Source organism: Alosa alosa, chromosome 13 (genome assembly GCF_017589495.1).
Source record: "Alosa alosa isolate M-15738 ecotype Scorff River chromosome 13, AALO_Geno_1.1, whole genome shotgun sequence".
In the NCBI taxonomy this organism is placed as follows: domain Eukaryota; kingdom Metazoa; phylum Chordata; class Actinopteri; order Clupeiformes; family Clupeidae; genus Alosa; species Alosa alosa.
This window is the reverse complement of record NC_063201.1, coordinates 31884511-31995205: the sequence shown is the minus strand read 5'-3', so window position 1 is coordinate 31995205 and position 110695 is coordinate 31884511. Positions and strand designations below refer to the sequence as shown.

Sequence of the window (110695 nt, the reverse complement as noted above, 5' to 3'; positions counted from 1 at the left end):
CCACGACACCAAGCAGCGGCAGCCATAGGCCTATTCAAACAGACGTCTTCTCGTTGCAGTAACCAATTCAAAGTAGGCTAAACTGCGTTCCAAACCGTAAGCAGTAGCCTAGTATAAAACACAGATTACATACCACCGCCTTCCGTAGGCCTGCCGCGATTTGTCAGACTGCCGCTTTCGTAGATGAAAGGTAGTAGCCTAATCGTGAGTGGCCTCGTGGTTTCTCAGCGTTTGTAGAAGGCTCAGTTGCCGAGTTTTTTGCTGACAAATGTGGGCGACTCAAAACTTTGGTCGCCGAGAGGCTGAGTAGGGGAGACTAACTTGCCCGACGCGCTGTTCAATAACTTCCAGTAGCGATAAAGTTAAGTTCCTTTATTATAGAAAACAGTCATCTCCAGAATATCCAACACAGCTCAGTATCAGTTCATGAACGCAATCCAGTTCTTAAAATCCACAAGTGTCATGTATTCCACAACATCTTATTCCATTCAACAGTCATTAAAATGCGGTCAGCAAAAAGTAAGGCTTCCCCCATCACCCCATCTCTGTTCATTCACAAAAACACCTAGCAGGTAATATTATGAACCTTGCCGCCACCAACACCACGTGACCCAATTATCGTGAGCAACCACAGGTGCATAACACAGACGTCATCTGACCCCAACAATTATTATCATTATCTAAATCTGAAATATACAGCCTTTTTAACGGTTCGCCTACAACAAAACTGCATTTAGGCTTAACCAAAATATCAAAAACCTACTCGTCAAAATAGACGAATAGACAATAGACAAAATAAAATAAATCTAATTAGTGATAACCTATTAAATGTGTTAATATCGTCCTGTTACGATCAATTCCTTAGTTCTCAGTCTGGAGTTGGAGGTCTATTTTGCTTCAGCTATTTTCTGCATACTGGTGGAGAGCGTCCCAGCGGTATGAGGTCTGTAAACGTTCGGGAAACGGCGAAGAGCCCTGGAATAGCACGAATTTATTCAACGTCTTGTGATTGTCAAAGACATGGACAGATAATTAGCTAAATTAATCATTGTTCACGACACGTGTTAAATGATCAAAATGAGTGCGATGGTGCAATCCTGCCAAACTTTCCAATTAAGTGGCATGGTGTTTGTCTAGTTTTAAGCAAATCAGTTTCACATATTAGCCTATTTGTGTCTTTGGGTCTGGGTAACTCTTGTGACAAAAAAATGCTGTTATAGGCTACCGTTTTTCTGAAATTACAAAGCAGAACAACATATATATGTCCATAATATAGTGCATTTGTACAGTGTACAATATAGTCTAGTGCAATGCAGCTTTTAATGTCCAAAGTAGCCTAGGCCTACTGTATTTTCCTGCATAAGAAATACACATATTCACCCTAAACTACAGTGTTGACACTTGAAGTTGTGGAGTTATATTTTAGTGGCCTAATGTAGTATTTGAATATTAACCCACAACATTTTTACCTTGTCTCACCAATATATAAGATATGTCTGTGAATTGCAATAGTGATCAAATGAAAAAGGAACGAAAGGTGTTCTGATATTTTATTTAATGGTCCTGCAATGTTTTCTAGACATATCTTAAATTTAGATAGATAGATAGATAGATAGATGATAGATAGATAGATAGATAGATAGATAGATACTTTATTGATCCCCAAGGGGAAATTCAAGAAATGTCTCCCCTCTACTTATAGATCCTTGCTCCTGATATCCCAATGTATGGGTGTATTTCATTATATGACTCCAACAGAACACCTACAGAAAGGAGAGTGGTGTCCTGCTACAAACAACAAGACAGACAGCCAGCATTTAAACAAGGCCTTGTTTGTCCTTGATTTGCTACTTGTTTGTCTATTTCCTGAAGAGGTTAAACCATACTGGCCTTGACACATCAGTCCTTGCTTCCATTTACAGCTGTGTTGTGGAGCACATCCTATGGTCTACTGCAGCGGGTGGGTACAGAGGACAATTGGCAGGTAGATATGGTTGTTGCTATGCTTAATAAAGTGGTTGCTATGTTGGTTGCTATGGTGGTTGCTAGGTTGGCATTATGGTAGTGGTTGCTAGGTTATTGCTAGGGTAACTGACAAGGTCTCTATGGTGTTGCTAGGGTAGATATGGTGGCGGTTATGTTAAATAAAGCAGTTGCTATGCTGGTTGCTAGGGTAATCATGTTGGTTGCTATAGTGGTTGCTAGGCTGTTGCTATGGTAGATATGTTGATTGCTATTTTAAACATAGCGGTTGCTAGGTTATTGCTGAGGTAACTGAGAAGGTTGTTATGGTGTTGCTAAGGTAACGTATGGTGGTTGCTATCCTAAATAAAGTGGTTGCTATGCCCGTTGCTAGGGTAGTCACATTGGTTGACAATACCAAAAAGTGGTTGCTAGGTTGTTGCTAGGGTTATTGAGATGGTTGCTAGGGTCGATATGGTGGTTGCTATGTTAAATATAGCAGTTGCTATAGTAGTGGTTGCTAGGTTGTTGCTAGGGTAACAGAGAAGGTTGCTATGGTGTTGCTAGGGAAGATATTGTGGTTGTTATGGTGAATGAAGTGGTTGCTATGTGGGTTTCTAGGGTAGTTACAGTGGTTGACAATATCAAAGTGGTTGCTAGGTTAATTAAGATGGTTGCTATGGTGGTTGCTAGTTTGATGTTATGGTAGTGGTTGCTCGGTTATTGCTAGGGTAACTGACAAGGTCTCTTTGGTGTTGCTAGGGGTTGATATGGTATGTAATGCTAAATAAAGCAGTTACTATGCTGGTTGCTAGGGTAATCATGTTGGTTGCTATAGTGGTTGCTAGGCTGTTGCTATGCTAGATATGTTGATTACTATTTTAAACATAACGGTTGCTAGGTCATTGCTAGATTAACTGAGAAGGTTGCTATGGTGTTGCTAAGGTACGTATGGTGTTTGCTATTCTAAATAAAGTGGTTGCTAGGTTGTTGCTAGGGTAATTGAGATGGTTGCTAGGGTCGATATGGTGGTTGCTATGTTAAACATAGCAGTTGCTATAGTAGTGGTTGCTATGTTGTTGCTAGGGTTACTGAGAAGATTGCTATGGTGTTGCTATGTTGGCATTGTAGTGACGGTTGCTGGGTTGTTGCTAGGGTAACTGAGAAGGTTGCTATGGTGTTGCTAGGGTACGTATGGTGGTTGCTATGCTAAATAAAGTGGTTGCTATACCGGTTGCTAGGGTATTCACATTGGTTGACAATATCAAAGTGGTTGCTAGGTTGTTGCTAGGGTAATTGAGATGGTTGCTAGGGATCGATATGGTGGTTGCTATGCTATGGTAGTGGTTGTTAGGTTGTTGCTAGGGCAACTGAGAAGGTTGCCAATAGTGTAGGCCAAAATGTATCAGCTGAACAATTTGTTTCTCGCTCTACAATATGGGCCTATGTATGCCTTATGATATGCCAGAGTAAGTAGGAAAGTGGGACATATCTTAATTGATATTAATTGACATCTAGAGGCTATAGGCTTTCAGAAAATATATGGTGTAGGTGGTCAGTTCAGCTGTCCCTTAATAGTATAGGCCCAAATGTATCAGCTGAACAATTTGTTTCTCGATCTACAATATAGGCCTATGTACGCATTATGATATGTCAAAGTCAGTAGGAAGGTGGGACATGTCTTAATTGATATTAACTGATATCTAGAGGCTATAGGCTTTCAGAAAATATATGGTTTAGGTGGTCAAACAATATGGGCCTATATTTAGCACAGCAACAACCATATCTACCATAGCAGTAAAAGTAATGTAAAAATGACATAAAATACCTGCCAATTGTCCTCTGTTTCCACCACTGCAGTAGATCATGATGTGAGGATGCGCTCCGTAACACACCTGTTAATGGAGGCAAGGACTGAGGTGTCAAGGCCAGCATGCTTCAGCCTCTTCAGGAAGTAAACAAATGAGTAGCCAAACAAGGCCTTGTTTACATCCTGGCTGATATCAGGAGCAAGGATCTGTGAAAACATAGTAGAGGGGAGAAAAAAAGACAAAGATACGTTACATGACCATCCCTAAACAACAGCATTGGGCAAGTTACTTTAAAAGCGTAATGCATTATTTATTACTTGTTACTGTCAGTAATTTGTTACATTACAATATTACTGTATTTTAATTGTAAGGCATTACACTACGTTTACATTACTTTCACCAAAATAACAGAAAATATGGATTTGGTGTTCTCAATAGATCTTCATGTGTTCAATGCAGCTCATTACACGGCAGGAGGTGATGTGGTATGGCATAATGACTGAGCTAGGCTTAAGGCTAACAAAAGAACAATATAATGGTTTCAGTTATGGCTCATGGGACAATGTCGGTCCCAAAGGCCAAAGGTCACTCACAACTTAATATAGTAAAATATAGCCAAATTGTATGTTGATTTTAAATGGTTCTCATCATTGCTGGTTGCCTTTCCTTCCACTTACAGTGGTGTAGACTTGATGCAAATAATTTGAGAATAATGGCTACGATCTTTGTCTGTAAAAGCAACATTTTAGTTATTCTCACTGCTTGAAATGAGAAGTAAAGCCTAACCATGTTAGATCTGTTGCATGAATGGCAAAGATAACTCAAATTCCCTTTCTACAGTCATCTAAACAAGGCAATTCCAGAACCAACATAGATTACTTTTTCTTGGATAATCTTCTCTGGTGTCAATTGAGCATTTCTCAACTTTGGATTAAAAAGCAAAGTAACTTCAGTTACTGAGAATTGTACCGAGTAAAATATTACTGAAATTGTATTGGTAAAAAAGAAGAAGCTCTGGTCGCCCTGTCATGGACGCTTGTCAAAAAAGTACAGGGAAGCTTTGGCCGCTCTGACGTGACAGCATTTTACGTTCGATCATGTTCTATCTTAATACTTTATTCTATTCGATTGGTTGCTGGTCGTTGGTCGCTGAACCGCGTCATAGCTCATTATTAACAGCTCATTCTGTTTGACGCTCAAGTCGCTCAAGACGCCCAAAATGCGACGCCGACAGATTTGCCGCTTCTGGCAGCTAAGAGAAGCCAGCTTCCATTGAAAATGAATGACTTCCTGAATCTTTGGAAGCTCAAGTCGGCAGCGGTGTGTTATATACACAAATATATTTGAAGTATATGTAAATATTCGAAATTGAAAAAAAAAAATATTTTTGATACTTAAAATATATATATATATATATATATATATATATATATATTAGATAATATATAGAGACGATCATAATGCATCATAACAAAGGGACGCCAGACCCTCTTGTAACAGCTGTAGGCCTACTCGGTGATTAGTACTACTCGTAAAATTAGTTAGAACATAAAACGACAAGTTTCCTAATGCTGCTTCCTTATGTTGAAATGTGCAAAAATGCCTTCTTGGATGTGATTTCTGCAACTGATACATGGATTTATATGCAACGTCACGAAAACATGCGTGCGCAACTAAGAGGCAGAAAGCACCAGAACAGCATAGAGCAGTGCTCTCCATGAAAAGAATAAAATGAGTTTCTGTGCTGAAAACTGCAGCAATTCGAAATCACGATGGTTAGAGAATGTTCAATATCCCTAACGGAATGCATGTCTTCGCCAAAAATGACAAAATACAATGTTATATTAATAATGCAAATGAACGCCCTAGCTGTGGCGCAACTGGCTGGGGCACCTGCACCGCACGCCGGCTACCCGGGTTTGATTCCCGCCCCATGGTCCTTTCCGGATCGCTCGCTTCCTGTCAGTCTCCACTGTCCTATCATTAAAGGCATAAAGCCCAAAAAAATATAAAAAAAAATGCAAATGAACAGCAAACTCTGAAATATAGTCTGAAATGTGATTTTATTATCATTGAGACAACAGGGGTACTAAAAATCCAATTGTAGCTTACAGCAGCTTATTTAGGTTAAATAGGCCACCAAACGTCTTCGTCTTCTGCCCCACGGCTGCACGCGCATCTAGTTTTGTTGGAAAACGGGAAACCCGTGTATAGTTTCTCTTTAACATGAGTCATTTGATTATATAATCATAACAAATGCTAAGAAATTGAAAGAAAGGAGAATGGCAATAATAAACAACAATGCCAATTCAATCAATAGCCTAATGAAATAAACAATGAAAATGAGGGAAAAAAGCAATAATAAACAATAATGTCCATTCAATCAATAATATAAAAACAATAACATGGCAAGACTACATTAAGGAGAATATCAGTAATAAACAACAATGTCAAATTAATCAACAGCCTAATGGAAATAAAACAATATTATACAAACCATAATGCATAGGAAGCGCTTAATGAACTAAGTTGCAGATCTGCCTTTAGACCCCTCTTAAAAGACCCAAAACTATCACAGGCACGGAGAGCATTGGGCAACTCATTCCACCAACATGGAACCAGGAAAAGAGTCTTGAATTTGACCCAACTGGTTGAAACAACAGACCGCAGTGGGCGGTTGGAGATGTACATCTTGATCATTGAATTAAAATAACAAGGAGCAGATCCAATCACTACTTTGTCCTATAGGCCAAAGTGAGAGATTTAAAATTCTGGCTATAGGGAGCCAATGGAGAGTAACTAGGAGAGGAGTTACATGTGTCCTCTTTGGCTGATTGAAGACCAGGCGTGCTGCAGCATTCTGAATCAGGTCTAAAGATCTTACTTGAAAAATAATAACAACGAAACAAACCATGCTGCCAAAGACCTGGGAGAAACTGAAATGTGAGATGTAACACCTGAACTTTGTGTTAATAAAGAAGAGACTAATAAGACACAAGGGAATGGTGAGGGAAATCATTGAGAGATTGTGAGTTTTGAATGAAAGTGCCTTGCTAAACATATACTGTACTGTACTGCTGATGCTATGCTTTGCTGCACTTCGCAATTGCTTTGCTTTACAACACACCTCAGGCATTAGGCAAAATGGGGAACTGCATTTGTTTGACATATAACTTGTCATATATACGGGGCAGCCGTGGCCTACTGGTTAGCGCTTCGGACTTGTAACCGAAGGGTTGCCGGTTCAAACCCTGACCAGTAGGCACGGCTGAAGTGCCCTTGAGAGCAAGGCACCTAACCCCTCACTGCCAACACTCCCGTTTTTCGCGGGGTTTTCCTGTATTTCAAAGTCATCTCCCGTCGCCCTCCCGTTTTGTTATTTCTCCTGGAAAACTCTCAGAATTTGCATAACCATCAAACTTCATTTTAAAATTACGGATACATTCATTTTTTCTGTTAGTCTGACATTTCCCAGGTTGCCAAATTGTGTATGAAATACACCCTACACATAACCTACACAATGACTTACTTTGAATAACAATCCTTCTGTAATAAAACCTGCTAAGCCAAAACTCAAATAAGGAAGCGGGTGCACACTGTGAATAGCCTAATTTGTGAAATTGTTAGAGAAGAAATGTTATTATTCACATTATAAATGTTATTGAGTGTTGTTGATACACAGTAGGCAAATTGTGTCCTCGGAACATAATCTGACAGCAGATTTGGAGTTTTGGAGCAATCAGCAGGTGGATACATAACTGACATGCGTATCTCTTTCATTAAGGTAAAAGCAACGACCAAAATGCAGTGTTGCAAGGAGTGTATAAAACATGTCAAATGTTAGAAAAACACCTATAAAAGGTGCATAAAAGAATGTGTGGCCCTAATTTAGTGGAAGAACTTGACACGACCCCATTAAACACTACAGCCTCTCTTCCTAGTAACACAAATGGACCTCACTAATGTTGTTATGGCTGAATGGAAACAGTCAGGTTTTGGGGCTTGAGGCTGTGAAGGTTTATAAAGTATCAAAGGGAAGGAGCAGACATACACTACTATGTTGGAGCCCATGGATTTGGAGTTGAATGGTTCATATGGGTGTAATATTTTGTCTATGTACCACTGAAAATGATGAAACGTGAAATAGACTATACAGTAAAATATTAACTTAGGAGAAAAATACAAAGTATCATGGCATCACACACCCTTACTTTCCTCTGGGGACTGTGAAAGCCCAGAAGATAGTCCAGATCACAAGATACCGTATCACCTGATAGTCCTCTCAGCCTCCTCACGTATTCTATTAACAAATTCAATCAGGCCTCTTCACTGTGCTGCTTTTGGAGAAGAGTCAAAAGTCAGTCCTCTGTTCTTTTTTAGTGTGTATAAACATGTATGGACAGTTCAGCTCTATGTGCAACTGTTTTAATAAATTGCATCAAATAACAAAAAAGGCTCTAGCTTCAGAAGACCAGTAATGGGTGAAGGGCTCTGTAAATTCCTCATACAGTATACCCATTGAAATTCATCTTCCTATTGCTGGAATGAAAATTAAGTTACACATCTTAGGGTGGGGACATTTGAGGATCATCACCGATTGGACTAAGAAAGCACACATCAGGACATTTGATGCAAGAAGAGCAAACAGACTAAGGACAGCACAGCTGAAAAGCTAAACACCACTGGTTTTTGGTTCAAACCAAGCTTTGGGATTTCAGATAACTGGAACTGGAAAACATCTACCTAACAAGGATCTGCGTTCAACTTTTCTACTCTACATTCTACGCCAAAGTAGTCACAGAGAGACCAGAGAACGAAAAGATTATGTCTCGCCTTCTGTGCCTCCTCATTCTTCTTTCTCTGTTTCCAGTTGTGGGTAAGTGATGTCAGACAGATAGAAAGTTCAACAGAAACATGAGTCAGTGTGTGTACTTTTGTTGTGTAACTACATCTTTTAATACCTGAAGTGTTGTATCATGATGAAAAGCACTAAATTTTGTAGTATTGCCTATCATTTTTGCAGTACCTCTGTTTTGCTACACATGTGTGTTTCCTGCTATTTCCCCGCTCAACTGCATCCGGTACCCTCAGAAGTGTCCTCCAGGCCACCAGTGTCTCTCAAGCAGAGCAGTAGGACAACGAGGTAAACGCAGGTTGCCCACATGTATGCATCCTCCACCATACATTATGTCCTTGTTTTTAGAACACAAGACCACTTAAACTGACAACTGGAGAAAAAAAAGCTGTCCAATTAATGCATTGAAAATTCACTCGGAACAATCACATTCATATATTGACATCATGACAATGGCAGATTTTTGTAATGTCAGTTATAGTGGGAAAAAATATGTTTCATTATTGAGGAGGACTTAGGTTTAGATTCTCTGAATTTGTCATTGCTGTGGACATACTGTAATATTATTGTCCTCACAGTTAGGGCTGCACAATTATCACAATATGAACCAACACGATTATCTAATTACAAAAGCTACAAATAATCGTGCAGTTAATCTTGTCACATTTATGACTTTTATATTCATGTCATCCTCCTTGACTGTGCCACTTGCCATTGGTGAGCGTGCATAGTGCGTAAGAAGCACAGAACTTCTGATTGTTGAGCTTCACAGATAATCAGGAGTGCTGTGCTTCTCATGCACTAGGCGTGCTCACCAATGAGAAGTGGCACAACTTAGAAACATTTGGAATATTGAACTGAATCAATTCATTGACATTCAAAAATCATATCGCAAATTGCAATATCTCTTTAAAAAAAAAATCACAAATAGATATTTTCCCCAATTTGTGCAGCCCTCACAGTGCATAGCATCAACAGACTAAAATTTGACAAATACATTGTTGGCAGTGACTGTATTCTATGATAAATCCCATAGAGAATAGACTGAATATTACAGGTTTTACAGATTATATAGTGTTACAATGAAATAAAGTAGGTCACTGGAGAATCAGTACATTTTATGAAGAGTTCAGAATGAAAACCCTCCATCCACCTCCATCGAAAATGCGACAATGATGGTGAGTGAATGCTCTCCACACATAGTATACGTTATTCAAAAATTTAGCTTCAAAACCCGCTAAATACCACTCTTTTTTTCCTGGTCTGAAATATCAATTTGTAAGCAAAAACCTATAGGAGCCTGATAAAATGCTCATTTAAAAGAAAAGTAGTCAGACGGATTTAGAGGATTTTGCATCTGAACTCTTCAAATGATCCTCAGAAGAATCAGTCCTAGATATGGTTTGAGAGATTTACTGGGCCTCATAACATTAGGCAATATATTTATTGTGAAATATGCTGTGCGTATTGATGATCAACAAGAAACACGTTTGTTTGTGTTGCACTTTGTCTTCTTCATTGCAAAACAGGAGACATCAAGGTTGTACTGTATGAGAAGAGCTGCATCCTCTCATCCTTATGTGGTCTTACGGGAGAGAAATATGCTATGGGTCTGAACTTCACCTTCACAAATGAATGCTGTGATACTCACCTGTGCAATGCAGCCCCACCCACCAGCAGAGGGCCCCTCTGGGCAGGCACAGGGCTTTCTCTTCTCATCTTCTTACTTCAGTGATCTCTGTTAACCTCAAGGTTAAGTCACTATTACAAATATGATGATGCTAAAGCTATATGGTCTACTTGTATTTCTTCAGCTTCAATGAAATTCAGTGTTGATTTGTAGGGGTGTTCAGGCAAAAAATAAATGTAATTCAGTACTTCATTTGTACAGTTATTCAGTTGTTTGAGATAACGTAAAAGAATCATGTAACAAAGGGCAGTTTTTACATCTATGTTTCAGAACCTGATCCAGTCCAACGGGTCTTGCATGATGCACCTCCTGCTGGAGGATGGAGAGGGGGTCGTGGCGAGGGGTGGGGGACTTTTTCAATATAGTAATGCCATCTATCAGTCCAAAGTTTGGAATGTCCTAATTCAATTGAGATTTATTGTGAAGATCATGATTATTCACATTAGTGATTCTGGTTTTCTACTGGCCATATTCTCTAATGTGTTTCTCAAATCTGCGCAGTTACACACTTTTCAACCTATGCACATTCTGCCCTTGACTTAAGTCTGTCATTTCAAGGTCAGTTAGGCACTTAAGGGCGCAGCAACCCTAAAATCTAGGCATTTCATATGTACACTTCCCTTAAATTCTCCTGCTGACTTCTGCACTTCTGAGGGCTGTTTGAAGTCAAGTGGCACTACAAGGTGAATCGTATTGCGCTTGAAGTTGGGAGTAGGCCTAGTTCTAACTACATGTAGGCTAAATGTACGAACAACGTTACAAAATAACATTCCAGTATCAAATGTGGCACTTGTTTGGATACTGGAGCTTACTGACAGAGCAGTTTCAGTTTCAACTTGACGTGAAGTCAATGATCCATACTTGCGGATGCCAAACTCCCCCCAAAAAGGGGTAAACAGCTTCAGAACTATCTTTGCAAACTTCAGAACTATCTTTAGCCTTTTCTTGTTGCTAGTGCTGAACAAATGTGCAAGCACATAAAACACCAGCATAAAAGAAGATATGTTTCCCCTTATCATTATTTTATAAACATTTTCAACCACACACCCACAAAGGAGAAGCTGATAGATGTTGAAAGGGTACCAAAAAAAGAGACCCCATGAGGCCGACTGGACTGGGATCGTTCATGTTGTGCACTGCACTGTTCTTTATATAGATCTTTCTAAAGAATGAATAGGGCATTTGACCTCTGTATTATTTTTAAACCTCAGTGAAATGGATTACTGAAAGTTCATAGACACTATTAACTTAAAACAATCAAAAATAAAATAAAAAAATACACTGCCCCCAACCTGCTGGTCCTAAAAAAACATTTAAAACACAGCAGCTTTATATACAATTGTGTATAAATAAAGATGTTGAGGGAAGAGGATTTGAGGTTATTTGAGGGAAGAGGATTTGAGGTTATTTGGGATTGTAACTGAGCTTGGAACCAGACAAATCTCAGAGTGCATTTGAATTTGCCTGGGCACATCTATCTGATCTCTCCATTCAATCTGCCAGCCAGCAGAGAAGCAGCCAGGCAGCTACAGTGCTACTGACAGTACTTGGTGACCTCAACACGGAGATCTATGTACAATGAGGCCCATAAGTATTTGAACCCATGCTAAAGTTGACTAAAAAGAGGAATATAAAATTATCTTTTGGAAATTGATCTTAATGCCTTAAGTAAAAAAATGAGGAAATATCCAACCTTTAAGGACACCAATTGTGAATTAATAATGCATCATAAATAAATAAATGTTCTTCCTTAAAATACAGGGGGCGGCCACAGCCATGGTGAGACTGGCTGAGGCACCTGCACCGTACGCCGGCGACCCGGGTTCGATTCCCGCCCCGTGGTCCTTTCCAGATCCCATCCCGACTCTCTCTCCCAATTGCTTCCTGTCATTCTCCATTATCCTGTCAATTAAAGGCATAAAAAGCCCCAAAAATATACTTAAAAAAAAAAAAAAAAAACTACAGGGGGCATATGTATTTGCACCCCTACGTTAAATTCCCATAGAGGAAGGCAGATCTTTATTTTTAAAGGCCAGTTATTTCATGGATCCAGGATACTATGAATCCTGATAAAGTTCCCTTGGCCTTTGGAATTAAAATAGCTCCACATCATCACATACCCTTCACCATACCTAGAGATTAGCATGGTGTGTATTTCAGTTAGCCTATTGGCTGGTTTGATTTGCATTGAGCTCAATGAGCATCAAACCAGCTAATAGGCTAACTGAAACCACACACTGCTAGAGCATTTGTTAATGGCTGGTATTTTAGCATTTTCCCAGAAAAACACAGGTCCATGTAAGCATCAAAGCAACAAGCTACTTCCACAACTACAATGTCTGGGGTGTTTGGGGAATCTCTAAGGACAATTCTTAAGAGCACTTGCGTTGCGCAGATCTCTCTCTCTCTCTCAACACGCACGCACGCACACACACAAAAAAGTGTGGAGGAACGTTGAGAACCAGAGTATCGTTTTATTAAAACACCAAATACAACAAAGGCCTTCAGAAAAGTAGACCAAATATAATATAATATAGATTTGGTATTTGAAGACAATCAAAGAATATTCCTCAAATAAAAAAGATTTAGGTGTTGAACTTAGTATAAGAATACTGATTACTGGACCAATTTTAAGATCTTAAGATTTTTTAAGCCATTTTAATACTTTTGAGATTATTTCAATCTTAAGATATCACTAGTTGGCCATAAAAGCGCTGTGCCTTAAAAAGTTGGTGAAAACATTTTTGTATAAGTGTTATCACTATTCATATCACTATGTTCCCTTCTTTCCCTCACTACAGTACATTCTTACAGTTAAAGCAAATGCAATAGCAAATAATCTAATGGCCTGCTTCTGAAATAAATGAGTTACTATGATGCACCACTACCATCAAAATAATTAGAGAATTCTTTCCAGATACCAAACAAAATTAATGAAATAAAACCCATGAAATAGACCAGTCCGCCTCATGCACATTACACATCTTTGGTACATGGTACTTACTGGTCTATAACCTGCCTCATATACTGTACACAGAGTAGACAAGCAGCTTTTAAGGCCATGATTTGGCAAATTCAAAACATGACATCTTTCTCCAAATGACATGCCGTCACAAATCTGTATTAATGTAGTTTGTAGTTTTGATGGGTTGTTAAATCTAATAAACTCATATAATAAGCTCATCAACACCAATATACAGTGCAACACTGGGCTTTCAACAAATTCAGAGACAAATTCAAAAGAATGTGAAAAACTAAGCACTTAGTCTCCTCTGAAAGATGAAGTGTATGAGAAGTGAGCTGCAATGCAACACACACACCTTTGTAGGTTTAGCTCTTCTTCAGACCTCTCAGAGCTTGCATACTTCCATTTCACTTGTAACGTCTGGTCACATTTCATATCCTGTCTTCTCAACCCCCTTTTCACCTTCATTTGTGCGTTTTGCCTGTGCACTCTGATCCTTTAGGGGAGAAATAATAACTTTACAGTATATAGACACTTATGTTATATCCCAATATATATATCCCAATAACAATAAATATCACAACATAGCTGTACATGCAATGAAAAAACAGTTAATACACAAAAGTTTGGGGTCACTTAGAAATTTTCATTCCACTCCATTATAGACAAAATACCAGCTGAGATCAGTTGCATTGTTTTTATGATAAAGTTCCCTTGGCCTTTGGAATTAAAATAGCCCCACCGTTCACCATACCAAGAGATGGCATGGTTTTATTTTAGTTAGCCTAATAGATGGTTTGATTTGCATTGAGAGATGATCTTATGGAAAGTACCCCATGCCAATCTCTAGATATGGTGATACTAATCATACATACTAAACAATGACTGTCATGCCAGATTGGCATTACCGGCTCATTTCCAAAGTTATTTAAATTGGTTCTGGTATAAATCCATTGGCTAGCTGGATGAAATTATTAATAATTAACTTGGAAATGGAGTCCCCTAGAATTTTTGTGGGCTGTTTATGGTTCTCTTTAGTTTTGTATGGTCTTGTTTGGTACTGCACATTGTCTGGTTATGTTGCTGATCGGATCATGAATTGCCATAGCAAAGAAGAGGATTAACTGAAGAATTTGTTGGTGTCTGCATCAAGGGCTTGCATTTTGTTTGGTTATATTGCTGATCGCATCATAATGTCCACAGCAACAAAGATGATTGATTGAAGAATTTTTGGGTATTTGTGGGTGCCCGGATCAAGAGTTTCTGGTTATGTTGCTGATCGGATCATAAACGGCCACAGCAACAAAGAGGATTGACTGAAGAATTTGTTGGAATTTGTTTTGGTAGGCTTTGATGCCAGCAATCAAGGGCTTGCAGATCAAAAACTGTGACATGTTGCATAATGTTAAATAGACTGGTTTATTGATTGGCCATTGTGGGAAATCTCCTACCTACAGCACAAGGAATTCTCCTGTGTTTATCTGAAATGAGGTCTGTTTGTGGTTTAACATAAAATTATCAGTTGTTAGATGGACGAGATAGAGATAGAGAATTTGACTTTTAAAAACCGTTTTCAATGTATGCTGGGGATGAATAGCCTAGAAATCTAGACGCACCCTAGCGGCGGCAAATTAATTTGCTCAGCCTGTACGTCTAGTATCAAACCATAGTGATTTCTATTGGCTGACGCCGTGGACGTCATCCAATCACAGCGCTTTATTTTGTTAGAGAGTCTTAAGGCGGGCTTGACAGGATGACGACAGTCCTGTGACGATGAACAACAAGGAAGGTGGCTATGGCGAACGAAGAGCGGTTGTTTGAATCGGCGTTGGCGTCAACTTTGGAGGAGTTGGACTTGTGCTTTTCTTTGAAAGTTGAGCAACACAATGCACTTAAGTCATTCCTTTCAAAGAAGGATGTATTTGCCGTTTTGCCGACCGGATACGGATATGGTTGTAGCGCTGGCCTAATGCATGCCTAGGCAGTTTGAAAGACAATTCTCTGCCCGCCCCTTGGATTAAGCAAGGTGAATGGCTCGATTCCAGACTATACATTTCAATGATATAGGATGGCCCGCCAGGCTAGGGGATGAAAAGATATACTGTAGGAAGTAAGGAACCCATATCTCTCACCTGTACATCCTTCTGGGAGCTTCTGAATGTCTCCCTTTGGCACAGTGTCAGTGCCTCCTTCTGCTGGAGGGCAGCCCAAAGAATCTGGTCCCGCAGTCTCCTCATGGCCTGCTCCATGTGGAGCTCCTGCTGCACATCCCTCTCATATCCCAGGTCCACATGCATATCCTAGGAGGGAATTGAAGGGAGAAAGCGATGACAATTGAGCTTGTTATAAATAATCATGCACTGAATGAAAATGCATCTCAAAGAAACATTCCTGTCCACTCAGACTGTTTGATTTCTGTCTTCCAGATATTGGAATGGCTAGGGAGTGACCTGCATTTAACATGAAGTCCTTAAGTATTACAATCTCACATTCATGATGTCCTGGTTGCTCTGCAGTATAACAGATAGTGTGGCAAGGTCTGCTTCCCTCTCTCGCTCTGCCTGCCTAAGAATGGCAAGTTCTTTCTCCATATCCTGTTCCTTCTCTCTGAGTTTAGAGAGACAAGCAATCATGTTCTGAAAGAAGGATCATTTCAGTTAGATTACAAAAACAATGCCCTCCAGAATTATCACCCTGAGAGATCTTAATTAAGGAAATGTAAATAATTAATGATCTCATACATATTGAACTTAAAGTTGGTCTAAGTGTATGAATTCAAGAGATATTGAAGTGTGTTGGCTCACACAAATTAAAGGCGCTCTAAGCGATACTGGTTAACGTCACTTCTGTTGACGTTCAAACAAATCAGAGAGCTAGCTCGCTACTTCCTCCCCCTCCCTCCCGTGCAACTGAATCTCCTTAAAATTACTGCAATAAAATGCTTTCCCCAAATCACTTTTCACATTTTTTTCAAGAGTAATATTATCGGTTATCGTATCGGTCACAACAAACCAATAAATATCAGTTATCGTTATCGGCCCTAAAATTCCATACAGGTGGATCTCTAGTAAATAGTGACCCTGAAGGATCCCTAGTCGTTGCAAACTCATAGTCTGTGACTAGTCAGTGATAGGGCTGCACGATTTGGGGAAAATATCTAATTGCGATTTTTCTGACAGATTTTGCGTTTGCGCTTTGCAATACAATGTTTGCAAAACTGATTCAGTTTCCAAATGTCTCTTTAATTTGTACCACCCCTGATTGGTGAGCACGACTGGTGCATAAGAAGCACAGCACCCCCAACTGACTATGAAGCCAATCAGAATTTCTGTAATTGCGTTGGTTCATACTGAAATTATGATTGTGCGATAATTGTGCAGCCCTAGTCTGTGACTTAAAAACTGTATGACTTGTCTTTAGATGTGCAAGTGTCTGAGACTGTAGTCTTTCAAAAATGTTTAACAAAAGATTTCAAAGTTTTTTTTCAAAGTCTTCTGGTGTAAGGATTCCATAAGACGTATTCCAAAAAGTTATAGCTCACCATCTCGTGAACAAACTATGCTATGACAGAAACAGAAATACTGGTAGTTTAAGAATCAGTCCATTTTTTAAAAATGTGATTAAAAATTGACTGCCATTACACAACACACCCACCTGCACAACTATTGCTGCCCAAATCATTGGTATCGCTGCCACTGAATATAGCTACACCTTAATTAGTGTAGGTGTGTTTGTTTATCTTTTCTGCAAATGGTGCAAATTGTCCAAATGAAGTCTGCTTCAACCACTTTTATGTTTTTGTTTTATGATTCATTTATTGGTCAGACTCAGACTAAAACTGAAAGATTCTCTGAAGTTGGATGATTCACATAATACCATATCAGTTGATGTATGACTAATCTGATGAGAAATAACAAGGTTTAAGAAGATTTTTAAAGGATTTCATACAATATGAGAGCTCAGTCCACTTACCTCAATGTTCTTCATTGCTGTATTCATCTTGATATACAGTAAATCTGCATTTTCAAATTTATTTCCCATCTCCACACGTAATTTTCTCATCCAAGCGATGCATTCCTGAAGAACAAGGAACGGTCATCAGTAGGGCCGCAGCAATTAATTGAATAATTGAATAGTTGTCAGCTAGTTAAATGGCTCAAGTCATTGGGAACAAATACAAACAAATATCTAATTCCTTCTTAAACTTAAATATTTTCTGATTTACTTACTGCTCTATGACAGTGAACTGAATATCCTTGGAATGTGGACAAAGCAAGGCATTTGAGAACGAATCAGCATTATTTCTGACTTTTTATTGACAACAAATCAACTAATTGAGAAAATCGTTTATGAAAATAACTGAAGCTAATAGTCATTAGGCTAACCTGCAAAGCACTGAGTTCATTCACCTGAGGCAGAGAATCACTCACCTGAATTAGTTTCACACTGTCATGCAATGAATGGCTCAATTTCTGCACAGGGGCATTCTCAACTGTGGAGTCAACGCAAGTCTGTGGACCAAGCCAAGGAAATTATTTAACAATCTAAACCCTCAGACAGCCCGGAAAAGTTTAAAGCATCAAAAAGCAAACATTAAACTACATGCCAAATAAATACAGTACCCTCCAGAATTATTGGCACCTCTGCTAAAGTTGACTAAAAAGAGGAATATAAAATCATCTTTGGGAAATTGATCTTAATGCCTTAAGTAAAAAAATTAGGAAATATCCAATCTTTAAAGGAACACGCCATCCAATGTCAGTAGTAATATCTTACCTTAACTTTCACGAGTTGAGTCATACCATTCCCGTGTCGGTACGTGCACTCAAACGCTCTTGTGCGCGGCGCAAATGTGTTAGCATGTTGCTATGCTAGCGGGCTCAGCCATAGAGGGAGGAAGATAGCAGTAATCAAAAACATCCACGTTTTCCCTACTTAAATACAGTTCAACAAGTAGTTGATAAAAATGTGTAAGGTCACACAACATGAAACGTGGCGATTTTCCAAGCGAATAAACAGGAGAACTACAATGTGTGGCGCAATAGCACTTAGGGAGTACTTCGACCTAGCATAGTAATATTAATTAACACCTAATTCTAGATCCTATCCACCGTTTGCAGCGAAGCGGAATTCTATGAAACATGAAATCACTATAATACTTCTGCTTGTTATCACAACCCTTCACAATGCATGTTATAACCATGATTGTTCACAATCTACTTTACCACTACCTGCTACTTTGCTAAGTCAGCTCAAACTAACGCCAGCAGGGCAGGTTGTCTCTATTTACGGAAATTACTGTGTGTGTGCCTCGGAGGAGGAGGGGTCGGCTGAGGGGTCGATCCAGCTCTGTGGTGGATAGGATCTACAATTAGGTGTTAACTAATATTACTACGCTAGGTGGAAGTACTCCCAAGTGCTATTGCCCCACACATTGTAGTTCTCCTGTTTATTCGCTTGGAAAATCGCCATGTTTCATGTTGTGTGACCTTACACATTTTTATCAACTACTCATGCAACTGTATTTAAGTAGGGAAAACGTGGATGTTTTTGATTACTGCTATCTTCCTCCCTCTATGGCTACGTCTGAGCCCGCTTAGCATAGCAACATGCTAACACATTTGCCCAGCCCACACCAGAGCGTTTGAGTGCACGCATTCCACACGGAGAGGTATGACTCAACTCGTGAAAGTAAAGGTAAGAACATATATTACTACTGACATTGGGTGGCGTGTTCTTTTAAGGAAACCAATTTTCTTTGTGAATGAATAATGTATAATAAATAAATGAATAATAAATATAAAAATGTTAAATAAATAAATAAATAAATAAATAAATAAATGTTCTTCCTTAAAATACAGGGGTCATAAGTGTTGGCACCCCTATGTTAAAATTCCCATAGAGGCAGGCAGATTTTTATTTTTAAAGGCCAGTTATTTCATGGATCCAGGATACTATGCATCCTGATAAAATTCCCTTGGCCTTTGGAATTAAAATAGCCCCACATCATCACATACCCTTCACCATACCTAGAGATTGGCATGGTTTTATTTCAGTTAGCCTATTAGCTGGTTTGATTTGCATTGAGCTCAATGAGCATAAAAATAAAAATGACTATCATCAGTATTTTCATAACTTACCACTGTAGGAAAATTTGACACAGCTCTGCTTTTCTTTGATTCTTTTGTCTTATTCTGGAGCTGTCCATCTAGAGTCTTGATGTGGGTCTGAGCCTGATCCAGCTGTTCTTGCAACTGCTTGACAACAGTATGCATTTGGCCTGTTCTGATCTAAAACAAAATGGATAACAACCATGCATTTGAAAAAGTGTAAAAGTAAAGGAATTTAACTTTTCAAACTTAAACAGTTCCCTTCAAAATAGCAATAACATTTGAGTAAGAATAAGAGACAAGAGATGAAATGTTCAACATAAGTAGGTGAGAAGTATGGGAATAGATTCATTGAAGTTTACCACATATCTACAGACTCTTAGGCGCGTGGGTGCGCTCAGGGGTGTGGCAATTAACGACCTAAGGTGTGGTCTAGCGCATTATCTAAAAGTTGCTATCTTACACTATCTAAAAAGCTTTACGCCACTGTCCAACAAAAAACTGGTCTATAGCGAAAGGCGCATATGAAGCACAGCTGAAGACGCACTCACACAATGTAAGCAGCAACTCCTCTGCAGGATAAATGTCCTTAGGTTTTTTATTCAGTCATTTGAATATTATTGGGGTAAGAGTTGCTTTTTTCAGGCTATGTTTTCGATGGTAACCCATTGTCAGTCAATAGTGAAAGTAATTAACTGTGTATAACTGTTTTGCTGTTGACTAATGTTGTTTATTACAGTGCATGAAAATGCACTGTTCTGTTATCCGAAGCCTTCTTCTTCTTATTATTATTATTATTATTATTATTACAGTGCATGAAAATGCACTGTTCTGTTATCCAAAGTCTTCATAGGTTTTGAAAAGGACACTTGAGCAATGTATTTTTCGTTTTTGTAAACTTTATACTTTTTGAGATATTAACAAAAAACAAGCTTATTTTCCCCCATTGACTTTGCATTAGCATTAGGACATCATAAAGGGCTATTAACAACTTAGAATGCAATCAACTGTCTCTGTGCTCTCTCACTAACTGCAGCAACTTCAATGGAACCTCTTCTCTGTGTCTCTCTCCATTGAACTGGATGGCTCACTTTTCTCTTCCCCACTTTCTTTCACTTCATCCATTAAACTATCTGTCTATTAACATCTACCTATGCACATCCATTAATTCACCATTAAATAATTTAACTATTTAAACTACCGTAAAACTACCGTTCAGGTCGGAAAATCTGGAATCTTGGAATCTGGAAAGAATCACATCCCTGCAAAATACCGATGCACTGTTCAAAGTTGCGCTGCTTGCTGTTAAAGGGAATGACTGATGTCATTTTCATTGGTTTAAAGGATGTTACGCCCAAAACACACCCAGGAGTGATTAAGAAACATAAACCCAACCTTTTTGCGTCAGGCGCCGACGTTTGATAACAAAACCACCCCCAATGTTGAATGGACAAACCCCGAAATTTGTTTAAGCTATTCGTCAGTGGCCATGCATTTTAGATCGCCAAGATATAGCTCGAAGTCTATGGGGGGTTTTTCCTGCCATTAATAAAATTAAAATGAAAACAGTGAAATTAAAATGAAAAACTCGTTTGGCCATTTAATTTTCAAAGTGTCCAAAAATTTAAAAATAAAACGAAATCTATACATTTGGCTTTTAATTTTCCTGATAAACACGATACATTTGTGACAAAAATAAAAATAAATTGAAAACGTCTTTGTCATTTCATTTTCATTACCATCCTGGTATATTACTGCCAACAATGAAAATGAAAATGTTAGTTGGAAAATGAAAATGCAAACTTCACTTTGACTTTGCCTTTTCCTGACAATGCGCACAATGTATGCCAAAATGATAAATAAAATGAAAACTGACACCTGCTTGCCATTTATTTTCCATTTCTCTTTTTTCATTTTCATTTTCAAGTTCACAACATGCAAATGAGCTGCATTGTTAATGAGATGTATGTGGGTGGTGCTCTGATGACGACAAATTAAATGCGCCTACCATGATCATGATTTAGCTAGGGATGGGCAAAGCGAGGCTTTATGATTCTAAGCAATTGTGCCGAATTGTTCCGAAGCTTTGAAACAATTCCGACACCTCAGAGCTGTTTAGGGTGAAACAAATCTGTCAAATGCTTCGTATTAGAGATGCAGTCTTTAAAGTTTGTGGCTCGCTGTGTTACCTGTGTTCAGTCTTTGTCAAAAGCTAAGCAGCATGCCCTTGGTCAATTACTGGATGGGAGACCACATGAAGTCACAATAAAGGGAGTCTTATTGCTGCCACTATGTGTTCTCTAAATCACTTTCTTCTTATAAAAACTCTCGATTTTTGACCATTCTGAGAGTTTAGTTGAAACGGTGTGGTTAATGGTGAAGTAAGAAAACAAACAGATACGATCTGAAACAATACCTTACAAATAAAACGGGGATCGAACCACATTTGAGCAGCCTGGGCTACCGTGCAAAAAACACCCTCACTAACCACTACACCATCATGGTTATTGCATAAGAGAAAGCTACACTGTTAATTGAACGCGCGGGCACGCCTGCCGACACCGGTGAAATGCACCGAAGGTTCACTTAACTTTGGTCACATGACATGGGGATTTTGAACGATGTTTCGAAGCAGTGATCACATGACATGGCTGTTCTGAACCACGTTTCGAAGCAGTGTTTCGAAACACTTGTGCTTCGAAGCCTCGACACTGATTCGAGACGTCGGTTTCGAAAGTCACACCCCTAGATTTAGCTTTAGATCAATAAACGCGGTTGGTTGACGGCAAGATGGCAGCCAGATCGGTCCAAGACGAGGCCGTAGCGGCCCTAGAGTCTGCTCAATTCGTCGGAGAGGACAGTACCTAAATCCAAGCTCCTGCATTCTACGCCGCACTGTCCTCTCCGACGAATTGAGCAGGCTCGCGATTTTTGTTGCTGTCATTCCTAACTGCACATAGGCTGTAATCGTCTCGGCAGGGATATCCTGCCTGGGCCAGCCTCGTGTGATACAAGGGGACTCTAGGGCCGCTACGGCCTCGTCTTGGACTGATCTGGCTGCCATCTTGCCGTCAACCAACCGCGTTTATTGATCTAAAGCTAAATCAAAGATAATGAATGCGTAGTAATGAATCATTTTGGCATACATTGTGCGCATTGTCAGGAAAAGGCAAAGTCAAAGTGAAGTTTGCATTTTTATTTTCCAACTAACATTTTCATTTTCATTTTTGGCAGTAATATACCAGGATGGTAATGAAAATGAAATGACAAAGACGTTTTCAATTTATTTTTATTTTTGTCACAAATGTATCGTGTTTATCAGGAAAATTAAAAGCCAAATGTATAGATTTCATTTTATTTTTAAATTTGGCAGGATAATTGCACTGACACTTTGAAAATTAAATGGCAAAACGAGTTTTTCATTTTAATTTCACTGTTTTCATTTTAATTTTATTAATGGCAGGAAAAACCCCCCATAGAAGTCTTGCTGTAAGGTGAATTCCAATTCCAACTTACAGTAAGTGCATTCCAATTGGTTTGGATGCGTTCTTTAATTATACAGACAAAATATTTCTGTAGGAGTCTGAATGTCCTTTACATCCTTTCTTTCAGAACACTGAACATAGTTCATAAATATAGTTCCTTGCAAACTTGCTCGTAGCTGTCGGTCTTCTGTATAACCTTGATCAGACAGCAACTCACATCGACTGAAAGAACCAGTTCTCACCAAAGGCTCCATCCTCCCATATCCATAGTTATGAATTCAGTCTGGGACTGTACTTTTCACACACAAGTTATGGTTTACATGAACAATAGAAACAATACAATATCACAAAGTACAAACTTAATATTGTTACCAAATACAACTTCAATTAAAGACGTGCTTATTATGCATTTCATGAACACACGTGTGTGATTGATCTTACCTTCTTGTGTAGAGGTAGAAACTCATCCTGAATTTCAAGCAGTACATCCCTGTTTCCGCTGTCCACTTCCATTTCCTCCTCATTCTGCTCTCCAAAATCCAGCTGTCTTGCCAGCGCCATGCCATGTCCCAACTCTCTTTTTTTACACCCACTCGCTCTTTCTAATACAGGAATGCGACTCCCTACTGGAGAAATCAGTGGTTTCCAAGGTATACATTTTACCTCTTTAAGAATGCCCTCCAAGTTGGATGGAGTTTCTGGCTGATAAAACGGATCACATGCATCAATAGAGTCCAGTGACTGTAAGGAGTTAGCTTGAGATTGATACCGCAAGGATTGGCATGAACCTCCTAAGGATGTGGGACTACAACTGACAGATGGCACTCTAGACCAATTGAGAGGCATGCTTTGAGACTTATCACGAGAGAGGGCCAGTGGGGAAAAGGGCTGAAAGGGGAGATTGCGGGGAATCCCACAGACAGACTCATAATCAGAATCAGATACTCTCAGAGAGTTACAGCCTTGACAGTTTTTCCCCTTTTGGCACCATTTCCCTGTTCTCTGGAAATAGGGACAACAGTTTGACTTCTCTGACCAGCACTCGTACTCTGACAAGGCCAGATTATCTCTCATCATTGACCTGTATCCCTCCTTTTCATCTTCTACTTCACTTAAGTTTTCCTTCGATTGAAATTCAGAGGGCTGATCCTGCAAGTAAGTGTTACGTACCCACTGCCTGATCTTATCCCTCTCCAGTTTAAGCTTCTGCAACCTTTCAGAGGACAGTAGTTTGACTCTGCTGATTACTGTGTCAAACTTAAAGACTCGTTCAAGAAGGGACGCACACTTGCCACATAGAAACTCCCTCTGCCCACCGCCCCTTGGTACAGGCTGTCCTAGTATATGAGTTAGGATGCTGAGAAGATCCGCTCCCTTTGAGGGGGATGGTAATGTCTGAGGAGAAGGATAGAAGCCCAGAGACAAAGTACTGCCTGTATAAGGGAGATCAGAGAAGAATATAAATGAAATGGCATAAAACAAATACTGAAAACTGTATGATCGCTACTCAGGTGGCACAAATACATCAAAAACTATTTTGTTACTACAAATACTGACAAAATAAATTACAAAATACTGATGAAAAATGTATTTCATTAAAATACAAGTAATTTGGAAATACAAAAACACTGACACAATAATCATGGCATACCAACTTTTAAAAGAAACTACAAGGCATATTATTGAAAATGTATCCCCAAGAGACAAGAAATACTATTTTCTGATTGGCTGGCAGAGGGCTATTAATTCTGTACAATGGGGCTTGGGACATTGAAGTATATCTAATCTGGTAAAAAAAATGTAATCAGCGTCCCATATCAATGTAAACGATGATTGAACTAACACCAAGCAGGCTTCGTAACAGTGGAATCAACTGTAACAAAGCAGACTACCCACCATCATTTCCATAACCAATGGAAGTAGTATGACAAATTGAACAGGTCGGCCTCTTTTTAAACTGAACTGCATTTCCCTTTTTGTGCTATAAATGCATGCCTATTGCCTACATACATGACTGGCAACATGGGGGACAAACAGAATAACATCCTGTAAGGTGTCCCGATATACAGAATGAATTAACTTGGAGGAGAAAACTCCAATCTGTTTCACATCGGGGAAGTCTTTGCGTCTGTCTTCTCCATTTTTTCTGCATATCAGGACACCTCGGCGGATGTTATCCCTTACATAAATGTGGTTTTAAGGTTGTGTAGCGAGAATGAACATTAGCTATTACTGTAGGTACTCAAGGTCATGGTCATCTGGGGTCCATGTCCAATGTTATCCCTCAGTATTTTATCTGCATCGTTATCAAATTTTAGTCTTGTAGCACTTGACACACCTGACAATTCAAGCTTCTGAAGTTAGTTACTTTTAAAAATGTGTGAACTCTGAGTCTTTGCATACACAGCTCAAGTTGTGAACAAGCAATATCCTACAAATAATTTAATAACCAAGTTTTATGAAGTGCTGGCAAAAACATCTGAAATGACCACCATTCTAACTTTCACTCACCTGATGAGAACTTTGTGAAGTGTGAATTTGGATGAACATTTGAACGAGTGAATAAAAAATAGAAATAATTATCCCAGGAAGTCCCAGAAATATGACTTGAATAGAAGTTAGTTAGTTATTAACAATTAATTGATAAACGTTTAGAATACTTTGAGCACTGATGCAGTCAGCATAGGCCTCTTTACATTGTTTTGTAAGCCTACATTTCATTCCGTTTTCAATGGTAAACGCGAAACAGCGCCAAAACAACCACCAGTGGACAAAATCTATTTGGGAATCGGCTTTTATTTGAAGTTTTATGGTAACTCCAATATAATATAGACGGAATGCACCGACAGCAGTCTATAGAATATATATCTGAGAATTCCTATAGCATAGCAGCTCTTTTGGAATCTATTTCGGGGGTGGGTAGCAAACTAGAAAGTTACTAGGTCGGTAATCGCCTACAGAGGGCCGCTCAGACAATGGCAGCAGTGCCATTCGTCATGTTGTGAGGTTATGTGCCATCAAAATGATTTTGGAAACGTTATGTTAAGGTCAAAAAGCTGTTAAGGGTGCCTTTAACTGATACTATCTCTGGGAAGCTTCTGAAGGCAGTTTCACAACTGGAGCTGGTGTAATTCCACTGTAAGATATTTTGTACCAATGTATAGGGTAGATATGACAGTGAAACTGTGACGCTGTGGTAATATTGAATGGATTTTGACCTTCAGAAAACGATGGTCAGTCTATGTTGCAGTAATGGTTCTTATTTTTCCCACTTATTTTTCCCACTTTTTCCGTGGCCTACTGGTTAGGGCTTCGGACTTGAAACCGAAGGGTTGCCAGTTCAATCCCCCGACCAGTAGGAAAAATGTGGGCGGGGGAAGTGGTTGAGCACTGCTCTCCCATGCCCAAATCCAAGACTGAAGTGCCCTTGATCAAGGCATCTAACCCCTCACTGTTCCCTGAGCACAACTCACTGTAGCAAGGCAGCTCACTGCTCTGGGTTAGTGTGTGTTTCACCTCACTGTGTGCTCATAAGTATAAGTATATATACATCTATATACAGTATATACATGCATAAGTATCTTGAATTTCCCCTTGGGGATCAATAAAGTATCTATCTATCTATCTATCTATCTATCTATCTATCTACTCTTTTAATCCCGTGAGGGAAATTTGGTCTCTGCATTTATCCCAATCTGTGAATTAGTGAAACACATTCAGCAAACAGTGAGCCCACAGTGAGGTGAAGCACACACTAGTCTTGGCGCAGTGAGCTGCCTGCATCAACAGCGGCGCTCGGGGAGCAGTGAGGGGTTAGGTGCTTTCCTCAAGGGCACTTCAGCCGTTCCTACTGGTCGGGGTTCGAACCGGCAACCCTCCGGTTACAAGTCCGAAGCGCTAACCAGTAGGCCACGGCTGTGCTTCACCTCACTGTGTGTTCACTAATTCACGGTTGGGATAAATGCAGAGACCAAATTCCTTGTATACGCAAGTATACTTGGCCTATAAACCTGATTTACAAATATAGCTGCCAAGCAGCAATGAGGCGGCCAAGCTCTTTGCAGATACTTGAGCTGTCGAGATGGCAGGACGCATCCTGATGCGTCCTCAGGATGTGGTCCCGAGTCTACGTACCAAGTTTGGTGTCGATACGACAAAGTGTGGCTACTTATAGCGCCCCTTGTGGTCAACGGCGACTAAAGTTTTTGTGCGTCCTCAGGATGTGGTCCCGAGTCTACGTACAAAATTTGGTGTCGATACGAGAAAGTGTTGTTAATTATAGCACCCCTTGTGGTCAACGGTGACTACATTTATTGTGCATCCTCTGGATTTGGTCCCGAGTCTAAGTACCAAGTTTGGCGTCGATACGATAAAGTGTGGCTAATTATAGTGCACCTTGTGGTCAACGGTGACTAAATTTATTGTGCAATGAGGGGGCCAAGGTTGTTGCAGATACTTGAGCCGCCGAGATGGGAGATAAATTTGACATTGCCGAGGTCTCAACTGCTTCGCCTGCAAATTGCCTAAAGGTCTCTACCGCACCACTTGCCCATTGCCAAGTTTGGTGTTGATATGAGAAAGTGTTGTTAATTATAGCGCCCCTTGTGGTCAACGGTGACTAAATTTATTGTTTGTCCTCAGGATGTGGTCCCGAGTCTACGTACCAAGTTTGGTGTCGATACGAGAAAGTGTTGTTAATTATAGCACCCCTTGTGGTTAACAGTGACTAAATTTATTGTGCATCCTCAGGATGTGGTCCCGAGTCTACGTACCAAGTTTGGTGTCGCTACGAGAAAGTGTGGTTACTTTTAGCGCCCCTTGTGGTCAACGGTGACTACATTTATTGTGCGTCCTCAGGATGTGGTCCCGAGTCTACGTACCAAGTTTGGTGTCGATACGAGAAAGTGTGGCTACTTATAGCACCCCTTGTGGTCAACGGTGACTAAATTTATTGTGCGTCCTTAGGATGTGGTCCCGAGTCCATGAACCAAGTTTGCCTCCGATATCTGAAAGCCTTGCCACGATATTAGCTCATTTCCTGTAACTTTATTGCCCCCCTAGTGGTCGAAAGTCGAAAGGTTTTTCGGTGTCCTCAGGATGGTGTCCCAAGTCCATGTACAAAATTTGGTGTCGATACGAGAAAGTGTTGTTAATTATAGCACCCCTTGTGGTCAACGGTGACTACATTTATTGTGCATCCTCTGGATTTGGTCCCGAGTCTAAGTACCAAGTTTGGCGTCGATACGATAAAGTGTGGCTAATTATAGTGCACCTTGTGGTCAACGGTGACTAAATTTATTGTGCAATGAGGGGGCCAAGGTCGTTGCATATGCTTGAGCCGCCGAGATGGGAGATAAATTTGACATTGCCGAGGTCTCAACTGCTTCGCCTGCAAATTGCCTAAAGGTCTCTCCTGCACCACTTGCCCATTGCCAAGTTTGGTGTTGATATGAGAAAGTGTTGTTAATTATAAGGTAGAAAGTGTGGCCCAAGACTACATTTGTGGTCAACGGTGACTAAATTTATTTTCCCTTGTCCTCAGGATGTGGTCCCGAAGCCCACTGGTGGATGTGGTCCGATGCCGCAAAGTACCAAGTTTGGTGTCGATGTGGTGCCGAAGCCCACGAGAAAGTGTGGCTACTTATAGCACCCCCCTAAATTTATTGTTTGTCCTTGTGGTCAACGGTGACTAAATTTTTTGTCAGTGCCCTCAGGATGTGGTCCCGAAGCCCACGTACAAAATTTGGTGTCGATACGAGAAAGTGTTGTTAATTATAGCGCCCCTTGTGGTCAACGGTGACTAAATTTATTGTGCGTCCTTAGGATGTGGTCCCGAGTCCATGAACCATGTTTGCCTCCGATATATGAAAGCCTTGCCAAGATATTAGCTCATTTCCTGTAACTTTAGTGCCCCCCCTAGTGGTCGAAAGTCGAAAGGTTTTTCGGTGTTCTCAGAATGGTCTCCCAAGTCCATGTACCAAATTTGGTGTCGATACAAGAAAGTGTTGTGAATTATAGCGCCCCTTGTGGTCAACAGTGACTAAATTTATTGTGCGTCCTCAGGATGTGGTCTCAAGTCCATGTACTAAGACTGGTTTCGCTACATGAAAGGGTTGCTGAGATATGAGCTCATTTCCTGTTACTCTGATGAAAATGATGACTTTTGACCTGTTGGTGGCGCTAGAGGCTTAGACCCAAAGGTGTGGAAATTGGTGTGCGTGATCATCGCCATGCCCTGATGCCTCCTACCAAATTGGTTTGGATTTGTGAAAGGGTTGCTGACATGCGAGTTCACTTCCTGTTTCTCTAGCGCCGCCTTAGTGGTCAAAAACCTGACCAGTAACTTTTGTTGGGCTTTGTCTAAAGATCATATGTGCCAATTCTTGACAAGATCGGTTAAAGTGTCTGGTCTCTGAAGGTTTTCTTGCTTTCAAAAATTTGAACTGTTGGTGGCGCTAGAGGGTAAGACTTAGTGGCATGTACGTTGGTGGGCGTGGTCAGGGCCATGCCCTGATGGCATGTGCCAAGTTTGGAATTTATAAGTCAAGGCACTGAAGAGATATGAGCTGACTTCCTGTGTGGCGGCTTCGCTGCCATATTTGATTGGCTCTCACCTGCCGACACTTTTGAAATTGAAAACTCTGACTCCTAACTTTTGTGAGGCTTGGTCTGAAGATCATGTGTGTCAAGTTTCGTGAGAAACGGACAAAATTTGAGACCCGTGAAACTTTTGGAAAGTTTGCACCTTGGCCTGTTGGTGGCGCTACAGCAAGCATGGTAATGTCTTGGAAATTGGTGGGTGGGGCCATACCTTTTGCCTTAATCAACTCTGCAAGTTTCAGCTTCATAGGTCCAAGTATTGCGGAGCTACTTGCATTAATGTTGTTAAAAAATTGATGATGTTGGTGGCGCTAGAGTTTTGGGGTCTGGGGTATGTACATTGGTGAAAGTGATCAGTGCTATGAGTAGAATAAGTGTGCCAAATTTCACAACTTTTCACCAGACGGTTCTATGGGCTGCCATAGACTTCAATGGCAGAGGAAAGATGTTAAATAATAACTAGAAAATGTAATTTCGAGGAAATTACCAGTGCATGAAAATATAAATATACTGTATATTAACATAAAATGCAAAACAAACTTTTATTTGGAAACAGTTGGCAGGAGTCATAGTTGATAACAACTGACAGTTGAAATCTCTAAACAGTTAAATAGTTGAGTAGTTTAAATAGTTAAATTATTTAATAGTGAATTATTGTAGTGAGGACATTTATTTTGAAACAGTTGTGGGCAGAGGAAATAGGAACAGAATCTGTAGTCTTAATAGAGCCAGATTGTATGCTTAAAGCCTGAGACAGAGTATATAGTTTAAAAGTTGAAATTAGTGTAATGGATGTTGATAGACAGAAAGTTGAATGGATGTTGATAGGCAGATTGTTTAATGGATGTTGGTGGATAGTTTAATGGGTGGATGAGTGAATGGTTTGAAGAGGATGAATGGATAGAAAGTTGGATGGAATGTGCCTTATATCCTTGTAGAATGGAGAGACACAGAGAGTTGGCCTAGTTAACCAGAAAGCAGTTGATATAGGTGCAATCAGTTTAACTGGCCCTTTGATGGGTCCTAGTAGTGAGCAGCTGGAAGTTGATACAGGTGCAAATCAAGTTAATTAGCCCATTGTGATGTCATCAGCCCATGTTAAGTCTATGGGGAAAAATAAGCTTGTTTTTTATTAATATCTCAAAAAGTATAAAGTTTACAAAAGTGAAAAATACATTCCCCACGTGTCCTTTTCAAGACCTACGTTACAAAGTTTGAACGAAGTTTCTACGTTAAACGGTTAAAGCTGAATTAGATGCAGAAATTTGGTGGGAAGAAGAAGAAGAAGAAGAAGAAGAAGAAGAAGAAGAAGAAGAAGAAGAAGAAGAAGAAGAAGAAGAAGAGGACTTCGGATAACAGAACAGTGCATTTTCATGCACTGTAATAATAAATATAGCTGCAAGCAGCAATGTGGGGGCCAAGCAGTTGAGCAGGAGTCGTCATGGCAACCCAATGTTGCTACATTATACACACACCCAATTAACCCCCCCCAGTCCCACACACACACATATACACAGATAAACTTCCTCCCCCACACACCCCAATAGCTCCCCACACATACACACACCTCAAACATCACCAAATGTATTGTGCGTCCTCAGGTTGTAGTCACGAGTCCACATACCAAGTTTGGTGTCGATACGAGAAAGTGTTGCATATTATAGTACCCCTAGTGGTTGAAGGTCACCAAATTTATTTTGTGTCCTCAGGATAAGGTCCCAAGTCCATATACTAAGTTTGGTTTCAATACGTGAAAGCATTGCTGAAATATGAGCCCCCTTTCTGTGATAATAGCGCCACATAGTGGTCAGAGGTCATCAAATTTATTGAGCTTCTTCCTAATTGGGTCCTGAGACCATGTACTGAGTTTGGTGTTGATAGGCGAAAGCCTTGCTGAGATATCACTTCACTTCCTGTTTGGCGGCTTTGCCGCCAAACTTGATTGGTCGTCACGGGCAACGGGTTTTGAACATGGTTCCAAAAAGCAATGCATTTGTGAGTCATGGTCTGAAGATCATCTGTGTCAAGTTTTGTGAAAATCGGACAAACTTTGTGAACTTTGATGCCTTTTAAGTGTTTTTGATGACATCCAATATGGCGGTTGGATCATTTATGTTGACGTCACATGTTCACATATGGCGGCCTAGGGACCTCTCATGGTATTAACAGATATCACTAATATGCTTTAATTCCAAACACATGACCCGTTACAGTCTAAAACGTCATTTTGCTAATTATAGCGCCACCTATAGGTCAAAAGTCATAACATTTATTGAGCCTCTTCCTAATTGGGTCCTGAGACCCTGTACTGAGTTTGGTGTTGATAGGCGAAAGCCTTACTGAGATATCATTTCACTTCCTGTTTGGCGGCTTCGCCTTCGCCGCCAAACTTGATTGGTCATCACGGGCAACGGGTTTTGAACATGGTTCCAAAAAGCAATGCATTTGTGAGTCATGGTCTGAAGATCATCTGCGTCAAGTTTCGTGAAAATCGGACAAACTTTGTGAACTTTGATGCCTTTTAAGTGTTTTTGATGACATCCAATATGGCAGTTGGATCATTTATGTTGACGTCACATGTTCGCATGTGGTGGCCTAGGGACCTCTCATGGTATTAACAGATATCACTAATATGCTTTAATTCCAAGAACATGACACGTTACAGTCTAAAACGTCATTTTGCTAATTATAGCGCCACCTATAGGTCAAAAGTCATAACATTTATTGAGCCTCCTCCTAATTGGGTCCTGAGACCCTGTACTGAGTTTGGTGTTGATACGCGAAGGCCTTGCTGAGATCACTTCACTTCCTGTTTGGCGGCTTCGCCAATGGTCACGACGGGCGATGGGTTTTGAATATGGCTCCAAAAAGCAATGCATTTGTGAGTCATGGTCTGAAGATCATCTGCGTCAAGTTTCGTGAAAACCGGACAAACTTTGTGAACTTTGATGCCTTTTAAGTGTTTTTGATGACATCCAATATGGCGGAAGATCCAACATGGCGGAAATTGATGTCATGGGATGCGTCGAGTTCGGTCTCATCCAAGGATTCCAAATATACCTTAATGTTCAAAATGTGGTGTAACGGTTCAAACGTTTAGTGCATAGATGCAATAAAAAAATTGAAATGTTGGTGGCGCTAGAGCACTCCAAGTGCAGACTTGAAATTTTGATAAATTAAAGATATGACTGTACCGAATCATTGTGCCGAATATCCCAACTTTTTACTGTATGGTTCAATGGCAAATTAGCGTTTCGTTTTAATAATAATAAGAATACGTAGAATCACTATGGGTTGCCTCGCAGCTTCGCTGCTTGGCCCCCAATAATAGGAAAAGCTAGAATCACTATGGGTTGCCACGCAGCTTTGCTGCTTGGCCCCCAATTTACAACACACCTGGCTCCACTGGAAATAAATGAGCTGGCTTAAAAGCCTTCCATGCATATGGTCCATTACAGCAGGTCTAATTGAGGCACCCTCTCAAAAATCCACTTATATCTTGCATCATGTTGACTGTTTAGTATATATTATCTGTGATCAGATTTAACATATCACTAGCTATATTAGAGCTGTATTAAAATATAAAACTGTGACTGTAATACCCAAACAGAGGTAACAATTGGTACAATCATGTAATCTGGAATTATGTTGTAGGTTATCTTAATTGTATTGTGCCTTAATTTATACAAATGTATTACATTAATTTATTGTTGTGAAAATCAATCTCTTACCCCATGGACTGCTAAGGGCAGAACCTGACAGACTTCCCTTGGTAGACCAGTCGGTTGGTGTGTGAGGAGGACCTCCTCTCTGCTTCTGACTGGCATAGAGCCATCGCCTCTGGTTGCCCTGCAGATCTCCTCTGCATATGCGACAGCCGTGTTGTTTGGATTTGCTGCTCATCACAATTCAGTCACACTAGAATAAACATTTGACAAAATATCCGGTCACGGTGACGTTGGTTGGAGTAACTGGGGTCTATGGACTGAACCTAATAACATTTACTAGAACCTAATAACATTTTTTTCCAATGGACTGAACCTAATAACATTTACTAGGGCATCACGGACTACATCATGATGATAATCATTGCTTTTTTTCAATATTGTAATAACAACCTTTTTTCTAGACTGGGCCTTTGATTGAGAATTTGCACAAGTCAAAAACACAAAACCCCAAAAACGAATGCAACAGCAAAACCTATAAGGCGTAACAGAAATAACTGAAGCCCTATTGGCCACCACAGCTAGTGCACTTTATACCCGAGAATATAACCAACAAGGTGATAAACTCGCTTCTTTTGCTGAAAAAACGGCTTATGTTCCTGTAGGCCTACTGCGTTGTGACCATAGACTGTAAAAAAACATGATGTATAAATAGATGTGACATGCACTACTTTGACTTCAGCTCTAGCCAGGCAGCCCAGCAATATTATCGGGGCCCCAGAATTATTGTCCGTCATAGGGCCCAAATTATCTAGCAGCGCCCCTGGCTCTAGCCCAAGGTGACTGGAGCAGTGATTTACAGTTAGGTCAGTATTTGGACGATGACCATTTTTGTAATTTGCTTCTGTAGCCTACACCATCTGATCTGAAACGAAGCAATTGAGATGTGCTAGGAGTGCAGACTTCAATTCAAGGTCTTGAACAAACTCAGGCGCGCCTGCAGGTGTACGTCCGTACGCACTGTGCGTACCATCAGGCTACTCAACAAGATAAAATTTCCTGTGTGTGTGTTTTGGCCCACCATACCTTCCCAACTATGGACAGTATCCCATTAGCTGCATGCCATCAGGCTACAATTTACAATTTTCTATTGAAGTTAGTGAACACGTTATCAAAACACGCGCACACATTTTGTTTAAGCAGGAGAGAGAATACGCACGCAGGCACGCAACTAGGCTACTTGTTTTCTTTTACTCTGCTATCTATATTATCAGCACACAATGTTGAGATAATTCACTAACTCAATACTCATCAAGGATATCACAAGTTTAAACAACGAAAACAGAAAGAATGGATGCAGCAAAGCTAGGAGTTTTTCAGATGGGCAAGAACAAGGTAACATTTTTCATGTAACATATTGTGTATTAGTGTAGGCTACATATCTTAAACTGTGTAGGCTACGTTTAAACAGTAGGGCCTATTGCGAGTTTAATGTCAGCATGTCGACTTTAAAGTCAACATGTCGAGTTTAATCTCGCCATGGCAAAAAATATTTTTCTTCATGTGTGGCCCTAATACTCCGTCGTAGGAAACGGACAAATATTGTCCATGTGTGAATTTGTTTTTTGCCCGGGGGTGCGTACCATAGCATTAATTCCTGCAGGCGTCCCTGAGCAAACTTAGTATTGCACTAACCTTTAGGGATTACAGACATGTTTTAAGCATTTTAGGCTCAAAAGTAATTGGACATATTTCATACAGTTGCTGTGTATGCGACAAGACACAAGTCCAAAAGTCTCTAAAGTTGCCGAAATCAGAGAGCAGGAGAAACTTTTGCAACAGATTATTCCCTACCCTAGTGCATATCCACTGAACTCGTTTTGATGTGTTGAAGCGCGAGCGTGACACACCTAGGCTACGTCTGTTTAGTGTAACCTTCATTTGTATCGGCGAAGTTTAGGCAACTTTTGTACACGAAACAGGGCAAAAACGTGTTGTAAAATATCACATAGCTGGCTATTTGTGGAGGCAACGACGCTAGACTATAATGAACCAATCTCAGTGAGGCATTTGGGCTGTCAAGAAATAGCCTAGGAAATCAATAGAATATTTGAGTCGGCTAAGCCACGTGAAAATGAATGTCTATCATGAAGAAGAAGAGCATTTTCAACTTAGCTTACCTGCACCCTATTTATTTCGAAATCTTGCATTGATAGCCTACTGTGAGACACCTTCAAATCGGTAAAGTATGAGGTAGGCTATCCTTCGAACAAGGAAATCACACTAGCCTACGTGGTGGTGTAGCTTACCACAATGTAGACCCGTAATACTGGTAGCCTTGGATAGTCTAGCAGTCTATAGTTATAGGCTAATAAGTATAGCTATATTAATCATATGTGGGTTCATAAAACAGCTTCAACAAAATGTAGGCTACACATTTATACAATGACTACCGTCAACAACATTTTGAGATTGAAGGACACCTTACACTGTCGAGCAGGAACTGAATTCCGTCGTTGAAACCTGGAGAGAGAACCTTGCACCCTACCTTGTTTACGTCATTAGTAATACCTGTTTGAGTTGTTGATACCCACCAGCTGATCTGGAGGGCGTGTGTTGACTAGCCTAAACATTCAAAAACATTATTTCAAAAGTGGCAATGTTATTTGCGTGACTGCAGGCCAAATATTTATAAATTAATATAGCAACTAATCATAAGGTTCAAGCGGATTTACAAATATAGGCAACATTTGTAACATACTGTATCATTCTCTAGGCTAGGCCTACATAGGTAGGCCTACATTTGTCTTTTCTGGCTATTACATTAAAAGATTTCATATAGTGCCTTGGCATTCTTAAGGGACTGCTTGACTAAAGATATGATTCATTTTTTCCATTTTATTTTTCTATTGTGTATAATAATCTCAGAACATGCGGTCTGCCCCGTCTAATTGTAACCTATGTGCAGACAACATCTTGTGACTGAGCATGGGAGACCTATGGCCCTAAAATGACTGGACTTCTGAAATTTTCTAGGCAACTGGAGGGGCTGTTGCTTATGCGAGAGCACAAATGTCAGAATGATTTGGTTCAGACTTTACCCTGTCAGTTTACTAGTATCAAGTCTGGAAAATGCAAACTGACACACATCCCATTCCCATTGACCATCATGTTAAAATGTTCAACTTTACAGCAGAAATAAAACATCTTCACAGCCTGGTACAGGTTGGACTCTAGGCCTACAGCTAATTTTCTTGCTCATGACAAATGTTCATGATGCAGCCACGAGTCTCATTCAATTGGATGTTTTAGTGCTGCACTGGGCCAAGAAGATCTATAGCCTACTACATGGATGTGTAGCATAAAAGAGTGCTTGCAACCGTTTCAGCAATTTCTGCACAGAGGTGGAGACCTTATTTCACGTAGGCTATCGGCTATTTAAGTACTTGACCAAAAAGGATACTATAAAGAGCACAACAAATGTATGTAATGTATATTTAATCTGGATAGCCTAGTTTGACAGCACAGCAGCAATAGAGATAGACAGGAAGCAAGTTGTTGACTTATCAACATGGAACACTTAAGTATTTGGTGGCATAAAGTGCATGCAGAATTAAGACATAACAGTAGTCATAAAAAGTTGAGAAAATCATTTAATCAGTGTGCATAATATGCTGATGGGAATAAACAGTGGATAAAACATAGACTGTGTTGGAAGTAACAAAGAGAGAGAGCTAGGCACACATCTCTCAAGCGAAATGCAAAACAAAAGGTGTACATGGCAAAGTAAATTATAGGTACAGTGAATTCTGCGTCTCCTCAACCTCCACCCTAATTCCTCTTTGAGATCATCAAAGAAGCCATGTAAGTAAGGGATAATGGATGACAATGCGTTCGTTATCAGGAAAATAATGCATGTTTGAGGTGGTAATGCTGCCCCGACGCGCAGCAGAGTCTATACTTTAAGCCCGTAGCTATTCCTCAATGCAACTAGTGTACACTTCTTCAACATGAGGCCATTTTATATGTTCAATACCATCAAGTTCACATTGCACCAGATCTTTCCGCAGGTCAAGGGTTCTCAAGCCAAACACATCTTTCAGATACCACTGGAAAAAAAACATGAACAATAATTTCAATTATGGTAGCTATTGAGCAACTACAGCAATAACTAGCAAAATAATATTTCCCATAGGTGGAAAAATAAAGTTTGTTGCTTGGCTTTCACAGCAAAAAAGGCTTTGTAAAAATTCCAATTTAAATGTCAAGTCACTGAGAAAACAAAAATGAACAACAACGGACAACATCTTTTCTAAGATGTTTTGTTCCTTAAAATCTATCTTAAACAACAACACATAGCTGATGTTTTTTTTTTTTTTTTGCCTCTGTTAATTCTCTGGTACCTCAGTTACCACTGAAGTTTACTCAATTTGGATATGTTTTCTGTTACCTGCTGTAAATTTGTATGTGGTTTCATAAAAATTCCAAGGCACCAATCACAATTGCTTATCCGGCATGGGGTGATGCTTTTATGATGACAGAGCAGTGCATTCAATGCAATTAATAGCTGCGCTGATGGCAACAAGGTTAAACAGATATGGATATGTATTTTCTTTTGAATTGAGTAAGCAACTGCATTTAAAACCTTTCACTAATTGTTAGGTGCCTGGAAGTCGTAATTCAATGAAAACTTCCCAGACCAATCTCAACTGAGACTTGAGAAGTGGTCTGGTGTCAACAAACCCATAGTTAGTGTCTGGTTCAATATCTTTGATGACTGTAATTTACATAAAAACCCAGTGATTCATTTATAGTGTGATAGAACTCACATTTGTATTCCTCATGTCGACAACATTTCCCTTATCATCATAAAAACTGAAAAGACTGGAATATAAAAAGAGAGCATAGACCTCACGTAAATGTATACATTCTCAGAATATCAATTTTCAGAAAAAAATATTTTGTAATTTTTACCATTCACTGTAGTAATATGTAATGTGTAATATGTAAAACAACTTTTAAAATCTGCATTATAACAAAGACAGAAATTCTTGAGACCTGGATTGCCAAGGAGAGATTAGTCCGTCATCACGACCACCAATCAGAACAAACTTTTTTATTCTTAGGAAGTTGTTCTTCCAAGCTATTAGAAAACAGAGACAAACAAAGACACAAAACAAGGGTTAAGGTGAAGGGATTTTTTTGTATGTTTATGTCTTCTATGTGTTTATGTGTTTTTCTGTTCTCTGGTTGTGGTGTGTGGTGTATGGACAATTAGTGTTGTTTGTGTGTCTCACACAAACATACAATGTCGCAATGGAGCAACTAAATGAACGCAAAACAAATTTCAGACCTGTCTGACAAATAAAGTATTATCTCTTTCTTATCTTACAACACTGTGACATATCAGCAACCCAAATAGAGTTAATCAATCAACATTCAAGGAACATTTTGAAATGTAAATCTGGAAATATTTTTAATGTGTCAGTTGTAGTATCAGTATGAAGCCTCCATGAGGCCATGAAGCCTCTATATACAATAAAGATTCTAATCTACTAATAATCCCATCCATAATTGTATTACATTTCACACCAGTAAGTAAGATACTCATTGCTGTGAATATTATTCACAATTCGCCTTATTCACCCAAAAAAAAGCTCACCGAAAAAGAAGGGTTCACTGGCCTGTTCTTTTTCAATGAGTTTTTTTTTTTTTTGGCAGTTTGCAAACGGAGTGCATTACCACCACCATCTGCTGGACTGAGGTGTAATGGCAAGTGTACCCTTTAGCCTCATTCTGGCCGCCGGGTGAATAAGGCAAATGTGGCACTACTCCATAAATGAATTATAATGAGCTCGAGTAATGACCTCGTAGAGGTCAAGTTTCCTGAAATATCCTAATTTTGGAAAAGTGCTTTTGAGCTATTGCCAAATAAGTGCTTTGAACCAACCCCACTTCAGGGGCCGCTAGCACATCCGGACACAGGGCAGAAACAGACAAACACTATATGACCACTAGCACTATTTATTTTTAGCTACCGTATATTTGTATTCTGTCCAGCAATTATTTGTGCAATGTAAGACAGTTTGTCAGTCTCTAGTGACTCAATTGATAAAGGGTGAAGTCAGTGACTTATTGATAAGTAGCTGATATGATGAAAGATTCATTCTGTCATAGAACAGTTATCATCATTGATAACCCTGACATCTAAAACCATGAAATTTAAACTGATAAACAGTTAGCCTTTACTCTTTGTTACCTTATCCTGTGTTCTCGCTGTTGTGTCCTGTTTTAGCCATCATCGTTTTTTCATGTGTCAAACGCTACTGGATGCATAAATTTCAACCTGAATCAAAAAAGTATCTCTCTATTTAGAGCAATTCAGGGGCCAATGCTTCGAAGAATGCATTTTACCTAACATGGGCCTTCTGTGACTGCGAAGACCATCAGAAAGTAGGCTACTGTCTATCTGATAACTAACTATGCAGCTAGCTGATCTGATCTAAGCAGATATTGACAACAACTTAAATTGAACATACATAAGTTATGTGATTGACAGAATGAAAAAACAGAACTAAGTCTAAGAACTGAAGAAAATTGGTACTTGTGATATTTGCATGTGTTCTGTCTCCATTTAGTAAGGCCAAATATGTATTGCCACTCAGGAACATCCTCTGGTGGTATGGGTCTGGAAAAAAAAAAGAAATTCAAAAACAATTACAGTGCCATCCACAATTATTTACAATCCTGGTTAAGTTAAATAAAAAAGGTTTATAAGAGATTCATCTTGTGGTGTATTATTAGCTTATAGCTTAATCCTAGCCTGGAAGCCAGCCATGACTATAACCTACCCACAAAATTTCAGGAATTGAGTTTAGCTATGTCAGGCTATCTTAATCCTGCACTGAAATTAAAAAATGACATGACACAATGACACAATCACATTTTTAAAAAGTCTTTAGGAACTTTCAAAAAAGTCTGAAGCCGTTATTTTAAGGTAAAATAACTACTTTGTGCTGCTTTAAGGCAATTTAAGGCAAAATGTTTCAATTAACTACAATTGTGACAAACCAAACCACTTATGCTGTAAGCAAGCAGGGCTATTTGTTTGTCCAAATATTTACAAATTACTACGTAACATTCAGATAATTCATTTGAATGATTGTTGAAATATTTGTTTGAATGTTCTTCATTCTCATTTCATCTGTGTTATGACCCCCTGTACCCCCATAGTGGAGACCAGGTGTTATTTCACATATAAAATTAATGTTTACATAAATGTGAATTATGTGAATGGTGCATAGATGTATATTCGACAACATTTTGTAGTTATTTTGGCAAAAAATTGAATTACCCGCAGTAATACAGTAAGTATGGTGACTGCATCTGAGGACTCAATCTGAGGTCTTAATCGAATACTGTTTGAATGAGAAGCTCTCAAAACTGTTCGAGTCAACTATATTTGAGATATCTAATATTTGGGATTTCTCTCTAAGTTTGGTATAGGAACTCCTGTACAACAAAATTCCCCAGAATTTTCTCTGGATGATTTGACATGGATTGACCTGACAAATACTTAAGGTGGGATTGGCATAAAAATGATGGATGACAATAGTGAAAAGATGGCCACTGTCATTTAAGGTGGTGCGGGTCATTGATATTGTGTGGCTGTTTTTCCTCCAAAGGGCCTTGAAACCTCATTCTGGTACATTGCATCATGGAATCCATGAAATACCAGGAAGTTGTACAAAGATGACGACTTTTTCATAGATTTCATCAAATGTTCCTGATTACATTACATAAAATTATTAAAAATATGCAGTCTTAATTTGCTTAATTGATTAGTAATCACACTTACCATTCCAGTAATTACATACAGATACCATCTGTCCTATCGCAGTGTAGCAGAATAGATAAAGCATTTTCTTTGACATGCTGGACCACCAAAATCTGGAATCAATACCTAGACAGGACAGAGGTAAAATACTGTAGGTGATAATGTACATCTGATTAATGTTCAATATACAAATATTTCAGGTACATTTCGAGGCCATACTGACCTCCATACTGCCCTGCCAAAGGAGCAGACAGAAATATTGCTGAGTGTATGTTGTGGTCATCGAGTGTAGCAAGTAGCCCTCTACAAATCATACCACCTATGGTGAGAGAAAAGAAAAATCTCAGATTATCTGATCAGATCACTAAAACAATATGATTGACTAGAGAGAAGAGATAACCTTGAGAGTAACAGATGAGATGGACTCCATCTGAAGAATTTTGCATGATGGGATAAATTGCTTTCTTGAAGCCCTCCACCTGTTTCCACAGAGGCTGAATGCTGTCGTCATCATTGTATAGGTCAATGGCTATGACTGTTGTACTTGGGTGGGACTGAAACAAATAAGCGATGTGTGTAGTCAGAATAAATGGTCTGAATGAATTTGAGTTTGTAGTGATATCTTTAGGAGCTTGTTATGACCAGTGCTGCAGTGTATTTTTTTTTTATTTCAGAGATTTTCTGTCCGTGATTCTTGATCACCAACGCAAATTAAACTTGTCTGGCTTGTAGTCCCACTGGTCTGATAAGGAATAGAATGGGGTCATTAATATACAGTAATAGTAGATCCTAGAGTTGTGTCCATTCATGCTTTAAATGAACTTAAAGAGTTACAAATTAGTGATCTGATTGGATCACACTACACTGTAAAACCCTAAAAGTTAATTGAACTCAAAAAATTGGTGAAACCGATTACACAAAAAAAATTAAGTAATAGTAACTCGGTTTTGCTAAGTCAAAGAAACTTAACTTTTTTAATTAGTGTTCACTAGCAAATTTTGAGTGTGTTCAACAAGTTTTTTTTTAAGTTAAAGAAACATCAACTAGATGAGTTCACAGTAATTAATAAAATTAAGCTTAGATAGCTTAATTGGATTTATTAATGTCAGCATGAAATATTTAATTTTGCTTCAACCAATTCTTTAAATTAAATGTAAAACTTAAAAGTTTTAATAATTTCCAGGAAGTTGAACAAACTTGTCCATTTTGTTTAGTTTCAACTTAGGACTTGAAAGAACATTATTAAAAAGGTTGACGAAGGCCAGTGAAATTCTTCTTAATCTTTTATTTTCATGTAAACCATGGAAACAAATACAGGTTGGAGTTCAGGGCTGTAGTGGAGGCTAAATAAAAAAAACACAGTTTAGATCAAGGGCGCAAGACTAGATAGATAGATAGATAGATACTTTATGACAAATGCCTGACCAATGCTAAGAAATTCAACAATCATTTCAATCCAAAACAACAGGAGTCTTCTTTGGGCAGATGGATGCATTTTCACTGTTCGTGCTGATCAGAATGAGTTCAACAGTAAGGTCCTCAATATCTGAGAACTCCGTTTGAGAGACCTGAAGAAATGAACAAATTCCTACAGCTTGAATGAATCGCCTCTGGTTGCTGTAGAAAAGGAGGGACTGATTTGATTTGGCCACTGCACCTGTATGGCCGGGTTAGGTGAAGTGTGCTCACATGTAGTGTACATCAGGAATCTGTAAGAGACTGTACATGCACAGAAGTTGTTTGCGGTGCAGTGTCTGCAAACAGGAATTGGCAAAACGCAAGCGTGCACAAAGAAAACAAATGAAAAGTGCTAAATTTTTAATTGCACTGTTAGACAGACAATTACAGATTTATTCAATAAATAAATAAAATGCATACATAGATAAATAAAACAGATGAATACAAATAAATACAATGCACAAAGGTATTTAAAGTAAAAATGTAATACAAGTATTATTGTAATATATAAAATGTCATATATTCATTATTATTATTATTTACAGTGTATGTTTGTATAAATAAATCATTGCATATTGTGTAATTTGTAAGGGCACAACACACATGGACTACTTTGTCTAAAACTGTTGTTCGGCCTCCCCATCCCTTAGATATGAATATGACTGTTCCTTGTGGGGATATGCCTATTAGGTATTTCATGGTGTGATGATGTTTATAGGTCGAATATGTGTGTGCTCTTGCTTCTAAGTCTTTGGGGTTTTCTATAAAAATTTCGAAACAATCAATTATGCAGGCACATCTAGGGTAAGTTTGTCTAAATATCATGGGCATTGACAGCCGAAGCTCTTCTCTCTGTGGCCAAAATAAAAATGATGGGACAAGATTTCCATGTCTTTCTCCCTTCCTCCTTTTGGTGGCAGGGGTGTGAGAGAAGACAGACGGAACCCAGAAGACAGCGGGTCATCAGATTTGGCACCTGAAATAATAAAATAAGATAATATAATAGATAAAACACGTTATTGCCACACAAGGTTTTGGGTATTTTCAACATTGAGTCCTTTCTAGTAACTATCAAGTCTGTTAGCAAGCTACTTGCATAAGGGACTAGGATTAACTAGCTAAATTGTGTGAAGCAGTAATAATTCCTCCGTAAATAATCTAGCTCTACTGTTGGGTCATTTCGTTGTCATTGAAAACCATAGATATCACAAACCTCAAAACAACCTACTGTATCACACAACTTTTGTTGTTGTTAGCAAAAGACGACAGCTGTTAGCCTAGCTTAGACTCATAACACAAACAGCTGACTCGCGGAACCAGCTGGTGGTGTTGATTGACTAAACTACAGGGTAACTTAAGACACGATTAATTACATGATCATACACCCATTGTATTCAAACAAATGTTGAAATTACCTTTGATGAAATGATCACTGCACAGACGTGTAGGCCCTATACTGTGAAGGTTGCCAGGTCCTATTTCCTGAAACGATTTCACGTAGCCTATATCCATCGTTGTCTTCTCTCTAAATTCTCCTTATATCAGATCCGGTAAAAACATAACCCCGGCTTATCTCCTCGGCGGTTAGTGCATCCAATCGCACAACAACTATCTGGCATGTTATTTACACCTCAAAACACCAACTTTTGTATAGTAAAACTGGCGACGTCCTGGCCAGATCCTAGACTAATTTACTGGATTTCGTTGCTGGAGAACGCAAGGAGAACGACGTTCTTGCCCGCCAGCCAGTGGTTGTGACGTCACGTGCAAAGTATGAATAGGCTAGCTCGTTGGTGCTGTACACAATGTAAGCTTTATTTGTATAGCACATTTCATACACAGAATGCAGCTCAAAGTGCTTTACATTTGAAGCATGTAACACAATAATAGTCAGTCAGTCATTATCAATCACTTTTCTTCATTGCTAGGGGCCGTTTATGATCCACTCGGCAACATATCAAAAATATAGAAAATGACGTGTCATAAGACTGGCAGCCTTAACCCTCTTACCCCCCACAAGCACGCCATATGGCAACTGTGGCAAGGAAAAACTCCCATATTCCAGGAAGAAACCTTGAGCAGAACCTGACTTAATAGGGGGAGCCCATCTGCTTCTGGCTGGCTAAGCCCAATAGCAGCAGATGTAGAATAATCTGAAAAAGTAGTCTACAGGATAAGATGAGTTAACTAAAAGCTTTCCTGTACAGGTATGTTTTCAGATCTTTTTTTAAAAAAATATTTACTGAACTCGCCTGCTTGATGTACAGAGGCAGGGTGTTCCATAGTTTGGGGCCATAATGGATAAAAGCAGCTTCTCCACTTTGTTTGTAGAGCACTTTGGGTACGATTAAAAGATTAGAATTGGATGATCTAAGTTTCCTTTGTGGTTGATAAGATATTAAAAGCTCAGAGATATATGAAGGTGCTATGCCATTCAGAGCTTTGTAAGTAATTAACATAACCTTAAAATCAATTCTATAGGAAATAGGGAGCCAGTGCAGTTCAGCCAACACAGGGGTGATGTGTTCTCTCTTCTTAGTCTTAGTTAAAGGAACCATATGTAAGATTGTGGCCAAAACTGGTACTGCAATCACTTTCAAATGACTGTAGAGAGGTGTATCCCCTCCCCGTCCCCCCTGACTCGAGGTTGCCAACCCGTATGCCGAAACACTACTGACTTTGTGATTAGTAGATAGGTGGAGGGTGGTGCAACAGGCCAAAACACAGAATGACATGACAAAACACAACATCAACATCAGTTGAGGGCTGCAACTTCACTTTTTAAATGACAATATCCTGGCCGGACTACTGTTGTCAGTGATATAAGTATTTGAAATGAACATGATTTCTTAATGTCTAGTGACATATTAGGGCCATTTTATGATTAATTGGAATACATTTCTTACATACGGTTCCTTTAAAAGTCTAGCCGCAGAGTTCTGTATGAGTGCCAATTTCTTTAGATGTTTTTTGGGAAGACCAGTGAAAAGTGCATTGCAGTAGTCTAACCTGCTAGTGATAAAGGCGTGAATTCGTTTTCTGCATCTTGTTGAGTTAAAAGGGCCGCGACTTTGGCAATGTTTCTCAAGTGGAAATAGGCTGTCTGAGTAACTTTACTGATATGGGGCTTAAAACTTAACTCTGCATCTAAGATGACACCGAGGCTTGTTACTTTTGGTTTGACCTGGTGCGCCAAGTTCCCCAGATTACTAAGAACAATATCTCGCTTTAGTTTTGGTCTAACCAAAAGTACCTCTGTTTTGTCATCATTTAGTTTCAAAAAATGTTTGCTCATCCACTGATTAATGGAGGTTAGGCATGCAGTGAGGGAGCAAAGGCCATCTGGGTTAGTTGGCTCCAAAGAAAATACAATTGGGTATCATCTGCGTAGCTGTGGAAGTTTACATTATGCTGACTTATGACGTTTCCCAATGGAAGCATATATAGGGAAAATAGCAGGGGACCAAGGCAGCTCCCCTGGGCCACACCAAAAGGCAAGTCATGTTTTTCAGATACATGATCTCCTAGACTGATATAAAAATCTCTGCCAGTAATGTAGGTTTGAAACCAGTTTAGAGCATTATCAGAGAGACCCACCCACTTCGCAAGGCAGTGAATTAGGATGCTATGATCAATGGTGTCAAATGCCGCACTCAAATCCAGAAGAATAAGGATTGAGACTTCACTGTAAAAAGTTTAACGTAAAATTTATGTATATTGAATTGTCTACCGTATTTTTAATCACAGTACTTATGGATCATACTGTAACTTAGTACAGTAGTAATACCAGTGCTGTAATATTATATACAGTAATTTTGGGAAATTCATATCCTGCTTTATCTACAGCCAGGATAAATTTGACTAGGCCTAGGTATGGTTTAGGCTACACAAACTTGCATAAATAACCATTGACAACTTGTTATCAGTTTGAAAAGCAAGTAGATTTATTCACTTTTTCCGTTTAGAAATTCTCGTGTGCTGCATCCTAACGTTAGACCAACAGTTGCAGTCAGCCTGATCCACCACCAGTAGCAGAGTGAAGCAGCAACTAGCAGAAATAGAAGAAAAAAAGATAAACAGTGTTAGATAACAATTTTCAACTGAAACTGAAGGCTACTTACAAGTGAAACTTTAGAATAATCATGTATATATATATATACTGTATGTTTTTTGAATAGGTATAGGTTTTCGCAAGGTATATTTAGCTGCTAGCGTTAGCCAGCTGGGTGAGCTCATTGATGGTGTTTGCTTGCAGCAACACATAGCCTAGATATATGTACTGATTACGATGAGTTAACGTTAGAGGTTAGAGGTTAGAGTTAGAGTTAGCTGGTAGCAGCTAAACCTCCACGTTAACGTTAACCAGCAGCACATCATCTTCAGCCTAACATTGTGACAGTAACATACTAGGCCTAGTACTACTAGCGAATGTTTTATATAAATTATATGAATATAATAAACTATAACTTACTGAGAACTAAGGTAGGCCTAATATAAATGAGACTGCCAAAACGTTAACGTAACATAAAACATTAACGTTAATGCCACCTTCACAGCAACAGCAACTATGATAGCTAGCCTAACGTTACTTACTTAGCAAAGAGTTGATCCAACAAGCATGGATGAGTTTGTAAGTTAGACAGTACAACGTACATAGACTGTACACATGCCCGAATTTAATGTAGTACAATTTCACAATGAAACATTAACGTTACATAAATAAATGCTTGCTTACCATTAAGGTGGAGCTGCGAACGTGACAGAGTGCTGAACACCGTTGGTCTGACTGACTGAACTGTTGCTCAAAAAATGATCTCCCAGCGCGGACAGTTCAAACGCCGTCGCTGCGGTGCACGTTCAATCACCACGTCAAAATTTCCCAGTAAACCATAAATCCATGACTTTTCAATATCTTTTCAAAATGATGATTTGGATGGGAAATCAACATAATATCAATGTCACCTTGCTATCCTGGAGCTTAACTTTGTATTTATGTGCAAAAGAAAACAGAAAACTCCAACTGATTTTTCCGCCATGTTTTTTCAAAATTTTCAAAAAGCTGACAAGTGAGGGAGGAGTCAGATTTATTACTGTGTTATGATTAAGCAGCAAATTTTTATTACTGTAGTTTGACCATTTTTGACCATAATTCATAGCGAAACTACAGCAACATACTGTATTCACAAATACAGTACACATTTTTCTCAAAAACAGCAGTGATGCTGTGAAAAATCACAGAATCTTGTTACAGTGTTTGTTTGAGTCAGTAGCCAGTCTGAGATCATTGACTATTTTTACTAGAGCCGTTTCTGTGCTGTGATTTGATCTAAAACCTGATTGGAATTGTTCAAGGATACTGTTTTCGTTGAGGAAGGTATTTAACTGATTACAAACAACTTTTCAAGTACTTTGCTCAGGACGGTAGATTTGATATAGGCCTGTAGTTGCTCAGATTGGTATGGTCAAGATTTTACTTTTTAAGTAAAGGTTTCACAACAGCGGTTTTAAAAGCAGTTGGAAATATACCTGTTTCTAATGAGGTATTTATTACCTTGAGAATAAAGGGAGCTAAGCTATCATATACTTTTTTGAGGAATCTAGTAGGGATTGGATCTAAAACACATGTTGAGGAGCCGGTTTGAGTTATAATTTTACCAAGCTCAGATTGATAGTGCTAAAGGACCTTAATTTTGGGGAGCTGTTTTTGGGTGTACTATCAAACATATTACTTGTGTTACCAATAAGCCTCCCTTATAGAAATGACTTTGTTTTTGAAGAAGTCTGCAAATTCTTTGCATCTTAGAGAGGATGCCTGACTGAGTGTATCAAAAGGTGTTTGATGCAATAGCCTATCAATGGTAGAGAACAACACCCTAGAGTTTCCACTGTTTTCAGCAATTACCTTAGAGAAGTGGTTCCTTCTCTCATTCCGAATAGCTCTATTATAATTTGCTATTTTTTCTTTTAGAATGGCACGGTGAACCTGTATCTTAGTTTTTCTCCATGTTCTCTCAGCTTTTCTACATGATCTTTTTAGATCATGGATATTTTCGTTCATCCAAGGTGTCAGTTTGCTACAGGGCCTTTTTTTTTAGTCTTTAAGGGTGCCACTCTGTCAAGCAGAGCGCCTAATTCACGATTGAGAGCCTCTACCATTTGATCAATGGGATGATGTAAAATATCTACATTTATGGAGTCTATAAGAGCTATGAACTGCTGTTCTGCTCTAATGTCCAAGAGTCGTGATTTGATTGCAATTTCGGGATGAATTTTTGGAGTATGTAGTACTACATTAAAAGATACACAATAATGATCAGACATATTTATATCATTTACTGATAAGTCTGTGACTTCTATCCCTCTAGAAATGAGTAGATCGAGGGTGTTGCCAAGGTTGTGGGTGGGTCCTGTAACATGCTGCTTTAGCTCTAAACTGTCCAACACATTAAGGAACTTACTGGCTTTAGCATCAGTTGTCTTATTGACATGAATATTAAAGTCGCCATTTACAATTATCCGATCATAGCTAGTGATGATGAGCGACATAAGTTCAGAAAACTGGTCGAGAAAGCCAGTCCATAGTTTAGGAAGGTTAATAGAAGTACAGCTGGGTCAGCCTTCAGAGTGAGGGCAATATACTCAAAGGAAGCGAATTCGCCAAAGTTGACTCTAGTGCAACTATATTTGTTTGAGAGAATGGAGGCCTTTGCCTTGTCTAATTGAGTGGAAGAAATTATAATTTGGGGGACAACTTTCAACAAGAACAGCTTCGCTGTCTGAAGTCAGCCAGGTTTCAACAAGAAACAGAAAATCCATTTTTTTTCACTAATAAAATCATTGATTGCAAAGGTTTTGGTAAGTGCACCTATATTTAGTAAACCCATGTTAGCTGAAAATGCCATGGTTTTTGAGGAATATGCTGAGGTATGGAAAGAATATTTGTTAGGTTTCTAGTTTTAAATTTGTCTTTTCTTTTTATAAGTTGGGTAGAAATCAACGTTGGAATAGAACTATAAGCATAAGTCATGCTATTGCATGAAGCAGCTTGATCTATGGTAGTAGTATTGTATGTTACCCTGCAGAAAACATTCTCAGACCCATCCACATGTATAATGCCATTCGAATCAATACCTGGGGGGCGTGAATCTGTAATATTTTCAGTGGCATTGACATTCTGTAGAATGACAAGGTCCAGGTATGGCAGAAGATCCGCCTACAAATTTGCAACAATTTGCGTGGGGAAGTTGCTTGCTTCAAGAAAGCAAGTTTGGCTTAACTGCATATAACTCGTGTGCAGTCAACGTTACGATCTACTTGGTGCAAAATGTGGAGAAATAGGCTACTTGTGTGATCACAATGTTCTTCTGTAACCTAACTACATTTATGTTGCAAATGTAAAACAGTGCACCTTGCCCTGCACCTCTGACCGACCATATCCTAGCCCCAGTTTTTTTCCCACGCTTTCAATTTTTTCAAATGACTTAAAGCGGATGAGTGCTGTCAACTTAAAAGTTCAAATTTGTTCAAGTAGCCTAACACATACGATTAGAGTACTATGAACTGTTTTTCATTTTTGAGTGTTTACAAATCAAAAACATTGTTTTACTTGTACTGTTCGGTTTTACAGTGTAGTAAACTATTTCAAATAGTTTTTCAACTATTTTCAAATCTAGGTGTTGACGATACTGTGATTGCATTGATTTGCCTACTTTACAAAACATTCAATCTATTTTAGATGACGCCCTCTGGGAAGAGGTACAGAAGCCTGCGCTCCCGCACTACCAGACTCACCAACAGCTTCATACACCAAGCTGTAAGGATGCTGAACTCTCTCCCTCCTCTCCCCCCTCCACCCTCAGCTACATAACATCCTGGACATTGGACCCACAATGGCCGCCTGCACTACTCCACTTGCACACTTGAACACTTGACAACTTGGTGTTGTTGTCCTGAAAACACAACACTTCTGCTGCTCTTACATAACTTGCACCACTATGCCACTTTCTTTATTACTCAGGTCAAACAGAACTACCCAAGCCTCTTATTGGCCTGACTTTGCACTAGTTTTTTTATTGACTGTCTATGCACAATTTCAACAAAATTTTGCTGCTCTTATTTTTTCATTATTATATGTGCCCTCTTATTTACTTATTTACTTACTTTTTTGTTTACTTGAATGTTATGTTTGTCTGTGGACTTAAAATTGGTAAAATATGTCTTGTCTTCACCGTGGGATAGTGAGAAACGTAATTTCGATCTCTTTGTATGTCTGGAACATGTGAAGAAATTGACAATAAAGCTGACTTTGACTTTGACTTTGACTTTGATCTCTGTATCATTTAAGTCAGTTGAGGGTACGTTCAGACTAAGCGTCTTTTTTCTCAGCTGCCGGCGTCCGTTTTACATTATAACCTTATGGAGTAGACCGTGTTTTCAAAAAAGTCGTCGGCTTCTTTTAAAACGCGACGGCAACCGTCTTTTTCTGCAGCTCAAAAGTTGAGAAATGTTCAACTTCTAGCGGAAAAAACGCCATACGTCATGCTGTCTTTTTTAACTGACAAAAGCAGAGAAACCCACCATTTTCCCCTACAAAAAGATACCATGGAAGCTGTTATTGATGCCAACTGGGCTGTTATTGGACTAAAATGTCACTATAACACATGATTTCAGGCACTAAAGGCTTGAAATGGCCAGCAACTGTATGTGATTTTTTAGGGTACAGTAACAGCCATTCAACATTTTCATTTACATTTTCATATGTCATGTAAAAGCCAAACATTATTAGATAGCCTACTTACCTCTGAGATGAACTTAATCAAACTGCTGAACTGCCCAGGCCCATCAAAAAGTCCATGAACAAGTATGACTGGCTTATATCCATCTGTCACTGCCACATATGCACAGAACAAAAATGAATACATAAATGGACAATTAACAAACGTACGCAATAGGTTCGTCATATTTGCTTGTCATGCAAACAATGTGCTATGAATTATATAGCTTATCTTCAGTGTATGTTTAATCTATAACTTGAGAGTGTCAGGGTCTAACTGAAACTGTGTTGAAATAGTTTTGTTGACACTGCTTCCCATTTCTGAAGAGACAACTTTCATTGGAGGATAGGCTATTTCCCATTTATGAGGTAAAAGTCCAACAGCACATTAAAGTGCATTGTAGTGGCTATCTTAACATTTGTGTTTTCTGCTGAATGCTGTTAGGCCTATGTGTGTTAACCTGTAGGCTAATTCTAAATTCTGCTAATGCTGAATTCTACTTACATAGGATGATGGAGAGCTCTCACAATCCAAGCTTTAGGGACCTTTAAATTGACCTTGCCTTTCCCGCCACTTCCTCATTTCTATTTGTATCGAAAGCTTGCAATCTTTAAATAGATTAATCTCTCACATCCCATGTTTTTTTGTCTAACTCTGATGATCTCTTCAAGGCTATTCTGTCACCTTACCATGCTCTGATCACAGTGTAAGTTCTTGTTCTGTTTGTCAGTGATGTAGTACTCGAGTCCGGTCTCGGACTCGAGACCGATTTCTGCTTTCTCGGACTCGACTCGGACTTGTTCCTTCAAAGACTCGGTCTTGACTCGGTCTCGGACCACAATGGGAGGAGAAGGACTCGTAATTTCAGACCGAGTCCTCGAGACCAGTGCATTTTTTTACGTCCATATTAAAAAAAAAATGAAAATGAAATTTCACGGCGGCCACATCTTTGCCCCTTGCGTTGGCCTTGGTGCCCCCTTCTTTCAATATTCTGCTTTGCGTCCGTTTAATAGTGATTTTTACGCTATTTAGCCTATAGCCTGTCAAAATAATCTTAGCATCACAGCGCAAACTACTGTAAGTCAGTCTTACACAGTGGAGAAAATGACAGCGCATGGCAAGACAGAAAGTGCGTCCAAACTCACCCATTCTTCTCAGTTGAAATACTCGCAATCATTAAGCCTACTCATCACACAGACACATGTATCACATCACATGAAAGAGCTTTTTCTCAGCTTTTAAATGATGTTAGCTGCTAATTGCTGTGGTGAACGGTTCGCGAGAAAAGTAAATAATATAATTAAATTTAATCATAACGTCTACATAAGGTGCTATACCCATCTCCTCTACCCATTCATCTCGGTGGAATACTTCACAAACCCTTAGTTCCACACATGACAAACCATATATCAGAATGAACAGCAGACCTTACCAGAAATAAAGCAGTCCCCTGTACAGTAAGCCATAAGGTCTACATTCATGTCTCCAACTTTGGTCTTTAGGTTTCAAAATGTGTTTAAATTGTTCTTCATGATTTTATAACAGGCCAAATACAAAATAAATGTTACAAATATTGCCTAGATATAGGTACATATTAAAATCAGAGGATATACAGCTGAGTAAGAGTTTGTGAAATGAGTCTTAATGATCAAAAAATGCTAAGCATGCATCTAGGCTATTTGAGTTTCTTAAAGCTGAGCTGTGCTTAAATTGTTCAATACATGCTTCCATAACAGGCCAAATATAAAATAAATATAAATATTAAATATAGCCTAGACATCTAAATATTAGATGATCAGATGATTTACAGTTCTATGTAATATGTCATGTTTCATGTTTTTGTAATGTTCCATACAGTGATGCAGGTCTACTGCTGTGAATAGGCTAAATACAACTTTGATTATTTTTATAGCCCACTACTGTATAGTTAACTTTGGCCTTGGTGCCCTGACATGTGGCCTTTGTGCCCCCCACCAAATATGCCCAACTGAAGGCCAAGTGGCCTTAGCCCCTAAAATGGTGAAATTCCAAGCCTGGGCCTACCTTAATTGGGGTGATATTAAATCATGAATATGAAAACTGACATGTTTTTATGGTCTTGGTCTCGACTCGGTCTCGACTCCTAAAGGACTCTGTCTCGACTCGGACTTGCTTCCTCAAAGACTCGGTCTTGACTCGGACTCGACTGTATTTGAAAACCAACGGACTCGGTCTCGACCCTTCAAAGACTCGGTCTTGTCTCGGACTCGGCATAGGCGGTCTCGTCCCCATCACTACTGTTTGTTTGTTTGTTTATGTATTCATTCATTACTTTTATTAGATTATATGTTCATATGTTGATTTAATTACTTAAAATAGATGGAAACATGGCTATAGTAGGCCTACTATTTTAGTACACTATATTCAATTCAATTCCATTTTCAATTGTATTTCTTCATATAGCAACAATAGAGTCAACCTTAGAACAACCTTAGAGTCCTCAGAGCCTGAGACTCCTGAAAGCAAGCACTAAGGTGAAAGTGCTAATTTCATAATGACTCTAGGGCTGTCTCAGTGTTGTGGTGGTGTAATGATTGCCATGTTGTCACTTGATGACCTAACATGTCCAGAAACACCTTGTTAAAACCAATGATTGTAAGACTGAAGGGGCATTGGTCAACCCATCGTGGCCAGATGTGATATGCGTAGAACAGACAAGCAGACATACAGACCTGTGTTCTTTGCTTTATAAATAGATGATGGCAAAGATGTCCGTGAAACATACGTTAGAAAGTAAATACCAGTAAATAAAAGCAGATCAGAAGCAGATGAGGCAGACATTTCTGTTGAAATGTTATATCTTTATTGTATACTCGTAGCATTACATGCATAATGAAATCAAGTCCACTCCACACCAGCCTGAGCTTTGGAATAGAATCAAGCATCACGGCAGGCGGTCAGGACTACACTCATGCCCAGCCCAATCGCTACGACTAGAAAACTGCTACACTGTTCTGATGGATGATGAGGAGTTCCCTCTGCCTTGTGACAACCCTCCTCTGCCCTCGCTGAAACCCCCCTGCAGGCCTGCCCCGACACAACACAGGGTCCAATCTCTACCATGTCCCTCATCCTGGTCCCTCCACACATTCGGCACCCCCTCGACCGTCTTCTGGCAAACTCAACAACCTCCACCCTGGTCATCGGCAGTTCCATCAGAGACCTACATTCCCCCAAGGTCTGTGACATCCGTCACAAACTCCCAAGCATACTCGCCTGCTACACCAAGGTTAACAACATCATTGTGCATGTGGGTACCAACAACATCAGAGTGAGGCAGTCAGAAGTCTTGAAGGCAGACTAAGCTAATATACCTCAGCATATTGTTCTAAAGCCAGATGCATTGTCAGCTAACATGGGTCTGCTAAATGTAGGCACTCTCACTACTAAAACATGTACAATCAATGATTTTATCTGTGGAAAAAATTTTGAATTTCTTGTTGAAACTTCAGACAGTGCAGAAATTACAATTTCTTCCACTCAATTATGCAGTGTAAACGAGGGTGTGGAGTTTCCACCATTTCTCAAATAAATATAGTTGCACTGGAGTCTCTTCTCTTCCTTTGATTATATCGCCCTCACTCTGAAGGCTGACCTATACTTCTATTGACCTTATACCGCCCTCCTAAACTATGGACTGGCTTCCTTGACCAGTTTTCTGAACTTATTTCCATGTCAATAAGATAAGTCCATGTCAATAAAACTGATGCTAAAGCCAGTAAGTTCCTTAATACTTCGGACAGTTTAGAGCTAAAGCAGCATGCGGTGTCCACCCACAACCTTGGCAACACCATTGATCTAGTCATCTCTAGAGTCTATAGAATCAATCATTCTATAGACCAAATGGTAGAGGCCTTCAATATTGAACTAAGTGCTCTGCTTGACAGAGTGGCTCCTTTAAAGACTAAAAAAGGCCCTGTAAACTGAAGCCTTGGATGAACGAAAGATGCAAAGATCTTCTCTAAGATGCAAAGAATATGCAGGCTTCTTCAAAAACAAAGTCTCTATAAGGGTGGCCATTGGTAACACAGGTAATTAGTTCTGTTCCAGGTAATATTAAAATTTTTGAACACTATTACACAATCTGAGCTCAGCAAAATTGTAGGCTAACTCAGTTAATTCAAGGCAGTCATCAGTCTGTAAACGCTATTAGAGCTGGCGTCTCCCTATGTCTGTGTAGAAATGATAGGACAGTGTCAGAGAAGCACCTACACTTTATCTGTCAGGGACCTGAAATGTGCATGTGCGTTCATGCACACACACACATAAACATTTTTACCCAGTTGAAGATGATGGGAGATCACTCTCTGCATCTTCTTTCTGTAGCCTGTAACTGCCTATCCAGGTATTTCTCTTCGATGTCCATCCCTTCATGTTGTAATAATCAAGGAATGTTGCGAACGTGCCATGGGCACAGCAGTACAAAGATATCACGCAGCACCTGAAAATAGTCCCCGTAGGTTATAAAACTTGCAATGTTCCTTGATTATAACGACAGAATGAGAATATAGTTCCATGTCAAATCAACTTATAAATCGCCACGTTTCCTTTTCTGTTAGTTATTACACTTGAGAAGAGACAAGTTTTAAATAGGAAAATTACCAGAAATCTTAGTCACTTTTAAGCGTGATGCTAGTGGGCGAGATGCTAATGGTCTAATCTGATTCAATGATCTATACTAGGCTGGAGCTAAAAGTGGTATCGCCAGACTCAGAGAACGGCTGGATGAACTGGAAAAAGGTAAAACTCAATAGTTTAACTCAAGGGGAGGTGGAAAATGAGCGTATTTCCCCAAATGGTGGCGTATCGCTAGGGTCCATCAGTCTCAGAATCACAGATGTCATGTCATGAGAAGCAGCACCATCGCTAAAAAATAGCCTACTTTATTCCATATGCACTATTGGACCATTAGAATATTAGTATTTGTACAGTTGGTTAATCTAACAGACATAATAGATTAGATAATAGATAGATTATTGTGATATTTGAAGAAATGTATTAAATTTGCAGGGGACATTTTGATAAAGCAGAAACCTACTTAATTGATAAACTACAAAGTTGCATGTCTGTCACTAGTGAAACAGAAAGAAAAAGGTTTTAAGTCAGCCACTCATCTATGCTTTCATTATACACAGTATAGTTTGCATGCCATTTTGTATGCAAGACACCAGAATAAATGTATTCCTTTAAATCTCCCCTTGAATGCAGTGTCTTCAGCCCAAACACATCTTTGATATACCACTGAAAACACATTGGAAAGATCATGAGAATCAGTGACAAACAAATTCTTAGTTTGGCTTGGTTGAGTGTTAGATTAATTCATGCATAAACAATTATTAAAAATCGAATTATTTTCCAAGTTTAATGAATCCATCTGTGTTAAAAACACTGACTTTTTTGTGAACTCTATTATGTGTTCTAAAATGCTAGTACTTACATCCATGTCTTTCATTCCAACAATGTTTTCATTCTTGTCATAAAAACCAAACAGACTAGAGAAGAAGGAAAGGGTTTTATGAGAGACAGTTATGCAGTTAAACACTGAATATACCAAATGCAGTCGGCTGTATTGCATGTGGGCCATGTTTCATACTTGAGTGAGTTCCCACAAAAACATATTAAAAGCCCCCTAAAGAGTTTTTTTTTACCTTAAAATAAGATTTCCAAAATCATTTGATGGCACATAAACTCTCAATAGGGCGAACGACACTTCTGCCACACTCAAACTCAAACAAATCGAAATGGAAAAAAGCTGTTATGCTACAGGAATTCAGCGCTCTCTTTCTACAGACTGCTGTCGGTGCATTTCCTCTATATTGTATCGAAGTTATGTTTACACTTTGTTGCAATAGATGCATATTTAGTTCATTTGTTATGCGCTTCTCAGCTGTAGGGGGACCCTGAGAGAACATCTTCTTTAGTGCTGCTTTAAGTGAAGAACCATATGTCAGTTTAGTACATTAACATCAACATTTGACATCTTTCCATAACTATTCCTGCTTAAAGCCTATATGTTGAGCATCAGCAATATTGTCAGTGAATGTTAAGATAGCAGTACTTCTAGGCTTACTATAACGAAAATTTACAGAACCGTGACTTCCACACCAAGGTACCTACCGAACTGTCATTTTTGTGTACCGTTACACCCCTAGCACAAACCGTTTTGGCTGTTGAATTTTGATTGACTGTTGGCAGCCTTTTTATTGGGTGAGCCAAATTAAACTTGGAGATGTGAGCAAATTAATCCAAGTGTAATCATGCCAGATTCAAAACTGAAATTGAAAATGGATGATTGAAGTGTCAGATTTTGTACTGCTGCCACTAGGTGGTGCTACACCACAATTGAGTGGTCATGGCCTGGGTTGATGGGCATCCTAGAGACCATACTACAAAAACATTGTAATCTTGGGTGCAATGGTGAATAAGCAGTCAGAATAATATCAGCACAAAGCAGTCATGTAGGTGCATCATCTCTAGCATTCTGCTGCTCAGAAATAGACAGCAGACAAACAGGTAAAATAATTTCACTGTAAGCAGACCTTGACTGCCATGGCGTAATTACTCCATCATCAGGACCTCCAATCAGTATCAGTGTTTTGATTCGTAACACATTTTCACGCCACCCTGAAAAAGGTAAAGATAAGAGTTAAAATACATAAATACACTTCAGTCAACCCTTTGGAGTGGGGGACCAGATCCACATGATTATTATGATGTTTACGTGTTCAAAACAAACTTCTAAAGTTATTTGTACAACAACAAGTTTAAATCAACGTATAGTATATGTGTGGAAGCTTAAATGTAAGTAAACTGTTTATGAGTTTAGATTATGCAGAATAATAATGTATATGGAAGCTTCAGTTTAGTGCTTATATGAGTATAGATCATTGTTTCTTGTTTTGCAGACCACTGGTGATCCGAAAGCTATCCTTAGTGGTCCACAAGTAGATGTGGGCAAATATTTTATTTTATATCAGTATTTCTACCGGTACCTATACGCGATTCCAAAGTTGTGAGTTTGTACAGTATGTGAATTTGTATGTAAACCCAAACAGTATTATTTGAATTGTCTGTTTAGTGGTCCTGACAGACTTCAACAAGCTGACAATTTTGTGATACTGCATATGTAGCAATGCCAGTTTACAATTTTAGTTAATGTTAAAAATGTGATAGAAAATGTGGAATACAATTAGCATACTAGAAACATAAATATAATCAAACTGTGAAGAAGGGGTTAGTTAAAAAAAAATCAAATGAAACCTTTAACACAAGCAAAATGCAAAGCTTACGTAATATACTGTTGAAGTAGGCCTATTTTTTTCAGGATAATTATAGCCTGACGTCGTCATACTCAATTCTAGTCAGAATTTGAGTCTGATACTGCTCCATTGGGATGTTATTATGGGGCGTGTTTCAACCGATACAGGGGGGGAAATGCCTTTGCACTCAATTGGATAGACCTAACCAATCAGAGCAACGAAATAGTGTGAGCTGTAAGAAGAACACCCGAATCATCCTTCTTCTCCACAAATGCCTTAACATTGTTGTCTGGTCAATATCTTGTACAACAGACGTAATAGCAAAATGTCTAGCTTCTAGCGACAGTGTTTTTGTTGCAAACAAAATCAGCCATAGTTGCTAGTCCAGACCGAACTTTCCGACCTCAAATTATGTGGGTGGGGCTAAGTTCGGGCTGGCTTTCCAGGCTAGGATAATTAGGGAATAAGGTGGTCCATGACTTTTTTTTGTTGGTTAAAAGGTCCTTGGCCTGAAAAAGCTTGGGAAAGTGTGACAGAGTACCGTCACTGCAGTTGAGGATGCACTCTGACTGCGATACCAACTGGCCTGGCTCTTTGGCGTTGCGGTCAAGCTGCAGGTTTAGTGCCCCGAAGACCTGGGTTCAAGCTCTCTCCCTTTGCTACAGAAACACTGGTTTAGATGATGCAGAAGTAAAATTATTGATTTTGAATTTATAATTTGAAACGTAATATAAAATTAAACTTATGGACTTCAACTTTTGTTGCCTTGTGTTGTGGGTCTTATTCAACGAAACACTGAGGAAGGAAGTTGCCTTCTTAATTGAAAACCACACTGAAAACATCAGCTCTGCTGTTGATGTTGTTTCCCGATGCTCATGTTGTTGTGTTTACCAATTGAACTACTTGAAGAAGAATGTTGTACTGTGGAGTGTCTTTACGGATGCCGAGTACAACATGTGGTGTATGTAGCGGCGGTCACCAGCCAGTTATGCGTTCTTCCTGCAACCTCTTATGATGTATTGATTAACCCAGGCAATTGATAGGCTGCAGACACCAAATGTGAGGGTGTGCCTCCTGGTACAGCATGCAATGCATATTGCGGCTGTTATCAGCCAACTGTGCATTGCTATCATATCATGCACCATGTTTTATTATTATTGACTAGGTTGTCAATTGGTTAGTATTGGAGGTCCCCAACTAATAGCACAAGAAATTCAATCTTTACATCTGTATGCCTGAAATTATTAGCAAACCATCTAGTAAGAAAATTACCAATGCATTACTCCACACATCAAAGTGTAAAATGAACAGTCTATCTGCACAAGAATCCTAAATGGAAATTTACTCAATATATTTTACTTGTACTGTTCTGGTGTGCCGTCTCTCCATTCAGCTGAGCCAGGAAACTACCCGTTTTCAAATATCTCTCTCTCTGATGTGGGTCTGTGGAAAACATGGAAGCAAGTGTGTGAATATTAGAATGACTGCTGAATACACTGCAAAGCTCTATTTTCCTGTGAAGAGAGTAAACACCCTATTTCCTGACACTAACTGGTAAATAAGCAGCAGGTCTTTAGTCTCCAGGAGTAGCTGGCTATGGGAGGTAAATCGGGACAAAAATTAAATGATAAGTAAACAAAATGTTAGGTAGCCCACCGGTTAAACTAGTAGTTGTGAAAGAACATCTGTATCTCAGATAATAAGATGTATGATCTTGGGCAAATAATTTGGCTAGCGTGCATTCCAACCTCACCAGCCTCATAATCTCACATTGCCATTACCGGTACTTTCTATCTTAAGTTTGCCATGCTGCTTTCAGCTACCTTCCACTGGCTTTTCCATAGTTCTAGCGCACCTACTAGTAATTCACATACAGTCTATTTGCATCTTGGTGAATTTGAAAATGAAAATGCAAAGTGGAAAATGAAAAGTTAATTGCCAGTAGATGTTTGTTTGCTTTTTTATGCATGTGAATTTCAGGTTTTCTTTTCTCAATGAGGTTTTCCATTTTAAATATGGTAATTAAATACCAGGATGGCAATGAATATGCAATGATAAATGGCTGTTTAAAAATGCACACCATGAGGAAAATGAAATGCAAAATGTCGGCATTTAATGTCACATCTACATGTTTGGCAGGGTATTTGTGCATACAGTATATGGTGAAAAAGAAATGGCAAAAAGAGGTTTGCATATTCATTTTATTGGTTTACTTTATTTTTTCAATTTCATTTTTGTCCAGTTTTACCTCCCATATAGCTAGCAAGACAACAGTAAGAAAAATGTGATACATTTGGGTTAGACCATAGAGCTCATGGGCGAATTTGAATGATGGGCAAAGTGCAAAGTCTAAAGTCTAACTGAGGCTAATTTAATAATTTAAACTAGGCAAAATCATTTTGCTTATTTAACAACAAAGGGATGAGTCAGCTCAATGTTTCAACACACCACAAAATAACTTTCATGCAAATTTTGCAGAACTTTGCTTGTTGATAGTTTGCACTTGGCTCGCCATTCAGTTTTGATAGGAAATGATACGACTCATTATTATCACAAGAGCTAACAGCAAAGTGCAATCATTTATAAAAAACCTTGCATTCCACTCATGTTGTTTTAGATTTAGTAGCCTGAAAGTTGTTGGTTCAATTCCCGGCTTCCACCGTTGTGCCCTTGAGCAAGGCACTTAACCCCAAGTTGCTCCGGGGACAATGTGATCCCTTGTAATATAGCTGACATATGTAAGTCACTTTGGCCAAGACGTGTCTGCTAAATGTAATGTAATGTAGATTTATGGACAAGCATCAGTGTCAATAACCACAGCATAGTGTTATAGTGTTCAAACTAGTGTACTCTACAGTGTTAAACATGTACTCTAATCAACCCTAGATACTATTACACCACTTAAAAAGAAGACAGGAAAACAGAAAATACAATGGCCAGACTTCAACACTCAACCAAACCATACAAAGATTGTATGCCTCTGTGCACTAGTTCAGTTTCAGTTATTCAAATAATGCATTAGATATTGTGTTCACAAGAATGGGACATACATGAAGTCACTGCAAGCTTGACCAGAGCCGTTTCAAGGCACTTTTGGGGACCCCAGGGAAAAGAAACCCAGTGGGCCCTTCATCACCCTTAAACTTATGATCTTTACTCCTCTACATCTGAAAGACAAACGGTATTTGTCCCCACTACAATTTAAAAAATTTAATGAAGTACTGGCTACTTTAAAGCATAGCGTTATGATAGGCCATACTCTAGACTCATTCCAGAGAACACCAATCACTTCTACGCTGTCAGTCAAGTGCTTGCTTTATTTGCGGCTACAGACCAGGAAGCAGTTGAACAGGATGTGTAGTCTTAATAGGGCCAGTTTGTATGCTTAAAGCCTGAGACTGGCAGTTGATCCAGGTGGCCTAAACACCTGCCATAGGATTCTAATTGCTTAACGGCCGTATTATGATATCACAATCGGCAATGTTAAGTCTATGGGGATTTTTCTTAAATAGTTTAAAAAATATAAAAGTTTCAAAGTTGAAAAGACATAGCAGCTTGGTCCGTTTGAAGACCTACGTTACAAAGAACGAAGTTTCTAAGTTAACCCTTAGAACCCTAAGCTGTTTTTAGGGCATTTTCACTACCTTTATTCATAAGGATTTAGTCTGGTCATTGTAAGTGCCACACACACATATTATAGTTTTTTTCAGCAGAGTCTAATACATTTCATGTATTAGTACTAGCATTGATTTTATTTAGATTTTTAAAGAATTAAAATATAAAAATCATATTATAAAAATTCTTATATTTTGACCTGTATCTCACCACAGCAAGCTCATAGCTCTACATGCATTTCATGTGTGTGTAGGGCTGACTGTCCTGAAACGGACAATATAATTGCCATGTTGGAGGGATACTCTGGGGCTGAGCAATTTACAGAAATATGTGGTGTGTGATTTACGGAAATAAATGCCATTTTTTATTTAGCGATGAAAAATGACCATTCTGCGCTCCATATATTGTGACACGAACTGATCTGACCTGACTTGACCCAAGTTTGCCTGTTAGCATGTGTGACTATGGTGTATGCACTCATGATGATTCTCAACTTTTACTGCATTGCCATGAACAAAGTAAAGGCAAAAAAAAGGTGTTTCTTTGTTGAACAAATTGGGATGCAATGTGAGCCTTGAATTGGATGCCATGCAGGAATTTGCTAGGATCTCAAAACCGGATTATGAACATGTTTTTGCCATAGAGAAACACCGCGATAGTGTTGGATTATAAACATGCTTTGCCACAAAAACAGACAAAAATGTGGGGTAAGTCCAGCTATATGAAGTTATTATTTTGCTGTCACTTCGTCTGTTTTATAACCCAGAAGGTTGTATTTGGTATCAAATGATAGCTCTGTGTCTCCTCTTTCATCTAACATGCGTGGCATATATATCCGATCACGGGTCGCGAGTAATTACTCCGAGTAATGGGTGTGCAGCGTTGGTTTGTGTACATGACGTTAATATTTTGCAGTCACTTCGTCTGTTTTATAAGCCAGAAAAGATCGATATCCATGGTGCCAATGGATAGCCCTGTTTCTCCTCTTTCATCTGATATGCTTGCCATATCTATGCGATCACGGGTTCGCGAGTAATTCAAAGCGAGAGTAATGGGTGCGCAGGTGAAGCATGAGAGAAGTATAGACTGTAAATATGATGCAATTTGATTTAATTTCATGATTTTTTTTTTTTTCATACTTGATCGTACAGACAAGTGCGTAGTCTCTTTGGAAAGCCCCACTTCTTCTCTGTCATGCAATAAAGGTTTTATCTCGTTGCGATGAACAGTCGCGGAGCAATGTAACAGAGAAGAAAGGGTGTGTTTTTTGACGCACTTTGCGTCAATCGGGTTCTAAGGGTTAAACTGTTCAAGAGAAATTGCGTACGGAAAAAGTGGTAAGCGGAATAATAATAAGAAGTTGTTGTTGTTGCCTTGGAAGAACAGTACAGTGCATTTTAATGCACTGTAAAAAAAGCCTGATGGAGTATATAGAGGGCCGCATGATCATCCACACCAATGTTTTGTCGAACTGCAGGGAGTCTAATACATGCTTGACCCTGCATCTCAGTTGGTGGGGAAACAGCTGATCCAGGGTACGATGTGTCATGTGAGAGTGACTGACAAAAACTGTTTCAAAATAAAAGTCCTCACTACAATATTTCACTATTAAACAATTTTACCCTTTAAACTACTGAACTTTTTAACTGTTCAGCCATTGTAACATTTAGCAAAACTGCTAAAAATGATTAGCTAAGTTAGCTAAGTAACATGGTTAGCATAGTTAGCATGTTAGCATTGTTAGCATGTTAGTTAGCGTAGTTAGCATAACTGCTAAAAATGATTAGCTAGGTTAGCTAAGTCACATGGTTAACATAATTAGCATGTTAGCATTGCTAGCATAGTTAGCATGTTTAGCAAAACTGTTAAAACGTTAGTTAAGAAAAAAAGCATGGTTAACATAGTTAGCATTGCTACATAGTTAGCGATGGTTAACATGTTTAACAAAACTGCTAACCGCCAGAAAAACATTAGCTAACAAAACTCTTAAAGAAATGGTTAGATGTTAGCATTGCTAGCACTGCTATAAAACATTAGCTAAGTAGTATGGTTAGCATAGTTAAAAATCTTAGCATAACTGCTAGCAAACATCAGAGCCATTCCAACTTTCAGTTATCGTCAAATATCTACCTATACACAGCCATTAAACTATTTGAATATCAACATTCATTAAACTGCTAGAAAAAGTTAGCTAAGTTAACTAAGTAGCATGGTTAGCATTGCTAACACTGCTATAAAACATTAGCTAAGTAGCATGGTTAGCATAGTTAAAAATCTTAGCATAACTGCTAGCAAACATTAGAGCCATTCCAACTTTTTAGTTATCGTCAAATATCTACCTATACACAGCCATTAAACTATTTGAATATCAACATTCATTAAACTTCCAGTCTGTCAACAACTTTTAAACTTTACCTTCAACTTTTAAACGGTCTACTTTTAAACTATTATTAAACTATCTATTAAACTAGCTGTCTATCAACAACTTTTAAACTATCTACTGTCTATCAACAACTTTTAAACTATCTACATTCAGCTTTTAAACAGTCTACTTTTAAACTATCAACTTTTATTAAGCTATGCAACCATCATGTCTATCCTAGCATCACCGTAGTAACCATCTCTGTATTATCTGTTTTAACTATACATGATATTTTACATCACAACTTTAGCATTTTCATGCACTGGTAATTCCTTGGAATTGCATTTCTAGTTTATTTTTAATACCATTCAGCCCCCTTTCTAGTTGACGTTCCCGGCCTTGCACGCGCGGGTGTCAAGTCAAAATGAAAATTTTCCAGCCTTGCACATGCTGCTGATATTTTCTGACTGGTGCAGGATGGACAAGCTAGAAGCCAGGACCAGGGAGCAGGTGTGCCTCTACAGGCACCTGGCACCACATGTCTGCTAAGTTCACTCATGAATTAACAGAGGACAACATCAGACAATAGTTCAGTAGTGCACCAGTGCTGAGTGTTAGAGTGGAGGAGATGATGTTACCCAGCTGTACTGCCTGTGTCCTGTCAGTCAGGAAGTCAAGGATACAACTGCACAGAGAGGAACTGATGTTCAGGTCTCTCAATTTCATGATCAGCCTGGATGGAATATGGTGTTAAAAGTGGAGCTGTAGTCGATGAAGAGCATCCGTACATAGGTGTTTTACTTATCCAGGTGAGAAAGAGCAGTGTTCAAAGCAAATGCTATCACATCGTCTGTGGACCTGTTTGGCTGTTCAAGAGAAATTGCGTACGGAAAAAGTGGTAAGCGGAATAATAATAAGAAGTTGTTGTTGTTGCCTTGGAAGAACAGTACAGTGCATTTTAATGCACTGTAAAAAAAGCCTGATGGAGTATATAGAGGGCCGCATGATCATCCACACCAATGTTTTGTCGAACTGCAGGGAGTCTAATACATGCTTGACCCTGCATCTCAGTTGGTGGGGAAACAGCTGATCCAGGGTACGATGTGTCATGTGAGAGTGACTGACAAAAACTGTTTCAAAATAAAAGTCCTCACTACAATATTTCACTATTAAACAATTTTACCCTTTAAACTACTGAACTTTTTAACTGTTCAGCCATTGAATATTTTTTAGCAAAACTGCTAAAAATGATTAGCTAAGTTAGCTAAGTAACATGGTTAGCATAGTTAGCATTGTTAGCATGCTAGTTAGCGTAGTTAGCATAACTGCTAAAAATGATTAGCTAGGTTAGCTAAGTCACATGGTTAACATAATTAGCATGTTAGCATTGCTAGCATAGTTAGCATGTTTAGCAAAACTGTTAGAAAACGTTAGTTAAGTTAGCTAAGTAGCATGGTTAACATAGTTAGCATTGCTAACATAGTTAGCATGTTTAACAAAACTGCTAGAAAACATTAGCTAAGTAGCATGGTTAGCATGTTAGCATTGCTAGCACTGCTATAAAACATTAGCTAAGTAGTATGGTTAGCATAGTTAAAAATCTTAGCATAACTGCTAGCAAACATCAGAGCCATTCCAACTTTCAGTTATCGTCAAATATCTACCTATACACAGCCATTAAACTATTTGAATATCAACATTCATTAAACTGCTAGAAAAAGTTAGCTAAGTTAACTAAGTAGCATGGTTAGCATTGCTAACACTGCTATAAAACATTAGCTAAGTAGCATGGTTAGCATAGTTAAAAATCTTAGCATAACTGCTAGCAAACATTAGAGCCATTCCAACTTTTTAGTTATCGTCAAATATCTACCTATACACAGCCATTAAACTATTTGAATATCAACATTCATTAAACTTCCAGTCTGTCAACAACTTTTAAACTTTACCTTCAACTTTTAAACGGTCTACTTTTAAGCTATTATTAAACTATCTATTAAACTAGCTGTCTATCAACAACTTTTAAACTATCTACTGTCTATCAACAACTTTTAAACTATCTACATTCAGCTTTTAAACAGTCTACTTTTAAACTATCAACTTTTATTAAGCTATGCAACCATCATGTCTATCCTAGCATCACCGTAGTAACCATCTCTGTATTATCTGTTTTAACTATACATGATATTTTACATCACAACTTTAGCATTTTCATGCACTGGTAATTCCTTGGAATTGCATTTCTAGTTTATTTTTAATACCATTCAGCCCCCTTTCTAGTTGACGTTCCCGGCCTTGCACGCGCGGGGTGTCAAGTCAAAATGAAAATTTTCCAGCCTTGCACATGCTGCTGATATTTTCTGACTGGTGCAGGATGGACAAGCTAGAAGCCAGGACCAGGGAGCAGGTGTGCCTCTACAGGCACCTGGCACCACATGTCTGCTAAGTTCACTCATGAATTAACAGAGGACAACATCAGACAATAGTTCAGTAGTGCACCAGTGCTGAGTGTTAGAGTGGAGGAGATGATGTTACCCAGCTGTACTGCCTGTGTCCTGTCAGTCAGGAAGTCAAGGATACAACTGCACAGAGAGGAACTGATGTTCAGGTCTCTCAATTTCATGATCAGCCTGGATGGAATATGGTGTTAAAAGTGGAGCTGTAGTCGATGAAGAGCATCCGTACATAGGTGTTTTACTTATCCAGGTGAGAAAGAGCAGTGTTCAAAGCAAATGCTATCACATCGTCTGTGGACCTGTTTGGCCTATAGAAAATAAGCCTGAGAACACTTCAACGAACATTAAAACAACTGGGATAGCCACTCAAGAGAGAAGACGTTGTGGTAAAAATAAAGTATTAATCCACAAAGAGGCAAAAAGTATCCCACAGGCAAGCCGACCGTACGGCACAGTACAAAGCTTTATTCACGACGCCGGAGACAGGTTACACATCACGCAAGCATCCTAGGCAAGCATGAGAGCAGAGTCTTACCATTATTTAAAGGACTAAGCAGTCACAGTCATAAACGTTAGGTCTAATTCAAGACTCTTTTCCTCAGTGGTTCCATGTTGGTGGAATGAGTTGCCCAGTGCTCTCCGATCCTGTGATAGTTTTGGTTCGTTTAAGAGGGGTCTAAAGGCATATCTGTTCAACATGCACTTTTCTTTAAGCGCTTTTTATGCGTTATGGTATTGTTTTATTTATATTAGGCTATTGATTAATTTGACATTATTGTTTTATTATTGATATTCTCCTTAATGTAGTTTTACCATGCTTGTTTTTATATTATTGATTGAATGGACATTATTGTTTATTATTGCTTTTTCCCTCATTTTCATTGTTTATTTCATTAGGATATTGATTGAATTGACATTGCTTATTATTGCTATTCACCTTATTATAGTCTGACCAACATCTCATTCTGTTCCCTGTTTAATTTAAGTATTTTATTGTTTTGTATTTGCATGTCGCTTTGGACAAAAGTGTATCCATAACCATAACCATAAGCAGGGTATTCTTGATAAATTACGTAGAATAAAGAAAAAAGCTGTAATCATAAAGAAAGTTAATTAAAAGAAACGCTGGTACTACTCCAGACTCTCTAAGGCAGTTGACCTCAGAGGTCATGGACAGTCATCTCCAGACTCCCAAGGGAGGTTGACCTTGGAGGGCACAGCTAAGAGAAAACCAAAATAACTGAGATTATCCTTTTATTTAAAGTGTAGCCAATTGGACAACAACCACCCCGGTAGACATTTAACAGCTAAAGTGTTGTCTAATTACTGGACATTTCCCCACAATGTGTACTTAACTCACACACAGCCTGCTGTCTTACCATTCCAGTAGTTACATATGGACACTCTCTGCCCCCAACGAGTGTAGCAAAAGCGGTAGATCTCTGACTTCAGCAATTTGGGGAAAAGCTTCAAATAGGCGGTGTCTGAAAACGTTGAGTGTTTTAGTAAATAGTAAATTTACCAAACCGATATGTTTGGTTTTATGTTATAAGGCCTATAGCTAAATATACAAATGCTGCCCACCTCCATATTGCCCAGCCAAAGGAGAGGAGAGAAGGATGAGAGAGTGAACATTATGATTATCCAGTGTTGCAATAAGACCTCTGCATACAAGACCACCTAAACAAATCAACAAATCAGCCAGTCAGTAACTATGCTAATTAATCTAAAGAACAGGACACTGTACAGGACATAACATTGTATAACAAAGTGTTAAGACTCATTTTGTTTAAATGCAGATAAGAAAAAGGAAGTTATAAGATGTAACATGAGATAGGCCTACCTTGAGAGAAGCAGATGAGATGTATTCCATCTGTAGCACTTTGCATGATAGGATAGACTGCATTCTTGAAGCCCTCAACTTGTTTCCATAGAGGTTCCAGGCTGAAGAGGTGGTTGTACAGGTCAATCACAGACACAATAGTACCTGGATGCGACTGTGGCAAAAAAATGGGAGAGAGAGAGATTGTCTGAGGTAGTGTAATCAAAAAGCAGCCTAGCATCCACCTGGAAATCATTTTCAATTTCCTCTTTCCTAAAAAAGAGGAAGTAAGCCTAAGCAGTTTTTGGTTCCCTTCTTGTAAGATCATTGTTAGGCCTACATCTGAAACAAGCAAAACAGAAAGGCCTAAGGATTGCTTCAGAGATCAGCATCTAGCCTAGTAAAGATATATCGATGTTCAACTCACTTCACTGGAAAGAGGAAGTTGCCTATAGACCTAAGAAATCATGCTATTCAAAAATATAGCTGCAAGCAGCAATGAGGGGGCCAAGCAGTCAGTTCAGCAGTCCAAATTTGCCATGTAACTCAATGCGGTTGCATCAGGTATATACAGAGGTGGGCAGTAACGAAGTACATTTACTTAAGTACTGTACTTAAGCACAGATTTTGAGTATTTGTACTTCACTTGAGTTAATTTTAAAAAAAATACTTTCACTTCACTACATCTGAATGAAAAAAATCGTACTTTTAACTTCACTACATTTCTGTTAAGGCTCTCGTTACTTTTAACTTTCAATAAACTAGGTCTAGCCTATATCGAAACTCTGTCCCCCCCTCCCCTCTCTTCTAAAATGTGATGGTTTGTTCGCAGGTGACAGCCTATCACTAATCACGGTTGCGTCACATCTGTGCGCTAGGCTATAAAACCAAGTTCAACGTCTAACCGTTCTCTATTCCTAAATCGACAGCAAGATGGAGGTAGACGGAGACGGAGATGAAGGCGGATGCCCTGTCAGTACTACTCGCACCCATGACCCGTATCTCGACAAAATGTTTAAGTTTACTGAATGGATGAACGATTCCTATCGTTTTTAAATCGTGCTTTGTTTGCCGAAAGTAAACCACATCACTGCATACAAAAATTAAGCCATCCAACCTCTTGGGAAGCATATTCTGGTGTCTATACACAGTGATGGGGAGTGAATTTGTGGACCCATGTAGTCTTGTTTTGTTTACAGTATAGACAGGCAACCATTTTAAGTGATGGAAGTAAATTTGTGCACCATGTAGACTTGTTTAGTTTACTTAAAATGGTTGGCTGTCTATACTGTAAACACAAAGTGGAAAGGGAATTTGTGCACCCATGTAGTCTCTTTTGTTTCCTTGAAATGGTTGGTTAGATTTAAGCATGAAGTAGGCTGTGCTACACACACACCTACCTTACTTGCCCTCAGAAACCATGAGCCACTGTTGGACCTGTGATGTAAAGTTGCTTGAATGTTGCTTTCATGTCAAGCCAGTTTGATAGAAAATAAACATTTTTTTTCTGTCAGTTGGGTTTCTTCATTCTGTAACATTCTATAATCCCTTATTCTGCAGCTTATACAAGCTAGTCAGGGGCATGCATTTAAGTGTTAAACCTTACAATTGTAATTTCAAATTGTACTTTAATACCTAAGTATTTTTAAAATCAAGTACTTCAGTACTTTCACTTAAGTACAATTTTGAATATGCATTTGACCAGTAGTATCTGTACTTTGACTTAAGTACTGAAATTGAGTACTTCGCCCACCTCTGGGTATATAGCATTAAGCAGTCACAGCAAGTTCCATGCCAAACAACCCAAGATTGGCTTAGTTACAAGGTAATTTCCTGTTTGGCGGCTTCGCCACCAATTTTGATTGGCTGTTACGGCGAATGCTTTTGTCGTGGGTTAATTTTAGTTCCAGAAAATTAAACACTGATAAGGCCTGGTCTGAAGATGGTCTGTGCCAATTTTGGTGAAAATCAGATGAAATTTGTGACCTGTGAAAACTTTTTAGTGTTTTTGATTAAATCCAATATGGCGGCCGAATCAATTATGTTGACATCACAAGTTGGCCTGGGTCAGCCTGAGGACATCCAAAAGTACTACCAGACACCACTAGTATGTTTTAATTCCACACACATTAACAGCTACAGGCCAAAATGCATTTTCGCTAATTACAGCCCCCTAGAGGTCAAAGGTCACCAGATTTTTTGAGTGCCCTACTGATGGGGTTATAAGTCCATGTACTAAGTTTGGTTATGACAGATGAAAGGGTTGCTGAGATATGAGCTCACTTCCTGTTTGGCGGCTTCGCCGCATATTTCGTTTGGCTGTTACGGGCAAACGGTTTTAGTTCCGAAGATGAAAATCTATAACTTTTGTGCGGCTTGGTCTGAAGATGTTATGTGCTAAGTTTTGTGAAAATCGGACAAACTATGTGAGGCGTGAAACTTTTTAAAGGTTTTTGACAAAATCCAAAATGGCGGAAAATCCATCATGGCGGAAATTGACGTCATAGGGTGCGTTGAACTCGGCTTGGTCCAAGGATTCCAACGATACCTCATTTTTGGCAATTGGGCATACGAGTAAAAAATTTCACAACTTTTGACCAGTCGGTTCTATAGGCTGCCATAGACTTCAATGGCGGAAGCGTAATAATAATAGGGAAGAAAACATAGAATCACTATGGGTTGCCTCGCAGCTTCGCTGCTTGGCCCCCAACAATGATAATAGAAATTGCATCAGCAACAGCTTCGGAGACTGAGGTATGCTGCTCCACTTAGCCGACCTGTACAAAAATAACTGCAGTTATTGTAATTTATTTATTTGAACAGGGACAGTGCACAACGAACATAATAGATGTCTTGTGCCAGGTTGTAGGAAATTGGTAGTTTCCGCCCGTAGTCCACGTTGTTGGGCAGGTAGATGGCGCAATAAAGAACAAATAATGTCCAAAAAACAGCAGGAAAGTCCCGTTGCATTGCAACACTGTATATACATTAGAACGGCAAAGAATTCCTCAAGAATGCATTTTTGTCCAACAGGTAGGCCTAATGCTACTCTACTCTCAAACGCTGCTGCTTGACTCTTTAGGCCTATTATATAGGCTATTTGCTCTCAATCTGATAGTGGAGGAGCTGCGCTGCGCCGATGTGTGTCCAAGAATGACAACAGCCCAACAACAGTCCTTCTCAGTAGCCTAGTCATTGTTAAAACTTGAAATACTGTAGTTTCACCATGAGTTTCACTTACCTTCGTAATGAAACGTTTCAGAATTTCGAATTGCTTTGGTCCATCGAACAGTCCGTGGACAATTATTACTGGTTTGTATCCTTCTGTGCTACATGCAGTAAACAGGGTTAGTGTAAGTCTCACAAAAAGGATGACAACAAGTGATTTCATCTCAGCTCGTGTCATAGTGCTACAGGTGCGAGTGAGGTGAAACAAGTGAAAGTAGTGCAACGTGTTGGCTGGTTATGTTTGGCTATAGCTTCTTCCTTATTCCGTTTAAAGTAGCCTACTAAATCGTACGCCTTGGCTTAATTTCCTAAACAACTAGCCATAAGCTGGGTTTCCATTCAACTCTTTAAGCACGAATAACTTCATCGTTCGCCTAGTCTATTTCTTAGTCTTCAGCTGGGTTTCCTTATTTTGACAATTCGAAGTAGAAATCCGGACGGTGGAAGCACTTGACATTTGCAAACTATCTGTTAATGTGCATAATGATTTGATTGATTTGATTTGATTTGATTGATTTGAATTGATTTCGTAGAGGTGTGGATTACTCTCGATTCGGGTACAATTGATGAAAATAGCTTCAAACAAATAGTTGTTTTTGTAGGCCTAGTCTGTTGTTCTGACAAAGTGGACAAATTTTTCATGAATGAACCCCCCTTTTTTTTTTTTTACAAAAATACAAAAGGTAGACTGAGTACAGTTGACACACTTTTTGCCCACAAAAAATAGATACTGAAAATAAGTGATTTCCCCCATGACATTCTACATGCCATTTCCTTAGCTTGTAGACTAAAATATTATCAATCAATAAGTAGGCTAGTTTATATTTTTCACAATTAGCTCATGAACATAAGGTGCATTTTTGTCTCGACTGTGTCTCAACTGTACCCATATTGAGTACAGTTGAGACAGTACCTGGTTACTGGTACAGTTGAGACACCCATTTTTAATGATGTAGGCTATAGTTAACTAACCGGTCGTTGCAAAATTGAATAAACAAAAACATAGCAATTGCAAAGTGTTTGTAGTGCAAATTTGTTCATTTCATTTACATTAGCGTTGGTTAAAAGGAATACATCATGAACAAAATATGTGACACAGGAACAGATATGGCGAACAGTAGGCCTACAACTGGAATTTAACAGTTTAACAGTCACAAAAGGGTAATGAGTTATTCATTGTGGAAGGTACATGGTAAAGTGAAAATTTTACTTTGAAAAAAGAAACTTTTGCGATATCTTTGGATCAGAGACCTGTTTCTTTCAAATTTTCCATGATGAAAGAGAGCACTAATATGCATGTGCATAGCAAAAATCACAACTTGGGCTTGCTGTGCACGCAATATATTTATCTTCTCAACTGTACACATGTCTCAACTGTACTCAGTCTCTGTTATGCGGTAGGCCTACACACACAGGTTACTTAGGCCATGCAACACAATCTCTTTTAGAACAGATCTTCAATGTTTTTAAGCCAATGAAGGACGACACATATTGTATAAAATTTGTGAAAATAGGCTAATAGGGCCCACACAGGGCCCAGCCCACCCATGCACACACACATTGAATGCTCATATCACTACCACCTAATTTTATGCCTGTTTGATGACAGCAAATTAGCAGGTATTTCATGATTGTGATGATTGTGTCCATGATTAATGGGATGTGTGTGTGTGCGTGTGTCTTTATGTGTGCATGTGGGTGTGTTTATGTGTGTGTGTATGTGTGTGTGTGTGCCTGTGCCTGTTTGTGTGTGCCTGTGTGTGTTTATGTGTCTGTGTGTGTGTATGTGTGCGTGTTGTGTGTCTATATGTTTATGTGGGTGTTTATATGTGAGTGTGTGCATGCATGTGTATTTATGTGGTTGTGTGTGCGTACACGTATTTATGTATGTGTGTGTGTGTGTATGTGAGTGAGTGTGTGACAGTCATGCCTTTTATCTCAGTAGAAAGTAGGCTACATTTCAACATCATCATCATCCTCTTCCGGACAACCCACCATCTACAGGCCGATGTGTGTACAGCCATTAAATACACATAAATGAATTGTACAAGTTAGATCGGTTGCATGAAGGAGAGTGAAAGGACTTGTACTTGCATGTTTGTTCAATATCTCATTTTGATCTCATCAAGGGTTTTAAAGCACAATTGGAATAAAACATGAATAGATCTGTTATTTTCTTCTTTTTTGTGTTTTGTGTATTTTTTCTTTAAATAAACTTATGTATTATTTTTATAAATAAACATACAATTATTACACATTTTCAAAATTCAATGGGTTTTCATTAGCCTTTGCTACACCTTTCCACCAAGTTTTGCGAAACTGTACCCGTAGTTTTTGCGATATTGTTGACATACACTGCGGTAGCCTATGGTGCAGTAAATGGAAGCTCTTTGATAGCACATATGCCACTAACGCATGGCCGCTGTCACTAGTATTGCCAGCGCAATACTACATTTCATTGTAGTGTTGCCTAGCAATACTGGTTTTCATACATGACATTACCAGAGAATGTCTAATAACGGCTCCCACACACAGTTGCGTTCCGTCAAAGCATGCCAGTGGGTGTTCCCGACGGTAGCTATGCAAATGACTTAAGGTATAACCGTAATTTGATTGGCTGGTGCCGTCCATCGATTGGCTTGATTGGCCGGTGCCATCCGTCAGTGCAGCAAAAGTTGAACTCCTCAACTCGTGCGACGGGAGCGACGCAACGGCCCCACAATTCAGTTGGGCAACGGATGACGTAAGCCCATGTAAAGTGAACGGGATGCGTCTCCAGCACTGCAACGCACACAACTGTGTGTTGGAGCCGTAAGGGAAGAACTTTCACTCTTGGGAAACTTCTGGTTTCTGAACTGGTTGCAGTTCCTTCTCTGGATCCATGTGAGGGTGCTCGCGGGCGAGTGCAGAATGAATGGACGTCTATGGACCTGTACCTCTCAAAATCACATTTTCTCAGGATATCATTTTTCATCTAGTAATTTCAATGTTGCATTCGAAAGGCAAATATAATACACACTGCTGAGTATTATATAGTCGCTTATTTGTTATAAAAAGCCTTTCAAAAGTGTCAATGACATCATTCATTAACAGAATGCTAGCGTGTTATGGGTAACAATGACCCAACCTGTAAGAAATCGAAAGGACATAACTTATGGTTATGGTTATAGGATTTGGCAGACGCCTTTGTCCAAAGCGACACACAAATACAAAAACAACATAATATTTAAAAATTTAACAGGGAACAGATTAGAATGTTGGTCAAACTATAATAAAAAGAATAGCAATAATAAACAACAATGTCAATTCAATCAATAGCCTAATAAAATAAGCAATGAAAATGAGGGAAAAAAGCAATAATAAACAATAATGTCCATTTAATCAATAATATAAAAACAATGAGCACAAACTCGATGAGAGGGTGCTCGGTGGTAGTGGGGGAGGGACATGAGAGTTGTAAACATTGAAGTCCCCTCAATCTGTCAGACTTGCCAACTGCAGCTTTAAGGAGAATATCAATAATAAACAATAATGTCAAATTAATCAACAGCCTAATGGAAATAAAACAATATTATACAAACCATAACACATAAGAAGCGCTTAAAGAACTAAGTGCATGTTGAACAGGAATGTCTTTAGACCCCTCTTAAACGACCCAAAATTATCACAGGAACGGAGAGCACTGGGCAACTCATTCCACCAACATGGAACCACTGAGGAAAAGAGTCTTGAATTAGACCTAGTGTTTATGACTGGTCAACACAACAGACGCTCATCAGAAGACCGCAGTGGGCAGTTGGGGATGTATATCTTGATTATTGAATTAAATAACTAGGAGCAGATCCAGTCAGTGTCCTATAGGCCAAAGTGAGAGATTTAAATGTAAAAAATCTGGCTACTATAGGGAGCCAATGGAGAGTAACTAGGACAGGAGTTACATGTGTCCTCTTTGGCTGATTGAAGACCAGGCGTGCTCCAGCATTCTGAATCAACTGTAATGATCTTATTACACAAGCGGGTAATAGTCCAGCTTGGAGATAACCATGGTCTGAACAAGAAGTTGTGTGGAATCTTGTGTCAGATAAGGTCTGATCTTCCTAATGTTGTAAAGCATAAACCGACATGATTTTGCAATAGAAGCTACATCATGGGTGCCCAACCAGTCGATCGCGGTCGACCAGTCGATGACACTGAGTTCGAAGTCCATCGCGAGAATATTGTGTATTGTGTATTGAATATCGTAGACTTGTAAAAATAAAAAAAACTCCCTAAATAAAATATAATACAATGTTCATCACAGGAACTGCCATAGACTAGTAGAATTGTATCAATTCCTAAGTAAAATAGAATAAAATCCCTGTCATGCTCTCATTTTAATTTAATCGCGCACTTACTGTTTCTAAGGACTCTTTGTTACTAAGTAATGCCTTGCGTTACTAGGTATCAAAGATTCTATCACAGTGGACAAGTTAACGTTAAATGGTGAAATACAGCAATGGCAGATTTTCACCAGGCCCAACACTAAGGGTAAGGCTGCAACTGTAGCATCTTTATCGCGATCAGTCATGTTCTTGCTAAACACAAGAAATCTTTCAAGGGGCTTAGATTGTGAAAGAGTATGCTCATCGAGGCAGCAGATGCTCTCTTTGTGACTTCAAGAACAAAAGTGATATTGTGGCTTCAATTAAGGACATACAATTATCCCGAAACACTGTTACACGACGATGTGAAGGAATGACAGGATGTTGAAGAGCAGTTGATAAAGGACATTGACGAATGTGAGTGTTTTTCACTCCAATTTGACGAGTCGACTGACATTATGGATGTGGCTCAGCTATGTCTTCATCAGAATGGTTTTGGAGACATGGGAGCAAAGGAAGAGCTACTAGCCATTTTGCCATTAAAAGGACACACTAGAGGCGAAGATATTTTCCAAGCTTTCATGGAATTCGCCAACAAGAGCAAACTGCCTCTCTTCAAACTCGTCTCTATCACAACTGACGGATGGTAGGTCGCGACTAGCTGGTTTATCGCGTTGTGCAAGCAAAAGTGAATCTTTCCCGACTTCCTTAATTACCACTGTATTATTCACCAGCAAGCATTGTGTGCGAAGATTTTAAACATGAAAGAAGTGATGGATGTTGCCATGAAGATTGTGTGTCTGCTTCGGGCCAGGAGCCTGCAGAGAAGGTTATTCCGTGCACATTTGGAGGAGACCGACTGCAGAACATACAGACCTATTGCTGCACACAGATGTTAGGTGGCTAAGCAGAGGTAAATTTCTTGCGAGGTTCTCTGAATTGCTGCCTGAAATCAAAGACTTTTGAAGCTGTCAAAACATGCAGAATATGCGCAACTAGAAGATCGACCAGTGGCTTTTGGATTTAGCGTGCCCTGACAGATCTCAATGACCTGCTCAATGATCTTAATTTAGAGCTGCAGGGTAAGGACAAACTTATAATCAATATGATCAGTTCAGTGAACACATTTAAAAGCAAGCTACAACTGATGTCAAGTAGGCTGCAACACTGTGACCTGCGGAACTTTCCTCACATGCAGGCAGAACTTCAGCGTCAGGGCAAAGATTTTGTGCAGAGCGACAGTGCACGTTATGAGGAGCAAGTCCAGACGATCTTGTCAGAATTTGAGAGGCGCTTTAATGACTTTGCATCCATCGAGCCTGTTGCCAGCTATATGTCTTATCCTTTCAGTTCAGATATCAATGTGGATGGTATTGCCTCCCAATTAGTATCACTGTTTCACCTGGAGAGCTCTGCTGTTGAGAATGAGATTCTCACTTTGCAAAATGACATTGAAATCAAATCCAGGGCAACTCATGGCAAGAATGGAGAGTTCTGGAATCTACTGCTGGAAGGGAAGTATCACAACCTAAAAAGATGTGCACTGAGTTTGACAGCACTTTTCGGATCAACCTATATGTGTGAGTCTGCTTTCTCTCACATGAAAATCATCAAGACAAAGTACAGATGCACAATGACAGATGACCACCTGTTGGCCTGCTTGAGGATTGCAACCAGCTCCTACTGCCCGGACTTCGAGAAACTAGCTTCCTCCTACCAGTGCCAGAAGTCCCACTAAGGTCGTAAATACCTTTATTGTCACTAGACACAGAGAGTCTGATACAGGACTCTGATTTAAAAAAAAAACATTCTCCTGTTTTACAATGTTATTTTACTATTGTTACTGTAAGCTTAAGCATTTGCTATAGCCACCCTACTTGTTGGACTACTGAAGTATCACACCTGACTGATTAAAAAAAAATCTTCTGTTTTACAATGTTATTTTACTATTCTTACTGTAAGCTTAATCATTTACTATAGCCACCCAGCTACTTTTTGGACTACTTAAGTATCACAGCTACACACTGAGCTACATGCTCAGATAAGTTAAGTCGGTCATCAATTACAACGCCCAAGTTACGTGCCGATCTAGCTGGGGTCAGTGAGTCAAGCTGGATGTTAATCTGTTGGGGAATAGCTGTTTTAGCTGGAAACACCAAAAACTCAGTTTTTGAGAGATTAAGCTGAAGGTGCGATAGGTCTTCTACTGAGATAGACAGTAGAAGAGTGGACAGGACAGGATCCAATGGGCATGTTGTTGGACGACTTCGCTGATGCAATTGAGAGACATTCATTTTGTACTCGCCTGCAATCACCCCCAGTGGAACTCTGGTGGAACTGCAACCAAATTCGGTACAATGCGGCTTAATTAATGGGGCGCCTTATTCACCCAGCGGCCAGAACGAGGCTAAAGGGTACTGTAGTGACTTCTTGTAAGCACTACATTGTGACGCCAAGAAGGTGTTTCAATTGTTTAAGAGACGGTTTATTCCAATGTTCCATTAAACTTAAAGTTTCTTCCAGTTTCCAAAGTTCATCATCATATCATAAAATGTCCATTTCCAAGTTTCCAAAAATAAAATACCGTTCAGAAAACAATATAAATAAATATGCTACATTGAAAAACGGTTTCCTGCTGGCGTCTCTCTGTCCCTTTCCAAAAGCCCACAAGCCTCATGCTCCATGTGAGCTCTTTGTTAAAAAAAAACGAAAACGCTGGCTGATCATTCACCTGGGCCAATTAAGCCAGGTGCCCAGGTGAATCACCAGCCAGGCTACCAAATCCAATGTGCAGGGACAAATTATGCCAGCAGGTGTCACACTTCCAAAAACATACATCAACAAACCCAACTGTCAGGCCAAAAAGAAAATACCAAAACAAAACCCAAGAATGGCTCCTACACATCACCCCCCTTATTGCTACTGGCTAAGAACAGGTGCAATAACAAACCAAATAAAATCTGGAGCCATGTATACACAAGTCAATTCAATCATTCACATCAGTCATAATTCACATCATCATTCACAAAGACATTTTTTTTTGTGATCATTTCAATGTTCAGTCCATAGAGTCCATTTGCCATTGAAGGCATTGCTCATTCAAGAGTCCATAAGTGGTGTATGTTGTGCATAGTGTCTGTGTATGGATACGACGCTCGTGTGTGCACGAATGGATCTTCGGAGGTCCATGGTCCATGTGCGCATGTGAAGTCTGGAACCATCAGTGTAAGTGAAATTTCACACAAAGCATTATCCTCATCATCATCATCATCATCATCAAAGCAATCATCGTTTCACTCAAAGCATTAATTCAACACAGTCATACCACAGTCATATTTATATGTCATTCTCCAACAACAAACAGACCTTTGTAATTGGTCTCTCTAAGACTTGTTTGAGTTTTCAGTGTTACGCTACGTACCAACCCCTTTGAATCTTTTTTTTGTGTGTCGATAACCCTCCCCAACATCCAAGATGCCCTAGTTGTTCATGTATGTGTCTTAGAACAAGTTTGGAAATGTGGTGGTGTTTGGGAAGAATCACAGGGTGTTTTCGAGTTTCTGGGATAGCCATTCTGCTCAGTCTCCCTCCAGTATGGAGAAGTCCATCCTGCATGAAAGGGTCCAGCTTGCAAATTGTGCTATGCTGACTAACATGTGTGTTGCCTTTCTGCAATGTTTCCATTTCCGTTGGGTAACTTTCTCTCTGAGCAGATTGAATGAGAGCATGTTCTGCAGCCTTTAGCTCATCCAAGGTAAGTTGTGCGTTCATACATTTTGTTCCAATTGTCATTTTTTCCTTCCTTTTCCATGGTTTCTTGTCATCAGAATCAACATTCAGCATCTCCTTTCTTTTTTGACTTAGGTTCAAGAGCACCGTTTTCAGTCTCAGCATCCATGCCACTGTTCTTATTAGCTTACTCCAATTTGAATGGTACTGTATGAAGTTGTGGGTTGGGTTCTGGTTGGTTGTGGTTGCCATGACAACAACATCCCTCTTCACTTCAACATCACCATCAAATGTCTGTGTGTCAATGTCAGATGTTGGCCATTCAGAATTTTGCTTCTTAAGAAATGGTGGGCCACTAAGCCATGTGGTGGACTGAGTGAGTGCATTGGCTTTACACCCACGAGATGCACAGTCTGCTGGGTTAAGTTTTGTCTCAATGTGTCTCCACTGTTTGACTTCAGTTATTTCTCTTATTGTGTGCACCCTATTGGCCACAAATGTTTTGTACCTTTTACTTTCATTTCTTATATATTTTAGCACTGCCGTGCTATCGGTCCAGAAGACTGAACTTTCCAGAGTCAGCTGCAACTCTGTTCTGAGAAGCTTATCTACTCTAACTGCGAGCATTGCTGCAGTAAGTTCCAGTCTCGGCATCGTCATTTGCTTCAGGGGTGTTACACGTGACTTCCCCATTACAAAGGAGATGTGTACCTCCTGTTCTGCATTCTCAAGACGGAGGTAGGAGACACAACCATATCCGCTTTCTGATGCATCACTGAAGTGGTGTAATTGTGCAGATGTTACCTGACCGAAGTGCGCAGGCTTCAAGCACCTGGTGACTGCAAGCTCTCCAATGTGTCTCAATCCAGTCAGCCACTCCTGCCACATCTGCATATGGTGCTCTGGTAGGTCTTTATCTCAGGCATGTTTGCACAGGTCCTGCAGGATGTTTTTAGCTGTAAGGACAAATGGACAGATGAGGCCAAGAGGATCATACACAGATGCGATTACAGACAATATACCTCTTCTTGTGCATGGCTGATTCTTTAGGCTCACTGCAAAGGTAAGTTCATCCTTTTCCACACACCACTGAATCCCAAGACTTCTCTCCACAGGCAATTCACTTTTTTCCAGGTCAAGATCTTTCACTTGTTGTGCTCTGTCTGCCTGTGGGATGGACATATGAACATTTCGGTTATTGCATATCCATTTGTGCAAGCGGAAGCCTCCCATTGCACATGCAGTTTCTAGCTCCTTGTACAAGGACATTGCATCGTTCTCGGTTGCCACTGATTTTAAGCAGTCATCGACATAAAAATTGGACTTAATTGTCTCCATTGCTTTCACAGAGAAGAGATCTTTGAAGTCCTCTGCTGTCTGTCTGAGTGCGAAGCTGGCACCGCTTGGTGAAGATGTTGCACCAAATATGTGCACGGTCATTCTGTACTGTCTGAGTGGTTGACTTGTGCCACCAGGAAGGCTGTGTATTCTGCATGATATTCTGCATCTCTTTCTAATTTTCTTTTCAGGGAAAGAACGGGTTGCTGTGCCTGCTGGTAATTGTTTGGCATGTTTACATTCTCCTCCTTCAAGGGTAAAGGTAAGTAATAATTACCATTTTTCCATGGTTTTGATTTTTCCATAATCGACATGAATTGTTTGTCTGCTATTGACATTTCTGTTTTCTCCTCAGATTCTTTTTCTGGAAAATCATGATGGTATTGTTTTACCAACAACTCATTCAAGTTGGCCACTGAAATGCAATTTACTACCGCTGCACATGCATGGCTGCCTTTGAGGTCACATGTGCTTTCTTGCATGAGTCCATTGAGGACCCAGCCTAGGGGGGTCTTAACAGCATACGGCCCACTACCTCTGCTGTTGATTACTTTCCAGGGTTCCATGAGTTTGGCAGCATTTGTTCCAATTAACAATTCTATACCAGCATCCAGTTGTGGCAGTTTGACTTCTTGTAAGTATGTCCATTTCTGTACTGACTCCTGCTTGGGTATGTGGTGTTTTGACACTGGCAATTTTGGTTGTGTGTAAACGTCTGGGAGCTTGTGAAACATGTGATCCTCCATACTGCTGACCTCCAGGCCATTGACTACACTGCTGCTGACTGCCTTCTCCTGTCCCATTGTTCGCAGTAGAATTGTGCAGTTTTTTCCACAGGTGTTTAACTTTCTTTTCAGGGAATCAGTGCAGAACGTGGAGGAGCTACTGGGATCTAAAAAGGCGTAGGTATGTACAAATTGTTCTGAATTGACAACTTTAACCTTTACAGGGACTATGGCTAGAGTGCATTGTGACTCACTGTCCTGCAGGTGGTCTTTTTCCACAGACACCAGAGCACTTGTTGCAGATAAGGCATGATCAGCTTGTCCATCATCCTTTGGCTTTCCTGTGTGGATATGCAGAACAGTTGGGTGAGATAGTGAACATTTGTCACAGGTCATTCTATTGGAGCAGGTCTTACTCATGTGTCCCTTCTCCAAGCATCCAAAGCACATTCCATTTGTTTTTAAGAATTGAATTCTTTCATTGTTTTGTTTTCTTGCAAACAGCTGACAGGTTTCAAATGAATGATTCTTTCCACAGAATAAACATGGTTTGTCAAATGCACTCTAGTTTGTTTTTTGTTTATGTCCAGGTGTGTCATTGCTGTTGGCAGGTACATGATCGACAGTGGTTGCAAAGCTGTATCTGGCATTGGATTTGCTGGTCACAGTTTGTTTTGTTTTAGGGGCCCTTTGGGTATCCACTGTGCTACTTATGTCTCCAAAGACCGGGTCTAGCATTGCCCTGCACTGCTTGTCAACAAAGTCCACTAGGTCTTTGTAGGTCACTTGTTCATCCTTGTCATGTAAGGCACACACATGTCCACGCCACTTGTCTCTCAGTCTGTAGGGTTGCTAGGTTACGGGGACGCTGGCGAGACACGCCGCTCCGTCTGGCATCATGTTTTTGTTTGTTTTTATGTAATGTTCGTAATTTTATGTAATGTCATGTTTATTTTTTGTATTGGTTTGTCTAGTAAAATGTTTTCCCTATTTATTTACGCTATTTTTGATAGTTATTCTTAGTCCTTTTTACTTCTTCTAAGTCAGCTGATGTCGTTGACATTTGTCCATTGGGAGCTTGCTATGGCTAGCTTTTGCCCTAGCTTGGCATCGGACATCCTTCCATCTATCCGTGAGCGGTGCAGCACTTCACTGTCTGGTCGAGGGGATCTCTCGGGACAGCTGGACTGTCTTAGGCTACTCTGCGAAAGATCTGCCGTGGCCGCCGAGCTGTTGCTGACCTGCGAGCTGCCATGCCAACTGACTCTGACATCCTTCCATCCATCCGTGAACAGTGCACTTCACTGTCTGGTCGAGGGGATCTCTTGGGACAGCTGGACCTAGGCTAGCTACTCTCGAAAGCTGCTGCCAACTGCAGACTCGCGTTAACGGTGAAGAGCTGCAATCTCACGGAGCAACAAACGGTCGCTGTTAAGTCCACCGAATTGCGGATCTACACGATCGCCCAGTACTTTGGACTGTGCTCCAGTCATCTCCAGACTGCGGTCTACAAGGCCTAGAAGCTAGCTTCTAACGTTAACGTTATCTCTAGACTGCCAGTGACCGGGTTGGTCAGTTGCTAAAGAACTTTGTTGGCATTGCATCGGTTGTGAAGACACAGCTCTGTGCGCAGTTTTCACGGATCATCATTGCCCTTGGACATTTTCAGCTGGTTTGGAAATTGGACTAATTTTAAATTCACTTTTCCCCCTTTTTAAATATATGTTCTTTTTTTATTTGTTTTGTTGTCTGTCTTGTATGTGTTGGTGTCAAGGGTACGCTGGCGACTACGCCGCTCCATCCGGCATCGTTTGTCTTGTTGTTATGTGTCTTGTTTGTGGAGCGCTTTGGGTTGCACTATGTGCATGTTAAATGCGCTTTAAAAATAAATCTGACTTGACTTGACTTGACTAGGGGAGTTTAGACACTAATTGTCTGAGGTTGGTGGAATTCTCTAATTCCTTTAGGCCATCTACATCCTGCATGGTATGATAGCAGCTGTTTAAAAACAGAGCGTTAGACCTCAGCCCATTGCCATCTTCAGGTTTTATGACTGGCCAATTTAATGCCTTGGTCATGAAAGCAAACCCAAGAATGGCTCCTACAGGTACACTTGCCATTACACCTCAGTCCAACAGATGGTGGTGGTAATGCATTCCGTTTGCAAACTGCCAAAAAAAAACCTCACTGAAGAAGAAGAACAGGTCAGTGAACCCATCTGCTGGACTGAGGTGTAATAGCAGGTGTACCCTTTAGCTTCGTTCTGGCCGCCGGGTGAATAAGGCGAATAGGAAGTGAAATCTCTGTAGACGAGCTCTGACATTAGCCTACTTAAAGGTGCTCTAAGCGGTAAATGGTTAAAGCTAAAACATTTTTTGACACATATACAGCAAACATCACCTCACCATCCACTAGCTGCCTGTGCCCTGAACACTGTCAAAAAACGCAGTCTCTGTGGACAGCCCAGGCTGCAAAAACAGCAATAAAAACAACTTGGTCCAGCCTGGACCATAAAAACATAAAAAAAAACTGTTTTCAACTGTTTTCTAGCAAATCACCGAGATATGTGCATTTAGGAGAGTTTCAATTGCACGGGAGGGAGGGGGAGGGAAAAGTGAGCTAGCTCTCTGTTTTTCTTGTTTGTCACCAACAAGTACGTTAGGGTGGTCCTTATTTGAAAAGGTTGTACTTTCTGACGTCTGACCCCCTAAGTTTATTTATTTTTCATAGAAAAGTAACCAGAAAAAAGTTTAATGCAAATCAATTAAAATTTAGATAAATCATTCACTATGGGGCTGTTAACAGTTTTTTTGAGTTGTGGAATCCATTTATCAGTCATGTTACAGATACATTTCAGCTACCTGCAATGTAAATTATCTCACCTCATTGCTTAACTCTGAACTTCATCTCTATAGGAACACACTTGTGTTGTGTTTGTTTTTTGCTGTCTAAACTATGTTGTCTATGTTATGTTGATTCTCTGAAAATCCCAATAAAAAAAGGTTGAAATTTGTTATAAACGGCCAAATCATCACATTTTTACCATTAAATTATGGCTAGCTGTTGATTCTTCTATCAAGTCTCAATGACTAGTTTTGTCCCATTCTTGATAAAATCTATCAATAAAAACTAAAAATAAAACCAGGTAATTTCTAAATGTTGCCTGGTAGTACTTATGTTTAAACTTTCACTGAACATTTCTTGTTTGTCTCATATCATACAGCCAAACTGTTAAGCTTTCTCAAGAAAGAAGAAGCATACTGCTGAAGTTGAGCACATTGAACAGTAGGCTATCGCACACTGACTCAGACTGTTCACCGAGTGTTCAGTGGTCATTCCTGGCATCCTTGTGAGATGGCATCAAATAGTTGTATTTGATAACCACTCAGGATAATATTACAGGAAAAGCCTACTAAACAGCAGGTCTTAGCTACTTCCTCTATTGTCATTTGCAGCAGAAGGAGACAATTGGATTAGCTGCTCCTAGAACAGTGGAGAAAGTGGAGGAATTCAAGGAGGGCTAGAATTCCTCTGCACCACAACCAAGATATAATAAAGCAGGTTGAAAAACTGTTTTGAATGGTCGGCTTTGAAAAAGAAGGCCAGAAACACAGCAGAAGAAATTAATTAACTTTCAGTCAATTGAGCTACCTCTAAATATTCTCCAAAACTCATAAAACTTTGCAAATATTTTTTTTTTAACAAATATAAGATATTCAGGGGGTCAGAACATAAACCAATCTGGTTCTTTTTTCTGTCAAAATAAGGACCACCCTGAACTATTTCTCTAAAGTCTAAATAATACCAGACGCTCGCAGGCGAGTGCAGAATGCATGGAGGTCTATGGAGCTTTACCCCTCAATATCCACTTTTCTCTGGATATAATTTTTTGAGTAGTAATTTGAATGTTGCATTCGCTAGGAGAGGCAAAGAAAATACACACTGTTGATTGTTATATTTTTTGAAGTCACGTAAGTCTTCTAAAAAGCCTTTCAAATATGTCAATGACGTCATTCATTAGCACAATGCTAGCTTGATATGGGCAACAACGACCCAACCTGTAAGAAATGAAAAGGACATAAGTACTCGTTCATTCAACTTTAGATCTAAAATCTATATTGAACCTGCATAAACTACAATAAAATCTACGATTCTTCTACGACAAGCAGGTGAAAGAGATACATTTAGCCGTCTAGCTCCATAGACCCCCATTCAACCTGCACTCGCCCGCGATCACCCCCAGTGGAATTCTAATGGAACTGCAACCAATGTCGATACAATGAGGCTTAATAGTAAGTGCCAAGGCTCTCCGTAGACGGGCTCTGATAATACCTGACCCTTCGCGAGCTCCGTATTGTTATGTGGCTTTTACTTTGACATTCCGTAAACCGGAAGTACTTTATGTAGGCTATCGAACGTGAGAACGATGTTTTAAGTCCAGTTAGCAGCAGTTGGATTGGTCCTTGGGCAAACCCCCCCCCGTATTCCTTGTGTTTATGTGTAGATCGAGAAGGAATAAGGATTGAGTAGTCTATTATCATGTAACGTTATGTCTTCGCCAGACATTTAAAAATGTTGATCAACTAACGTAAGCCTATAAGTTAACTTACCAGTGGCTAGCTAATACCAGTCAACGTCCTAACGTTACAGGTAACGTTCACGACACTTGCTTGCTAAGATTTCCCTGTAGAACTATGTGCTGTAAAGTATTTTGCAAATGCTTGGTTTTGTTTTTGACGTAGGCATATGCCCTCTCTTCACAACATGCTCCCAAGTTTAAGTTTAAGTTAGACACGCGTGATTTTGAATAGCTGGTTGTCGGTTGTCAACAGTTCACGTTAGCATGGGAATGCTTCAGACACAGAAAGCTTTTTAACTGTTCTTTACGTGTAATGCAGCCTTTATCAGTTGTTTGTAGCTAACGTTATGTGACATACATCATACCAATTTCAGCCTACATGTTTTTGCTCATCTTAGATTAAAAGTACTTAGTGCTCACAAAAAGTGCTCTGGTGACATACTGAATGTGACAAAAACTAGCAGACCATGTGACATTGTGCACTGAACATGACAAAGTAAACCAGCAGACCATGCATTTATTTACACTTTAATCACCTGGTTGAAAATATTTGCAATGTGCAAAAGCGCAGAACAACAATCAATCAGATTGAAACAGATAACGGAACTGAAGAGAAAGAGACCAGTTGATGCAGATGCTGTACCTTCACCTGCTGGGAAGGGTTGACCTAAAATGAAAAAGAATAATAATAGAATCTGGCCATATTTAAAAGACAAGACATGGTTTATGGATCCATATTGATCAAGGGGAATTACCGTTAATTGAAAACTCAACTTCTGTGTTATCAGCTGAGGATGCGCTGACACTTGTATCAGGGACTGGTTGCTTGTACTCAACAGTAATTAATTTTCACATCTAACGCCGCAACTCTATAATTTAGTTGTTGTTATACTGTTATCAGTAGGCTACCAAGATTATGAACTCGAACACCCTATATTGAAATCTGCCGGAGTACTCATTTAACATTTAATGCAAGGACAACTTCAGTCTAAGAACAACTTAGGGTCTAATAGGTAAACAATAGAGTTTACGTTAAGGTTTGTTAAATGTTTTGGCTGCTGTTCTTTATCCTAATACTCAGCATGAGAGCCATCACAGACTGAAATTGCCCAGATGTATATTATGTGGTTTTTGTATAGCCCATGTTATGTACTGATGAAGAGGCAAATCATTAGACCTTGTTTTAAATCAATACAACCTGGATATGCCTTATTCTTTCACATGGAAGGTGACAATGTTATGTGTATACCACTCCACACAGTGGCAATGGCCAACCTGGAGCAGTGGGTGAGCGACCGCCTTCATGACATCCTGGGGCTGAGTGACCGATATGTGGCTCAGTTCATGGTAGGTCTGGTGCGAAAGTCTGCTAATTTGCCAGACTTCATTGTTCGCCTCAAGCAGACCGGCACCATTGCTGTCGACCAGAAAGTTGAGAGGTTTGCACAGGAATTATTCGAGAAGGTAAGATAAGATATTTCTGTTTACCATGTTTCATTCAGATATAAATGCCCAAACAAGGCTGTAAAACATAAATAGTAACAAGGGCTGAAAAAATATGAAGGCATATGATTTGAACACAAATGTTTTACAGGTTTTGGTTTTGGGACCCTTTCATGATATAGACTAGGTTTGAACAGAATCTGCTGCTGCAGCAACCTTATCTCATTTGACAGTGCAGCAACAACCTTGTCTAATTTGACATGGAATGGTCCATGGTTATTTTAACATTGTATAATGGAATGTGAATGGTTCTATATTATAATGATGTGTAAAAGAATAAGTGACATGCTGTGTCTCCCAGATAGAAATGAAACATTTTAAAATCACTAATAAAATGACTTGCAACCCCTTAGTCACTAAGTTAAGAAAACATGCCCCAAGTTATGTCCAGTATGACCTTTTAAGACAAAAGTAGTCCCACACATTTGTTTCTGAGATCATCTGTATTGTATTTTTAGGTGCCACGAAAACAGATAGTGGAGAAACCATCTCGAGCTCTGGAGCGGCAAGTGCAAGCCATGGAGCAGAAAAATCGTACCTACACTCTGCTAGAGGAGAGCGACAGCGATGGAGAAGTAACACAGGAGAGAGGAAAGGAGAAGAAAGGGAGGGAGAAAGTAAAGGGAAAGAAGAGAAAGCACTTGAGACAGAAACAGGAAGAGAGTGCCTCATCCAGTGAAGAGGAAAAGGAAAGGTTAGTGTGCTTAAATCAATTATTCCTTAACAATTTCTCTTATCGTAAAGAAGCAGAATTATGCAGTGATGTGTACTTGTGTCAGGCTGGGTGGGCAGTTGCTATACAGAAACAACAGGCCATAGGGGGATCATCCCGGCCATTTAATGTCATTTCTCCCAATGTTACAAAAAAAGGTCTATCATGTCTCACCCAACATCCCGGGGGGATGAAAATGATTGGTATAACAACTTGTACGGCTTAAATCCTAATCATCTGGGTACTGCTCCTCAGTGGCCAGATGACTACCAAAGCACAGAAGAAAGAGGATGAGGAGGACCAAGAGGAGGACTGGGAAAAAGAAGAGCGCGAGCGACAGCAGGACCTGGAGGAAAGAGATGCTTTTGCAGAGCGCATGAAGTTGAAGGACAAGCAGAAGACCCGAAGTATCATGGAGAGGACTGATAAAAAGGTACCATTATATGGAGGTTCACCGGTGGTTATTCTGTAGTTTTATAAGTATGGTTCACAATTGGGCAAACCTATGCGCATAAATTAAAATAGACTTGAACATATTATAGTATTTATAGTAGTCATTATTGGATATGTTTCCTCAATTGTAATAGTCTGTTGTATTAACTCACAATTATAGTCATATTTTAAATGATACCCATGTCATATCATTGTCTGACAAATAATTAAATGTGAAAGAAAACTATACATTTTCAAGTGAATGGCCCATCATTTAGACTTTCTTTCAACCTAGGCTTACGAGGAAGCTCAAAAAAGACTTAAGATGGCAGAGGAAGACCAAAGGAAAATGGTAAGATAATGAATCCTAGCAAATACAAATGTAGTCATTAACAGTGTATGTGCCATCCCATTGCAATATCATGATGCCTTTCTCTTGCTCTCTTTGTTCCAAAGCTTCCTGAGTTGAGAAAGCAGTCACGCTTTGAGTACCTGAAGAAACGTGAAGCTGAGAAATTAGAAGACCTGGAGGCTGAGATAGCCGATGAAGAGTACCTGTTTTCCTCTGACAACCTCTCTGAGCGAGAGAGAAAAGAACTGGATTACAAGCGTACAGTCAGAGATTTGGCCAGGGACTACAAGAAAGCAGGAGCCAAGGAAAAGGATGAAAGGAAGAATCGCTACTACATGCCAGAGGAGAATAGGAGAAAGGTACAGTAGGCCTAGGAAGAGCAAACAGGAGGAACACACTATATCCATGTATGCTTTATTATAACAGATTCATTTTTTAAATGTTTGCTTTCTTCATGCATCTTTATCTTTCATCTGTCCATAATTAGAACCCTCCTGAACGGGATCTCCAGCTGGATGTTGAAGAAGGGGGGCATGAGGGCGGGGGGGAGCAGAGCCGCTGGGAAGAGGCACGGGTCGCTACAGCAACTCTGCACTTTGGCGCCAAGGAGGAGAGGGAGCGTCGACTGAAGGAGGAGCAAGACAAGTACCAGTTAGTACTGGAGGAGGAGGAGATGATCAACTTTGTCAGCAGTGCCATCACCATGAAAGGAACACGGTCAGAAAAGGTCAGTGTAAAAATCCTTTAAGACCAAAGATGGCAAAACTGCAGAAATCAAGCTTATATAAAGAGAGAATATAAAGTATTTCCCAATGGATGAATAAACTGTCTATCTCCCTCTTTGTCTATCTGTTTATCTAAACAACTCTCTCTCTGTAAACGCATTTGGGTCATACAGTATTCTCCCCATAGCCTGCAATCCTTTTGGGAACTGTAGGCTAGTGGGTTCCAATCATTACAAGGAATCATGCTAAGCTTAGCTGACTATTGCATAAGTATAAGTATATATACTCTTTTGATCCCGTGAGGGAAATTTGGTCTCTGCATTTATCCCAATCCGTGAATTAGTGAAACACACACAGCACACAGTGTACACACAGTGAGGTGATGCCCACACTAATCCCGGCGCAGTGATCTGCCTGCATCAACAGCGGTGCTCGGGGAGCAGTGAGGGGTTAGGTGCCTTGCTCAAGGGCACTTCAGCCGTGCCTACTGGTCGGGGTTCGAACCGGCAACCCTCCGGTTACAGGTCCGAAGTGCTAATCAGTAGGCCACGGCTGCCCCCAATGTTGCAATAATGTTGCTTAACTTGTGTAAAAGGAGAATGTATTGGCATATTTAATCTTTAATTGTAATATGCAAAACATTGTAATTTCTAATATTGTATGTACTTGCTGTGTGTCCTTGTCTTTGTCTCCAAAGGAGGAGGCTGAGCCACAGCTCTCTCAGGCAGATAAACAGATGCAGTCGATTCAGGAGGTTAGGCGGAGTCTGCCTGTCTTTCCCTATCGACAAGACCTACTATCAGCTATTGAGCAGCACCAGGTGCTCATTATTGAGGGGGAGACTGGGTCTGGCAAAACTACACAGATCCCACAGTATCTCATGGAAGAGGTGAGGCTCCACATACCCAGGTAACTATACCACAAAACTTGACTGGTTGTGCTAACTCATGAAGTATTTTGTTTACAGGGATATAATGCTGGAGGTTTGAAGATTGGTTGCACTCAGCCTCGTCGAGTAGCAGCAATGTCTGTGGCAGCTCGAGTGGCACAAGAAGTTGGAGTAAAGCTTGGAAACGAGGTGATTTTTGTTCCACAATTTTCAGGTTTTAGTAAATTACTACATTTCTGGGGAGGTCACAAAAAATACAGAAATAACGTTTTCATTTTGTAGGTGGGCTACAGTATTCGATTTGAGGACTGCACATCAGAACGGACAGTACTAAAGTACATGACTGATGGAATGCTTTTGAGAGAGTTTCTCACAGAGCCAGATCTTGCCAGCTATAGGTATGTACATATGTGGACATGCATATATATTAATCCATTAAATTAAATATTAATTTATTTAGCAGACGCTTCTATTCAAAGCAACTTACATAATGTAAATTATAGTACAAGGAGCATTGACCTCGGAGCAACTTGAAGTGCCTTGCTCAAGGGTGCAACGGTGGAAGCCAGGAATTGAACCCACAGCTTTTTCAGGCTACTGCATGCTAGGCCAGCTCCTTAACCAATACACCACCACTGCCATATCTCTCTCCTTTTCAGAGAAGCTTGGATGTACAGCACAGAGGATTTGTCTTTCATTTCAATCATTTTCCACTTGTACCTTTCTTTTTCTCTCTAGTGTGGTCATAATTGATGAAGCCCATGAGCGCACCCTCCACACAGACATCCTTTTTGGCCTGATAAAAGACATTTCTCGTTTCCGTGCTGACCTGAAGGTGCTAGTGGCCAGTGCTACACTGGATACAGAACGTTTCTCTTGCTTCTTCGATGATGCTCCTGTCTTCAGGATACCTGGACGTCGTTTCCCTGTAGACATTTTCTACACAAAGGTAATATTGCTGGGGGGTTTTTTTTCACATAGATGTGACATCACTAGTTATTAAGTTGGTAATTTTGCTTCAAACAGGGCAAAAAGAAGTCTAACAGCAAGGGGTGGGAAAGAATCAATACAAATATGAACCTGTCTTTGTTGGCATCAAGGAATCGACTTGGGGATGGGTGACCTAGAACATGTCCACACTAGCTCGGATTGGTTTGTATCCGACACATTGGAGACCCCGAACTCATTTTGCGCGGAAGCCGGACCAGTGTGGATGGTGTGTTGCGGTAGTGTATATGATCATACTGTAATTGAGCTGGATGCTCTGTAAGGCTGTTTTGTTCGTTTGTACACTTAGCGATTTAGCCATAGACTGTATAAAATAGGTTTTAGCAAACAAGGCTACCTGGCATTATCATGGGAATTCTTATAAATAAGTAGCATGCAAGCTGTCTATTGCACCCAAGTAGTAAACGTTTCCCCCGTTTGCAGATTTTATCTGATGGTTATAACTTCCCTTGTACCCATACTTGTTGACTATATGTTTGTCATGCATGTTATTTTTTTATTTTTTTTTAAAGTATCTTTTTTGGGGCTTTTTATGCCTTTAATGAGAGGACAGTGGAGAATGACAGGAAGCGAATGGGAGAGAGAGCAGGGGTGGGATCTGGAAAGGACCATGGGGGGGGAATCGAACCCGGTTCGCCGGCGTACGGTGCAGGTGCCCCAGCCAGTTGCGCCACAGCTGGGGCCATGTTAATGCAGGTTTGTTTATCTGACCTAGCAAATAGGGGTGTGAATCTCTCATGTAAAAGACGATCCGATTCGCATCTAGATACATGAGCACGATTCGATACAAGACAAGATACATGTTCATGAAAAAACGATTCAGTACGATTCAATGCAATTCAATGCAGTTCAAAAACCGAAAGCATTCTGAAAGAATTTTTATCATTTGCTCAAGGTGCTCATTAATTTTACATTATCAATTACAGTCATGGTTGTCAATTAGGCAAACAAATATGTGTGAATACGATGATCTTAACTGAGGTTTGTATCATATATTGAAATGGGGGAAAAATACACTGCAGCCAAATACAACATAAAAGTACATTTTTATAGACTTATGTGTACTGTATTTGATTCTTTTCAAGGAGCTGTAGCCTATTGTTGAGGTAAGACAATACAGAAATAAGGTAAAACAGTGCTTAAGACACTCTTGGCCTCTTCTCTCTCTTCTGCAATCAGGCTCCAGAAGCTGACTATCTGGAGGCATGTGTTGTGTCCGTGCTGCAGATCCATGTCACACAGCCCCATGGAGATGTACTGGTGTTTCTCACAGGGCAGGTGAGAGGGTTTCATCTCACTGAAAGTTTGTCTTTTTTCATTAGTTTTACATTTATGAATATGACTGGTCATTTATTGGTATTATATTATGTTTAATTTAATGTTGATTTATGAGCATTTGGTCTACCCTCTAGCGGCGTAATATGCAGTGCCTGTGTAGAACATAGAAAAAGATTTAGTTTGCAATGCAGCCAGTTCTGTAAGCAAACTTATGTGAACACTTGGTCAAAAAGCAAGACTTACGACGTGAATGGAAGACAATAACAGGCATTGGTTGGCCAACATTTATTTTGAAACAACTATTGTAAGGTTTATGCAAGAATGTGTAATAAACAGTATATTGCCTTACTGCTAACAGTGTTTGAAAAAAGACTAATATTATCAGTTTGCCCCTTTTCGGCGAAGGAGGGATAGTGATCCATGCCTATTGGTTAAAGGCTGGTCCAACGGTTTCGAAAATGAACCCTTGATTGTGTTGTGTGTATTCAGGAGGAGATTGAGGCATGCTGTGAGCTTCTACAGGATCGTTGTCGGCGACTGGGGTCCAAGATATCTGAGCTCATTGTCCTGCCCATCTATGCCAACCTGCCCTCAGACATGCAGGCCAAGATCTTCAACCCAACTCCACCTGGTGCTCGCAAGGTAAGGTGTTGCAAGTTGTTTACTTCTTGTGGCACATTGGTGTGCACCATGGGACACCAGCACTTTGAAATAATGTGAAATAAGCACAAAGAGCTCACTTCACTACAAGTACAGCACATGTATACTGTACAAAGTGAAACCACTCCACACTAGTAATTGTTGTTACATGAATAGATTCCCTACCAATACTCAATATTGGTTTTTGGTTGAGTACTTTTGCAAAGCACTGTTAATATACTATACTGATACGGAGACTGTCTGTAATGTTATGTATATATTTTATTGTCTTTTTAACTCCTGCCCAGGGACCACAGGTGCAAATTAGCTAACTAGCTAACTCTGGTATAGAACTAGTTCTGTGCATGGTCCCTGTCAACTAAACTAATAAACTAAACTAAACTAATATGTCTGTGATTGTGTTATCTTGTAGGTTGTGGTAGCCACCAACATTGCAGAGACCTCCCTCACTATTGATGGCATCATCTATGTCATTGACCCAGGCTTTTGTAAGCAGAAAAGCTATAATGCTCGCACGGGCATGGAGTCCCTCATCGTCACACCATGTTCACGGGTAAGCTGAGCCTTTTATTTCACTTCATTTCAGAGAAGTACACCAACTAAAAGACTTAAAGCTTAACAATGACATCAAATTGTGTAAAATATTGCAGGAGGCAAATCTTAAAGATAACATAAAATTAATGAAACATGGAATCAGATTTCCCCTAGTTTCCAGTAATGTGTGTGTGCGTGTTTGTGTGCGTGCGCGCACAGTTAAATATCCTGATTTAATTGTCAGTTGTGATCTGCCACTGTAGGCGTCAGCCAATCAGCGGGCTGGAAGAGCAGGCAGAGTAGCTGCTGGGAAGTGCTTCCGTCTCTACACTGCTTGGGCTTTCAAGCATGAGATGGAGGAAACAACAGTACCAGAGATTCAGAGGACCAATCTGGGCAACGTGGTGTTGCTGCTGAAGAGTCTGGGTGAGAATCATCACAACAGCTTTGAATTTTGTGTTAAACAAGGTTTCAGGCAGAAAAAATGACAATATTGTATGCGGTAGTTATAGTAATTTACTATAACTTTGCTAGTCTAGTATCTGAACAGTCCTCTTTTTTTCATCAGGAATTAATGACCTCATTCACTTTGACTTTATGGACCCACCTCCTCATGAGACACTTGTTCTAGCTTTGGAGCAGCTCTATGCTCTGGGTGCCCTCAACCACCTTGGAGAGCTCACCAAGGTACCATTAACACTGCAAGATTCTTTTTTTTCTTTTTTTTTTAAGAGAGAGAATCAAAAAGACAAAGATGATGTCCCATGTAATTGCCTAATGAAACAATGTACTTTGTGAAATGTCTCTTGACATCATAGTAATATGATGATGATGATGATGATGATGATGATGATGATAATAACAATAATAATAATAATCCATTGCAATTGAGAGGTGAACTAATGCCTTGTATCCTATTAGCTTGGCAGGAGGATGGCTGAGTTGCCAGTGGACCCCATGCTGAGCAAAATGATCCTGGCCTCAGAACAGTGAGTACAACTGGCGCTGTTGTGAATCAAGCTGGTTTCTATTGTGTAACTTTCGATTCATAAAGTCTGATGTTTCTCCAGGTACAAGTGTTCAGAAGAGGTACTGAGCATTGCTGCTATGCTCTCCGTCAATAACTCGATCTTCTACCGACCGAAAGACAAAGTAGTTCATGCTGATAATGCACGCATGAACTTTGTAGTGCCTGGTGGAGACCATATGGTGCTGCTCAACGTCTACAGTCAGGTGAGATTGTATGATTTTTGGACAGGCATTATAAGGCTAGGCAAAGTCTCTTTGCAAGAGAATGGCTCTTGCAAATGGTATCATTATTAATTTGTGTTATTATTAATGGTGATGCTTATTATTAATGGTGCTGCTGATGTCTTCAGATCTGTAACAGATTTTCTGCCGGTGTTTCCTTGTCCATTTGTTTATTGGTCAGCAGAACACAGGAACTGATAGAAAAATGTTGCAAAGTGCACTTGACTGAAAGTCAAGAAGACTACATTGAAGTTTGAAAACTGTGCCCAAAGAGAACAGTTTGAAAACAGGCCTCAAAAAGTTGCTTTGTACCATAATCGTAATAATCCACAAACATAATTGTCTGTGTTCCCCTGCAGTGGGTGGAGAGTGGTTATTCCACACAGTGGTGTTATGAGAACTTTATCCAGTTCCGCTCCATGAAGCATGCAAGGGACGTGCGTGAACAGCTGGAAGGTCTGATGGATAGAATAGAAGTGGAGGTGTGCAGCTCCCAGGGAGACAATGTGCCAATCCGCAAGGTACGTATTTCATTTCATTCCTGCACTTATATACTCCTATGCAATATAGGTTCACAGCAGTGTTTGTTATGCGGAAGTTTGAGCTCTTTGTCCTCTCCCTGTGGTAGGCAGTGACAGCGGGCTACTTCTACCACACAGCACGGCTTAGCAAGGGTGGCTACAAGACAGTTAAGCATCAGCAGACCGTCTATGTCCATCCCAATAGCTCCCTTTTTGAGGAACAGCCACGCTGGCTTATCTACCATGAACTTGTCTTCACCACAAAAGAGTTCATGAGACAGGTGTGTGTTCAACTGTATTTCTCCTTCTGTATGTCACTATGTCACTTTATTGTGACTGTGTTTTTTTTTTTTTTTGGTACGGTATGTATATATTCATGTAAAATACTAGGACTGCAATGATTAATAGATTAGTTGTTGACTATTAAATTAATCGGCAACTATTTTGATAAACGATTAACTCTTTTCCGACAGGGCCAAAATAGGCCAAAAATGACTCCTTTGATATTTCATTCTGCTGTGGGTGACCTAAGCATATCTCAAAGCATAAAATTAGCATAAAATATGCATATTCCGGGCACATTTTTTGAGTTTGTGAAGCTCTACAGCTTCAACACAGCATGTTATAAAAAACGTGAAATAGCAGAAAGTTGCATTTACCTGTTGGCTAAATAAATACCAAGTTTGGTAGCAATTGGGTGAAAGGAACTCTAAATAACTAATTTTGAAATTATGTATACAGACGAGCCTAAATAACCATTATATAGTTTTATTATCAAAATTAGTTGCAATATCACATTTGTATCAAAAAAATAACTTACAATTTCATCTCATACATATTATTTTGGTTAGTAATCATGTTTTTTTTTGGTCAATGTGTAATAATCATGTTAACACAGTTTAGACTGTTAAAACAGATGAACAGTTAAAATGACCCAACAGAGTCAGTGTTGCTGAAAATGACCCAACAGATTCAGATACCTCCCACACAGAGTTACACTACAGATTTGGCCCCTACCCTCTCACACCACACAGTTTCATATCACTAGACAACATGGGCATATGTACAGATTAACAGATTACAGATTAACGATATGTCATTACTACCACTGAACCTCGGTCGATTGTCATTACTCGCCATGTTGAAATATCGCGATCGGGGCTTGACAACCAATCACAAAATATAAAATCTAACCAATAGCAAAAATTCAACACATATCCAAGGAAAACCCATTTATTTGATTGGCTTAGACACTCATTGACATACAAAGACGTTTTTGCGGGGTTTCAGTGAAGAAAAATTATACCTTTATTAATTTCCGTCATCAGTACGTACGTACTGATTTCTCTATGGGCTGTCGGGAAAGAGTTAATCGGTTTGTGTAATTTTTTAAGGGAAATAGATAAAAATTCTCTGATTGTAGCTTATTAAACTTCAATCTTTTCAGCTTTACTTACTCGGTAGCTCAAATGTTACAGATATCAAATTCATAGCATGTGAGATGAAACCAAAAGGTAAGGTAAGTACAATTGTAACCAGTTGATGAATAAACTGATTAGATGCTATAAAACGGTGACACATATTTCAAATGGTAATGACACCAAATACCCAGTATAATTGCACAATCTTGAAATGACACCTATCTTGAGGCTCTCTGTGGCACTGGACAAAGCCAGATGTTCAAAGGATGCAGCGGTTGATAATGTGGTTGTGGTGTGACTTGCCTTTTGGCCACCTGGCCAAATAATGTTGTCCATTTATCTGGATGTAATCATTTTCAGAGTGGGTTTCACCTTTCAAATGCAACCACAAAATGGCAGTACAGACTACAATGTAATCAGACAGGTCAGAAACTGCTTTTGCAAGACTCAGAATGTTATCAGATGTGTCTGACAACATGGAAAGGATCCCTCTTGATCTAATGCCAAATCAGTTTCCTCATCACCTTGACTTGAAAACTGAGTTGACTGTGGCTGTCAGCATTAACTATTTTAACCAACTAGTGTAGCCAGCTGATGCTTAGCTGTGCAGTATGCACGTTGTGTAACCCTAGTGCTCAGCTTGAGCTTTTAGCTCACTTAGAGCGCTTACTTGTTTAACAAACCTATTCATTAAAAAAAAGCCAATATCAGGTTTGGGAGATGATTGTTGCACCTCTAATTGTTAAGTAGGGTGGTTCTACAGTTACTATTCCCATACACACTTAAACAATAGCATGTAGCACTATTGTGATTATTAACTGGATGCAACAGCATTCAAATCTCTCTACTAAACTGTATGTCTGCATTCTTACCTGTCACAGGTTATTGAGATAGATAGTGGCTGGCTGCTGGAGGTGGCCCCTCACTACTACAAGAACAAGGAGCTGGAGGACAGCAGCAGTAAGAAGATGCCACGGAAGCAGGGAAAGGCACGTGAGGAACTGGGCTGAACAACCGGGCACAAGAATTTAGAAGAAGAAAAGGATGTCTCACAGAGTGGACCCATGCTCCACCACAGACACATCACTCAGAAGCATTTTTTAAGAGCTATTGTGTGCGGACTGCAGCTATCAGCAGTTTTTCCATATACTCACTTAATGGCCTTTTTTCTTTTTTTGGAGAATTGTTTTTTGACCTCGGCCAGCCATGTTGAATAAAGTTTGCTGTTTGCTATTTACTATGATGAATAGGAGCTGTAGATTATTTGTGGTACACATCTATCCTTTTAGTTGTTTTTATACTGTATTTCAGGTATTTTTATATGAAATGTCAAAACATTGTAAAATATTAATCTTGAAAATAGGTTTGTCCTTGTCTTGAACAACCTTGACCTTAAAGAAATTAAAAATGGTGTATAGAGACAGACTATGCAGTCAGACACTGTTTGATTCCATATAATATGTTTACACATTTTACCACACATATGATCTGTAAGCACTAGTTATCTAGTCAATGAAGCCATCAGAATTCTGCATACAATTATAAAATAACATGAGTATATCAATTTAAATGTGTGACTATTAACCACTGTGAAATTAGATTAGCAGCATTTCAAATGTCTAAACCATTCCAAATGCCAAGCCCCTAAAGGCAAGGTTTAAAGGATGATTGGAAAATATCTACAGGTATTAATTTTCAACACACGTCTTCTACCCCACTGTTTCCATTATTGCAAGCACTGCTGAAGTTATGTCCCATCATCAACAACCATTATTCAGCAGAAAACAATGGCCTTTTTAAAGCTTAAATGTTTGTTTATGGCCAAGTAGTTTGTCTGTCCAGATTAGATGAACATAACTACAGACTTTGATATGCTGTTCATTCAGGGGGAATTGAATGAGTTGAGTATTAACTGTTTCTTACATGCCCCGAGTTTCCTCATGGGCGTACAGTCAATAGGAGATGGATAAAGGAAAGATTGTTTGAAACAAAAATTATACAGGTAGAGAACAAATAAGTAACAAAACCTATCTGAAAATAAAAAAATAAATAAAAAACCCTTACATTGGTAAATTGATACATGCACTGATTAGGTCTCAGACTTCTGAGTTGTATTCCATTTGAACATCCACTTAAATTCTACCTAAATATCGATTTACAATGCTCAGTATTGGTCTGAGAAACGTCTTAAACTCCTGTGACCATCTCTTACTACTGTATGATTTGGCATTTAAAAGTTAAGTTTGCTTCGTAAACAAAGAGGAGGCAATGTCTCTCTTCTGCCACTTGACTGAAGGCCATTCCACATTTTGGTAATGGACACAACAATGAGTTTTGTAACCATCCCCAGTAGTAAAATGTAACAACCAGTGGTAAATCATGTCCAGTGTGGCTAAGCCCACCCAAGCATTGTGTTTTGCCCACCCAAACAAAGTTAGACTACGTTTTTTTTTTTTTCCAGTTGTGCATCTGTGCAGTGTGCAGCCTCAAACCCAGCTTGGATGTAGATGAGTTAGTGTTGAGTGTAATGGTAGCTAGCTGGTACATAGCTGTGCAGTAGGCCTATGTATGTGTGTACCCCCGATGCCTTAAAGGAAAACTGGCCATTTTAGATACAGTAGATCTCTGTCTCTCGAAGTCACTGAGTACTGTCGGTACGAGACAACCCCCCGAAAACGGTGCTACCTAGCTCGAGTTGCTGCAGCCAACAGCTAGAGTAGCCAGGCAGCTTCAGTGTTACACTCTGGGAGGCATGATTTTAAAGATGTCCCCAGAGTGCGGCACTGTAGCTGCCTGGCTGCTCTAGCTGTTGGCAGGGATGGGCAAAAATACATCAACATTAAATATCAAATACCCTAATTTTAAATCAAATTGACTACAAAATACATTGGCCACACATGTATCAAAATAAAATACTGTATTTTTTGTTTTGTAAGTACTAAAAATATTCTTTAAAGGGAGCATGATATCACTTTGCAAACCTTCCATGTCTGTCTATTTAATTAATCTATTCCTTCATCAGTACACTGACTGTTGATTAAGTGGACTGCTTTTCTCTGCCTACGAGACATGCTATTACCTGCAAACAGTCAACAGATCAACTATGCTGACCTGCCTGTAACATCTCTTAGCCTAAATTCTGTATCAGAGAAGCACTCAAAGTCACAACTGAACTTGTTGAGCGGTACAAAGTAGAGAGTGCCCAGATTGAGCAATGTTGCATGGCAACAACCACATAACCGGTTCCATGTGTTCTGATCGGATAATTAAATATTAAAGATAATTACATTTTGATCCAATTTGACCGCTTTGCTATGTTGCCCACCCAAAATTTCAACCAGCCCACCCAAATGTAGTAGGCTTGAACCGGACCTGGGCAGTGTGCAGAAGCACAATATCACCCTTGTCTAAGACTGCATTCTAAGTCTGTATTTTTGTCATGTATTGAAGGTACCAGTCAAACAGGATTCCTAAATCCTTTACAAGAAGTTAAGCCTTTTTATTGCCCTCTGACACTATGTATTCAACAGAGGTGAAATATGGCCAGGCCTCCTGTGACAGCTGCCCTATATTGCTTAATTTTATTGATTTTTTTTATAAATGCCTGTTGTAGTTGACAAAAAGTGTGTACATTACCTTATAACACACATAGAAAACAATCGTCCTCATTTAAATTATTTTTTTTCCAGTGCAGATTTCTTTTGAACAATTAAAGCAAATGTTTGATACGTTATCTAAGACTACTATGTAGACACATGGTATAAGTTGTTGTGGGAAGTCATTAGTTGTCTTATATTTCACATAGTAATGACTAAATGAAATGGAGGATAATTGTGTCCTGACATTCCATTTCTCTATCGTATTTGTGTGTTTTGTCTATACATGACAAAAATAATTGACAGACCTTTTGTGCAAACCAGTGGTCCACGTAAATGCATACTTTACGTGGCAAATAGCCCAGTCTGAGCCTCAGTGTCTCAAAATAAATTCAGACAATAAAGCAAACTGCAAGTTCTTGTAATTTGAATATATTTTAATATTATATTATACATGTACAACAGAAACCATCTTATAGTGATCATGAAAGAGGAACAAAACTCTTTTTTCCTGGTATGTCTGGGCTTCAGTACGATAAACCTCTCTGGTTTTTCCAGTTCTCTGTAATTTTCCATATCAACCCCTACTATCCCTGGTGTATCCAGTTATGTGTGATATTCTTTATTAACCTCTACTCTTCCCTGTCCTACATCAAATAAGCCTGCATTGTTGCTTATCGAGTCATACTCACTCAGTGTACTGAGAATCTCATGAGAAAGACAAGGTGAAGAAGATACAGCGGGGAAAATAAATATTGAACATGTCAACATTTTTTTCAGTAAGTATACTTCCAGTGAGGCTATTTGCATTAAATTTTTATTAACTTAGGTTAATAAAATGAAATTAGTATTAACTTAGGTAATCCACACATATAAAAAATCCAAACATTAATGTTCATAAGTAGAGTTATGAGTAAAAAAGTGGAATGCCACAGGAAAAAAGTATTGAACACGCCTACTGAAATTTATTTGTAATACTTTGTAGAAAACCCTTTATTTATAATGAGAGCTTCAAGGCATTTCCTCTATGACGAAGCTAATCAGTTGCAGTATTCAAGTGTGATTTTGGCCCATTCTTTTAAACAGATAGTCTTTTAATATTGAAGATTCCAGGGGTCCCTCTTGTAAATCCTGATCTAGGTAACTTCCAAAACTGTTCAATTGGATTTAAGTCAGGGCCTGAATTTCCTTTCTCTGAAACCAATTGAGAGTTTCCTTTGCTGAATGCTTTGGATCATTGTCTTGCTGGAAGGTCTAGCCATGTCTCATCCTCATTGTTCTGGTGGATGGCAAGATTCTCCCAGAAAAAATGGCTCCATTCATCATTTCTTCAACTGTATGAAGTCTGCCAGTACCATAAGATGAAAAACAGCCCCACACCGTGATGCCTCCACCTCCAAACTTCACTGTTGGTATGGTATTTTTAGGGTGATGCACAGTGCCATTTCTCCTCCAAATATGGTGTGTAGTATGACATCCAAAGAGTTAAATTTTGCTTTCACCTGACCAGAATACATTCTCTTAGTATTTCATAGGCTTGTCCAAATGTTGTGTAGCAAACACTCAATGAGCTTCGACATGTTTTTCTTCAGTAATAGAGTCATGTGGGGTGAGCATGCATAGAGGCCATGGCGGTGGAGTGCATTACCTATGATTTTCTCTGTAACAATTGAACCTGCTGCCTCCAAGTCTTTCTGGAGTGGTCCTTGGCTCTTAGGCTACACTTCTGACTATCCTTCTGACTTCCTGGTCAGAAATCTTGTGAGGAGATCCTGTGCATGGCCGATTGATGATGCAGTGATGTTCCTTTCACTTGCAGATAATGGCTCCAGTACTGCTTACTGGATGATTGTGAAGTTTTGAAATGCATCTGTAACCAGTTCCATTGATATGTTTTGCAACAATAATGTTGCAAAAGTCTTGGAAGAGCTCTTTGCTTTTACCCATCATGACATGTTTCTTGTGTGACAACTTGGTAACGAAAAACCTTTTAATAGCTCGTCAATATCATCAATTTTTAATATGTCTGGATTACCTAAGTTAATACTAATGTCTGTAGAAAATGTTATGCGAATAGCCTCTCTGGAAGTAAACTTACTGAAAAAAATGTTGACGTGTTCAATACTTATTTTCTCCGCTGTATATTATAAAACTGGGAACTCTTATCCTAATTATGTGGCTTTTCTGTAATTTCTCAAATGTTGTCATTGTCAGGAAGTATCAGGACTGTAGTGTATTGTTACCGGTATTGCAAATCAGATATTCAAATATGCAATGGAATGATGGAATGATAACGCATGCTGGTGACATTGTTTTGAATAGCAGCATGACGGTTCTTTCTCCCACCAAACAGTGTAAAATACTACCCAGACTGGTCAGACAGGTTTGACCAAACAAGAGGGGTGGGAGGTGGACTCCTGCAGTGAGGAAGTGTAGTTAAGAGCCACAGATGAGAAGGAAAACAATGAGTGAAGAAACATAGATGTGTTTTTGCCTACATTAGCTGCATATTTGGAATAGTTTTAGGTTATCCTTACGATATTCCTCAGCTTGTACGGAATATGCTGTGGAACACTTTTGTTTGCTATCTTTACACTGGATACTAACAACCTTGTGCTGCCTTCTTCAAATCAAGACATTTCCACAAGTGAGTGCATACAGTTCCTGTGCAAGCTTGTTTTCCCCATATACTGGACAGTGAGTAAAAGTACAGTTCGAAGGTAAAAGGTCTCATCACCCAGTACAATTTATTGTGTAATTCTGGGAATATGTAAGAATGTCTGTGCTAATATTCCTGTTGATTAACTGTACAAGAATGTTGACAAGCGTCACAGTGCTGACTCAGCACTGTGTGTAAGATGTGTGTGTGTGTGTGTGTGTGTTTATATCCATGGCAAAAAAATGAAAACAGTAAAGAGAATGTCTGTAAACCCTTTGAAAGTTTGTGGATTGTTCTGAAATATGGCATTACTCTACGCACTAGAAACACAGTCAGGTATACAATGTCATTGTAACAAGCAGTTTTATGAATAGCCTATTATGAATACATTGTTTGCAATTGTGAAGTAGCTTGTTCAAAAAGGTTTGCTAAGAAATTAATAGATTCTCTATTCTCTAATCAAAAATGTATTTACCAAAATACACATTAATTTACGGACTAATTAGGATCAGGAGAGCATGTCATCTCTGACAGAGCTATGAATTCTACATTGTGACAGGAAATGCTGCGACAGAATCTGGATATCTGGAGCTGAAGCAACAAAAAGCAGAAAGCAATTCAGAGGAAATTTTGCATTTGAAATGTCCAAATCAAAGACTGGAAGTTAAATCAACTGACATTTGGTAGAACCTGTGGCAGAGGGATCATGCAGCCAGGACCTCTAACACTACCTACTTTAATGTCAGAGTATTGGGCCAAAATTTCTACAAACTTGGTTCGGACTGATCAACGTGTTTGTTTGTATTTCTGATAAATTGGCTTAGTTATCAGACATTTTTTAAAAACAAAGCTGTTGTTGGATTAGTTTGTCAAATGTCAAATTTGCACAAATGACAAAGTACTTGTAATACTTGAAGCAGAATGTCCCTCATGGTAGTCAGCCACAGGAAAAAATTGTCATGCTCTAATAATGTTCTTTAATGGAATCAGTTCCAATAATCGTCAATTAATAAGTGTCCTATTAAGTTGGGACAATTATCATTTTGTGAACTGGCAGATGATGATAATAAGATTGATAAATTATTTTGCAGAATGTCAAGACAAGACACCTGAAGGTTCTATTTACGAACTCCATCCATTCCAACATTTCTTCAATTCTCCTGTCCATTTGTTGATTCCATAATGAGTGAAGATGCCAATCATCACAGGAAAGAGGGAGGCAGAGGTTCCAAACCCAAAACCAAACACTCAAAGCCTCAGCAGGAGCAGAAGGCCAAGAGCACCCAGCCGCAAAACCGCAAGCCAGAGAGGAGACATCACACAGATAGGGGTCCCCAAAGGAGCCGTAGCAGTGACTCTGTACACTTGGGGAGAAGCAGAGGAAGACATAGGGAGAAAGAGAGGGACGATGGACAAGTGAGGAGAGAGCGTGGGAGAAGTGAGGAAGCACATAGGCGAGACAGTAGCCATGGCAATCAGCATAGGTCACCAGTGTCCCCTAATGATGACTTTCTAGGAGACACAGAATGTCCCGTATGTTTCTGTGCCTATGATAATGTATTCAAAACACCCAAGCTTCTTCCCTGTGGCCATACTTTCTGCCTGGAGTGCCTCGCTCGAATCAACGTGAGCTCTCCAGAGCTCAAGCAGCTCTCTTGTCCTGTGTGCCGTGAAGTCACACAGCTACCACATGGTCGTGATCTTCCACAGCTGGTTAACAACCAGGAAGTGTTCCAGAAGCTTCCACCTGAGATGCAGAGAGCACTGTCAGTGCGCTTCAAACGTAATAAGGGCAAGCTGGAGCTGAAAAGCAAATTAACACACCAGGATCCAACCACCACACTGAAGAAACAACAGACAGTGAGTAACAGCCGCTCTCTGGGCTTGGTGGAGTCAGGTGTCACAGGTCCAGTCACCAGCTTGGATGTGGGCCGCCCCCCTAACCCAATGCACAGTCACATGCGACGTGTCTTCCGTTCCAATCAGTGCTACTACGCAGCAGTGGGAGCCATCATAGCTGTCACCGTGGCACTAATGCTAGTGGGTGTGCTGGTCTTTGTGATCATCCCTCGAGTGACCCACACTGGAGGGGTCCGGCCCCCTCCTGGAAGCAATACACAACCCCCCCCTGGGCAACCAGCTCCAGATGGACCCCCTTGACAATCAGTGGTATTGATAAAAACTACAGTAATTGACAGACAGCATTGTATGTTGAACTTTTTCCGGAATAACGCAATGTTGAACAAAGCTTCAATTAATCTCAATCTGATGATCTGATGCCGATATCTACACGGTTCTACATTTAAATTTGTGTTTCTTATCATTTCCTTATAATACCATTATAGAGATATTTTTAAGAGATTTCTACATTTAATTAAAGATGAGCTATAAGCTTGTAATTTTTGGATGAAGTGCACTACTACTGCATATACGATGCTATTTGCCATCACCTATACAATCAAACAGTGATCAGTAATCCTTCATGATTTCTTGAGATTTTGTGTTATCAGTGTGGGAATTATTCTCTCATGCACTTACGTAAAAGGTGTTTTGACCTGATTTGGATATGGTAGCCTACTTCTTTATGTCCAATGAATGCATCAATTTGGACATGAGGGCCATTTTCAGAAAATGTGGGGGAAAAACACTTTCAGTAAAGATTCTTAAAAATCTGTAGTGTTTTCGACTATCATTTCACAATCTGTGCCATTTTCTTTATCAGTTCATCAATGTACAATGCTGAAAAAACAATGTTACATTGTACAATACCAACTGCAATGTAAGACACTCCATTCTCTGTATTGTCAGTAAGTAGAGCATCAAAATGAATTTGAAGACATGATTTTAAAGTAAAATAACTACAATGTGTTGTTTTAATGGCATGGAAGATCACAGGATCCATCAGAAATCAGGTGAAAAAGTATAGGGAAAAACGTTAATTACAATGATTTTTTAAATAGATCACAATAGTCAAGTCAAGTCAAGTTTATTTATATAGCGCATTTCATACACAGAGGTCATTCAATGTGCAAACAAAACCAAACAATAATAACAAATAAAAGCATAGAAAGGCAATATAGTCAAAGAATAGTTAAAAGGTAAAGATCATAATAAAAAGAAAACATAAAACACAATGTAGAATAATTTAAAAATAAAGAATAATTAGTAAGCAAAAACAAATGCAAAAGTTGTAAAAAAAAAGTAATAAAAGACAAGGTAGTATAATTATCAAGGCAGATTCAGAATTTGTAACTCGGCACAGTTAGCAGAAAGCATCTGAGAACAGTTTGGTCTTCAGTCTAGATTTAAAACTGGCTACAGTTGGAGCCTTTTTGATGTCATCCGAAAGTTGGTTCCACAGCTGAGCCGCATAGCAGCTAAAAGCTGCTTCACCATGTTTAGATCTAACTGTAGGTTTTACTAGCAGGTTTTTCACCTGGGACCTGAGAGGACGAGAAGGTGTGTACTGCTGAAACATGTCTGACAGGTATTTAGGTCCTGCTCCATTTACTGATTTATAAACAAGCAATAGTGCTTTAAAGTCATTTCTGTGACTTACTGAAAGCCAGTGCAAGGACTTATAAATTGGAGTAGGTCAGTTCTTTTAGTTTTTGTTAGAATCCTAGCTGCTGCATTTTGTATCACCTGAAGCTGTTTAATAGTTCTTTTAGGAAGGCCTGTGAACAGTCCATTGCAGTAATCAACCCTGCTGGAGATAAATGCATGAATGAGTTTTTCTAAGTCATATTTTGACATCAGCCCTCTGAGTTTGGCAATATTTTTGAGGTGGTAAAAAGCTGATTTAGTTATCGCTTTCATGTGGCTGTTGAAATTTAGATCACTGTCAATTAATACACAAAGATTTTTAACTGTATCCTTTGCCTTCAACCCTTTTGTGTCAATAGAACTATTTACTACTGACATGCAACTTGGGCTACTTTTCTCATGAGAGACTGCAAAACAGGCTACTTATTATGACCACTGCTAGCGAAGCGGTCATATAGGGATTATCAAAGTTTTTTTTTTTTTTTTCCCCGTCATCTACTTCCTGAAATTTACCTGAAACGATACCCGGGGCACCGAAACACCGGGGCACATGAAATTTGGTGGGTATGTAGCCCCACTAAACTTTTACGGAAAAATTTCGTTTGGTCCCCGGGGGCCACTCCCCCTCCGCGCTGGGCCCCCCGAAACCCAAAAAATGCAGTTTTTCCTAAATAACTACCTGAACCGTAGCACCAAGGATGAAGAAATTTTTATCGTATGTTGGTCTCAAGGGCCCACATCAACCTAGCCCATAATCACTCATTTGTGATTTGCACCCCCCCGGTAAAAAATGAAAATGCAATATCATCCTGCTTTAATTGCCCCTCTCTTCAGTAAAGACGTTCAGAACTGCACCAAATTTTATGTGTATGATTAACCTGACATTCTCTGGGGGTATGCCAAGTTTCATAGAATTTCATCCATGGGGGGGGTCTAAAAAATTAAGTTATGTGTACATTTAGTGACTGTCCACTCATTAGCCTGTAGATGGTGGTGCACACATATACACACGCACACACACACACAGGCACGTATACCATCAGTATCGGCAATTACAACGGCCGATACATAATAACAAATTCAGTAGGATTAAAGGAAAACCATATATTGATCATAATAATAATTTGGCTGCATTTCCAGTATTGGCGTCACGTAGTCGTTTGTCCACTAGATGGCGCATCGTTGCAGTGAGACGTAATTTTGTTGGAAGTTAATCTAAAGTGGGTTGGAAAGACACTACGCTTCCTACAAGGACAAGACTGTACAGTAGTTTACCGCAGAGAACGTCTAAGGGTAGGATGATTTCTGCATGACATGTAATTCCCATTTCCTCTTGAAGCCGAAAGAAATCTGAGAATGTTTATCGGACATGCTTGTTTTTTACTGCAGGTAGGCTACGTTAATCCTATCAATAGCAGAACGTAGGTAAAATAATGTTACCGTTAGCATGGTTGAGTGATGGAGTAGAAAATATTGATGTATTTGTAGAAAACCATAAATGCGTTTATAGGCTACCAAGCAAATCGATAACAGCACTAATTGTATCTTTCGACTGTCATCTCATTTGCTTATGACCATAACCTAGGCTGCTAACAGGAGATAAGTGAGTTAGCCACAACACGTTCGCTACGTGATGTTTTTTTAATGGAAAATATATAGGCTACCTGAAAGATAACCTGTCTATGATGCATCCTAAACACCGGGCTGGGACATTTCTGCTCAAAGTCTCAAAAAGCATCTGAGTCAACGTTCATTCCCAAACACCCATATAGGCTACTTCAATCCTCTATTTTCAAAGGTGATTCAAGTAAGGAAGAGAACGTTTACCAAAGTAAAGTAACTGAAACTACATAAATTCGTCAAAGTGAATAATTTGTGTCAACTCGCCGCAATGTAGATCTATAAACGCACCCGTGATGATCTACATCCAAGGGGGCAGGCGAATTCCCGGAAGTAGAAGCATCGATGTAGCGGTGGTTATCAACTCTCTGCTAACCCCATAGAACGGCCATTCATTTAGGATTTTTTTGAACTTCCATAACTTCATATACCATATATCATGTGCCGATATTTTAGCTTCTGTGTTATCTACATAAACAATAAAAGGCAAAACAAGACTCGACTACCTCGTACGTAACGTTAGGTTCCCGTAAGAAGAATGTTTAGCATGTCCGGTTGAAGGGAAGCTAACGCACTGAAGGGCGATAACCGCATTGTTTAGAAAAGAAGCGTATCGTAGTCCAGCCAGCACGGAAACTCGTGAACAAAGCTATGTAGCCTACAATAGCATTGTAGCCTATGTTAAGGTAAAGCATAGAGTCAAGTTAACCTAATGAAAAACAGTAGTTTTACCATTAAGTAGTCTAACGATAATCATTTCAGAGGTTTTCGATGGATTGACCGTAGGTCAGAAAAGTGGAAAGAAGATTAGCTATTAGCGGATAGCTGACCAAGCCATGATAATGTTAAAACGGCCGCCCCTGTGAGGTAGGATTCAAACCAGGAGAGAGCAGAACCGAGATTCCCATGTCAGCGAAAGTATAGAGAGAAGGATACGGTGATTAACCGTGGTCAAAGGCAGCCGATAAGTCAAGCAGAATGAGTACTGATGACCGGCGGTCGCCCTGGCTTCTTTTAAGGCTTCTGTTACAGACAGCAGAGCCGTTTTCGTAGAGTGGCCGCTTTTGAACCCAGACTGATTTGGATCCAGAAGGTTGTTCTGTGAAAGGAAGTCAGAGACCTGTTTGGAGACTGCTCGTTCAATGCCTTTGGATAGGAAAGGCAGTAGTGAGACAGGGCGGTAGTTCTCGACTTGAGCAGGGTTGAGAGAAGCTTTCTTAAGTAACGGTGTTACCGGGCCATTTTGAACGCTGTTGGAAATGT

The 110695-nt window shown here is 39.5% G+C and overlaps 6 protein-coding genes across 9 annotated transcripts; 3 read left to right on the top strand and 3 right to left on the bottom strand.

Moving 5' to 3' along the window:
* Positions 1–8495: 8495 nt before the first annotated feature.
* Positions 8496–10483, top strand: LOC125306536 (protein Bouncer-like; the record flags this gene model as incomplete). Its single annotated transcript, XM_048261952.1, has 3 exons — positions 8496–8649; positions 8797–8916; positions 10158–10483. Coding segments are annotated over 3 exons (480 nt in total), but the record flags the coding sequence as incomplete, so codon positions are not given.
* Positions 10484–12776: 2293 nt separating this feature from the next.
* Positions 12777–35723, bottom strand: si:ch73-95l15.5. Of its 2 annotated transcripts, none has more exons than XM_048261647.1 (9): positions 35632–35723; positions 33210–33396; positions 23320–24311; positions 19424–19573; positions 17714–17794; positions 17256–17360; positions 15773–15919; positions 15416–15583; positions 12777–13779 (listed from the first exon to the last, which is right to left on the bottom strand). In XM_048261647.1, exons 2-9 carry the CDS (start codon positions 33379–33381, stop codon positions 13708–13710), a joined length of 1887 nt encoding a protein of 628 aa, XP_048117604.1. In that variant the 5' UTR covers positions 33382–33396; positions 35632–35723; the 3' UTR covers positions 12777–13707. The 2 variants fall into 2 exon arrangements, with proteins under 2 accessions (XP_048117604.1, XP_048117605.1); XM_048261648.1 differs by lacking the exon at positions 35632–35723 and adding an exon at positions 35324–35588.
* Positions 35724–36778: 1055 nt separating this feature from the next.
* On the bottom strand, positions 36779–51483 carry LOC125306618 (lysosomal thioesterase PPT2-A-like). The gene is made up of 8 exons (XM_048262085.1): positions 51237–51483; positions 41381–41534; positions 41204–41299; positions 41002–41106; positions 39748–39831; positions 38202–38286; positions 37973–38027; positions 36779–37252 (listed from the first exon to the last, which is right to left on the bottom strand). The coding sequence occupies exons 1-8, from the start codon at positions 51396–51398 to the stop codon at positions 37118–37120; spliced, it is 876 nt and encodes a 291-aa protein (XP_048118042.1). The 5' UTR covers positions 51399–51483; the 3' UTR covers positions 36779–37117.
* Positions 51484–56034: 4551 nt separating this feature from the next.
* ppt2a.2 (palmitoyl-protein thioesterase 2a, tandem duplicate 2) lies at positions 56035–72290 on the bottom strand. Its single transcript, XM_048261290.1, has 8 exons — positions 72007–72290; positions 68787–68940; positions 68528–68623; positions 68323–68427; positions 59870–59953; positions 57791–57875; positions 56689–56743; positions 56035–56492 (listed from the first exon to the last, which is right to left on the bottom strand). Exons 1-8 carry the CDS (start codon positions 72169–72171, stop codon positions 56349–56351), a joined length of 888 nt encoding a protein of 295 aa, XP_048117247.1. The 5' UTR covers positions 72172–72290; the 3' UTR covers positions 56035–56348.
* A 14292-nt stretch (positions 72291–86582) lies between these two features.
* On the top strand, positions 86583–99258 carry dhx16 (DEAH (Asp-Glu-Ala-His) box polypeptide 16). Its single transcript, XM_048261216.1, has 21 exons — positions 86583–86796; positions 87987–88189; positions 88687–88922; positions 89196–89373; positions 89668–89724; positions 89829–90083; positions 90212–90451; positions 91147–91338; positions 91417–91527; positions 91621–91736; positions 92077–92287; positions 93526–93624; positions 94114–94266; positions 94697–94837; positions 95082–95244; positions 95387–95505; positions 95740–95807; positions 95889–96051; positions 96429–96590; positions 96698–96871; positions 98893–99258. The coding sequence occupies exons 2-21, from the start codon at positions 87992–87994 to the stop codon at positions 99019–99021; spliced, it is 3165 nt and encodes a 1054-aa protein (XP_048117173.1). The 5' UTR covers positions 86583–86796; positions 87987–87991; the 3' UTR covers positions 99022–99258.
* Positions 99259–104047: 4789 nt separating this feature from the next.
* On the top strand, positions 104048–106938 carry rnf183 (ring finger protein 183). Of its 3 annotated transcripts, none has more exons than XM_048261340.1 (2): positions 104048–104254; positions 105358–106938. In XM_048261340.1, the coding sequence occupies exon 2, from the start codon at positions 105449–105451 to the stop codon at positions 106424–106426; it is 978 nt and encodes a 325-aa protein (XP_048117297.1). In that variant the 5' UTR covers positions 104048–104254; positions 105358–105448; the 3' UTR covers positions 106427–106938. The 3 variants fall into 3 exon arrangements, with proteins under 3 accessions (XP_048117297.1, XP_048117299.1, XP_048117298.1); XM_048261342.1 differs by lacking the exon at positions 104048–104254 and adding an exon at positions 104297–104327; XM_048261341.1 differs by lacking the exon at positions 104048–104254 and adding an exon at positions 104602–105041.
* Positions 106939–110695: the final 3757 nt, after the last annotated feature.

Bases quoted from the DNA above. Each gene is read 5' to 3' on its own strand.
- si:ch73-95l15.5 (XM_048261647.1), bottom strand. From the start codon at position 33,381: ATGAGCAGCAAATCCAAACAACACGGCTGTCGCATATGCAGAGGAGAT. The intron at 15,920-17,255 runs GTAAGTGGACTG...TCCTTCTTTCAG, and splicing joins CAGCAATGAAGAACATTGAG to AACATGATTGCTTGTCTCTC. The intron at 15,584-15,772 runs GTGAGATTGTAA...ATTCCCTCCTAG, and splicing joins GCAACCAGGACATCATGAAT to GATATGCATGTGGACCTGGG.
- LOC125306618 (XM_048262085.1), bottom strand. From the start codon at position 51,398: ATGACGAACCTATTGCGTACGTTTGTTAATTGTCCATTTATGTATTCA. The intron at 38,028-38,201 runs GTCTCAAGAATT...TTTATATTCCAG, and splicing joins ATCTCTCCTTGGCAATCCAG to TCTTTTCAGTTTTTATGATG. The intron at 37,253-37,972 runs GTGAGTTCTATC...TTTTTTTTCCAG, and splicing joins TCGACATGAGGAATACAAAT to TGGTATCTGAAAGATGTGTT.
- ppt2a.2 (XM_048261290.1), bottom strand. From the start codon at position 72,171: ATGACACGAGCTGAGATGAAATCACTTGTTGTCATCCTTTTTGTGAGA. The intron at 57,876-59,869 runs GTAAAATATATT...TACCTTTTTCAG, and splicing joins GGCACACCAGAACAGTACAA to GGTGGCGTGAAAATGTGTTA. The intron at 56,744-57,790 runs GTCTGCTTACAG...CTTCTTCTCTAG, and splicing joins ATTACGCCATGGCAGTCAAG to TCTGTTTGGTTTTTATGACA.
- dhx16 (XM_048261216.1), top strand. From the start codon at position 87,992: ATGGCCAACCTGGAGCAGTGGGTGAGCGACCGCCTTCATGACATCCTG. The intron at 89,374-89,667 runs GTACCATTATAT...CTTTCAACCTAG, and splicing joins TGGAGAGGACTGATAAAAAG to GCTTACGAGGAAGCTCAAAA. The intron at 95,808-95,888 runs GTGAGTACAACT...ATGTTTCTCCAG, and splicing joins ATGATCCTGGCCTCAGAACA to GTACAAGTGTTCAGAAGAGG.
- rnf183 (XM_048261340.1), top strand. From the start codon at position 105,449: ATGAGTGAAGATGCCAATCATCACAGGAAAGAGGGAGGCAGAGGTTCC.